This window comes from Trachurus trachurus, assembly GCF_905171665.1.
Source record: "Trachurus trachurus genome assembly, chromosome: 8".
Taxonomy (NCBI): Eukaryota; Metazoa; Chordata; class Actinopteri; order Carangiformes; family Carangidae; genus Trachurus; species Trachurus trachurus.
In genome coordinates, this window is record NC_139905.1 from 22749271 (window position 1) to 22891621 (window position 142351).

Consider the following 142351-nt stretch of genomic DNA (forward strand, 5'->3'; position numbering starts at 1 on the left):
TCACTTTTTAACACCTTGTTTTAGCTTCATCGCCTGCTCTTAGAAAACCAGTGTGCACGTGGCGACCCGAGAAAAAAGAAAAATCCCAGACAGGCTTTCTGTGACAGCACAAACATGGCGTATGTGACATCACTTCCGATGAGGTTTCTCTGCGACATCCTGCTACAAAGCCTGTGTGATCGCCACAGTTGGTCAACGAACGGAGCTGTGACATCACAAATCAGAGGCCCGGTGCGACATCGAGAGTGCGAGATACTCAGGGTGGAGTTTTTGGAGTTAAGGACTACACTGAATGTTGGACGTGTTTAGGGACACCCGCTGACTGCACAGTCCACATTTCCTGCTGCCGCACTCTGTGCTTCTCATTATCTTTGCGATTTGATAAAGACAAACAACAATGGATAATGGCTGTTACCTGGGTTCACCTGACTTAGTGCGCTACCTTTGGAGCGGTGGATGTCCTTAACGACGTGGACATTCAGTGTAGAAAAGACTGGAGAGCATATTTGAAAAGCCCAGAACAAAAAAGGGAGGTGTCACACTGCATCATTTCAAGACGTAAAAACATTTTTTGTCTGTGTGTGGGAGGGTCGATTTAATAAAAACACAAGTCACTCGTTGAGGATCGATTCTGGTCTGTCGTAGCCAAAGAGCCTGAAGTCGGGTTCGTACAGCTTGTACAGTTCTCTCCGCGCCTCCACAGGCACTGTGCTGAACCAGTCGGCCTCCCAGCTGCTGGCTGTGAGGTTCCTATGGGACGTGGGGAACTCCACCACGTTGTCCACCCGCAGCAGGCGGAGGAGGTGCTCGGCGTCCTCTTCTGCCGTCTCCAAGTGGCCCACAAAGTCGTACTGAATCTGGCACGGGTGGCAGAGCCGGTACACCTGCCGCCAGTGCTCGTTGAAGGGCATGTCCTTCTCCGTCTGAGGGTCCAGGAGGTACTGGATGAAGTGGGAGAAGGAGGGGTGGATGCCCACGGCGAACGCCTCGTCCACGGAGGCGGGAGGTGTGGGCTGGTTGGCATAGCGACGCAGCATGACCTGTGCAAAGCGCCGATAAAAATCGTCGTTGCGCAGCTCAAATTTGTTCCGGTAGGCAGAGATGAGACGCACAAACGGGTCTCGCACAAAAAGGAACTTGGTGTACTTCTTCAGCTTCACCTTGGAAAAAAATCAACACAATACTATCACACACAGTGTAATGGCCATGAATTAGAGCAGATATTGTTGATATGATGCCGACTGGTACATCAGGTAAAAGCAAAATGAACCCATGTCAGTCATTCTGTAATAAAAGGTCAGCCACATGTGTCACAGTAATTAATGTTAATAATTAATGTTACTCTGCATTAAACATAGATCAAAGCAGGTAGTACATGTAATGAACAGACTATTCTGCTTTTAAAAAACATGTGTGTTACTATGATGACACAAAAAGTGCAACATGAGCACATACCTTCATAAGGTGCCGTGCAAACTTTCCGTAGCGCTTCCAGAACTTGTTGAAGGTAAAGTGCATGCTGCTGTTGTGGACCAGATCCCTGGGGATGGCCAGCGGGTCTCTCTGGGGAACGCCATCCTGCAGCAGGCTCTCACTGAGAACTATCATGATGCGCTTCCAGTTACTGCATGCCACCTGAGAGAGACACACACACACACACACACAGTCAGGTAGAAACAAGCAGAGACACGGGCAGGAAAACAACATCTCAGTCGATGCGCGTTGAGCTGACGAGTCCATCCGACACCAGAACCTACCTTAGGGACGTAGCAGTAGATGATGCCGTGTCTGTCGTCCACAATAAGGTGATCCAGCTCCTTGTTGGGAATGTCATCAAACGAACGGTTCTTGCCAGGAAACACCACACTGTCATTTGCGCACATCTCCTGAAGTAGCTTCCGCCGCTGCTCCTGGGTAGAGCATGTGATAAAACTAATCAACATTTTTGACGATAATGAAACAAAACTTCAGGTATGGGCAAAAGAAAGAAAGAAAGAAAGAAAGAAAGAAAGAAAGAAAGAAAGAAAGAAAGAAAGAAAGAAAGAAAGAAAGAAAGAAAGAAAGGCTCTTGCAGCAATTCCGTTTACTCATGAGCATTATTGGAAGTTTGTAAAAATCCATCAATATTACAAGGCTGTAAAGCCTCCTCCAATCCATAAAAAACAAATGACTTTAGTCTCAGTCGGCTCCTTTTAATTAATGTTTCTATGAATCCTTCCAATACGACAGTCAGGTGATATCAGATTCACATTATCTGAATCAGAGGAGCCACTAATGTCAACTAATCAAGGTTTAGATATGTATGTTCTGTATGTGAGCACCATGTTCTCTCCACCGGCCTTTTTAATAATACACATTTGGACTTTTCTCTGCAGGAAACCAATAACATTAACAAGGGCCCTGTTTAAATGGCCCAGGGAACGAGCATAAAACCGGCTACTGCCATGAATGGAAGATGAATCAGTTACTACTACTACTACTACTACTACTACTACTACTACTACTACTAGGCAATGGCAAGGCAATTTTATTTGTATAGCCCGTTTTTACAAACAGTTTGTCTCAAAGGGCTTCACATGGCATCATAGCAACATCCTCTGTCCTTAGACCCTCACATTGACTGAGGAAAAACTCCATGGAAAACCCTTTTTTAACAGGGAAAAATCTGAGAAACCTCAGGGTGAGCAACAGAGGAGGGATCCCTCACCCAGGACGGGCAGACGTGCAATAGATGTTGTTACAGACAAGAAAACATTTTACAACAGAGAATGTGTACTACTACTACAAAATATTAATGATAATAATAAACAATAACAATGATGTTAACCTGTCTCTCACGGAGCTCCGCTGCCACTGGGGTCAGGTGAATCTTCCACTCCCGCCGCGGTATGTACCGCTCCTCGGCTTTATCTGATTGGTTGCTTGTGTCAGCAGGAACGGGGTCCGTGGGCTCACCGGTTCCTGGCTCTAGGAACTGGTTAACGAAGGCATCGATGTCGGACAGGAAGGACGGGGTGCGGGGGGTGTGGGGCTGCTGGGGAGGGGGGTGTGGGATCTTGGGCCCCGGCGAGACGGGAGTGTGCAGATACAGGTGAGAGGCTCCCACATCGTCCCAGTAGATGATGATGAGGAGGATCATGAAGGCCGAGCCCAGGACGACAAAAATGCGGAACATCCTGGACGTTCCCATAGTGACTGTTGCTTTGCTACAGTATCACCATAGCAACAGACTTATTATAACTATACAGGGCGTCTCTACAGCATCGCCATGGCAGCAGATTGGAATAGTTTACCTGGATCTTTTTTTTTATGTGATCACCAGGGTTCTTGCTACAGGGTCACCATAGCAACAGAGTCAAGGTCCAGAAGCTCTCTCTCACCATGGCGATAGATAAAGATAACGGCAGCTATAGCAGAGTCTGTGGTAGGGCTTATCATGATGCTGGTGCACTGCAGGAGTGTGCTGCTCAGGAGTGGAACTGGCCATTCATGGATTAGCGCTCACCTCTGCTCCACGCAGCAGCAGCCTGCACACACACACACACACACACACAACAAAGACAGAGAAAACCACCGTTAATTCACTCTTCCTGAGAAAACCACTCCCGTTTCTGAAAAAAGATAATGTATTTGTCTTATTGTTGGCTAGAAAACTAACACCAGAATGACAAAATATCAATCGCTGGATTTTTCAGTGGCACATGAAAACATGAAGAAACAGAAAAGCAAAGAATTCAACAGCACAAAGGCACTTCGATGGAAAAACCAAATTTAGATCAAAACATAACGACAGACCGAGGTTGTGAAATAGAACTTGGCAATTTATCATGCAAGTGTTGCTGCTGAGGTGTTCTGGCTCTGCTACTGACCAAAGCTTGAAAACCAGAGCAAAGTGAGTGAGTCTGACTGTTTACTGGGCTCAGCTTTTGACAGTGGACCTCTCCTTCACCTCTTGAAGTTGAGCGAACTCCCACTCCCTGCAGTAAAATCACAAGTGGTTGTCAGATATCAGCGTGCCAGGGGGCATGTGGGTAATGAGTTTTGCATCGCACAAGTGTCCCGCTGTACCCATACCAGGCTTCCTATGGATTATGGTACAACCTTAACTTGGCACACTTTAATACTGAGCACCTCTGAAGTAATAAATAGCCCCTATGTTAGCAGCCTTTGAAAGACGGCCAATAGCAAATATTTCACACACCTAACCAAGATACGTTCTGTGTGTACAAAACACACTGAAGCTCACTGTGCTCACACAGTCCACAAAATAGCCCATTACTCTGCGGAGAGCTGCAGAGATTCCCTGAAGGAGTCGAGAAGACAAACACAGTGTCTGTTCTAGATGTAGTTTGTATCTCGATCACAAATTAATGTTTCCTAATTACACTCTATATCTATCTCCTCCTTCCTGCTGAGTTTAAAAGTCAAAGGGCGTCGCATTCTCCATGTCCACAGGCATCTAAATATGGAGCTCTTGTGCAACAGTCCACATATTATTTCCTCTTTCCTGACGCTGAGAGGGGACCATTGACATGGAAAATCATCATTCCCGTCTCCACTCCTCATCGCTGCACACCAACGAATTAACTGCCATCTTCTCTCTTAGGTCTGTCTTATCAGATATATCAGGAGCAGCAATAGAGACCCTCTGTTAGTGGGGGGAAATCATTAAGTACATCTACTACATATCCTACTTTAATTACTAAGTAGCCTACAATTTTTACATTTATTCCAATTTTATACTTAAATACATTTCCGAGGTAAATAGGCCTACAGTAGATTCTACTGCAGCTCACTCTAAAATATATCATATGATGTATTGTTTTTGTGCCTATAATGGCAAAAGTGTATAGTATAGTACAGTGGCTATAGTATAGTTTTTTCTTTGAATATAAACTTCACTAAAAATTCTTTTAAAGTCTCATTACCATATCATGAAATGTCTTGTTTTGTTTAACAAAGAGTCCAAAATCGAAACTATTACTGAGTAATTAATATAGTATTGCTTTTATTTACCAATCAAATAAAGACAGATACCCATGTGTGATCATCTTTTGTGTTGTAATATATAATACAATATTATTAACGTATCCATTGTTTGGTTGGCTTTTTTTTTTCTTTTTGGATAGATATGTATTTTGTCAGCACAGCCTGCTTATCATGAATAGCAGTATAGGCGCAACGAGGCTAATTAAGGATGAGACTTGTATAGATATTCTATATGGAAGCCTAGGCTATAGGCTGAAATTAAAATCAATATTTAAGGATACAGAGGGGAACTAACCCTTTAAATGTCTTAGCTGACGCTCCTCGCACCTTACTGTGTTGACATTATCTCTTAACTCTCTCGGTGTCAAAGAAGTCTTGATGCAACGTGAACTGCAAGCGGTAGTTTATCAATCTACCGGGGCTACCGGGGGGGTTAGCTGCTGCTCCACCACCGTGTTTCGTTCAGCCCCGGTATCAAAGCAGCTGTGTAAACAACGGGCAGAAGCCGTAAGAGCAGCCGAGCAGCCTGAGCTCACACCGAGCGGCTGATAAATCACACCGTCCTGTCCGCAGCAGCCGTCAGCGGATGCCAGACCGGACACAATGTGGTCTTTGATGGGAGAGCGGTGCCGCGGGGACGGACTGTTCCTCACGCCGGGAGGCACGCGGCATGTGGCTCGCGCTCACTACAGTGTCGCGTGGAGGAGGGAGCCGCTGGTCACATTTTTTTTTACGTGGTGATAACGAAGAGCAGCAAAAGAAAACAACGGGCTTCCGTACAGCCCGTGGTCTCATCCATGCACATCGCTAGTGTGCCTGGCTGGCGGCATCAAGGTGTCAGAGAAGAGGAGCTCCTCCCTGGAGAAGAAAGAGCTGCTGCAAACATGTCTTTACAACCGAGGGGAGACATGCTGCTTTACTTTCCTGGTGTATGAGAAACAATAGGACAGAGAGAAATAGACCCGCGTCTCCTCACCTCTTTTTGTGTGGCAGTCTGCTCCGCTCCCAGCGCCGCGTCAGCTGAGTCTGCCTGCGATGCGAGCCCCCTTTTCTCATCTGAGGAGCTGGAGCGGGAGCACGCCAAGCACCGCGAGAGTTTGGAGCTGGGGTTTCTGCAGAGTGAGCTCATGAGGGGAAAAAATCACTTTTCTGGGTCAGCTCCAGCATAACATGTCTCTACCCTGGGATGATTTATGTAGACAGCCCACAGCTCATGCCCCCCCCTCCCGCCCCCTCCCTACGGGAACTGTGTGCTGAAAATAACCTGCTGTACCTGCGAAAAACAAATGTCATTCTCACTCCAAAAAACTACACCAAAAGAGTGATAATAAAGAAAATGTGGCTGCGGGGATCTGTTTGCGTTCATGTAGCCTCGGGCTGATGCGGTTACAATCCTGTTATTTGTGAGCCCTTTTCATCCTGTGACATCAAACGTAGCAAGGAGCCCCCACAGAGCAGCTGATTCACTTTGCAACACACGCGCGCACACACACAGGCACGCACCATAGGCACGCACGCAGGCACGCACGCACGCACGCACACACACTATCATCTGCTTTCAATCAGCCTCATATATTTCACCCCCACTCCTGATGTTACTCTCAGCACTGTGTTCTCATGAAATTTTGCTTAATATAGGCTGTGTACTCTGGCAGTCATTCTGCTTTGATCACACACACACAAACACACACACACACACACACACACACTGAGCATGAACATACAAAAGTAAAAAAATATATATATATTACCCTACATAAAAAATCTCAAGAGCTCAAGAGATTAATTGTAAAATAATTTCTAGGCACTCAAAAGGACGATGAAAACGTGGGCATATTTATATATTGTACATAATCACATTTTAAAAAACTACTTTTAATGGTGTTTACTGCAATTTATTAAATACAATATGTTAAATGTTTTGGACAAGTAGCAAATATAAACCTACATAGGTTGTCCTGGGGTTCTTAGTATTTGGGACTGGTGGATATTGGTGTGGGCCTATCTCATCTCACAGATGAGGAGATTACCCAACACCCTTATGAAAGAGGTCACTCTAAATCCCCTTCTGTCCTGCACATTTTTTTAATGAACCTTCTGCTCATCTTTTTTTCTTTTTTTTTTTTTTTAATTCAAACACTCATAAGCTGTAAATAGTGACCACAGCCACTGGTTTACTGAGTTAGAGATAAAGTTGGTGAGTAATGATCCCATGATCTGGAGTTGAAAGGGTTTTATTCAACAATCTCATTTTGCTATGTAAGTAATGGTCAATTATGACAATTATGTCACACTAATACTTTGTTAATAGCCTGTTTAAATCTAATAATAACAAATCCAAAATGTTTGCATTAAGAATATTAGATAATACCAGTCGTGCAAAATATCAGAGATGAACTTCAAATCCCCAGTTGATACTTCTGAAGTTGACTGATGGGCCGAACACCAGACATTTAAGTTGATGTGTGCAGCCTACTGTATGCTTTTGATGCTTTCTGATTTCGTAAAGGTTTAGTAACACACAAAATGATAAGTAGAAGAAGAGGAGAAACTCATGCTTTGACTTAAACTGCTTGCAACATGTACACACACTGTTGTATTCAGATACAGAGCACTCAGTGTTTTAAATAACTCATTACAAATTAGATAACTCATTACAAATTTGCACATCCCCATGGATTGAGTTCTCTTGAATTTTCAAATAAAGACTAGTTTATTAGTAATGGTTTTATGTTTCTTTCTCTGTTTCAGTAACATTTCACGAGAATCACATAACAAAATTCAAAAGAAAAAAAAACTTTTTTGAATAAATCATGTAAATTTATTAATATATTACCGTATGTTTTCATTTGAGTGAAGTTTTTATTTGAAATCCTCAGCATAGCCACTAGAGGTCAGTGTAGCCTACATTAAGGACTTAAAGTGAAAGCTGGGGGTGCTAATAGGAAATTAAAGAACATTTTTTGTTTTCAGTCTGTTTATTTGTCGAAAGGAAAGGCACACATTTACAAAATATATAATGCATTTATTTTAAGCCTAGAGCGTTTGAGTGTCCGTTATTAAGTCTGAGCATAAATATATGGATTATGCCTAAAAGCATAATGGAGCCTACAAGATTTTTTTGTGTGTATTTTACTGTGCTCCGTTACACATTTAATTTTCTCGTACAGGCCAGTGTGTGGGTTTGTCTACAGGAGGTCCTGCTCCACCCAGACCGTCTTCTTCTGCTCCTCTAGTATTCTGTCTTTGATGACCCTGATGAGGTCCTCGGTCCCCGCCCAGGACTCGGGCTCCAGGCTGGCGTAGAGGCAGGGAATGCCCTCCAGTTCCTTCTCTTTTGCCCGACACAACCTCACAATCTCTTCCTCCGCCTCCACACGCAAAGACAACTTCCTGTGTGGACAGGAAACAGGAAGGAAGCAGCACTGTGGTGGTGAGTGCGGTAATGTTTGGAGCCCAGTATTTCTGATGAGATCCTGTTGACATCTGCAACAGTGGTCTATGTGCTTTTCTTGTAATACTCAGAAAGATAACACAGATTTACATACAGCTTCTCTTCTATTTAAAGACTCAATCCACCAGAAAAAACCTCCCCACTTGCATTATCATCATCAGACAGATCACACTGAAATACAAACAAGACATGTTGTATTCTCACCTTTGCCACTGGTTTAAGGTCAGATAAAGTGTGAAAAACTCAAATATATAGTAAATGCTCTTAAACAAAGTCATACAGTGGACTCGGTCTCATCCCGTCTGGAGCTGAAGTCTCATTAAAAGTTTGACGCATATGCATTTGGAAAAAGAGGTGGGGTTTGCAGTTGTGGGTAAGTGGGGCTGGGTATACATGTGAGAGTGAGTGAGTGAGGTTTACTTTGGCTTACCGTAACTTCTTGACATTTTTCTCACAGATCTTTACATAGATGATGATGGGGTAGATTTCTCTCCGTAGCAGATCTTTGACGCAGCTCAGCTCAGCCTCCAGCAGGCAGTGTTTGCCCTGGTGACGGGTGGAAAAACATGCACACGTGAACGTCACCAAAAAAAGCATTTATTTTCTCAGAAGGCTTTTGCCTGATTATGAGATTTAAAATGGAAACAGGAAGGGTAAACTTTATAAATTGGAAAATGAATATTTAAATGAATGGCTGGTTACGAGCAATAAAAAGTAAATTGTTGCTGAGTTAGATGCTAGTAAAGCTAAAGCCAATATCCACTTTGGTTTGTTTAGAATAAAGCAGACTGTAAATGATGGATGTAGCCTCTGTGGTGTGACCCACAGGTTTCTGAAAAAGTTTTGAATCTCAATGTGAGCTACTCGCCAGTACCAGACTCCAAAAACTCCTGGTGAATCCAAAATTGGACAAAGCCCAGACTTTGGTGCATGTCAGCTAGTGGCTAGTGTGTAGTTTCAAAGCTGTGCTCCCTAAGTCATTCAGAACTATATCAAATCGTTGAGTAAAATTAACTCCATCTACTCGTGCTGCAAATGGTCCCAATGTCTGTGATTTTCAGTCCTTACGTAAACATAGACATAGACATAAAAGCGATATTTCTAACTATTCTTTTGAGTGCACAAGTTTATTACTGTCAGGGACACTGAGAGCACATATAAATGCATCTGCACACACATATATTTTTAATCCGCATACCTTGCCAGCTACAGCCTCTATGTTTTCTCGGGTGATGCATTCAAATGTGGCGTGTTTCTCTTTGTAGTGAATGAAGGGCTCCACGTTCTGTTTGAGATGAAACTCCTCTTTGGACAAGGTGTCTACACGGCACAGGAGAATGATGGAAAAAAAGAAGTAAATTATGAAAGTATCTGAGAAATTTTTGGAAATGAAAGACAGAAAAAAAATCATGTTCGTATGTTAATGACCAGCATAAGAGGAACAGAAACCTCGGAGGTTATTTCTCTGGGGACTCTCCACATAATCAAGTCACCACACGGTGTCTTGGCTCGCCAGATGTTCGACTCTAATCTGACCCCTGCCTGCCCTGCCCCCCCGTCCTGGGACCATTTCGGTTCGTCATGAGACTGGGGAGTTGACTCGCTCCGGGCTTGACTGTGCATCTGGCACTTATTGCTATGATCACCAAATGAAAATCTAAACTGCTTAGTAACACTGTCATCATCAGCATCATCCTAGTTATTTAATTAATTAAATAATTATCAGCTTGACTATCCCCTATCCTTTCCCCGCTCTCACTCTTTATATTTAACATATTATAATACCTGACCTGAATCTCAAAAACAGCTCCTTTCTCTCTCCTTTCGTCCCCTGAGACAACTATACAATTTTGTCTACCTTTGATTCACAATAGTTGAACACACCAGGGATACGCCAACAAGGTGGAAATAATCCAGAATGAGTTGTGATCTTTTGTAGTGGAACAGTTCTTTCCACACTGACCTGGTTTGCAGATATTAAAGTCCATGGCGCCCCCCATGTTCAGTATTTTCTGGATAATGGTTTTGGCCAGAACAGCAGGTGTGAATAGGACTGGTCTTCTCCTCTGGGTCCTCTGGGGGGTGACTGGACTGTAGGGAATCAGGTTCAAACCCCTGCTCAGCTCATTGTCCGGGTCAGCAGCTTCTGTTTACAGCAATCACACATACAAGAAGAAGAATACATTGTAACACATTGCCCCCACAGACAGAAAGATGAGGTCGAAGAGGTGAATTATTAACCAGATCATCAATTTAAATCCCCCAATAGAGAAATTCTAAGATTTAACTAAAATAAATTGTCACACTTGTGAGTGCTCAACATGGTAATCGAACCCATGGAGTCACTAATTAGGACACTGAAGGAGCTGTCAACCTGTGTGTGTGTGTGTGTGTGTGTGAAATTATGCTGCTACGTGTATGAGAGTGCTGCCCCTCCAACACGCTGGGTCAGAGAGGTGCAGTAGGAAACGGCGGCAACACAACACAGATCAACATATCAATCAGAAACAGAGTTGGTTATGGTGAAATAACAGATACAAAATCTGTTCACCTGACTGTGTCTGGTACCCAGAGTAGAACTGATAATGTCAAGTGTTTTTTTCTGGAGGATGACATTTAACAATGAGGTGTGTCCCTGGGATGCATGGAGAGTGAGTTTACTGCTTGATTTCAGATTTTAACGTGTCAGAGATGCAAGACACATGTTTATTTCCACATCAAGAGGCAGAATTGCTACTAAAATGATAGGGTTGGTTAATTGATTGTTAATGAAATATATTAACATATTTTACTGTGGGTATTTGGCATAAATATCTACATATATCCACTGGATGGACGATAGTGTATCTCCTTACAGACACGTGGCTACATAAAGAGAGCTGGTCAGGTGAGTGAGGACATCTATATTGTACCAGATGTTGGTGTGTCTGGTATGTGACCTATGACTAAGTGAACAGACCTGCTCCGCCACACTGAGCAGATCTGTTCCAAGTTTCACATACGCTACAAACCTGCACTCACAGTAGATGTCTTCACTGACGTCATCCGATTGTGTCAGCTGCCAGTCATCAGGCATGTTTCAGTGTTAAACTTATAATTATAAAATGATAATCAGCAACATTTCCTTCACTGGCACCACCCTTCATGTAGTACACGTATCCTGTACACGTCGGCCTTTTGCTGGTGGGACTTTCCAGTGTAACAATGACAATAAATAATAATAATTTTAATTATATGGCACTTTACAAAACAAAGTTACAAAGTTTTTAATAATAATAGCTAACGTTATGCTATGTAACGTTTAGTCTGTCTACTTACTGTATCTGTCTGTCTAAAATACCTGTGTGTCCGCCAGCTCTCACAGGTTGCCATGGTGAATTTACCTGCTTAGTTTTTACTGAGTGAGATTTAGTTCAAACTCAGGTTTACATTCACATTTACATATATCCAAACTGTCATCACAGAAAGATACCCGTATGTATCTGTGTGCGTGCAAGCGTGTATGTGTCTGGTTGTGTTTTACAGAAACATATCAGTGATGATGGTTGACAAGCTGCAGAATTATCAGAGGAGTTCACTTACTGTATCAATAAAACTGGTCTCAGCTGCGGCACTGGCCTGAAGCTCAGAGGTTGCCACAGTAACTTGACCACATTACCACACTGATAAGAGCCCAGACAGAGACAGGCAAAAAGCAAAGATGTTCTCACATTTAGGTTTAGTGTGATAAAACCGTAGCTCCTATCAGAACAAGAGTTATAGACCATGATGACGTGTTTTTGGTGTTTCTAGCTTGCTTTTTGTTGTCGTCTGCAGAAAGATGATCTGCTATTCTGCTTAGAAATTTTTCTTGATCTGCTTATTCTTCAATTGACAGTTCAGCCGCTTTCACATCTAATACTTAGACCGCTTGCAGAGCTTTCACTTTTACTGAGAAATCTCAACTGTTTTAACTGATATTTCAACTTCACTCAGCGCGCACACTTAAACTGATAGCCTGAGTTATTTCAGCAGCTCTGTTAAATCTAACTTGAGTATTTGAATGTTGATTCCCACCATTGACAAAATTCATGATTTTACACATTTGAACCATTACAAATGTTTTAGCTGGAAATCTTGTAGGCTATTTTCTGGAGAAAATGTCGCCTTTTCTTTTTTTGTGGTCACACCAGAGTTTTGTCACCCTGCACCCACCTTCTGGTCTGAGTGTCTCCAAGCCTTGTCGGGATAGTGTTGCGCTGCTGTTGATGATTCTCACACGCTCATTGCTGTTCATTCGCTTGTACTTGATATCCACCCTGCTGACAAACTACGTATCAAAACAGACAGAGAAGGTCCTTACATAATGCAGTGTTGTTAATACCAAATATTCAAAAACAAATAACTTATGCAATCCTCAGTGTTGTTAAAAGGCCAAGGTTTTCCACACTAATGAGGTTATATTCATGTTTCAGGACGCCTGAGCCTGCAGGCTGTAGCAGAGGTTCACCATTTCCATGAACACACAGAGAAACAACTAGGAGGTTTTGTTTGTTTGTTTGGTTCAGCACCTGTATGATCTGAGTGAGGAAGATGCCAGCTCTAGACAAGCGTGGGCTGGCTTTGGGATCTGGCAATGGGCTGGCTTCCTCTGGCTGTAAACTGATCTGCGCAGGTACAGAGAAACAACTTTGTTATTCAGAGACTCAGGCAAGCAGATAAACAATAAGGTGTCATCAACAAAGAAAAAAAAACAGCTGCGTGGTGAGAACTGCAGAGACATTAATCATGCAGTAAATCACTTGCTTACAGCATGCATTACATGTACCACAGTCCTTGTCTGTGTCCAAAATCTTTCCGTCTTTGCTTTACAGTGGTCTCTTTAGGCATGTATGCTATTTCTGCAAACAGTCACGCAGTGCAATGCACCACATTCAAGAGATGTGAAAGAGAGCCTGAGGTTCACACCTTCTCCCCCCAGTCTAAACCCTTCCACCCAGATGTCCTGATAATGAGAAGGTCTTGTTAACGCAGCCACAAAAATATGTTCACTCGCTCATCTCACAGCCTTTAAACAGTTGCCAACTACTGAACTTACCACATCACGCCCCGGAGGAGTTGCTTTAACATTTTTGTCTAATTAAATAGGAACATGTTGGTACATCGGCACCACAAATATGTTAATAAATAATATGTGTATGAGTGAGAGACAGTTGTTCAAAGCAATTTCTTACTCTACTGTTGCGGTGGCTTTCGTTTTCTTCTTTCCCCCCTCGACACACTAACTTCTGAATCTTCACCAGGAGCAGCTGCTGGGCCCTACACTCACACACACACACACACATACATGCACACATTGTCATCATTCTGTCAAGCACATCATTTTAACACAATTAAAAAAAGCAAGAGCAAAGTGTATGGTCATATAAATCTGCTTTCTGTCAGTATGATTACGGTCACTTTACATCCTGAAAGCAGATGGAGACCCCTTGGACTGGTGAACTTTGCATAGTTGCTCAGCTGCTCAACATCATCTTTGCATCTTGTTCAGGACCATGAAGCACTGACGCAGAACAGATGCATATTAGTCATTTCCAGTATTTCCACAGCGTGCTGTGTGCTTTAAAGAGGCCATTTAAGTTTTCTCTGCTGCTCTGCATGGCTTCTCGCCAGGATCATGTGGAGCAGTTGTTGCTTCACATGAGCTTTGGCCACTAATGTGCTGGCCATCACTGGAGATGAAAAATATGCATGCTTTCACATCCAGCAGAATTGACCACTGTAATGCTGGCAGGGCCGTTGCTAGGAATTCTGAGCCACCTGAAAGAATACTAAAATGGGCCCCTCCCCCCTGACTTTTCCACTTTTATTTTCTACTACGTATGTATTATCATTTTTTATTTAGCCTACATTGTTTTGATACTAATGCAGCATTACTATGAGTATTAGTCAGGGTTTTATGCAGAATAAATCAGTCATACAAAGATTAGACTACTGGGTTTTTTTGTGGGCCCTACTGGGTGCTGGGCCCCTAGAATTATCATCACCTTTCTCCCCTACACAACTGCCCTGAATGCTGGAAGCATCTTTACATATAAACTGAAAATATCCCTCTTCAGTCTGGTTTTTAATTAATGGTTGGCTGAACGATCGTAAATAAAAAGCCGATAATGCTAACGATGTCTACGTAGAAATAGCAAAACAGGTCCAAACAAGAGGTTTCATCAAACTCTCGGTCTTAAAGTGCTTGTATTTGTTATAGAACAGCTCTGTACCGTGAGTAGCTGGGTATGGTGCCCCGCTCGCCATGGTCATGGCTGGTGTAGGGGTCCACACGGCTGCACAGCCACTCACAGTGGCCTTTGTGTCTGGTGTCCTGGACGTGCACCACTTCATCACACCGCACGCTCAAGGAGCAGTTGTCCGATTGGCCAGAGATGTTGAGGTTGACACGTATGAAGAAGGAGTCGCCAGAAGCCAACGTGCCATCTGCTAGATCCCTCTGAAGACGACGGTAAGCTGAAAAGGAACGCGCATTTAAACACACAAAGTCTGAATGTCACACAAACAGATCAAAGTCCAGTGAAAACGGCACATACCATCATAGTTGGCTCGGTAGTGCAGTCGGACCGATCCGGAGCAGTGCTGCAACGTCCAGTGTGCTTCTTCCTGAGTGCTCGTATCCAATGAAACACTCTGGCTCTCCCCACGTACGCAGCCCTCAAGCTGATCAGTCACAGCACAACAGAGATGGTTAACACATTCATGTTCTTGGTTTGTTGTATTTAATTTTGACACATTTTAAAATGAGTCCCACGTTTTGAAAAAAAATGGCTGTTTTGCAGGAAAGAAATGTGAACTTCCTTTGACTGTGCACCTTCTGGGTTCTTAATAGTTATATTATAATAATAATATTATATAAAAGTATTTTTGTACAGCAAATGGTTTGAATGGGTTTTTGTGGACATATTTGTAACCAACATACCAAAAGGAGGTGGTGACCTTCTCGCAGCCCGGCCTTCTCAGCGATGGAGCCTGGCTGAACAGCCGAGATGAAAATCCCGCTCTCATTGCCACCAACCAAAGTGATGTCCTTTAAAAGATTGTCACCTAGCAACGACAGCTCCTGCACTGGCTTGAGGGACGAGCTGATCCTCGAGAAGGAGGACAGAGACGGACGGAACGGCCTACACACACACACACAGACAAGAAAAAGTGTGAGAGTGGACAGTGGGATGTATGTGTATGTGTGACTTGTGAGGATTGTGTTGCATGTGAGCACATGAGTGTCTGTGTTGTACCTCTCCAAAGAGAACTTCCTGAAGATATTGTTGACCTGCTCCAGGTCATAGGTGTCCATTCCTTCAGACGGGTGGGACGAGGAGGATGAGTGGACAGAAGGAGGACCCCGCTCTTCATCCGCTGGGGAAAGAAACGACGGACAGAGACAGAATAACAAAGACATCCATTTAAACCAGGCAAACAAAAGATAAATTCAGGTCATCATCGGTGTGAGTTTGGGATATGTGTCAAAGCAGATTTTACCATAATCATTTTCCATGTTGTCACTGTCAAAGTCCAAGATGCTGAAACAGATGAAACAATTGTTCATTTATTCGTAGCAAGGAATAGAAACAATCCTGCTCAGATTCATAAAAGATAATGTAAATATTCTGGCATGTAACCATCTCCATCGACATGACTGATAAAGACAGAATGAAAAATCACACATGTGCAAAACTTCGATTAACTGACATGATTAAAGGCTGTGATTACCTTCTGGGTTGGAAGTCATGTTCCTTCTCCCTCTCTCTGCGATACAGGGATCCTGTCTCAGGTGGTTCAGCCAGAATGGACAGCATGCTGTCGTTACGGTAACGCAGCTGGAGCAAGAAGCAGAGGTTGACATTACCGCCTCAGAAACTCAAAAAAAAAATGTTGAAATATAGTTACTCAACACAGCACAGAGCAACACGATGCTTTGATCTCCTGGTGCATTGACCTGACAGACAACACTCTGGGCTCACCATGTTGGGCCTGTCGCCTGCCTCCGAAATGGGGAAAGTAAGTGGCGAGTAGCAGCACGAGGAGAGAGGAGGAGCTGAGCTGGGAGGACATGTGGGGGACATGATGTAGCTGGGAGAGGAAGGGAGGGAGCTGCCGTTGATGCGCGGGTGTGACATGTGGATGTCAAGGAAATCTCCTCCGTTGACTGAAAAAGTTGGAGACAAATGTGGATAAACTTTGACAAAGAAGGAGCCACTGTTCGGGTGAATTAATCAAATATACGGCGGTGTGTTACCTGCAGGCGGAGCAACCTCCGAGTTCACTTGACTGTCTTTGGGGAAGCAGACTGGAGACTTAACCCTGATCTAAAAGATAAAGGACAAGAAGGATAAGTCTTTAGGCTAGGGTTAGGCTTAGGGTAGGTAAAAAAAACAAAAAACATTTTACTTAAACCATTCTGTTGACAAAAGGGCGTATAAATAGCTAATAGCCACTGAACTGCAGGGATCTTCTCTATATAAATGTATTTATTTATATTTATTTGCATACTATCAAATTTCTCGAGACTTAAAAGGTACTTGAATTCAACATAGGCTTACAGTATATTGGTTTATAACAGATTGAATGTGACTGGAGAGACACAGGTGAGCACACACAATCTAATCCATGGTTTGAACCTTCAGATTGGTCATGATGGATAATGCTGGTGCTTTTAACGAATATGTGCATTTGGTTTAATCCTTTTTTTGGATATTACACAACGTTTTGCACGTAAAAATGTTGCAAATGAGAGACCCACACGTACTGAAACTGATTCTGACTGGATTCACTCTGAGAGTGTCAGAAAAGTGTCCCAGTGGTTTCTATGATGTAATTCATCTACCAGCAGCAGATTTTCTTTGAACAGCAACTTCAGTGAGTTTCCTGTTATACATATTTGTATCATCTATTTCAAATATACTAGACTGTTAAAGACTCTTAAACTTAATGTTCTTGTAGAAAACATCTGTAGGGATTTATAATAAAGAATGAACAGTATGGCAGGCAGGTGTTTGATTCATCATGTGATAGTAAATAAGTGATGAAGTGCGGGTGATGTACAGTGACTGACCACCGCTTTAAAATTAGGTCTGCGTTTGAGGCGAGGCTCATCGGGGACGGCCTCTGGCGACTCATCGCTGGACCACTCTGATTGGCCGGGAACAGGTTTAAACTCCTCCCCGTGAGAGATGATGGTTGGATGCAGGTCTCTCTGCAGAGTCTGCTACAGAAAAAAAGGGAAGACCAGCAACTCTTTGAAGCACAGTTGAGATGAGATAAGATCCTGTGATTATCTATAGTCAACATTTACACTTGTTTGCTCTGTTGCGCCAACCTGGTCTAAAACAATGTCCTTGGACACCCGTCGCAGCCGAGACTCCAGGGTGACCAGCTTGGCTTCTTTGCGTACAATTTCAATCTGGAGTTCATCGCTCTTCTCCTCCAGCTCTCTGATCTGCTTGCGATATTTGTCCTTGTCAATCAGACTCTGGGAGAAATGGTGCTGGGCCTCGTCTCTGGCTCGAAACGCCTGCAGCCGCGGGGGAGTGTCAGTGAGAAACACCACAATATGCACAAGTGATCACACACAGAAAAACATTCAAATGTCATGGGTTATTTGTGTGTTTTCACCTGGTCCCTCTCCTTCTCCACCTCATCTAGCTGAATGCTGACGGTGTCCATGCGGTTGCGATACATCTCACAGTCTTTCTGCAGTGTAGAGCACTTTAGTTCCAGATCCTCCTTCTCCTCCAGATACTGCACACACACACACACACACACACACACATGCACGCACACACACAAAAACACGCATACCATAAGGGGAGTTATTTAGAGGTTATTTGGCAAAGAGAGACAAAAAGGAGGAAGAGAAACAAAGAAGGAGAGAAAGGAAATAGACTCCTGAGGTGGGTGTTTCAGGGTGTGTTTTACACCGAGTCTCATGGGCTTTGACTTCTCTGATCTGATCATGGGTTTCTTTTGTGTGTTTTTGTCAACTTGTCCTTCTTTCCAGTTTGACTCTGTTTCACATTCACACAGGTTCACACTACCATTCATTTGAATGAGAGTTTAAACCAGCAGCCACTTAGTCATGAGACCACTCGTCTAACTTCCCCATATGCTACATCCTTCATGAGTATGTAGGCTACTTATTTGTGTGCGCGTGCGTGCGTGTGTGTGTGTTACCTTGTCTCGTAGTTCCTCTGCCTGTCTGACTTCTTCATGTAGGTTGTAGAGGCGGTTGACCAGATCCTGTCTGTCTTCTAGTGCTTCCTGTCTGTCATGCTCCAAAATGTCAAGGATGGCCTTGTCTGACGCAGGCAGGGGACCAGGCTGGGTGAAACAGAAAAAACACGACTCACGCATCGTTGGATGTGAACCTAGTACGACCACGTAGCAAATAACTACTTCAGGACGTTTAATCACATCTTTATTTCAAGGGCCAGATATTTTTCTGAGGAGTTGGTACAGACCAAAGAGCTTAAAGGAGAGTGACTGCTGGACTTTAACTCCTTGGCTAGACATAAACAACACATAGACAGAGGTGTCAAACTCATGTTTGTTCATGGGCCACATGAAGTGCAATTTGATCTCAAGTGGGCCGGACCGGTAAAATAAAAGCCATAATATCCTACACATAAGTACTCAGTGAGCATTATTAAGATGATTTGTATAACTATCCTTATACAAAACATATTAATGACCAACCAGAAATTTGACATGTTTGACAACCCTGCTCTATAGGGGTGGGAGAAAAAATCGATTCACATAGATATCGCGATATCTTTTTTGACGATTTTTAAATCGATTTTTTTTTTTCAAAAATCGATTTTTTTTTTTTTTTTTTTATTTTTTTTTGAAATTTTTAAAATATTGTGCAATGTGTATTTGTTAGCCTCTTTTACATACAGAGAGTACAGGCTTTGAAAAGGGTTTAAGTTCACTTTATAATGGAGTATGTTAATTTATAGGCTTCTACAGTGTTTGTGTGCAGATAAATGTTAAAAATCGAGAGAATCGGCGATATCGTAGAATCGCAATTTAAATCGAATCGCCATCCAAAAAATCGTAGAAGAATCGAATCGGGAGAAAAGCATATCGTCCCAGCCCTACTGCTCTAAGACATTAGCTTTGTCAAAGTGGAGTAGATATGAAATCTATCAATACAGACTGAATATGTGAGAAGGCTGTAAAATAGTCCCAGCTAGTTTCATAATCAACATTTAATATTAGTAGGCTACTCATTAAAGGGGAACTATGCAATTCCGGTCGCCTTTTCACTGTTCTGCTAACCCTCCCCCCAGCCATGTGCATTTGTTTTCAATGAAGCCAGCGAGAAAGCAATCCATTGCCCGCTGATCTTGCAAAGCTGGTTTTCAGCCAAGAGACACTAGGTGGAAGGCACAAGTTACAAGTCATTTAAGGCCTATTTAACAATCACAATTACTCTGAAGCTGTTTAATTAAGGTAAAGATGTAACATAGTTTAGGTAAAAATCTTGAATAGTTCCTTTTTAAGAAAGAGCCCACCTGTGTGTGCCTGTGTATGTGTGTGTGTGTTTGTGTTTCATACCTGTATGATGGACTGGAGCTCCTGTAGCTTGATCTTGAGCATCTCGTTCTCTCGCTCCAGCTCAAAGATCTGCTCTCTCTTTGGCCGGTTCTCGATGTCATTCTTCAGCTTGAGACTCTGCCTCCTCTCCATCTTACACTCCTCCTCCACCTTGTTCAGCCTGTGCTTCAGCTGATCAATCTACACATACAGAGACAATGAATAATACGATAGAGAAACGCTGCCAAATTGATCCTCTCACATTACATCAGAGCTCGCTGTCATTGTTTTATCTATTATTTCTGCACAGGCCGCAGTGCAGTGGCACACGTGTCTGTCGGTACCTCTAACTGCAGATCTCGGCTCCTCATCACTGCCATGTTCTTCTCCTCGCTCAGCGCGGCGTACCTCATGGCCAGTTTGTAGTTTTCATCTTTGACCCTCAGCAGCTCATCACTGTACGAGTTTCTCTCCTCTTTCAACTTGTTGTATCCTGGAGAAACAACCACAGTCACTTTGATTCAAGCTCAGTCTTGGCCAGTTATACACACACACACTGTAGGTCCTGACCTGTAATAATCACTGCACAATGTATCACATAAATATTCTCGCTTTTTTACTTTTTTTTATATCAAATTACATATAATATGATAGGTCACTGCTCTTTAAGTGATAAGGGTAAAATTCCCTCCCTTATCATGCACATTACACCTCTGTCATGCAGTGTCATGACACCTGACCCTACCTTGAACTTCACTTTGCCTTTTGTAGTTCTGTTTTTAAATATCTAAGCTCATGCTACAGTGGTTAAATTTTAGACAAGTGTTTTTAATAAAGATGCTGCTACGTTATTTCAATCATTTTAAGTGGGAGAAAAATTTAAATTAAGTTCTTCAAAGCTACTACACAGCCACTTTATAATAAACCTTCAAATGGCCTCTTTTATTTTTGCTTTGTTTCAACCCTGCGCTGCATGTGGCTGCACATTAGCTGAATCCTTGTCATGTATTATCTTCAACATAGAACAGAGCAGCTAAACTGAATGAAAAGAAACCAGACCATACTGTAATTTGACGTTTAAAGTTCAAAGTTGTACAACATGGCAGCTACACTACGTATATCTAATTGAAGGCAGCATACAGCTAAACATGGTAAGAGATAAGTGTTATTTTTAGCACTTGTTTAAACGTGAAAGTGAAGCAACTGCAGAGTTCACACAGGACATGATGACAAATACCACTGTCCTACTTTCATACGGGGCTTAGTCGACAATGAGCCTGGCAAGATCATTAATAAATTCTGTGGTGCACCAAGCTGGGGGGCAAAGGGTAAACCAAGCATGTGTGGCAGGCTGGCAGCGGTTGCACTTTCAGTGAACACGGTTTGGATTCATGATTATTGTTTTTATACAGTATCTTTAAATCAGAATTCAGTGGGGGAAACACAGGTGGAGGAGGAGTCTTACAACGTCAGGACCAGAAATGATCTGAGAACGAGCATGTGTATTTGTTTTACTCTGTTGGAAGGCCTGGAGCTCCTGATTGGCCAACCGTAGCTTCTTCTGCTCGTCCTCCAGCGTGCGGTTCTTCCTGCTGAGCTCCGTTTGCTGCAGGGTCTTGACTTTGGTCTGCTGCTGTAGCTTCATCACCTCGTTCATCAGGAACTGCGTCAGCCCCTCTTGGCCTTCCTCCACTGCAGCCAGATCACAGCAGATAGCAGGCACAGAAAGAAGATGTGTCACTGGAGATAATAAATACTCTGCAAACTGAACCAGACTCCTCTAGATGGTCTAACTTTGTTGGCTAAATTGGATATATTTTTTAACCTGAACCAGTTGAACAAGATCTATAAGAGCTGTATTGAGATAATAAAGGTGACACTGTGCTAAAAAAAAAAAAAAAAACTGATACAAATAATATGGTAACACTTTATCTGACGCCTATCTCTATAATGCATTATAACCATATTTATGATGAGTTATAATGCAGTTATAGCACTGTATAACTATAGTTATAAACACTCATAAATGATCATAATGTTTTATAACACTAATCATAACACACTATAAAGCATTTTATCGTGACTTATAAGGTCAGGTATTATAAAATGTTATAATGACAATGCCCACATCGATAATGCATTATAAATATAGTTATAATGTGTTATAACTTGCTATAAACGTGTATAACTATAATTATAAACACTCATAAATAACCATAAGGCTTCATAACAATAAGCACAACACATTATAGAGCATTTTATAATGGCTTATAAGGTCATATAATGCTCTATAATGTGTTATGCTTATTGTTCTGAAGCCTTATGATTATTTATGAGTGTTTATAATGATAGTTATACACGTTTATAAGATAGTTATAACACATTATAACTATATTTATAATGCATTATCGATGTGGGCATTGTCAGTGAGTTACTAACAATTATAACGTATTATAATACCTAAGTGATAAAATGCTTTATAGTGTGTGATGATTATTGTTATAAAGCATTACGATCATTTATGGGTGTTTATAACTATAGTTATACAGTGCTATAACTGCATTATAACTCATTATAAGTATGGTTATAATGCGTTATAGAGATACCAATAAGATAATTGAATTGAATTATATAACAAAGTAATTACATGTGTTTCTTGGTGTATTTCAGAAGATGGTTTGTATCTTAGTTTGTTTGCAAGTGGCTCAGGTGGTCAAGCTGTAATGTAACATGTATGTAAAGGTTTGTTTGTCAATCCATGACTTGCATGTGTCTGCATCCTAAGGTGTCAGTCTCACCTACGATGGTGGAAAAGCGACGTGTTGGATCCTTCCCCGTGACCTGCTTGTACAGTTGGGGGTAGTAAAGCTCCAGACTTTCCAGAAACGCCACATAGCCCCGCTCCCCTTTAGTGTGGAGGATGTCGAGCAAGCGGCCTGATGGAGGAGGGATTAACATCCTTTAATCATCAAAGATAATAGTATTTCCCCCTAAAGACACAATAAGATTACAAACACGCATGCACACAGACACGCACACATCCCACTCTGCCTACTTGTGCGGTTTGCTTTGGAGACCAGCAGCATGGAGTTGAGAATCTCATCCTCGTCCTGTTCATCCAGGACTTTGCACTGGCGGAGGTAGGGGGTGAGCTTTGACGGGGAGATGTTGCAGCACAGGTCGTAGCGTTTGCTCTCCACCTTCTCCCACAGCGCATCCACATCATCACACGTCCCGTTCTCCATCTCTCACACCCTGAGGAAATGCAAGACCAACAGAGGCCGTTGGCTATACGCAGTGTGTGTTTGACAGCATCCCCTTACTCAAAACAGATAACAAAGCCGCACTTCATTAGGTCAACTGGACAAACTGACACCTTGTGTGAAAATAAGCACCAAATAGTGTATGCAAAGTAAGACGGAAGTTTAGATATATCAAGTCCTGAAAGGGTCCTGATGCAAAACATTGCAGACGTCTGTTTTGCCCCCTTTTAAAAAACAACAACAAAAATCCATAGGCTATACCACTAAACCAGGGTGGGTACAGGTTGCCAGTCTATCACAGGGCTGACACAGAGAGGAACAACACATACACATTCACACCTAGAGGTGATGTACAGTCACCACTTATCCTGCTGTGCATGTGTTTGGACTGAGAACCTGGAGAGAAGCCCCACAAGGAATCCACCTGTCTAGTGTTGAATAAGCTGCCTTTAATTTTAACATGTTTACTTGTGCCTCACATACAATTCTTAGATGATCCTTGACTTATAAAGTGCGTCAGATAAGATCAAGTCTGAACTCGTCTGACACAAAGTTTGAGGTTATCAGTGGTTGATTGCTTGTTGTTGATTAAGTACATTTGATCAGACTTGGTGAACGGGTGGAGCATGGGAGGGGGCTGAAGAACCTGTTATAGGTGAAGAAACATAATCATATAATCCCTTAAGGTAAAAAGATCTATGATTTTGTACAGGATAGCCCAGATCCAGTTCTGGTGAAACTAAGAGCCTGGTTAGCCACAAACGTTGTTGTTGCAAATGTTTGGCATTTCTAAACTGTGGTTTTCTCATTCGTTATCAATCGCCATAGACACCAGTATGTCTGCCAATGTAGTTTATCAGCCCAGTTTATCAGTCTAGATCTAAACCTACTCAACATCAGCCTGTAAACATTGCCATGGTGAGCTTGTTAGCACACTGGTATTCACCTTTAGAGTAAATTAAAATACAAATAAAAACCAGAAGGTGTTATCACTGATGATCTGAATAAGGATAAATCCATAAAAATGAGCCACGCAGTGATGGTGTGACCACTAAGCACATAAAAAAAACCAAACATGTTTATTGACTGGCAGCCTGTGCAAGGTGTAATGCTGTGTGATATGATCAAAGGAATGATATGAAGTATAAACAAAGCAGGGACAGACTGAGGTTTTGCTCATCTGGGTCCCACACATTCTCCACTTCATCTGTTTCCCTTAGAAACAACCAAACTTCAACCAACTGACATCTTTCCACTGGCCTCTCCTGCCTCTCTTTACTTTTCCAGAGACGTATTTCTACTCTCTTTATCTTCCTCCTACTCCCACTTGATTTCCTCTCTCCATCATTTCAGTCTCTTTCTCATATAGACACACACACACACACATGCTGTCCACGCTCCTCTAGCATTTGCATGCTGCCTGGCTAGTAGGTGTTATCCTATAATCCTGCTTTGTGACTCGCAGGCTACAGTTAGGCAAATCGAGGCTATCTGATGTCATTACTGATGTAAACACACACAATCACTCACACTTTTGCATACAACTGCCATCTGCACCATGCATGTAAAAATATCAGCTTGTGCTTTCTTGCTCCAGACAAACACACAAACAGACAAATACTTGAACAGAGCGGATGGGGCCGTCGGTTGTCAGCCGGTCAGTGTGAATGTCTCTCGTTCGGCTCCTTGTAGACTCAGACAGTCCATGAGCAAAATCAATGATGAGCTACTTTTCAAACGCAGTCTGAGGCGGAGAGAGATATCACACTCTTTCAACACTTGAAGCAATTATTTCTATCTAGAGTGTGTATGTACTGCTACACTCACAGCAGATGATGAAACCACAAGCACTTAGACTAACATACACCCGTGCACTCATGCAAAAGTACACAGTGCACACACACACACACACACAGACAGACCTCCTCACTAACCACATTCATGTTTCCTCTTCTCTCTTCTCTTATTTTGGAGTTCATTACCGAGAAAACTCATCCTTGCTTCCTCCTTTTCAAACCAGATGTGTGTAGAAGCTGTCTTCCTCTCCTCTCCTTTTAGTCTTCTCAGTCAGCTGCTTTTGTTTATAGTATTGTGGTCAGGGGAGTTGATCGTCTTTTTTAGAGCGGCGTGTGCATGTCTGTGTGTGTCCTCAAACTAAACCTCGCATTTTCCCTTTTTTTTTTTTCATTCATCATTCTACAGAGATACAGACGCACAAAGCGTGACTCCGTACCGTCTTGCTGGACACTGAGCATTTCTTTCCAATATCATCTCACACCTGCTGGCAACTCCAACTTTTTACTGCTGCCTTGCTATAGCTTTATATGTCCTCTACCGGACATCCTTATTACCAGCCTGCTGCTGATAACACAGTTATTTTACTACATGCAGTGCAAAGTCATACAGTGTGCCTAATATGAATGCAGAATGTCATTTTGTCAACAAAGGAAATACATTTATAGCCCACTACGTTCACAATTTTCATTTAACGTGTCACGTATGCGCATGACTAACTAGTGCCATAACTGGAGTGTGATCTGCAGTCTGCCCTGAATCTAAAATAGATCCTGCATTTGCATTTAAAAATGCAAATGTTGGCTTTTAGTGGCAAAGTCTTGAATTGTCTCCAAAAAGATTTCATCATGTCGACAAGACTGTGGACTTTTGCAGCACATTGTCTATCATTATATGATTTGAATCAGTAAATAAGAAAAAACTATCAGAAAAATATGGAGTACAAGTCCTGTGTATATGACAGTTTCATGTCTTTGTAGTAAAACCTTCTCTCCATGACCAAAAGAAAAAATAAAGTAGAAACATGGAGGAGTTTTCATCTTGATCCGCCTTGTGTTTTCACCAATTAGAAAAACGATGTACTGTATTCATGTTAAAAGCAACATCTCTGTGTGGGTTAGGGATAGGATTACAGTTCAATATCAGATCGTTTTACACCAAGAGTGATGATTATCACACCAGAAAAACTGGAATTAATCTTCACACAATGCTGCGTTAGTTCCCATTGGTTGTTAAAGTAATCTATACTCTTTCATTCATCGTTTTTTCACTGTGATTTATACGTCTACATTCTATTTCTTATTCTATAATTGTTGTACATATTAGAGCATAATTTCATTTGCTGCTACAATCACTGGGACGTATTAGAAATTAGTTGAGTTGTGTGTTGTTGGTTCAGAGTTGTCGTGATTAGACGTAGAGAGGAAACATTCATTAGATTTGTTTTATGCTCTTTGTTACTTTCTGTGAGTGATGAATGATAAGCTGTTTAGTGGAAACAAACCCATTTCCACTTATTTTCCATGATGCTGATTTAATCTGCAGCAATTTATCTGGATTTTTTTGATCTAAAGCTTGATCTAGTCATTTAATGCAAAGAGACAGAGTGTGTAGGTGGAACACTCTTTGTTTGTGGCTACTCTGGTCATATGATTTTAGCTGTGGTGTTATCGCTGAATGAAAAACACAGATGATCCGGCGTGAAGGGACAAATATCAGTAAATTCCTCTTCAGTTCCTCTGAAATGTACACACACATACACCACAATGCCAAATGTGTGCGTGTTTACCTCACAATGTGTGACCCAGATTCATTAGTCTCAGCCAACCACAGCTATATTTTGCACACAAACTCACACAACTAACTACAGTCAGGGGAGACCAAGGTGTCCATCACAGTGGAAATCTAATCTACCAGTAGTCGTGTGCCACTGACTCTGACTCACCCAGATTATAGTCACGTCGACACAACATTTAATAGTGCAGCTTAGTCACTGACTGAACTGGTAGTGAGTGTTTTGCTTTCCATTGTGCAGCACATGCAGTTTCTATCGTGTTCCAGCACATAAGTCAACATGTGTCGTCTCTGTGTCTAAGAATCTCCACTCCCTCACGCAAATTCACTTCATTCAGCCCGTGTTCGACGGACGGCCTCGACAAGCATCACATGAGGGCTGTCCTGTCCTGCGTGCTCGGCTCGCTTGTGAGTGTTTCCTGACTGGGATTGGCCCGGGCAGAAGGCTGATGCACGGATATGATTGGTTCAGGTGTGCAAAACCATCATAAAGGCTCCATTGTCCAGCAGAATAGCTGAAGCATATATAGGAATGTGATATCTGGGCTCCGTCTGTGTTCTCTGTCCAATTGCCTGTGCCGATTTGCATGATTCTCAAAAAAGCAGAGCTCAGTCAGGTGCATCTGCTGCAAGCTGCAACAAACCACGTTATATATGTCACTTCTTATAACCCATGGTGATAAAAATGAGTCATTCTGAATTGGCCTCTCAGGGTGACTGAATAGTGAATGTTAATGCACTAGTAGTGTGCATAATTTTTTAAAGGAGCATTCAGTAGTTATATTAAATGCACTAGTGGTGTGCATATTTTTTAAAGGAGCATTACATTAAAGCAATCAGTAAAATCTATTCAGAGGTTGGGGTCAGTGCATCCTAATACATTAATCACACCTCAGTGTACATGACCTGTGTGTCCCTGATTCTCTCTCTCTCTCACTGGATCTCTTTGTCTGCACCTGCTGCAGGAATCCCAGACATTTTCTGATAGTGCCACATAATGACCCGGGGTTGACAGCCATTGTTCAGCAGCTTCAGTTCAGTCACTAAAAACCAAAGGTCTATAACTTTCTTCGTGTAGTTCGAGGTAAAAAACCACAGAGGCTGAACAATAAATAGCAACAATCACAAACAGAGTCAAACTGGTTTTCCTCTCGTCTCCAGATTAATCAGCAGAGCGAGTCAAGTGCACGAGAGACGGACATGCACTGAGTTATTAAAGCCTCTGAGAAGTGTTTTTGAGTATGTGGTCCTCTTCTTAATCATGCCACCAGCACAGATAAAGCGCAGCAGCAGTGTTGTGACAGGCTGCGGTGACAAGTCTGCGAGGTGAAACTGTCTAAGTGACTTCTCGATTTTTCCACTCAAACTTAACGCAGCTCCATCAGCCCGATGATAAAAACACTTTTCAACCTTATTTTCTCAGTGGACAAACACGTTAGCGCGTTCTGCACCACGGGAACATGATCGCAGTTAAGTTGCCTACCTGAGATGTGGGTTAAGGAGCGATAGTCCCCCCGGTGTCAGAGGGAAAGCACTCTTGGCTTAAGGCGTGGTAGACTGTTGTTGTTGTTGTTGTTGTTTTCTTGATTTCTTTTCCCCCCCCTTTCTTTTCCTTTTCATAGAAATCACGACAATCGGTGGTTGTAGTTTAGATCCCAGAGTCTCAGGTTGTCTCCATGTGTCCGAGAGAAAGAGAAGTTTGAAAGACGCAGAGGAGCGCATGGGAGTTGTGGCCCCGACTCACTGCCTCAGACACACACACACTCACACTCACACACACACACACTCACATACACACACTTACAAGAGAGAGAGAGCGGAGGCGGGCGGTGTGAGCGCAGATGGAAATAACAAGTTCATTGCAGTTAGGTGAGGAGGAGCGCAAACCCTGCTGCTCTGCTGCTCTGTGGCTGCCTTCAAACAGGACCAGAGCCAGGGCCAAACACCATTATAATATCGATACATTGTTGATACACTGCTGTAGGGACTTATTTGATGTTCTCACTATCTGAGTAGGTAGGGAGTGCTTTCCAGACTATTCATTTTCTTGTTCCAGAGATATGGTTTGTTATCCTGTTTGTGATCAACTCATTATTCAACCTCTGATATCAAAGCAACAGGCAAATCTTTTCTGTGAACGTGGAAACACTGAAGCACTGCCGGTCTGTAGCTACCAGTTCACCTCCACATCTCTCAAAAGGGGTTGATGTGCAAACTATATATATACTATATAACATAGACAGGATCTGAATACATCCTCCACCATTGATACTGAAAGAGGGCAATGAGTGTGTTTCACTTTTGATATTCAAATAACATTTTGGTTCTGATAGCTCTGCACTTTTACTCAGTGTGCAGGAATGTGAATGCAGGACTTCAAGGTAAATTTGTAAGATCTGTATCTCCTAAGATGTGTAAAGTTATCTGTGAAGTCAGGAGATGAGCCTAGAGTAAACAGAGACTATGTTTGAATATCTTGTATGCAGTGCAGTTTTTTTTTATCAGAATGTGTGATAAAATATTCATAATTGTAAATTGCAAAAACATTTAAATGGTTGAGTGCATAAGTGTAGACTTTTTTTTTCATCAGTGCTTCATAAGACGTGTTAACCCGCAGACAGTGTATAGGCTTTTTTTCACAGCATACATTTTTGGTCTTGACTTGTCATAGCAGGGAAAGTAGGCTACATGTTAGTAATGACAGTTGTGATACTGTAAAGGAGACAGTTGTTATCAATGTGACTGATTATGGCTGTGCTTTTCCTAGTGTGGTGGGGCAGAATATATATCTATGAGAAAGGTCTGTACATGTAGTAGTATTAGGCTTGTATGAAGTAACCAGCTGTAAAAATGTCTGTTTCATTTGAAAATGCAGTGTTGATGCGGGGACTGTTACAGTTTGTTTGACTGCTTGCGAACTGCCGTGCTGACTGGTTTCGTGGGGTTTGCTTGGACGCCAATACCACATCAAACAGTTTACTGAGAAAAGAGACTCGACCTTTAGATGTTCTCAAAAAATAACTAAAGCAGGTGTTTTCTACAGAGAGTTACCCAGGGACCACCCTACTGACAGAGAAGCAACCACTGGAACCACTATGGTGTGGGAGTGAGTAAAGGGATTCATTGTTTTTTTCTGACCTTTGGATGTCAAATGTTACTTTTGACTTTATCAGCAAAATCAAGCGCTGACTCTTGTTAGATGTAGACCTGCATGTGGCAAGGAGTGGGGTGAGAAAGTGAGTAATCAGGGGAGGAAAACAAGAACCAAAAAGGGGGCAGCCGCGCCACCTGCATGGGGTCTTTCACTCCAGGATACTGAAGGTCAAAAACCAACTGACTGTTTAAAAAGTTACGAGGACAGGCTCGTGACTGCACAGGCACAGAAAGTGGTCAGGACTGGAGTGGAGACACGCAAATGGTAAAGTATAATAACAAACTGATTTATTAACAAGAGATGAATGTGAGCACAATATACCCCACACCCAGTCATATTTTACATACTAAAATAATTAAAATCAGTCCACACAAAACTACAGCAGGATGTGGGCTGGGGCCACTAGTAAGGAGGCAGAGAGTGGCCCTTCTCACTCACACAGCACAACAGACCACAGTAAACATTCCCCAGTAATGTGTGTCACAGTGCCCTTAAAGCAGAAGTAAGCTGAATGTTTGTGTTAATATAAGTCTTAAATAGTTATATCTTCCGACAGCAATCACTTACATAGAGTGTTTGGTCTGAAACACAGGTCTGTCAGTCACTCTGCTCTGCTGTAAGCCGAGGAGAAAACTTTCCTTGTATCCTACAACCTTTATCCAATGAGGAGAGAGAACGGCATAAAGGGGCGGTCCTCTCTGTGTGTGCAGCCAAGGAATGCGCGTGAATGTGGTGACGTAGGGACGAGGACCAATAGATCCATGACGAGGGCGGGGACTGCTAACTCCATCGGCTGACAAGAAGTTAGCCAAAACGACCGGATCGCTTACTTCTGCTTTAATTAATCTATGGTCAGCATGGTGGGTGGGGATCTCACCAAGGATGTCATCCCACCTTACAGTATACCAGTCAGCTCCACTGACACACACACACTGAGAACAGAAATAACCCAAAAAGGATCAAACTGCAGCATACACCATGCACCATCATGAACAAGGAAGAGACTGACCTTAAGAGGCCCTTTTATACCCGACCTGCTAAAGGAAGTGACTCCAAGATTAGTAAGAACAAGCAACAAAGGACTGTATGGCGCTATCTTGATCCAACAAGTCCTTCAAGTTTAAGTTGGTTTTTATTACAACCCTCTGATATGAACCCTACGAGTGTCGCCTGATAGGACTGTAACGCCCATACGTCAGCGTGCACAGGGGACCTTGGTCGTCATAATAAACATGCAACTGTACCAGAAGTGGCCTACTGATCATTACCATGGTTACTATAAAAACAGCCATTGCTTGGTTAAGTTTGGGCACGAACCTGCTTATATTTAGAAAATAGATAATGACTTGGCTTTAATAAGTACTTCTTCAACACGAGATGACATTTGTTGTCATGGTTACACTGATAACAATGTGGTTGACTTTGCTGAACGCTCACAGATAAAAGAAAGAGGTTTCACATGGGAATTGAAGTGATTTCCACAGTGGGACTACATCGTTGAATATTGGTCAGGGACCACCTGTAGTGGCTTCACTGACCACCCGGGGGGGACACAAACCAGTGGTTGAAAACCCTTGATAGATGAAGGAACATAAGGGCCAGTCGATGCCCTCAGGAGGAGTAATAACTGGTGGGCAAGAGTATTACACATAAGAGAGAATGATTTATTATCAGTAACTGCAATAAAAGAAAGGAGGGAGGATGCAAGGTAGTGATATACCATATACATGAAGCCAAGAAAGATGGATGGGAAGGAAGGACATTTTTTAAAGGTTTTCTTTAAATTGAAATTATAGAGTCCAGGCTTCAGGGCATTTGTCAAAGAAACTTCACATTTAATCAGTCTAATCAGCAAGCTAAAGCCCTCAAGTCTAAGAGTTTTCTGGGGAAAAGGAGTAGAAGGGTTTGTACCAAAAAGGTACCAGGCCTATACAGTGTGTCAGTGGAGATATCAAAGCAAAATAAAAATTTGCAACACTATAGGTGTCAGTCAAATGAGAAATGCCCAGAATGAAAGAAATAGTACTCGGGCATATCACATATAAAGAGGAAGCATTGCCAAAGAAGGATATGACTTGGTGGACTTAGTCAGACCATATGAAAGGGCCCCTGTGCAGTTCTACAGCTGCCAACGATATCGGCCATGTGGCTGCTGTTTGCAGAGGTAAGTAGGCCGTGTGGAGAGGACCATGATGGAGGAGAGTGTAATAAGCCTGCCAAGTGCTCCATTTGTAGAGGAATAGTAGCCTTTCATTGCGAGAGTGACCTGAATTTATAAGAGCTGAGCAAGTTCAAAAAGATTCCCATGCAGAGTTTGTAAGGAGACTGGAGAGGTTAAGCTGCTCCTCTACGCCCAGACCCAGAGCTCAGGTTCATCAGATAACCAGGGCTATACTGCAGACTGAGCCTCCTCCAGGGGGGCTCAGCTGTGGTTTATAAAAACACCTCAAACCTTTATGGCAGGGACAAAATGTAGCAGATTAAAATGTTGGCAAAGAAAAAAGAAAACAAATACTGCATGTGAAACAGTCTGCAGCTGAGAGATTGTTGGGAATCACAGGAAGCACCTTGAGGAGCTCTCTGCAATGAGTTACTCCTGTGACTCACAGACTTGGTCTCAGCCAGTGAATGGAAGTGAAAGTCTGTGGGCTGAGGCTAAAGATGAAATGATAAGTGAAGAAAACCTGGATCATCACGAATCTCTTAGTGCATATGCTTGATGTTTTGCAATGAAGTGCTACAGTAGATGCCTACAAGATTCATTCAAGAAACATCGGGATTAATTTGGGCAGATGGCTAATCCCTCAAAATGAACAGAACAGATAGAAGTGGAGGGGGTGTGCCACATTACTCAAAATGGGAATTCAGGATCCAGGAAATTATTAAAACAAAAATAGTTTCTGTTGAAGTATGCAAACTTCTAGTGTTGGGCTTTAGGAGGAGCTGCAAGAAGAAATAAATGAAAACATGAATTCATGGGAGACTTTAATGGGCACAGCACACTGTGGAGAGGTAGGGCAGCAGATGAGGAATGGGCCAGTGTTAGAAGAAGTCATAATACGACTCAGTAATGCTGAATGATGGAAGAGCAACATGGTTCAGAACAAACTAAAAGTGAACAGGGCTGCACTGATATTACACTTAGTTCAAGTGGGTGAGTGTGATATAATGGACGGGAACACACTGGGTGGGTGGTGATCATGTTACTAATCTGGCAGAAACTTGGTGAATGAGTGACATTATATATTAAGAACACTTTGCTATTCAAGTCAAAAGTGGGAAGTACCTGAGGAGAGATTAGAGAAGATGATACAACTCGATATGCGAGCTGAAAAATTCAGAGGCTTCAGAGTCGATCTCGCAGTGAATGGGCTCTATGCATAGCACCACTACTTCCTGAATTTAAGGCAGGTCTTTTATTTCCTGTCTTACATTATTGGGCAAACTAATCCAAGTGTGTCTGAGTAGTCACAATGGTCAGACACACCTGGATTAATCAGTTTGTCCAATAATGTAAGACAGGAAATAAAAGACCTGCCTTAAATTCAGGAAGTTGTGGAGCTGTGCATAGAGCCCATAGGCTATTAAAGCCAAAGCCAAGTGTGATGTGGCTTTATAATTAATATCATGCCAGTTTACAGAAACACAGATGGACACAGTGTTAATTTCATATAAGACCACATGTCAGACATTTTATTCTACAATGTACAATTAATTTTGTGCAAAGGAAGAATTATTTCTATTACTCCAATGGGCTCTATGCACAGCTCCACTACTTCCTAAAGTAGTGGAATTATTAGTTTGATAATTACATTATTGGACAAACTGATTAATCCAGGTGTGTCTGACCCCTACTCAGACACACCTGGATTAATCAGTTTGTCCAATAATGTAAGACAGGAAATAAAGGAGCTGCCGTAAATTCAGGAAGTAGTGGAGCTGTGCATAGAGCCAATTTCTTGACTACACTCAGTGTAGAAAAGTCCCAGACCTACAGTATGCCTGATCTGGTAGTGGTGTGGTCCGGACAGAGGGGGCAGCGATACACCAACGCTGCGTCCAGGCTGCAAGATCAAGATCAAGAAGCAGAAGAACAGACTCGAGCCGGAGGAAGAAGCGGAACTAAAGTCCTGTCATGTGATTGCAGTCAGGACCCGATGAGCGGCCGGACTGTTTACCTTCCGCTGCAGCAGTGACAGGTGCAGCGGACTAATGTCCCACTGTCGCCTTCACCATGTACTCTCACGGTTCAGAGAGTTTGATTAAACAAGCCAGGTAAGGGAACGGAGAACTGGATCGTTTTCCCTCCTCTTCAGCTCTTCTCTTCTGTTTGTTTACACTTGTGTTGTCGAGCTAACGAGGCTAACACCTGCTAGCCTGGCAGAGCTAACGGTGTTAGCTTCAAACATTTACCTGTGTTTCATCACAGGTGGGGGGGGGGGGGGGGGACGATAAATAATTGACTCCAATACACGTGTTGTATGTTTTCTTATCAGTGTATTATTTACCATAAATGTTTTAGTTTTAGCACACCCAGCAGGAAGTGAAGCTAACTTTGCTTTTGTGGGGCTGAAACTGGCAAAATTGCAATATATTATGTTTGTTTTCATATTCGTGAATGGTCAGAATATGGGCTCTGTTGCTGTAGTGACAGTGGTTTAGGTGTCAAATGTGTCAACAATAGACAAAAGCAGCAGCTGGAGTGTGTTGTTGTGTGTGTCCTTCGTGCAGGGAGATCCAGGAGTCTGAGCTGCAGAAGTTTTACAGCAGGTTGGTGAAGCTGCTCCAGGGGAAGGAGTTTGGCCATGAGACCATCGACTGCCTGCAGAGGCTCCACCTCATCCTCTTCGCCACCAAGTACACCAGGACGTAAGAGCTGCGGCCAGGGCTGCGCCTCCTCATTTACATGAATGAGCCACTGTCCAGTCACACTCATCATGTTTAATCTGCTCATCTCAGATCATAATCTATCTCTGTCTGACTTGTCAGTGTTTGCACAAAGAGCAACGGTCCTTCAGCTACTCAGTCGATAATCTTTTCATCTGGGTTGTGTTGTCTGCACCACGCTGTGCAGCCTCCTCTCAGTTTCACACTAACTGTAAAGCTGGGGTAGGCAGGATTTGTTTTAAAAACAAAATATTAACTTTTTTTAATGAAAGTTGTGTTTCCCCATTCAGCTATCAGTAAGGAAAGGTCTATGTGTTTCTCTATGTCTCTGTATGCAGCAGCCTGAAAAGCCTCCAGCTATCTTTGAACAATCAAATCTATTCTGGTCTGGGGGTTCCTGATTGGTTGAGGGGCCGGACCTACTCTGTCCCCTATTACTCTGTCCTCCCAATTTGTTAGGACATAGTAAACAGAAACCCCAGCTTTAATAAGCAGCAGAGATTTCAAAGAAGTGAATTACCTTTGTCTTTTTCCTGCTCCAAACTGTTTGACATCCAGTCTGAGCTTCAGTGTTTAACCTTTGTGCCTCTGTACATCCTCTGTCTCTGATCAAAGGTTACCCGCAGAGCTGCAGAAGAGGCTTGTATCGCTCCTCTCCTCACCGGTGGAGCAGCTTCAGGTGCTGAGCTCAGCTGTGCTCAGAGAGACACTGCCCCTCCCTGGTCAGGAAGTGAACTACAACCAAGAGAACATAAGCCAACTCAACAGTCACGCTGCTGCCCTGCTGCTCTCACAGGTGTCCTGCTCAGACTAATACATTTATTTGGAGCCATGTGTAACATCGCAAGAGGCTCAGTTGACTTTTTGACAATAGGGTGGCCATTCATTGAAAATCCTGGCTTCATCAGTTTCAGTACAAATAAATACATTAAATTAAATGTTAACATCTAAACCGTAACACCATTTATTGCACACTTTGACCCCTGCAGGCTGGATCCAGGGCTGATCTGTCATCTTTATGCACGGAGCTCCTTCGCAGCCTGGAGAGCCGTCAGTCAGAACCGCCGGCTCAGTCTCTCACACACACTCTGCCAATCCTCAACAGCGTCCTCGCACACAGCCCAGAGTGCCTCACCGAAGGTAACAAACAAATCAGCCAAAGATTCCAGCAAATTTAAACCAGTCGTTGAGCGATTGTGTAGTTTTTCCCTTTGTAAAGCCCTGTGCATGCAATAGAGACACTTTCACACCGCTCCTCCTCCTCCTCCTCCTCTCTGCCTGACCTCCCACAGATCAGCTGACCCTCCTGAGTAAAAGGCTTGTCGATTGGCTGCGTTATGCGAGCATCACGCAGGGAGGCGGGGCATCCTCAGGAGGCTTCTTCACAGGACCCAGGTCCCGTCAGGTAAGTGAGCTACAATATAAATGATAATGATAATAATTCTTTATTTCTGTAGCACTTTTCACAGCACAGAGTCACAAACAACACAAAAGACACAGGATAACAAGGCAGCAGAACAAAACAAAACAAAACAAAACAAAACAAAACACCATACATATGATCACATATAAGATATCTTGCTATTCAAATGCAAGCCGAAACAGGTACGTTTTTAGCTGCACCTTGAAGATGTCTGCAGAGACAGAGGCTCTTAAGTCTGGGGGAGAGTATTCCTGAGCCCGGGGGGCCACAGTTGGAATAGTCTAAATCTAACAGCATGCTGTGTCCTTCTTTGTGTTTTTCTATCAGCCGGTGCCGATAGCAGAGCTGGATGGGACGGTGTCTGGGGATTTCTTCACCGTGCTGTGTGTAGGTCAAGGCTTCACCGAGGACCAGTGGATGAATGTTTACTCCTTTTCCATGTTGCGCCACTGGCTTCTCACCTACCACTCTGTTTCCAGCGGCAGCATCACAGCTGAAACTGGTATGACTCTGATGCCAACCACAACCTTTTGCCTTCACATGCAAGGGAAGCTCATTATGTCATAGGTTGCAGATTGCAGAGCATCAGCCTCAAAAGAATCAGTTGTGAGGGCTGTGTGCGTCATGTTTAGTTCACCTGACCTGTGTTTTCATCACCTCCAGCAAACAGGCTGCAGCTCAGCCTCTCCCTCTCACACTCCCACTCCTTTTCTAATGGTAAGATACGTCAGTTCGTGGACCTTCCCTGCATGACTGTGCAAGCCTTAACTCTTACATCTTCTGATTACCTCGGTGGGCTGCGCAGGTCAACTTGCAACACCTGATATGATCATGGTTAACAAATAATCTCTAACCAAAAATCTTGTCATCTCGACTTCCTAACTACACTACACTGGTGTCTGTGCTTTTTGTCTGACCCTCAATCTTCTGATAACTTCTGTAAACATGAGTGTATCACTGTGGTTTCTCTGACAACAGCCTCTATCAGAATAGGAAGCTACTATACTAAACATACTACATGTTGCATGTGGTGTCAATGAGACATATAGAGAGCAAGATTCTTTTCCTAACGTGTGCGTTTCCTTGATTGGATGTTTCTGATCTTCAGATCCAATATGATCAAATAATTCCATACACTGTGTGTAATCAATCTCAATGTGTGAATTTTACTCATTTCTGAAGTGGCTCATAATATGGTTGTTTTTTTCCTCCACACTCTCTCAGGTTTGGGTTGCAGTGATGTAATGGACAGCTTCAAAATATTTCTAGTCTATGTTATAAATAAAACTGTTTTTATTTCCATTTAATCGGTTCAATATTAAACCCCTCTGACAATCACGCATCTAAATTTCAACAGTGGATTAATTTTTAAGCTTTAATTTAAAGGTGCCCTCTGCCCTGTGACGAAACTGTAAACAAATTTTTACCTAAAGTTTTAATGGGATTGTTGAGTAGATTGTGTGAATCCAAACAAACCTGTTAAATGTTTGGTTTTTCCTTGTAAAATCCTTCACGGTCCTTTTATTAAAATACAAAACCTGCATTTTAACTTCTTATCAGTCCTCCTCTGCATTTCTAGGTCTAGGTCTAGCACCTGTTAAAAGTGTGAAACCACTGGGACGAATTTGCAACCTTATGCATGTGTCCCAGTGCACGTACATCTGAGAAATCAGAGCAAGGAGCCACTCTTTATGACGTCGCAACAGAGTTATACACAGTGTGACTGGTTGCCAACAACTCCTGAAAGTTTTTTTTCCCCAAAGCACAATACTTTATAATCAATACTTTAATAGCTAACTCTAACAAAAAAAAGTTTCTCCTCATCAACACTGCAGCAGTAGTTCACTGTTACTTTCTGTTAATCAATACATCCAGTAATTAAGTTTTCCATGAAAACCTAAGCAGTCTACTCATCCCTGTTCATGTGGGCTGTGGTTATCATAAGCCATCATTTCTTTGAAGAGGTTTTTGAATCGTGATTTCTCAATCTTGACCCCTCGTGTCATAGATGACCGGTCGGAGGTGGATGGCTCAGTGGTTTCCATGGTTTCGGCAACGTCCTCCTCCAGCCGACTGCTGCCTCCAAAGGAGCGTCTAAGGGAGAAGTCTTTCCAGTACTGCCTACGCCTCATCGAACAGTGTGATCGCAGTGAGTGTTTGATTATTAGACGGGAAAAGGAAAAGTCATATGTAGGTGTTTATGCAGATTTTAAATCAATAATTTATATGTGATGTGATTAGTGTGTTCTTTACTTACTGCAGATTATATTATACTGTGTAAGTGACAATATTTTCTATGTGTGTTCTTGTCTTTGTCTCAGAGGCACACAAAAGGACAGACACAGAGCTGCAGAAAGCGGTGAGCCTGTGTGTCAGACATGCACACAGTACAATCACACACAAAGGAGCATCATGTAGATGTTGGTTCAGTGTCTGGTTCCAACAACCTTCAGTGTCCTCCTAGTCTCCACTGAATGTGTATAACACAAAGCACTTGTTACTAAAACAAGCTCATCTTTACTTTCTTAGAACTTATCCAGTGATTATCTGCACCACGTTTTATTCTTACTTCCTGCAGATAACGGTGAATATCTGGATTTTTGTTTTAAATTATACATAAAGTTGTTAAAAAATGGTGTTTTGAGTCAAGAACACAGTGGTTTGCTTTTTAAATTGAGGAGAAATGTTGCTGTTTCCTCCTGCTTTTACTGTTTCACACCACACCCACACACAGAACAGCCAAACACAAATCTGGAAAATCACTAGCCACAAATATTCAGTAAAAAATTAAAGAAACAGATGAAACTGCTTGAGGGAAGGTTGTTTCAGAGGCTCACCCACTTTTTAAACCACATTTTAGACCAGTTTCCTTATTGTGTTTTTATCCCATTTCCTCTCCCAGTGTCTGGTGGAGGCGGTGTGTATCCTGGACTGTGTGTGTGTAGAGGACGCCTCGCTGGTCTACCGAACTTTCCCGTGTGTTAAGGCGCTCTTTGGCCGGCTCAGCTCAGACCTGACGTTCGCCAGGGTCCTGCTGCCCATTGCACAATTCTACCTCAACCACGGTGTGTGCGTGCATCAACATTTACCTGTGCATGTGCATACTTGATTGGTTTCAGTTTTAAAATGGCTAAACGTGTGTGTGAACCCGTGTAGGCGAGATGGCAGCAGTGGACTGTGACGGTGTGTGGAAGCTGGTGTTTGGCCGGTTCCCTGCCGAACTTTTCAACGACCCGTTCCTGGCTCATGAGCTTCTTCGCTTCCTACGACTGAACCTGGAGAGCCTGCAGCTCCGGGTCCCACAGTACACCCACTCCTTCCCAAACCTGCTGAAGGTCAAAAACAGACTTTTCTATACTCAGTGAAAAGATATTTTGAACCTGTCAGAATCCATATGTGTGAGTTTCCTGCTGACGCTCGCTCTGTGTCTGCAGTTCTTAGCGTGGGACAGCCCAGCGGTGGTGGATGACTTTGTGGACCTGCTGCCCTCTCTGGTGACAGCTGAAACTGCAGTGGAGCTGCTGCACACGCTGCTGGACCTGCCCTGTCTGACCGCCACACTGGTCCTGCAGCTCAGGTGCACACACACACACACACACACACACACACACACACGAGAGCTAGAATCTCAAAAACTGTGTGCATTTGTTCGCCTTTTTTACATACAGAGTCCAGGTTTTGAAAAGGGTTTACGTTCACTTTATAATGGAGTATGTTAATTTATAGGCTCCTACAGTATTTGTGTGCAGATAAATGTTAAAATGTAGCAGTTTACCTCAGTCTATATCTCATTTTGTCAGAAAGGTTTCAGAAGCCTGTTTTTTCTTTACTCTTTTATTTTTCCTCTTTTATGCAGTCCAGGCTTTTGAAAAGAGAAAGAAACATATTGCTGCTGAATTAATCTTAAAAACTGATTTTTTGGGGGGAAATATGGTTCCTGTAATAGTCTGTAGACAATCATAATCATTCAACTGTTTCACTGGTGTTAAAAATGCAGACTAAAAATCGAGAAAATCTGCAATATCGTAGAATCGCAATATAAATCGAATCGGCATCCAAGAAATCGTAGAAGAATCGAATTGGGAGAAAAGCATATCGTCCCAGCCCTAGTGTGTTTACATCTTTTACCAACATCTCATTCTGTGTCGCAGGTCAGTATGCTTGCCCATCTCTGAACCAGGTGGGCGGGGCCTCCTGTCGCTGGATGCCTTTCGAAGCGCTCCCTTCAGAGGACTTTTCCTCTACCTGCTCCGAGCAGAAGCAGGATCAGGTACAGGCACAGTTACACACCTTAAAGCTTCAGTGGGCTCTCTCGCTTTCTTGCTGAGAGTTGAGGTGAACTACTTCAAGTTGAATCTAAATGTAAAAAGAGCAGCACTGGTCTCTTGTCTGTATGTTAAACTTCTGCTGCAGCTGGTTCACTCGTCATAAAGAAAGAAAACACGGAAACAACCTGTCTGTTTATTCCACTGTGAATATTATATTATATTATATTATATTATATTATATTATATTATATTATATATTTGTGATTTTCACTGTGGTTAACTTGTTGGCACAGTTTCTTGTTAAGACTGTTCCACTGGTCATTTCTGACTTTTATTTTGGAAAATGCAGCAAGTGAAATGACTATGCTTTCTCGCTCCACAGGTGACACGATCGACAGACTGAGCACGCTCCATGAGCTGCTGGCTGAGGCAGCCGATTGGCCGAGAGTTGTTCAGTGCGCCCAGACCGTCCCTGTGATGTTGCACATCTTTTTCAACACAGTCGTTACGGTGAAGAGATTAAAAATCGTCCAGCAGCTACTTCACATGAAAACTCTGGATGTTTAGTTTCAGTTTTTAAAAACTGTATCGTGTATGTGTGTGTGTTGTGTTGTGTGCAGGTAGCCAATGAGAAGCTTTTAGCCCATTTGATTCTGGTGATGCTGGAGAGAAGCAGCCTCCTCCTCAACATCCCCACATACATCAAAGAGATACACAGGTACAGCTTCATACACACTGTGAAGCTGTTGGCCACCTTGAAGGTCCTTCACTGTCTCTTCTCTCACTCCGTCCCTCTTTCTGTATCTGTTTCTTCAGGGTGTTCAGCTGCCACCTGCTCAGGCTGTGCAAGCTCCAGCCGTCTCTGGTAGTGGACCAGTCTCACGAGCTGCTGGAGTTTGTTGGAACTACAGCCAATGTCTACAGCAAAGAAGAAATCTACACACACTGGGTAATGAAACTCTGTGTGTGTTTTTGCCATCACGTACTTTGGATCCTGCCTCATCCGTCTTGAACTTTTGCAGGGTTGAAATATTAGGGGTGGGAATCTTTTACTATCTCATGATTAGATTCGATTCTGATTTTTGGGGCTACGATTCGATTCAAAATCGATTTCTGATTCAAAACGATTTGATTCATAATGATTTCTGCTTCAGTCTATCGGTGTGCAAAGGATCCTCATGATCTACTCCAGTCTGCTTTGCAAGACAGAATGACTAAAGTGTCTTTCTCACATTTATTGAGTTTTAAACATTTTATCCATGCTTAGATGGAATTGTTGAAACTGTTGCATAAAAGCCATATCACATATTGCTTAAGTAACAAAATTTTAAGTGCAGTTAAACATGCTGCCTTTTAAATTCTAAGGAAATGGAGGCCGACAGCCAGCAGATTTGTTACATTTTTTTATTTTTTTAAATCGATTTTGGGACATTTGGGAATCGTTTTAAATGAGAATTGCGATTCTTATGTGAATCGATTGTTTGGCCTATGAACACCCCTATGAAATATTGTTAAAACATCCCACTAAACCTGAAGTCTAAATAATATTTCCCTCGGCTCTCAGGTGTGGGTGCTGGGAGAGTACCTGTCTGTGTCATGTGACTCTCGCTGCTCCGTGAGGCTCATCACTTCCTGTTTCGAGGCGTTAGAGGCGGTGCTGTTTGAGATAACGTCATCCGCCCCACCACCCGGTGCGTCCTGCCCAGCGCCGAGAGTCGTCACCACGCTAATGAGCGCTCTGGCTAAGCTGGCGTCACGGTCACATGACCTCATCCCCAGGTGACTGGCAGGAAAACACATTTGGGTTTTCATTTCTTCTGTCATCCTCACAGACATGTGTAAGGTAGTGAATTTGTGTTTTTGTCTGCTGCAGGGTGTCTCTGTTCCTCTCCAAGCTACGAACGGTAGCAAGAGGGGGGTCGGTACCCTGGTGTTCAGACGAGGAGGATCTTGCTACCATAGTAACGCGAGGGGAGGAGTTGTGGTCGTTGCTGAAGACCCCCGGCGTGGCTCAGAGTGTCCTGACTCCGCCCCCACACGTCACTACACCACAGTGGCACAGAGACACCAACTTGGCCATGCCGCTGCAACTGCGAACGCTTACCAGCCTCACACACTCACAGTGACACACACACATGGACACTGTACATAATCATCTTGCTCTGTCACTTCAACATATATCAGTGTTAAAAAAAGCCCTGTAAAATGAACATCTTCACGAACCACTTTTGATTTTGCACATTATTTTTGTAAATAAATGATATAACGTCGTTGAGCATATTTGACAGCCACAAAATACACAGATCCTCTCTGTGTAAGATAGTGTTTCTTCTTTATTACAGTGATTTTACAGACATTTTTTTTTTTACAAAATAGATCATCTGATTTAAAAAACAAACAAACAAAGAAATCCTCACTTCCTGAGTAAGTGCTCTGTTAAAACAGAATTTGTTTCTTTACTGAAGATTAGGAAAGACCTGAAAGTTTGACCTATGAAATGTTTGATTAAGTATAAAAATCAAAGCTATGAAAATAAAAATGGAAATTTGCATATATAATCAGCATGTATTCAATTCGGGTGTGTCATTTCTGTCATATACAGGAAATTCTACTGAAATTGTCACTGCTGTTAGTATAAAAAAGTGCTTCAGGATAAGAGTGCATCACTTAAAACAATTGGCAATCACGGTCCTCTAATCAAGACAATCAGTGCAGACAGGCTCCATGTTCTGTGTGAATTTAACTTTTTGGGCTTTTTGTCTTTAATCGATAGTGTAGTAGTAGAGAGAGACAGGAAAGGGGAGGCAGAGAGAGGGGGAATGACATGCAGCAAAGGGCCACCCGAGTCGGGATTCGATACGGGGCCAGCTGCGGCGAGGACTATAGCCTCTGCACATGGGTTAGTTGCTCTACCAACCAAGCTAAAGTACGCCCTGTGAATTAACCTTTGACCCAGAATGCATCAGTCATCAGTGTTACATTCAGTAACAGTCACTTTACGGTAACGCAAGAGAATCTTGTGATTCATGATAAATACAAATCACAACTAAGCCCGTTATTTTTGACTAGACATGGTCAAACTATTCGAGTTAAATTAACATTAAATTGGGGCTATTTAGTCAGTCAACAGATTCTATAATAAAAGTCTAAATCAGCCTTTGATGCAAAGATGCTGCACAGTGAGAATTTACAGTTATAATGTTCTCAGAGGAAGAAGAAATGTACTGGCCCAGAACTGTAACACTTGCTTCACCTAAGTTTTCCACTCCTACATTTTCATCTTGAAGATATAGTAACAAAAACGGAATAAAAGTCAAATAAAGTCAGTTCTATTATGACACCGAGTTCAACTATCTAAACTGGGTTTAGCACCGCTGTAAAGGAATGTTTTTCTGGTAAGTTTTGGCACATCACTTGTGGTTGGATTATAGCAAGGTTGGAGTTTACAAGTTTAGGATAAGGGAGGAGGTGTTGTCACAGACAATAAGTTGTCAGTTTGACATTTAGGGAAAAACACTCATGTGTTCTTGTAAAGCGTTAAGAGTCTCCATCACCTGACGAGGTTCCAGGGCATCACTGGTCCTCATTTAAAACCACAATGTGTGATTTTCATACCTCAGCTTTTGCACAGATTAAACAAATGAGCTACAACTAAATAACTTTAAAGCTGCAGCTTGATTTTTGTTACCTATGGACAGAACCAGGCCAGCTGTGTTCTCACGGTTTACAGGTTTTCTGCTAAGCAAAGCTAACTGGCCGCTAGCTGTAGCTTCTTATTGAGCACACAGTCAAAAGAGTGGAAAACATATTCATATATTTCCCAAAATGCCAAACTATTCTTTTGATGGCCATTAAAACTTTCTGGCACATTTATGTGTACCTGCACAAACACCTATAGGTGACAGACATACATTTAGATTCATACATTTCTCCTTTTTGTTTTTCTCTAAAGACTGGCATCCGTGTGCAAGCAGCATAACCAGAACAATAAGGATGTCTTTGTGATAATAACTGGTTTTCCGCAACAGAATGAGAATCATATTTCTGCATCTACTCAGCCTGCAGTGTAGTGTCATCATACCTTATTATCAGTCATCACATGTTTGGCTTATTAACAGACAGTAAAGGGGTTTTGGTCCCACCACCTCATCAGTCACATCATCTGTCTGGGTGTATACTCAGTCATCAGGTTAGCTGTTTCCAAAAACTGAGCTCATGATTTAAATACACTTTTCTTGGTCATGTACGTTGGCGTGGTGTGATCTCCGCCTGGTCACCTGGCCGTCTGCAGCAGCTGAGCAGGTAAGTACAGGTACCTCCAGATGGCGTAATAATGAATACCTGCTCCAGCAGCGACGAACAGGTGCCAGATGGCGTGAGCGAATGGGACCAGTCCATCGCTCTTAAAGAAGACCACGCCCACGACGTAGAAGACACCTCCCACAGCCAGTTCACGCACACCTGCACGCTCCACCTGTAAAAGAGTTGGTAAAGGAAGGAGGACACAGCTCAGATAGATCACATCCAATATTAAACATTGTAACTGAATTAATTTCAAGCTCCTGAACAGAAAATAAACAATTACAGCCCTGTGGTTTCTAAATTTCCATAAGATATCAACCATTTGTGTAAAAGGTTAAAAACAAATGTTCTGTGGCCACAATGACCTTGACCTTGACCTTTGACCTTTGACCTTTAAACAACCAAAACCTTATCAGTTCCTACCTAAATCATGTGAACGTTTGTGCCAAATTGAAAGTGTTACTGATACTAGTAGCCATAATGCGACTGTTCAGTTGATCTGCAGCATTGTTCTGATTGGTCGATTCTGATGCCCTTCCTGACTCAAACAACTGATTTGTGGAGTAACACAGTCTGTGCTGTAGGTGTGCTTGTGCCTGGTAATACACTACAAGGGCTCTTACACAGCAAGATTAGGCTGTGAACATATTCAAAAGATAGTGCACACCTTGTCTGATATTGGCACATTGTCTTTTTTTAAATGGCTAAAACACATTTTTCAGCTGTGCTCTGTCTCCTCTTCCTGCTTCCTGCCTTCCTGTCTGCTTCTCCAAACCGGGAGCACACTTGTCCTCTGCAGGTAACACACCAACTATAGATAAGCACCTCGCACAGCCCCATGTTAAATAACCCCATCTATCACTTTGACTCTTTAGGTAATGGGCTGAAATAAACAAAACTTCTGGTCTGGTTTCTGCCCAGGAGCAGGAAGCTTGTTGCAGCGTGTGATGTCTGTGATTGTGATCGTAGTTTGTGATTAGTTCTCACCATGGACAGGATGACCAAAGCAGGAACAGCCCCCATGGCCACATATCCCACCAACTCTACCAGCTTGTACCTGCAGGTAGAAAACTGAGACATGAAAAGATAATACCTCCAGTTCTCTATGTCATTGTTTCTGCTTCAAACAGCAGCACAGCGCTTCCTGTAAACACTTGAGGACGGTTAGGGTTTGGTTTCAGGTTAATTGTGTTAACCCAGGACACAGAGCAGGCTGGGAGACAGAGGCGGGAGACTGTGTTACCTCTCGTGGAAAAAGAAGACGTACACAGATCCTATACAAGCCATGACCCAGATCAGCCAGCGCATGTGGCACGCCCAGGGCCCCAGCTCCCTGAGCATCAACCTGGGGAAACACACCACACGCACATCATTGTTAACTATGATCTTATTAACCATCACCAGGATTGTTGCCCATCAGTCAGTGTGTCTAATTAATTTGTCGGCTGAAATCGTTCGACCCACCAGGGAGAGTAGGAGGCAGCGATGAAGAAGTAGATGACCATTCTGTCACACATGTGGAAACGCTGCTCCAGCTTCCTATAAAGACACACAGCAGATCATTTCTAGACATGATCAACTTTATTTAAATTGGTGGTAAAAAACAACAACAAAAAAAACAATTGTTCATCATCCAAAATATTAATTGCCCAGACGTTGAAAATATTCCCAGTTAGGGACTTAAACCACTTAAGAGTCTTTACAGAGCACTGAGGCTTTTGGACGGGAAATCTGCTTGTTCAAATCCACACAGACTCACATTCACACATTCAAACCTAATGCCCCTGACCATGTGCTTCAACATGTGCTTCAGCATGTGTAAAACTGTGTTTGTTGTGTCTGTCAAGTGTGTGCAAAAGCTGGAGGAGGAGCTAGAAGAATAATTTCTTTCCTTGTGACATACAAGTCAATCACACCTAGATTTATACTTAACTATAAGAGCTGTGTTGTACAAATCCTGAGCTCTGTTGTTATAAGGACAACCAATTCACCTTGATTTGATTGTTAATGCCTGGAAGGTCAGTCTGGATTTTCCAGTTCCTCAGAGACGGTTTAAAAATTATCCAAAGTTATTGTAGTAACAGCAAGGAAAGGTTAGGAGCTGGATCATGTACATGGGCCCAAGTGTGAACTCACTGTAAAAATAACTTACTTTACTACAGATAGGATGCAGAGATGAAGAGTTAGCTCTATAGTCCAGTCATTTTATGAAAAAAGGTTGAACAAATTGCAACAGAAGCAAACTCAACTGATTTTGTATCCTCAACATGTCCTGAGTGAGGGGGAAAAAGCCCCGAAGAATCCCATTAGGGGAAAGTTTCGAAAAAGACCCAAATATATCCCATTCATACGCCTATTAATTATTTTTCTCACGTGTATAGGGTAAAATTGTTAACCTTTAGATATCTCCATGAAAATTACTGAGTTGATTACTTACATTAAGACAAACAAAAAAATGTATTACAAGTTTTTTGAAATTCTTTGTTAACATGAGCAAATTTGCATGAATTCCACCGTTTTGACGGCACATGTATAAAGGTGCTGTGGTGGTACCAGCATGAAAATTGGAATGAGTTGGGGATACAAAATCAGTTGAGTTTGCTTCTGTTGCAATTTGTTCAACGTTGACCCCTTTTTTGGCTTAAAATTACTGGACTAGTAATGGAACTGTGTTTGACTCTCCATATAAGAGTGACCTGTTTTCAGAGGGTGTGAAACGAAGATGATGTGAAATATTTTCATCACCACACCACATCTGTTGTTTGGTCTTTGGCCTTCTGGCTCTGTCATAATTAGCACACTGTATGTCTGAGTGTGAAGTAAAAGTCTACACATAAGGACACCCATGCACATCTGTTAAATCCCTACAAGCGTTTAAAGCTACACACGCACACATACACACACACACAGGCACGAACCGGAGGTGGCTGATTTTCCATGCAGCGGTGTGGAAGAGTGTTGAGGTGATGAACAGGCCTGTGAGACCACTCCCATAGAGCCAGGCAGCAACACGATGCCATTGGTCCACTGACAAGAAGTAGAGCACCGACCCGCCCACCAGACTAGGAAGGATCCACAACTAGAGGAGATCAGAGAAACACACGACCGGAGATTCACCTCACTGTTCTTTACAGTACACACAGCATTTTACATTTTCTAACACTTTTCCTGATCATTTAATGGTTTAACCACCACATCCTTTATGTAATATTGTTGACACTGTACTTCAGGTTAACGATTACTCCACTTGAGAATCTACATTCCTTCATTGTTTCCTCTGTTTGCATCATGGAGACCAAGCATTTGTTTCTTTATTCCCTTTTCCTAGAATAGCCTACATCAATTACAGGAGCAATGTACATCCAAGTAGCAGCTGGACAATGTATGTGATGTATTCATTCACTTTCATAAATTAGATGAGAAGATTGACTCTTCAACCATGTTCTCCAGTATGTTCTTGACAACCGACATACCTCCAGAAATAGTGCAGGTCACTGCCATGAGGATTTTATTATCTCTGAACAGAGCCAGACTTGCTCGTTCCCTGTTTCCAACCTGCTGCTAGAGGAGTTTCATATTTCAATCAATGCTTGAGTGACTGTAGTGGCAAAACGATCGTTGGACTGATTCTGCACGTTGTCCTGCAAAATAACACTCAAGCAGGCAGCGTATAGCAGTGAGAGAATGAATGGGAATATATGATAAACAAAACTGACTATAGAAAACCCTGCCCCGTTTGAGACTTTTGCAGTCATTATGGCATGTTGTGCCTCTATTTCCCTCTTGTCTGCTTTATTCACTCTCTGTCTTGTTCTCTCAGAGGCGGACGCACTTTGGGATTACAGCAGATTAGAGAAAGCTACAGGCTGAATCACAGATTATCACCCACTGTCTCCATCACAGAGCCAAAAATCCTCCCCGTTCTGCCTCATCATTCCTCACAATCCCCGCCATCTTTTCAGAGGTTTCTCTTACTGTAACGAACAAACTCATTACAGAGACTCTGGGAAACTACAGAGTAAACCAGCAATTACTTTTACTAAGGTGTGTGTGTGGTATGTTCCTGTCTGTGTGTCGTGGTTTGACTCACCCCGTGTGTGGCACAGTTTGCTGCATGTTCATATTCAGTGGGCTGGTATCTCCTACTGGCTGGCACCCTGCAATTCATGAACCTGCGAGAGGAAAGAAAGAAAGAAAGAAAGAAAGAAAGAAAGAAAGAAAGAAAGAAAGAAAGAAAGAAAGAAAGAAAGAAAGAAAGAAAGAAAGAAAGAAAGAAAGAAAGAAAGTTCAGGTATTTAGTTGAGTTAATAAGTTACTGTGTAGCTACTGAACTCTGTGTGTGTGTGTGTGTGTGTGTGTGTGTGTGTGTGTGTGTGTGTGTGTGTGTGTGTGTGTGTGTGTGTGTGTGTGTGTGTGTGTGTGTGTGTGTGTGTGTGTGTGTGTGTGTGTGTGTGTGTGTGTGTGTGTGTGTGTGTGTGTGTGTGTGTGTGATGGTCATTCTTGGGGGATTTACAGGTCTCTAATCCACATCACGTTGTCTGAATTTTAGTTTGCCTCATCGTTACTGTGGCAACTGTCTGCGTTACTATGGTCACCAGTGATGTCACTTGTCTGTACAACAACAGGATACCTCAGACCACTAACCATTAACTACATTTGCATCATTTCTCACGTTGCCATATATTGTGAGACGGTTGCTATGTATGTGTGTGCATGTGCGTATATGTGTGTGCGATGTGTGCATGTGTGTGTGTGTGTGTGAGTGTGTTGTGCAGGCTATTTAATCAGCAGTAAATCTCTCAATCCCAGCTTACAGGAAAAAACACATCTGGAGATGTTACGAAACCACATTTTATACGTCCAGATGAACACACACTCACACACACACACTCACATAAACACGCTACATTTGAATGTAGCTCGTCGTGCAGGGCCACAGGTGTGTCTTTGTAAGTCAGCTGTGTTATTTGTTTACTCATTTGGCCTCATCATCACACACACAAACACACACACACACACACACACACACACATACACACACACACACATCCCTGCTGTTTTCAGTAGCAACGCTCTATTAATTCTGCACAGGCAAGAGAGCAGAGAGATCAGGAGAAAGTGAAGCGGAAGAAGAAGAAGACAGAGGAAGGTAACGCAGCTGCCCCTCCAGGTTGAACTACAGCAACGTGACACAATCCAGTTAAAGTTTATCAAACACTAGTTTACCAAAAAAAAAACAAGTGATCGTTCTGTACAATTATTACCACACAGTTCTCAACTCGGAGTTTGCTCTGAGTGCACAACAGCAGTGTGAAGTAAACAGTGGATCACCTTTCATTGTGTTGAAGGACCCAGGCGCACCAACTGGCCAACTGCGAGATGTGTTTTCCACAAGAATGTGTCTGAATTAACTATTTCAAAAAATTCTGTAAATTGATCATTTTTGTGTAGTTGCTTTTGCATTTGTAATACAGGTAATACAGGAGGAATCTGCAGTCATTGATATGGACAAATCAGTCGAGTTGTTGGCAGACAACAAAACACTATAGGAAATGTTTAAAACGTAAACACTGCAGCTGTTGCTAGTGAACTCATTAAATCAGGATGGAGTCAATGTAACTGTCTTCTTCATGAGGAACTGTGACCGTGTGAAGTTCTCACAACATAGGGTAGTTTTCAGCAAAGCCAAACTCTGCACACATAGAACCACATGCATGAATTACTGTGATGGCATAACTGATTCATATATAACTCTAATATAACTTTGCAGCTTTGTTTTAGTGAGCCATGAAGTGAACACTCCACAGATTCACCGCCGAGGACGAGGCTGGTTTCCACTCGGCTGCCGAGGAAGAACTGTGATTGGAAACAGAGCAGTGGTGAATGTCCTGGGCCAGAGGAGCGGCAGCATCATATGGTCCTATGATGGTCCAGTGTAAACCATTATTTAACAGCACTGAGTACCTTCATTTCACTCTGTGATGACCTTTATGAGCCAGGTGAGGAAAAGCCTGATAGACCTCTCTCTTGGATGCAATGAATGTTGCATGTCTGAACATCTGGGTACATAAATGCTGGACTTCAGAGAAGACACTAACTGTAATGTTGATATGTGGCCAAACTGTGGGGATAATTATGAAAAAGTAAACCCTATTGAAAAATGTTGATAACTAAATGTAATGACCAGACATCTGGTATAACATCACTCATTCCAAATGGCTGCACTGTGTTGTTTTGTTTTTGTCTAGAGGTTGAAATGTTGTCTGAGTATCTGCGGTAAATATTATCTTGTGAGAAAGAAGCCTAACACTTCCTCTCCACATTCAAACAAAGTGCAACTATCTGTTTTTGAAATGCTAAACTTCCCATGACAAATAGTTTTGCTAAATGTGTTTCTTTAAAGTGCACCTTGCAGCTTTGAAGAAACAGGTACTAAAACTTAGACACCAGAGTTATTGTTCTGTCTCCTCTGCCAGGAAGCTGCAAATTCCTCTCCACAAACTCTTCCTCACCTGGACTTGGGACTCTGGGATGTTTTTCTCCTCTTCTTATTCTCCTGCAAACTTGCATGGGTCAGTATACTGTAATCTATATCCTCCTTATTTTGCTTCTCTGAGGAACTATTGCAGGGCTGCATTATTTTCTCCAGCTCGTCTAACAGAGGCTGGAGGCAAAATGTTCACAGGGGAAATACGTCTTTGGTGAAACATCCAACAAGTTGCTCAACAAGTCAAAGGAATGACAGCTACTGTAAGCAGAGAACAAACAGCACTCCGCTGTTGGAATAACACGTGGCCTCAGGGCTACTGTATACACAACATGATTTAGAAATACGCAGCTTAGGAGAACGAATGTAAACTATAACAACAAAGGTCTCTACAGATTAGGACCATAGTGCAATGGAATGATATTTTGCATTAGTAGCGTGAATTCCTTCACAAATTTACATTTAATCAAATTACAAAAACCAGATGACAACTGAAACCAAATGAATTTGAGACCTCTGAAGTCTGATGCAAATACCAGCTTCGCCAAGTTGGTGATCCAGTTTTGACACATCCCACATAAGTTGATCCATACGCAGCATTCATTTGTTGAATCAAAGAAATGGTTTGATATAGTTAACAGCAATACTGTATATAAGACATATTAAGTTTTAACTGGAAAACTAGAAAATATCCTCGCAGAAATTTTGAGAGTGTAACACTGGTGAGTGCTGCTGGGGTGTGATCATCTCTGTCAACATGGGAATCAAACCCATGACCTTAAAGCAGAAGTGAGTGATATATTTGTGTTAATATAAGTCTTAAATAGTTATATCTTCCGACAGCAATCACTTACATAGAGTGTTTGGACTGAAACACGGGTCTGTCAGTCCCTCTGCTCTGCTCTGAGCCGAGGAGAAAACATTTATCGTATCCTACAGTTTTTATCCAATGAGGAGAGAGAACGGCATGCAGGGCTGTGTGTGCAGCCAAGGGACGCCGTGAATGTGGCGACGTAGGGACGAGGACTGTTATGGTGCGTTCAAGGAAACTCGTATTTTTCCGACCGTGAAGTGGTACCAGTTCGATCTGGTACGAGTTCACCGGTCGGAAGTTACGAGTGGCCGTTATAGTGACTTTCACCGGTAAAACAGGTCGGAAAAACACGAGTGGGTTGCCTGGAACGCTACAAAGTCGTAAGTTGTGACTTGAAGCTGTAATTTACGATTTTAAAAGCCTGCCTGGAACGCAGCATTAGCCAAAACGACCGGATCACTTACTTCTGCTTTAAGTTCAAGAGTCACACTACACACTACACTACTAATACTATAGCTACTAATACTGACATTAAGGAGCTGTCAACCTGTGTGTGTGTGTGTGTGTGTGTGTGTGTGTGTGTGTGTGTGTGTGTGTGTGTGTGTGTGTGTGTGTGTGTGTGTGTGTGTGTGTGTGTGTGTGTGTGTGTGTGTGTGTGTGTGTGTGTGTGTGTGTGTGTGTGTGCATGTGTGTGTGCATGTGTGTGTGCACTCACCATCACAGCCCACATAACAGGAATGTCGGTGTGTTTTCCTGTTGTGGCTCAGGTTGGTCGTGCAGGACATCAGAACTGCATAAACGCATAAAAACACCTCTCTCACATATTTTCTATCCATTTCATTTTTCTCTGTGCCTTATTGTTCATAATATTTAAAATCATTTGATAATTTGTTCTAGTCTGCTTTTACAAAATAAACTTTTCTGGCCTTCCTATCCCTCTGTTATTGAAATCATGGTCACCTTGAATGTCTGCATGACTGAGAGAGGAGTACAATCTTTCACTGTGGGTTCAGGCCACAGAGAAATTAGAGAAACTGTGGATTTTATAATCCCCAGAAGAAAACATTTAGTGAGATAACATTACGTCACTGTACGGCTGCCATTCTCTCTTCTTTTCCCCCCGTAGCTCTGCTGTCTGTGCCAAGTGCAGAACAAGGGGAAGGTATTTTTTCTGGTATTGTGGAGCTATCAATGAACCTGAATGTGGCACTTTGGTGGCCTCTAATCAGTTATGACAGAACCGTGTGTGTGTGTGTGTGTGTGTGTGTGTGTGTGTGTGTGTATAATGAGCTGAAATCAAGGGATAGGGATTCACAGGGTCTGATCAGAGAGGTCATTGTTGTCAGCTTTCTATTCTCTCTCTTTTCTTTCTCTCTGGTACTCAGATTCTTTCTTTTCACACACTTGTTTATCATATGGTTCACGTGTCCCTGTGTGTGTATGTGTGTGTGTGAGTGTACTGCATATGGGGGAACCAAAGTTTTCACGTCATAAAGTACGCTTAGTGATTAAAGCCCATTACAGCACATTCCACACATTAATAGGATCGGTTGCATCTAAGAGGATCAGAAACTTTGGATCATGGTAGGATAGTACACTGTAGGTGTGTGTGTGTGTGTGTCCGTGTGTCCGTGTGTGTCCGTGTGTCCGTGTGTGTGTGTGTGTGTGTGTGTGTCTGTGTGTGTGTGTGTGTGTGTGTTTACATACACTTTGTAACTGCAGGACTATTCCTTTTCCAGCAAAGATCAAGTTCATCTCCCCTGGGACTGCAACTCTGGTTCTCACGATTATCATCATCTCCCACCCACACACACACAAACAGCGCATGACACACACACATGCGAACTGACTGATGAACGCTCTAGGGAAAAATTCTGTGTGATTAATTGTCATTGTCCGTGGCTCCCAACCTCTGCTGACTAACCAAATCACCTTCTCAAACAAGCACCTCCCTCTATTGACACCACCCATCATGTCCCAAATATTGTCTTTTTGAATGGACACAACCTTTAAAAAAAAAAAAAAATGTATTATATAAAAGCTGCCATAGCCTATAGTTTGTTTTGTTTTGTTTTTTTAAGTATATTCTTGGGCTTTTTTGCCTTTAATTAATAGGGTAGCTGTAGAGGGACAGGAAATGCAACAATTCTATCTTTTATCTGCTCATTAATTTAAGTTTTTGGTTTTTCTTCACAATAGTGGCTTTCAGCGAACTGTTTTCGATGTTTAAATCTGTTACGTTCACTGAAGCTAACTGTCTTCTTGCTCTTTAATTTTAGCAGCTCATTGTTGACTATTTGCAAACACTTTTCTTTTTTCTTTTTGACAAAAGATTTGATTTAATTTAAAAGATCATTCATGCAGCTAACAGGTTTAGGTTACTTCATCAATAAGTCAATGTGCTTTTTATTATATATCCAGATTCCAGATACCTGTAGACTTAGAGTACTTTCACTTGTCTCAACTATCATTACTTACTGATGGCATTTTTAGCTGTTTATGCATTATGGAAAGAATAGGTACTGATGATTCATCCAGCTGCAACACATGGTAAACAACACACCCGAACAGCAATCCTGTTTGGTTGCTTATTTCCCACTTTACCACAAATAGTGGATGTACTTTTTCATTGTGAGGTCATTTCATGTAGCCTAATTTATTCATTCATGTGTGAATATGTTTCAAGGGAACAACTCCACACGGAGTCTGGGTATCACAAAGACTGGTAGAGGGAGGTGGATAAAATAAAGTGATTCTGATAGTAGCCCAGGCCTACCACTGAAAATTAAATCGTTCATCATGTATTTTCAGTCTTTGGCCGCGAGAGCAGGAACACAAATGGACTCTCTCCCCCTCTCTCTCACACAGACACACAAACACAAACACACAGTCACAAACTAATCTATAACATCCTCCTGGTTGTCTGTGCCCGCGCGTCACTGCGCATGGATGCCAATGGGTCTGTCAAACATGCAGAACATGGAGCCAGATGTTATAGCGGACAAACTCCCCAGTCTAAATAAATTTACCTCCCAAACTTAGTCCTCTTCAAGTCCATCTCGTGCGTAGGTCGTGTGCGCGCAACGCGTCGGTGCGCTCGCGCTCTATCTACCAGCGGCACACCAGCGAACCTCGTCCCCTCCTACGGATTCCCCATTCCGGATGTCCCACCGCCGTGCGTCCAGACATAAACACATAGGTCCAGCGGGGGGCAACGACCTGCAGAGTCGGTCAACTATTCAACAACAACAACGGGACGACTTCTGACCGCGGAGTCGGGGCTCTGAGCGCAGATCAAACAACGAGCCATCCGTCGGAGCGGAGGCGGTGTGCGCCGGGGCTCGCAGCGAGCGACTCAACTGTGCAGAGTTTTGTTCCGAGTCTCAGATGTGTTTGCAGGATGTTCCGCGGGACTGAGCTCGTAACCCCTCCTCTCGCCTCCCCTCCCTCCCCTTTCCCCTCTCCTGGCTGATGATAACAGGGCAGCAAACAGCAACCCCTCCCCACACCACGACAACTCTCCCTGCTGCCTCAGTTTATTATTTAGAATAAACAGACGTGAGAACAGTTAGAGACGGAAGACACGTGCAGGAAAAGAAAAGTGAAAGTTGTAACTTTCCTACACATGGGAGACAGACAGAAAAGAGTGCATGTGTTAAATCTGAGAAATGGTTTGGGCCATGAAGGGTTTTTGTTTTTGTTTTTTTTTGTATTGTTTTTTGTTGAAGTATTTTACTTAATGTGATTCCTCAAATATAGCCTATAGAGGAAAAAGTATTCGAAACTCTAAATTATAGTAAATTAAAGTACACTATCAAGTACAATATCAGAAAGAAGTAATTGTTAATATAATATAATATAATATAATATAATATAATATAATATAAGATAATATAATATAATATAATATAATAAAATATAATATAATATAATATAATATAATATAATATAATATAATATAATATAATATAATATAATATAATATAATAAAATATAATATAATATAATATAATATGATATGATATAATATAATATAATATAATGTAAAAAGCAGGACTACCTATTCTACCTGTGTGTTTAGAGTAGGTCTGAATTTCTTTAAAAGACACTGCTCCTCTTTGCTGCCTCACGTTTCTCTCTCTGTGTCACTAAAGTTCATTTTGTAGACCCACTCATGCTTCAAACAACCCACCCACACACACACAAACTGAATGGAAAATTAAATATTGTCCAATAATAACAGTGTCCACCAGAAGCCCTTTGTGGCAGTGTGCAGCAGCTGTGTGAAACAGGACGGCAACATTATGCAAACACACACACAGACATCCAAACAAGTTCCCCCTCTTCCAAGTAAATGTGTTACACATTTACCACTGTGGTTGTTTTCAGAGATAACGTTCAAAATATCAATGACATTGGTCGGACAAGCATGTGTACAGGTAAATAATATACACTGCAAATGCAATGGCTTCATATTGAAACTTTTGTAGTTTGTATTATTATTATGTATAATTAGTATAGGCTAGTCGTAGAAATGGTAGTTTTAGTATTAATATTAGAATGTTTTTCAGAGCTTCATAAAATCAGCTTGTATTTGGTCTTAAATCACAAATTCCAATCATTCTTTAGTATTATGTCATGTCAAATGTGGGAAATAAATATAAAACGTATTTATCAAAACTTTTGCTGTCTCGTATCATCTTATCATTTACATTTTTAGCAGAAAAACCATGGACATTTGCCTCATATGTGCTTTTAAAGCTGAATATGTGGCCTTGCACTTTTTTTATATCCCTCACCTCTTTCTTTCAGATCGTCATGTTTGGTTGGAAGCTATGGCTTGTGCAAACCAAAGGCCAGTACACAGTGCATGGACCTCTGCCTGTGTTGACAGAGCTCTGGAGGAGAGGCAGCCACTCACTCCCTGAAAACAGCAAACTGATCCACAAGACGCACCTGACACAGAAGTAGTGACATGGCAGCAAACAATGATCTTACTGTAAATGCTCTGATTGGCAAAGTGATTCCAAAGTGGACACAGAATCATTGTCACATTACTTAAAAAAAAAAAAAGTGTAAAACCCATAAAAAGACGGCTTTCTATTGCTTGCTTACAGTTTTTTTTTCAATTGCTAACAAGCATTGGTCGAAACTGAAGTCACATTTTCAAAACTCTTAACACAGCCTGCAAAACACAAGTCCATGTGGAGCAAATTGTGAATCACTTTTCATTGCTTTCACACAACATGCACCACAGTCACCAAAATTTGTAAACTCTTTTCTAGTTCACCCCCTGCTGCTTTTTCGCTTTTAATGGACAGGAGAGTTTAGAGAGAGACAGGAAATGGGAGGCAGAGAGGGGGGGATGACACAGGCCGCCAGTGAGGACAGTAATAGCCTCAACACATGGGGCAGGTGCTCTACCAACTGAGCTAAACACCGCCCCAAGTTTATACAATTTCTTATCAAAATATTGACATTACATAAAATAAAATATGAAAAAAAATATTGAAAATCAAAATGATACAAAAAATAGGGAAAAAAGTAACGACTGAGGAAGAAATGTGTTCGGGGCAGCATGCAACTGTCTCTGCCATGATGGTTTGTCATCATATACAGTACGTTATATGGTATTTGACCACTCTGCTGCAGTCACTGACTGGTTTGCTGATGTTGATGAAAACATGTGGAAATATGTGAAACACACCATGGCTCTCCTCTAGCCAGCTACATGGAGCTGGTTCTTGGTGTCAGAGGTTGTGAGTTCAAGCATCAGCTAAGACACAATGAATGTTGTAATGCCAATGTTCTTGTTGCCTTCCTATTTGTCGCTCAGATTTGCCTAAATTTGTTCAAAATTGCCTGGCCCCGACCATTGCTGCAAAGCGGCTTTACAGGCATGGTTTAGCATAAATGTTTTTGAGGACAGCAGGGGCATGTGTTATAGGTTCATCATGGTGGACTGATTTTTGGGTAGGTGTCCTAGGATTTCTCAGATTTTTTCTTGCCTTTTTATACTTGTGCCAAGTAGGAGACAGTGTTTTTACTCTATATCCGTCTTTTGTTCTGTGAGATCCGCACACAGGATGAGTGTCAGCCATCTGCACCTTAGTCTGTCCCAGGCAGCCACTTCTCAGCTGCCAAGCTCTGTGTTGTTGTATCCAGTCAATAATTTGTATCCGCCATGGTCACGTTGGGACATGCTCAGACTTACACCTGAAACTGCCCCGAAGACACACCGACAAGACCTGTGACTCACGTCCTAAATCGCTCTCACTCTTTCCTTCCCATCCCATCCATCAGGTCATGTCCCTCCAGCCGCCTCAGATGTGTAATGTATGAGTTGCCAAGCTCATGCTCAAATAAAGTAGGCTGGTCAGAATATAATCAGTGTATGACCTGTGAAAACAGCCATGTTGAAACAAAAACTGAAATATAATGCAATTTGATAAAATTATACAGTTAGAATTTTGTGATATGCAATAGACAAATTTAAAAAAAGATACATATTAGTCACTGCTGTGCATAAGCATACTGAACATGAACTGTTTACACATATGACAGAAATATATTTGTTATATTCAAATTTCACATTATTTGTTTGGCATCCATGCATTTATAACATATTATTTAATAAAGGGACTGAGATACACCCATATAGGCCTACTAAACATTACGTTTGTCAAGACTACAATGTTACTTGAGTATTGTGATTTGGCAGACATTATTTGCACAGTAGGCTATTTTCCTTCAGTGATACATGAAACTTCTACTTTACTACATTTCAGAAAGCGATATTGTACTTTTTATAGCATATAAATATGACACATTTGGTTTGGTTTATGATTTTTATATGTGAAGACACTAAGCCCAGATAAAATATGAGTGAGTAGCCTCGTAGTAGAACATAGTAGTCTTCTATATTTCTGCTCTGAAGCCTACTTATTTACTTTTACTTTTTTACTTTTAGTAGCTACAGCACTTTTACTTGCAATGCACCATTTAGACAGTAGACTTTCATTCACAAAAAGTTATTTTAACACTTCCTGCACCATAACTGGTCTGCATTGTCTTGTACCTTCGATAAATAAATATTCTGACCCAGCATGTGCAGTAGCCTAATATCTCTGACAACATTTATTATAGATGCTGTGTGCACATTTTGACGGTGGGGGGCGCCGTTAGATCAAATCATGAACGGTAACTGAACAGCGGGGGTTTTCCTAGGAAAACTGTTTTAGTAACTGTTTCCTCTCCCTGGTAGAAGCTATGCTCAGAAACAGAAACACCACTCCCATTTACATTTAATTACATTTGAGTGAGTTTGTCCTGCGCACGTATATAAAGAAAACTGTACTGGCCCTTTAAGGCCGCTTCACGCTGCGTGCTGGGCGCATGCGCAGTCGGGAGGAGCAACAGCCTCTATGAAAAACAACAACAATCACTACAGCAGGGCCGAAGCAGGAGAGAGATGGCTCCGTGAAGCTCCAGACGCCTGGCCCTCACCACAGCGATAATCCAGCCCGACTGCTGCTATTTCTCCCGGAGCTTTATATATGTCGACGGTGCCGAGCCCATGAACCTGGCCAGTCAAAGCGGGGACGCCGGCGGCAGCCAGCTCCTCTTCGCCAACTTCAACCAGGACAACACGTACGTTAAGGCTGGGCCGGGGAGAGAGGCTGGGGGTCCGACGGCCTGTGCTGTCAGGCTAGCTGACGGCAGCTAGCTCACTGAGGACTTGTCCGGGCGTCTCACGGGGCTGTCACGGATCGACGTGGGGAAAATCCTGGAGGTGGTTTCTCATGTTAGAAATGTCCACCGAGGCTCGTTGGTGTCAGCTAGCTGAAGGAAACGACCGGATATGTTTTTATTCCAGCCGTCATTAGCCTAGCTTTGGAGCTAACATGATGTTGTGTGGTCCGAGGCTAACTTTAGCCACAATACACATGTAGGTTAGGTGTCATGTAACTTCTCGGGTGGCAGAGGTGAAATCTCTCATGGCTAATATATTAATTACAGCGGGACTGGGCTGGAGTCAAAGTCATTTTGTCCGGTTTGGACGGAAACGTTGTGACCCGGGCAGATATTTGTCAGGATAAGAGCTACAGCAGGAGACATGTTTGATAAAGCTGTGACTTTCTCAAACCGTGACACTGTTTTCTGTTTTGACAGAGTTAGGAAACACGTGTAGACACGTCTTCAGTAAGGCACAGAGAGTAACTTTACTCCTGTGGACCACAGAGGCCCCGGGGTTACAAAACATCTCCAGTCGTCAACACTGATATTAAACATGCCAGGATCTAGTTTGAAAGGCCACTGTAATAATGACACACGACGAGCATATCAGTATTCAGTGTTTGTGTGTGTGGGTACGTGATATCTCGCTGATGCAATGCCTAACCAATGCTGCTGCTGTCCGTTTCTTTTATGTAAATAGGTCCTTAGCTGTTGGCACCAAGTCAGGATACAAGTTTTTCTCCCTGTCCTCAGTGGACAAACTGGAGCAGATATATGAATGTAGTAAGTATTATCTACTATTTTTTTGTCCAATGTGTACGTTGCTCTACAATAATTGTGCTACTATAATGTAATAGTATTGCTGAGTCATCTTCTTTTCTGAGTTTTTGCATTTAATGCTGTCTAGACTGAACTCAATCACTGCACCATTAGAGGATTGCTTTTGTACTTTAAATATTAATCAAGTTTGTCAGCACATTTCCACTTTTCTTTAATATCAAGCTTCCTCCTCATTAGCGGGTGGACACTGCAGTATGTTCCCTGCTCCATCCTTATAATATACTTTATGACAGTCCTGTTACATTTGAGTAGTTGTAGCAGGCACAAGTCGTGTCATCAGAGGACATTCAGACACTGAGTCATTTTGGCAAATAAATTGTTTAAATTAACCCAAGTGTTCCATGACTAATTCACTAAAAATAGATCATGTGGTAAAGCCTTTGCTTTTCTGTTTAGGTACAACGAAACTCACACAATCAGCGTGTGATCATGTGATTTCATTTCATTTTCATTTTCACTGCCTCACTCCCTTAAATGTAAAAAAAAAAGAAGATACCACAAGGATTACAGAGAGGCAGTTAAAAAAAGATAAGAGGTGCTAAGTGATTATTTGTCTGTGTGTGTGTGTGTATGCGCAGCGGACACGGAGGATGTGTGTATTGTGGAGCGTCTGTTCTCCAGCAGCCTGGTGGCCATCGTCAGCCTGAAAGCCCCCAGAAAGCTCAAAGTCTGTCACTTCAAGAAGGGAACTGAGATCTGCAACTACTCTTATTCCAACACCATCCTGGCTGTCAAGCTCAACAGACAGGTAGGACGAGGCACAGAAGCACCCGTCTGTCTCACTGCAGTCACATCTTCATCAAAGCACTTGTTCGTGTTGAGCGAATGTCACTGCGCCGGCACGTCTTAACTTTAGCAGTGTTTGTCTTTGACCGCTGTAACTTCATCAATGTTTTTTTTGCGGCTCCTCTACAGAGGCTGATCGTGTGTCTGGAGGAGTCGCTGTACATACACAACATCCGAGACATGAAAGTGCTGCACACTATCAGAGAGACTCCGCCCAACCCTTCAGGTGAGTCTGCACTACGACTATTAATATCTCAACATAGAAAGTTTTACCTTGTGCAATGAATGTGCTCACAGGAAAATCAAGGTTTTTGGTTTCTTCCATTTCCCTCAGTCTATTTCTAGTCAGTTGTATTGTTATATCACCATTATCTCTGCTCTGGCTGCTGCTTCTCAGAAGGTTGCCAGATAACATGTATACAGAAAAAAGAAAACAAATACTGCCAGAACTATTGTAAATCTTATGGTTACAACAGTCTCACAATATTCATGATTATAGTTTCAGCTATTCTAGTTCAGACCAATGTGTTTTATCTGTCTTTGTTCATTAGTTTCTGTTTGTGTACACATTTGTGCAGGACTGTGTGCCCTTTCCATCAGCAATGATAACTGCTACCTGGCGTATCCAGGCAGCGCCACAATAGGAGAGGTTCAAGTGTTTGACACGGTCAACCTGGTAGGTGAACACAAGCACAGCGAAGGCCTCTTGCCTTTAGCACAGCTCTGAGGTTTAATAATTTAACAATTTATCCTGTCTTGGCTCTTATCTTATTATACAGCAGTTTGTTTTGCCCTGGCACACAAACACTTGTCTGCGTAGCTGAGGAATAGTTTCTGCTGCTCATTATAGCAACTATTGAATTTCACGTTGGAGGAGAGCCAAAGCCAGATCTTGTTCATTCAGACTGCCTCTCTTCATTCTGTGAGACGGTTCTTTTGTTAATTTATTTTTTTCTGAAGAAGCACATCTCTAACCAGGCTGGGTATTTGTTTTTCCAGCGAGCGGCTAATATGATTCCAGCCCACGACAGCCCGTTAGCGGCTCTGGCTTTCGATGCCAGTGGAACCAAACTGGCTACAGCCTCAGAGAAGGTAGGACAGTAACTGCACGGGGCACTGGTCTGTTATTTATGGGGCTTATTCATGTGTGAATAAAGGCTGATCCTTGTTGTTGCTTCATTCTCAAGTGTTGTCATCCTCTCTTTCACTTCCTCCCAGGGCACAGTCATTCGTGTCTTCTCAATCCCAGAGGGACAGAAGCTCTTTGAGTTTCGGCGAGGAGTGAAGAGGTAGATAGATGACTGGCGCGTTACAGTTGTGGTTTTTCCAAAACTACATGTACTGAATGTTTATGTTCCTCTCCTGCCCTGTGCTCTTTGTGCGTCATCTCTCAGGTGCGTGAGCATTTGTTCACTGGCGTTCAGTATGGAAGGCCTGTACCTGTCGGCCTCCAGCAACACAGAGACGGTCCACATCTTCAAATTAGAAACACAGAAGGAGAAGTATGTGTACGTACTTTTCCTGTTTGCTAAAAGACTCCTGAGGAAACTCGACTGGATCTTGTTACCTAATTATGTTCATGTTAAACAGAGACACGCGGGCTTCTCACATTCTGTGTGTGTGTGTGTGTGTGTGTGTGTCTGTAGGCCTGCAGAGGAGCCCACCACATGGGGAGGGTATCTGGGCAAGGTCCTGATGGCATCCACCACCTACCTGCCTTCCCAGGTCACGGAGATGTTCACGCAGGGGCGAGCGTTCGCCACCGTGCGTCTGCCCTTCTGCGGACATAAGAACATCTGCGCCTTAGCTGTGTGAGTGCTGGTCTGCAGAAGAGTGCATTTATAGAGTTTCATAGACTTGGTTTTAAATCATCTGTTAAGATGAAAAACATTTTGCTCAGCGTGGTAGTTGTGATTGTTTTAAATTAGGTTTGATTCCATTTCTTTCTTTTTTTGGTTTAAGATTCAAACCTTTGCTTTTCTTTTTTCAAATCAGGATTCAGAAGATCCCCAGGTTACTGGTTGCAGCAGCTGATGGTTACCTGTATCTCTACAACCTGGATCCACAAGAGGGAGGAGAATGCACACTTATGAAGCAGCACAGGTAACACACACATACACAAATACACACAGAGTTAATAGAGTGTAAATGATGCTGTGTTCACACTTCTGCGGTTTCATTTTAAAACACATCGCTTGCTAAGCTTTCACCTGCCATCCACACTACCCCAGAGTTAAGAGCAGAGCGTTTTGGAAACACTGCTGGCCCCTTTTTAATTTGAAAAGTCTGAGACTGCATCGCAGTCTGGACTGGTAAAAACAGAAAACTTTGCAAACTATAAAGAAGATGCCCACAGCCTCAGCTACTAGAGCAACATAGATTATGAAATGACAGTATTTGAGCTTGTTGTCTTTGCCAGCAGCTGTTGTTCAATTAAATTCAGCATCTTAACACTGCAGCTGCTTTTTTGCACCTCATCCAAAGTGTTTTTTTTTTTTTTCAACCAATCCACCACAACTGCAGAGTAGACAATCTGCTTCATGTGTACACATTGTCAGTGTATTTGACTGACTGACTGTAGGTGGTTTATGGTATTGGATTGCACAGATTATTCCTTTAGATACTCAATCAAGAGCTGCTTTGTTTTATTTTATCTTCCTGGTCCAGAGTTGTTTTCTCCTGAAACCAACTGAAATATCAGTTTGTATCACACTGAGTGAATATCTTTGCTATATGTGTGTTTTTACATAATTTACTCTAATTTTAAAATGGATGATTCACCTTTCCTTAAGGGCTTCTTCTTCAGAAGAAGTATTGAAAAGGCTTTACATATTTTTTTTAGAAAATAGTTAAATTTCTGAGTTGTGGTTTTAAATATTAATTTGGGTTGTGATCATTTTTCCAACCTTTCATGCTGTCTGTCCATACAGCTAATATTTAAAAATGGATGAAGAGCTGTGTGACTGCTTTTCCTTTAGTTTCTCAGTTATGAATCTTTTCAGGTGGTCTGGAGGACAGACATCATTTGTGACGGAGAGTTTTAAAACGAGGATGTCGTAGTGTGGACGTAGCTTTAGACAAATGCTGAGGAACAGTTCTACAGAGTTTATTTTACTCAATCTGTGCTTGTTACTGATCCCAGGTTAGACGGCAGCACTGAGGCGCCCAGTGAGATCCTTGAGCAGGGGTCACATGACCGCCCACTTGTGGCCCAGACCTACAGTGCTGCAGTCACTAAAGGTAAGTCAGTCACACCAGTGCTGCCGTGAAGGAAGAATGCAAGCTGTCCTGAGGTCGGCCTTAAGTATTTGACCTTTTGACTCCTCGTTCCCAAGGTTACTGCGAAGAGCAGGGCGCCGTGGGAGGGACGGGTCTGGAAGACGACCTGAATGACTTGCGCTTAGAGGAGGAGAACGAGCAACCGCCACTCATCCTTGAAACTGACTGACTGTGCGAACGGCTGCATCCACCAATCAGAGGGCTTCTCTGGTGCTGCTATGAACATGTGACACAAGGGGGGCAGGGGCAGGATCAAAGACCGGGGCGTGTGTTTCTAAACACTCAAAGCGTTCAAGAGCCTGTCTGTCAGTCAGTCTGTGCGTTCGTCTGTTCACATCCATGTCTGTCTGTTTCTTCCCTCCTTCCCTCCTCCGCTTCCTTTTCCCTCAGTTTGGCCTGCGCGGGCCTGACTGAAGCTTTGCATGTACACGTGCCAACCGCTAAAAACATGCTCCAATGTGAAAATGAGCATCTGTGTGTGTGTGTATTGGACATTTGATCGAGGGGGGGGAGGGAAAAAAAGACAAAAAAGAAATGTAGCTGTGTCTCCTTAAGACACACACACACACAGACGCAAGCACTGTGTAAAATGAAAGTGATTGTGTAAGTGCCTCTCTGCCCCAGAGTCATGGTTTCTTCTGTCTGAGAGAGGGATCTCTTTGCATTGGCTTAATAAAATCTTATTTTCATTTGTTGGATCTTAATCGAGGGTGTGTACCATCTTTTTCTAACCGCCTCCTCTCTCACATGCGGTCACACACTGTCCTGTGAAGACTGCGGCATCAGTTGGGGTTTTTACCCCTTCGATTTGGAAGCTTTTGGCACGAGGCAGAGGTGACTGGTGATTAGGAGTGTGTGTGTGTGTTTGCGTGCTCACGTCGAGACCTCATTTTTATGTGCGTTTGCTGGGCATGTACATTAGCTAAACAGTGAGTAATTAGCCTCCACTCGTCCGCGCTCACTTTTACCTCATCCAAACAGAGGCTCGGTGGACCCTTACCGCCCTACCCTACCCCACCCCAACCCCCTCCCCGCTCCTCAGGCCTGCAGTCATTGGTTGATTTTAAACTCTGATAGTAATTATCTTTTTTAAATCTACATAACCAATCGTAACCAATGATGTGTCATGCGTATGAAAACATGCATGGTGGTGTTGATGTGCTACTGTGTCCATACATCACAGACATTCGGGTGGTGACGATCATTTTTAGAGTCAAGCAGCAGATCGGCGGAGAAAGAGGCGGGACGCTGTCAGTGACCAGTCTTCACTGACAGTCTCCTCTTTTCCTCTTCATCCCCGCTGTATCTACTCTGTACATAACTAGATGTGGCAAGATATCGTTGTACCATACTGTCAGGTTATGACTTCCAGACTCTGGGATAGCGAGTGTTGGGCCGTCGAGTTTAACTGTGGATTATCGTTTGATTAATTGGGAGCTCAGGCTGAGCCGCATCAACTGGTCCAGGATGCTGCATGATTCCCGAATAATCTTTTTGGTGTCTGAAGCCACTAAACGAAGGACTAGCCGTGGGGGTTTTGGAGTGTCAGGCATTTTCTAATGATTTTGTACAAAATGTGAAACATTCATCTGAAACTAAAATGAAAATAAATTCCATGTTGATGTATGAGATTAGGTGCCTTTTGTTCTTGTTACACTGCGGCATTCAGAAAAGCACTAGGGGAAGTTTGGTATCATGATAGTATCGAACTGCACTACAGCTTCTGTAGCTTGAAACACGTGTGTTGTTATAATCATGTATGAAAATGTTCATTAAATTTCACCATACTACCTTAAGATATCTATTTCAGCACAATGTCCAAATATCAGAATGTGAATCGGTGACTCCTTATTCTTCACACAGTGTAAACAGTAAACTGCCTCTGACCCTCGGGGGCCACCAAGGCTTCAGGCAATTACTTTGTGGTAATGTGATGATTTACTTAAGAGCACATCTCTACATTAGTATGCACCACACAAGCTCATTGTAAACTGACATGGTAAGTGCTTAAAGTGGCTGCCACATTTTGACCCAATCTTCAACCAGCTTCAAGACTTTCATGGCTACAAAACACTGACATCATCCTTTCATTTAACATCAGGACCGTTGTATAGGGGAGAAAGGTGATGATAATTCTAGGGGCCCAGCGCCCAGTAGGGCCCACAAAAAACCCCAGTAGTCTAAACTTTGTATGACTGAATTATTCTTCATAAGACCCTGACTAATACTCATAGTAATGCTGCATTAGCATCAAAACAAAGTAGGCTAAATAGAAAATGATAATACGTAGTCTAAGAAAAAAAGTGGAAAAGTTTTGGTATTCTTTCAGGGGGCCCAGAATTCCTAGCAACGGCCCTGTTTAACATTAGTAAACATTACTAATATTTCCAGCAGATAGTTGCTGACCTTTTCTATCTGCTGTCTGGTTATAGGCAGCAAGAAAACTGGATTTATGAAACCTAAACAATGTCTTGAAAAGCTCAAAAAAGCTTCAGAGAGTAAAGAGGAACCAGCGACCCACAGCTGTTATGCAGTTTAAATACCTCACATCCATCGTGTGTGTGTGTGTGTGTGTGTGTGTGCGCGCGCGCTCAGCAGAGCATGAGCCCTTCCTGTGAAGAAGCCACCGATCTGTTTACACAGTAGTGAAGGGACACTGTCACTTGCTTGTCGTTTTTATTAAGACTTTGCTGCAGGTCAATACACGCTACACACACACACACACATGTTCAACACACGAGCAGGAGCGACACACACACAGGTGGGCTCTCTATCGTTGACGTGAGAACACAGCTTCACCCACTCCTCCCTCCAGCCTGAAGACACCAACTGAGACGACGCAAGGCGCAGAGACACACACACATACAGTGGGGACAAAAAGTATTTGATCCCCTGCTGATCTTTGCCCTTATTTCACTTGATCAAATATAAATGAATTTATAACCTTTATATGATGATATTATTTATGGATGTTTTGTTGATATTCTGTCTCTCTCTGTTAAACTAAACTTAACATAAAAAATAAAGACTGGAGACACAGAATCAGCAGGGGATCAATACATATTGCCTCACTGTACAGAAATGAAACAAACACACACAACCTCACAGGACAGACGCAACCAACCCTCCACCCGACAGCTCCGTACTAAACACATTCAGATCTACACTCGTAGACAAGAGACATAACATACAACACACTGAAGGCCAACTAACAGTGAAACATAGCGTGCAGGCTAAAATGGACTAGAGCAGTCAATGTGACCAGTCCTATGACTACACTGATTAAGACTATTGGTGATGTTAAAGACTTGTTTAATTACTTAAGACTTTCTAAGGAGATGTGTAAGACTTTCTTTTTAAGACTTCTTCCCACGCCTGGTCTCATACGTCTTCAGTGAAGCATCCTCTGGAGGGCTGAATGAGTGTGTGTCACTCTGTGGGAGAAAATTAACAAAGATGATACACAAAGTGTAAAAGGAAAAAAAACATGCTCAGAAAATCTTCTCTTTGTGTGTGTACAGTGGCATGCAAAAGGTCAAAATTTCTGTTAATGTGAACAGTTAAGCAAGTGGAGGATTAAATGATCTCCAAAAGGCATAAAATTAAACATGAAACACTCTTTTGCAATATTTTAAGCAATATCAGTGTATTATTTTAGTTTTCTACAATTTTAGAGTGAAAAGAGGAAACAAAGCAGCAGCCTGCAAAGGACGGAAAACCTTGAGCTCTCAGATAACTCTGACCAAGGTATCAGACAAGCGCTGTTTCCTATTTACATGCTGTGATAGTTTCCAACGGGGGGGCTACTAGGTACTAACTATGCAGGGTGGCCAAACCTTTGCTGCGGGTCTTTTTCATTTTCTGTTATTTTGAAAATGTAAAAGATGAAAATTGAAAAAAAATTATATTGTTTAAAAATGTCAAGTGAATTAGATAATTTCATCTTCCACTTGCTTTACTGTTCACATTAATAAAAATTTTGACCAGGAGTGCCCAAACTTTTGCATGCCTCTATACAGTATATGCCCACCTGCTAGCAATGTGTGTGTGTGTGACTGCTCCCCCTCTACCCGTCCTGTCCTCCGCTGGAGGGTTTGGTGACCTGGACGATCTCCACCGAGGTGAAGCCCTTCGTGGTCGAGGCTCTGTTCCTGGTCCTCAATTTATTCAGGGACATCTCTGCCATTTCCGCGCGCTCCTCAGCATCGTCCAGCTCGTGGACCGTCTTCCTGTACTTAGACAGGCTGCTGTTGGCCTGCTCCTCCTGCAGCGGAGAAGTTTGGGTTAGTGTTACACGAACACACACAAACACACACACACACACACTTTGTGTATGAGGGCGAGCCAGGACAAATATCTGCTGTCTGCTTTTGAGGAATTTACAGTGTCCTCCTTTTTTGATTGACATCATTTTGAATATGCACGGCTCTAATGGGATTCATGAACCAAGTAATTAAAAGCATCACTACTTTAAGGAGTTGTCAGACTCAGACATTTCTTTTGATTCACTTTATGGCCGTTTTTAACCACACACACACACGTCGGGCGGTATCCTATCTAACTCTGCCAGAAAGCTAATAATCACATCAAATCCAACAAAGATGTCAAGTTCTTCAAGTTTGTGTTTTTTCTATTTACTATGGTAGAGTTAAGCTGCCATATTGTCCTGAGGTGTGTCACTTATTTAGCCAACAATTGCTGATTTTAATGACTTGGAGTTTAGCGTTAGTCTTAGTTTTAAACACCACCAGAAACTGTCATCTGACTGTGTATTTGTAACAGTGAGAACCTGTTAAAGCAGCAGTGAGATTAGAGTCTTAAATCCACTCACAGCGTCCTCTATCTGGCGTTTGTAGCACTTGAGCTTGTTCTGCAGTTTCTCCACCAGCTCTTGCATGCGCTGGTTGGTCTTATGGTCCTCCTCCGTCTGGAAGACCAGCTCCTTGAGTCGACGCTCTCCCTTGCGGAGGCTTTTCACCGTCTCCACGTGGCGCTTCTGCTCCTGGTCCAGCTCATTCTCCAACTCCTTGATCTAACAGGATGGAGAAATGATACAACATGTGGACGACGGGCCCGTCTGAGATGTTGTTGACTGGATTCACCACCAACTGACTGCTCACCTTGGTTTCCAGTTTCTGGATGGTGCGTTTTCCGGCCTTCAGCGCCTGCTGCTCGGCCTCCTCCAGCTTCAGCATCAGGTCTCTGATGTTCTGCTCGTGGTTCTTCTTGACCTTCTCCAGGTGGGAGCTCCGGTCCTGCTCCTGCCGAAGCTCCTCACACAGTTTCGTTGCCTGAATCACATAAGAATGAGTTTCCTTTTGATCTCAATGTCTCACCAACAGCAGATCAAACTACTAGTCACATCCCTCAAGACCCTCGAATTGTCTCACTCGGACTAAAACCTGAAGGCATAGAGCGCAGAGCTGCAAATTATTTATTGTAAATCTCATTAACCGCAGCTTTAAAATGTATTATGATCAACTGGTTAAGGGCTGAACCACCTATATATCACCTGTGGATCCAAAGGAATTGGGATATCCATATAATGGAGTATATAACCTATTCTCTGAGGTTACAAAAGAACATTTCTGTTAAAAGATGGAGCCCTATAATGAAATTACTAATACAATGACAACCATAACACCGCCCACCACCGCCACCTACTCCCATTTTTTCCCTTTTCATTATTTTTTATATATTTTTTAAATTATTAATTTAATGATCTAATTTCTTCTGTTTTATTTCTGTCTTTTCTCTCCCATTAACAAGTTGATTATGTATTTTCAGTGTCTATTATGTATTTGTTACTTTCATTACGTCTAATTCTTAACCAAATTTCATAGCTGAATTCCCTTATCTGTGATTAACTTATGCCATACAAAGGTGCAATAGACAACATGCTTGTACTGAGAAAAAACATAAAATTTAAAAGAAAGTACCAAGTCATGCAATTAATATTTTGTAAATTGGTGCTTTTGTCATGACATGTTAATGTTTGCTTAATGTTAAAACTTGTCTTTTTTAATGTGTATTGTTGCTCACATCAATCACAGCCTTCTTCGCTCTCTCGTCAGCAGCACGAAACTCTGAGATCAGCTCCTCGTTCTCACTGGACACTCGGGTGAGGTCGGCCTCCAGCTTCCTCTTCAGGATGGTCAGACTTTGGTTCTGGTGTGAGAGGAAACAGAAGCAGCGGGGGGGGGGGAGAGAATTAAAAATGCAGTATGTTGGTAATGTAAAACCATAAAAACCAACGACTGCAGCCACTTACATGCATGTTGATTTCACTGAACCGCTCCGTGATGTCCACCAGCTCCTGCTCTATGAGTTTGCGGGCCCTCTCGGACGCCTCCAGGCCTCCTCTCAGCTCCTCCATCTCCCCCTGCATGAGACACAGGCGGCGCTCCTGGAGGCTGTACTTCTCCCTCAGCTCCTCGTGCTGACGGGCGTCCTCGTCCATCTGCACCTGCAGATCCTGGAGGGGAGGCGCACAACACAAGGGTTATTGCTTTGGTATTCCTCTTAAGTGTTCAATATTTTTAATGATTAAATAAAACTCCTACTTTGATCTGCTGCTGCAGCTTCTTGAGGGTTTTGACCAGCTCGGCGTTGTTCCTGTTAGCATGCTCCAGCTGGATCTCCATCTCGTTCAGATCTCCTTCCATCTTCTTCTTCATCCTCAGAGCCTCGGCGCGACCTTTGGCCTCTGCCTCCAGACTGGCCTGCAGCGACTCCACTGTACGCGCATGGTTCTTCCTGTAGATAGATGAAGTGTCACGGTTACAAAGATAAGCTCATGTGCAACAGGTACAAACCTCCTTTATGTGGATAATAGTGCAGTGGTAATAAATAAGTGATTAACTTAAAATAAATAAAAATAAATAAATCTGCAACAAATCTCTTGGAGGTGGTGTGTTCATGTTTGTGTGTGTGTGTGTATGTGCATGTTACACTAAATCTGTATATTATCTAATTTGTGAATTAATTCTTTGTAACAAGGGGTAGACAATATAAGTTCGCTTCTTTCTGCCCCCTTTCATTCAAGAGTTTCAGTATTGTTATTATTTCTATGAGTTTTATTTTATTTTTTATTTTTTATGCTCGATAAATGAATGAAATAAATAAATAAACTAAACTAAACTAAACTAACCTGGTGACTTCAAACTCCTCCTCCTTCTCGTGGATTCTGCGGTCGATGTCGGCCTTGACTTGAGCCAGCTCCAGCTGCACACGCACCAGCTTGCCTTCCTCCACCTGGACACACACATTGACACATTGACAGCTGGTCTCATGAATCCACACAAATGTTCCTTGTTTGCCCCATCATTATAAAATCCATGTGTCCTCATTTTTCCATCATTCAGTTTTTACTATCTGCTGTTTTTCCTGTCAATGAGAGCACTCTGCACCTCTAGTGAAGCTTCGGCCTCCTCCAGAGCCAGATGCAGCTCCTCCTTCTCCACCTCCAGTTTCTTCTTGGCCTTCTGCAGCTCGTGGACGCTGCGGCCTCCTTCGCCAAGCTGGTCCACCAACTCCTTGATCTCCTCTGTGAGGACACGGGACACACGTTAGAACACATTTGTATTCAGGTTTTTATTTCTCTGTATGATCTGTTGTTGAACACACGGCGGTTAGAAGACACCTGACCTGAGAGGGTTTTGTTATCCTTGCGGACGATTTCTATCTGATCCTGGCTCTCCTCGTAGGCCGTCCTCAGCTTGTAGAGCTCCGTCATGTAGGAGCGACTCTCCCTCTGGCTGTTGTCCAGCTCCAGTTGCAGCTCCTCGTTCTTCTGGCTCCACTCGGCCGCCAGCTTATCGAAAACTCGCTGCTTCTTATCCAGAGCTGCTGCAGCCGCGTTGGACTGGTCACACAAACAGAGACAAAATCGTTCTCACACTAAAAGATGTACTTTTACTGCTAGTTTCAAGTTAATTCATTGGTTTTACATTTTTAATTGATCTTTTTTTTCTTTTTTTACTGATATAGACACTGTTTCATACATGTAGACTGTACATTTCCATGGTAGGTCTACCGTGTTTTTTTTCTTCTTTTCAGTATATTTTTGCCTTTATTTGATAGCACAGTACAGTTGAGAGAGACAGGAAATGGGGAGGCAGAGAGAGGACTGTAGCCTCTGCATATGGGGCGCAGTGCTAAACCCACTGCTCCACACGGTGCCCCACAATACAGTGTTTTGACTGACCTGACTTACCTTTTGATTTTGACACTTTGATATCATTAGGAAAAAAAACCACAGACACGAGCTGAGAGGTGACACTACATGGGCAATACTGGGAAACTAATAACTGTTGTTATATTGAGTCAAAATACAGTTTCTGGTTTCAGGATACAGTTGGTCAATAGCAAAAACACATATATTAACATGATGGTCATTTATTTTTACATTCAAGTGATTAATTAAGTTATCAGTGAAAAATAGGTAGATAGACGTCACGTAGAGAACTATGAAAGATTATACTTTTAGCATGAACAACTCTGATGACACGAATTAGACATATAGACATTCATTTTTCCGGTGTGTGTGTTTGGTCGTACCTTCTCCAGGTCTATGGTGAGGTCCTCCACTTCTCCCTGCAGCCTCTGCTTGATCTTCTCCAAACTGGCAGCTCTGGCCTGAGCCGCCTCCGCCGCCTCCTCGGCCTCCTGGAGACGCACGGCCAGTTTGCGCCTGGAGGAGAGTGGGAGGAAAGAGGACGAGGCATCCGTGCGATTAAATGAAAAAGTATCAACACTTTTTTTTGTGTGATTTCACTTAATAAACAGTTAGAAAAAAAAAAACATAATACAACTTTGCCTCTGATTTACAGTGAGTTTTTATTGTTTTTTTCTATTTAACCTACTTGGTCTCCTCCAGCTCCTCGGTGCGGTGGATGGCGTCGGTCTCATACTTGGTCCTCCAGGAGGTCACGTCAGCGTTGAGCTTGGACACGAGGCGCTGCAGCTCCCCGCGGCCTTCCGACTCCTCCTCCAGCTGCTCCTTCAGGAGGGCGAGGTCATGACGGGCGTTGGCCAGGGCCACCACCGCTGTGTTACGGCCCTGCAGAGAGGGAGAGAGGGCATATCGTTGGTTTTATTGGCGAGTTTTAAAGTCACAGAAAGGTCAGAGAAAGACTGAGCAACTCTCAATTGAGAAAATGTGAAGAAAATATAATACTAAGCTTAAACCTAGACACGTGTGTGTGTGTTTTTATAATACCTTGCTCTCCTCATCCACCTGTCTCTTGAGCTCATCGATCTGCGAGGTGAGCGAGGCCTTCAGCCTGGTCACCTGGGTCAACTTACTCTGCACATCCTCCACTTCCCGGCTCAGATCATTATTTTCCGCTGCACACGCAAAACAAAACAAAAAAAGGATAGAAGACCCAACTCTGCAGATAAACTCTACAGAAGTGTGCATGCGTTTGTGTGTGTGTGTGTGTGTGTGTGCACTCACCCGTCAGATGGATCTTGGCTGTGCTCAGCTCAGTCTGAGTTCGCTCCATCTCCGCCAGGCGAGCGTTGGCCTCTGCCAGGTTGTCCTCCAGTTTGTGGGCATGAGCGTCCGAGTTCATCTGCAAGTGTAAAAACACCCAAAAGCAAAACCAGAATTGAGGAGGAGTTTATATTTTTGTGTGATATGTTTTGTTATTGGGGTTAATCGCACAAGTTCTTCAAATGAATTTAATTTAATGAAAAAGCATCTGATACAGGATATAGATCCTCTACATCAGACTCAAAATAATAACAACATACAGAATTTAAACACAAATATACCAACCCATACATAATATCACTTAAATACATATAACAGAATAATCAAAAAAAAAAAAAAGCTCCCACATTACCTCAAGATAAACTACAAAAAAAAGAAAAAAAAACAAAACCAAAAGAATTGCACCTTTGCTCTCTGGGTGGCCTCCATGGTGACGTTGAGGTCTTCGATCTCAGCCTTCATGCTCAGTTTGTCCTTCTCCAGTTTGACCTTCAGCCTGGTCAGGTTCTCCAGCTGCTCGCCCAGCTCTGCCATCGCGTCCGAGTGCTTCTTCCTCAGCGCCGCCGCCGTGGCCTCTGATTGGAGCGCCGCCTCCTCCAGCTCCCGCCTCAGCTTCAGCAGGTCCGTCTCCCGCTTCCTGTTCTGCTCGATCTGAAGTGAGATCGGAGCACGGAGCAGGTGGTGGATGTTATACGCAGGGAGAGCAGGCTGCCCTCTGGTTGATTGACAGCTGTCAGAGAAAACACTCACCTGAGCGACGGTGGCCCCTCCCGCCTCTTCCAGCCTATCGCTGAGATCCTCCAGGTCACGTGACAGCTCGGCCCTCTGCTTCTCAACCTGTCGGCGAACCGGGGGAGAATCAACTTGAATCTTCAACTGCAACATGTCATATGACGCTATGGCTGAAGCTGTTGAAGATATGATGTACCAACCTTGGCTCTCATGGCTCGCTCAGCTTCCAGCTCCTCCTCCAGCTCCTCGATGCGGCCCTGAAGGACAACCGGATGAACAAGTGCTTGAGAATAAACAACATAAACATTATTTCATTGTTTCATAATGGTGCTGGAAGAATAAACACACATTTATTTATTTGTAATATTGTCAGGGACTACATCTCCAGGGTTTACAGTAATGGAATAAAAGAAACATGGGCCGTTGTGTGTCTAAAGCACAAACCTGATGCTCTTTGAGCTTACGGCCGAGCACGGAGCTGAGAGCTTGTTCATCCTCCAGCTTCGAGTTCATGTTGTTGATCTCAAAATCTCTCCTAGAAGAACAAATACAGAGAGGAGAGGATCAGGAACCACTGTGTGTGTCTGTGTGTGTGTGTGTGTGTGTGTGTGCATACATGCATGTGTGCTTGCGTGGCTTTTCTTTCTCACTTCTTAATGACCTCCTCCAGGTCCAGCTTTGCGTTCTCCATCTCATTCAGGTTCTCGATGGTCATCTTCAGGTCTCCCTCCGCCTTCCTCCTCGCTTTCTCCACCTCCGCCCTGATCCTCTTCTCCTGCTCCCAGCTGTCCTCCAGCTACACACACACACACACACACGAATGCTGAGTATATTCAGTGGCGGGTGCAGAAGACACTCTGTAGGTGTTCCTATGAAGGTGAAGAGTTTCATACCTCATTCACTTGGGTGTTGAGCTTGCTGTTTGTCTTGGTCAGATGGTTGACTTTGTCTTCCTCTGTTTGGAGATCCTCCACAGTTTTCTGAATACATTTTAAAATAAATCGTCACTATTAAACTATACCTACATTTACATAATAAGAAATATGACTTGATGTGCATGTGTGTGTTTGTCTACCTGTTGCAGTTCCTCCAGAGCTCTCTTCTCCTTCTGCAGCTTGACGATGCTGTCGTCCCTCTGGCTCAGGTCGCCTGTCAGAGTTCGCACCCTGAAGTCCAGACCCTAAATGCACCATTGAACAAGAATTCAGTGGTAAACTCTATATAATGCCCAGATGGCTCCAGATCTACACACTGACTAGAAATAGGCACCAAAATAAAAAGAAAACATATATATACATATACCTGCACAGCTGCTATACTTTTACTTCCTCTCTCCTCAGACTCATCTTCCTCCTCTTTACCTGTTTCTCTTTCTCTGTCTTGGCCAGCGTGGACTCCAGAGACTCCAGGTCTCTCTTCAGCTCATTCAGTTCCCCCTCCAGCTGCCTCCTCTGGCCGTGCAGGGACGCCGTGTTTCCCTCTTCCTCCTCCAGGCGCTCACGCAGGTCCTGAATTCACACTCTAAGTTATTCACCTCTATTTTTCTCATTTTGTGTCCCGAATCCATACAACACAGATCATTCATTTAATATTGTCAGTAGTCACCTGAAATCAGTGAAGTGTTAATCTCCCCATGTGTCGGTAACATTCCTTGAAATTAATGTCAGTTGTGTTGCACTGGCGCTCTGTGTTTGTTTGTTGCTGTATCACTGCATCCTCACCACCTGCCTAGAGGTGACTGACTGTTATTCACTGTTAAAGGTAAATTACCTGCACTGACTCCTCCAGATGGACCTTTTGGTGCATCAGCTGGGTGCAGCGCTCCTCGGCATCACCCAGCGTGTCCTGCTCCTGCGGGGACACGAGGAGATAAGGTGTGTATATCAAATCAAATCAAATAAACTTTATTGTCCCAACAGGTCAATTCGTCTTGGGCACAGGCTAGTGCAACAAGACTGCAAGCATGGGATAAAATATACACATAAAGACAACAGTGTTTAAACAGGACAGAACATTGACATCCGTGACATGATTGTCGTAGTTGCTTCACTGCTAAGTCATAATAATAACAGACTAAAAAAATAAAATAAAAGTTTCATAAAATTGCACTGGCACAACAGGAATAAAAGTTAAAATCAATTTAAAAACTGACATAAATGCAAAGTGCAGTTTGAATGAATTTTTATTTTCTAACATGTATAAAAAAAATGTAACTATTTGTACATACAAAAGAAAGAAAAATAAAGAAAAATAAAAATAAAAATAGAGCCAAGACATACCAAAACACCGCACATCGTTCGAAAAAGGAGTGGGAAGAAGTACAAAACTTTTTTAATTTCCCACCCCTTTTTAACTATTCTTCAGTTTGTAACTACACAGATATCCTTATAAGTTTGGTACTGCCAGAGAGATACCACAGTATATTGAGTTTGTAGTGTGTTAATAATTATTTAGCAGGGAATATTCTGGCTTGTGAATAGTTAATTTGTCATATGTGCACATCAACTCCGCACCCCAAAAACAATTTCAAGGGACACACTCTGTACAATGCTCTGAATCTGTGAGGCCTCTGGAAACTCAGCTGTCTGCACATGTGCACTTACTGCAGCCAGCGCCAGGGCCAGGTCGCTCTTCTCCTGAGACAGAGTGAACATCTTCCCCTCAAGATCTTTGATCTTGCCCTCCAGCTCCTTGACTTTCTCCACCGCCGCCCTCAGCTCATCCTCCTGGGCCTTGAAGATCTCCTCCTGACGGGCAACCATCAGCAGGGGCTTCACCTAGGGGAGCCGCAAGGCAGAAAATATGATGATGATGATGAAGGTGGTAATGAAGATAGTTTATAATTTGTCAACAGGAGAAAACTCAGCATTTTACCTTAGTGTAGAGTTTCCACCAGCCCCAGAAACGTAACTGGAGGAATTTCCTCACGTTGCGTTGGATGGCCATCAGTGCGATTCTGCATCACATAAGCACAGAAACCCTGTTAGTGCTCACCATTAAAGGAAAAACCTGCTGTGCGCACACACAGACACACACACAGACACACTGACCGTCTGTCCACCATCTTCTTAAACTCGATCCTCATTAGAGTTCCTCTGAGTTGAGCCTGCAGCATAGTTATGATCTTGGCCAGACGCTCGTCTCTCATGTCCTCCAGCTTGGCCAGGACCCCTGCACGGAAAAACACCTGGAGAGGAGGAAACACAGACAGGTGAGAGAGGGTGGAACAGAAAATGTAGTTTGTTGTATATATAGAGATGTAACATACTGACATACTGTATAACTCATACTCTGTTTGCAAAGTACTTCAATTTCACTGTGGAAAATACCTAAAACTGGTATGTAGACGCATCGGATTAAATGTAATTAGTTACTTTCCAACCCTGGGTATCACTGCCAGTATTAGTGCGTTCATTTGTGTAAATGTGACTCATTACAACTGGGGCCGTACCTTGGTGTGGCCAATGCGGTATTCCATATTATCCAGACCAATAGAACTCAGGATGAGCTCAGAGGCCTTCTTGTTGTCAACGAATCCCTTGGGGATGACGTTGGGGTTGAGGATGTAGTACCTAGGAGACATTCCATAAATGAAGTCATAGAATTTCTTAAAAAGTCATGTTTGTTGGGGAGAATCACACAGGGCCACGAAAAGGCCATAAATACACACAGTTCAGCCGTCAGATAGGAAACTGAATATACAACAGAGTTACTGCACAGAATGAAACTAAAGAGATGCACTAGACAAAATGGAGATGGACACCTGAATAAGGGGGATTAATACAAAACTGATGGGGATCACACCTCTGTTTGAATTCTGGGTACTGTAGTCTGTTGGGGAATCCTTTCCTGCAGATGCGGATGCCCTCTAGGACACCATTACAGGCCAACTGGTGCAGGATCAGATGGTTATCTGTCACAGCTATAGAGAATGAGACAGAGAGAGGGGGGGGGGCAGGGGGTTATTGTCAAGGCCAAACATTTCCAGCTGATAGTAAATATTTCATCAAGGTCTCAAATAGAATACATCTACATAGTTAAACATATTTCTCTGTTTGAAATACACTGTGTTTGTGCCATGAAACCATAATTTAAACAGCACACACACACACTCTTCACACACTGACCTGACTTCTTGAACTCATTGGGCACGATGCAGCGGACAAAGTGAGGAGCAGTGCTTCGCAGGGTGCTCATCAGCTTATTCAGTTGTTCCTGTTGAGAACGAATAGTTAACGGACTCTGTGAATTTGTGAGCTTATTGTGAGATCCACTGAAGCATTTGGTTTTAAATGTATGTTTGAGTGCAATAGTGATTTTGTCAGATTTTTTTTGCTTTGAATATGGAATGATGGAGAAGTGAATAAGGGGTGGGAACTGAAAAGCTCCGCTTCCTTGCTCCTTTTTGAGCATATATTGTTTATGGATTTGAATATTGGTCTTGTTTTTTGGGACACTATAACACGTGTTATTTATTTAATATGTCTTTTCTTTTTCTCTTTTTTTTAATGTTCGAAACAAAGAGCAATCAATCAATCTGTGCACACATAAGCGATCCAGTGTGAGTTACCCTGTAGAAGTTGGAGACGGTCTGGAAGGACGAGCCTTTCTTCTGCTTCTTGGTTCCTGCAGCGGCCTCCTCCTCTTTGAAGAGCAGAGCCAGCAGCTGCATGGAGGACTTCTGGAAGAGTCCCACGACCGTCTCATTCAGAGGGTCTTTGTTCTTCTCCAGCCAACCAGAAATGTTGTAACCCACCTGTGAAAAGTACAAACAGCTTGACTGATGCCATGTAATTCATGTTCATCGTGACTTTGTCAACAATATCAGCTGTGACCTACCAGCCCCTAACATCTGCCATTACATTAAATGATCTGACAACAACAACGGAGTACTCACAGTGCCAGCATAGTGCACCAGTTCAAAGTGGGCCTCGACTCCTTTCTTCCCCCCTTTTGGCTTGAGGAAGTTGGACGACTTGCCCTGGTGGTTGTCATACAGAGCTGCTTTGAAGGTCGCATCTGTCGCCTTTGGAAACACACACTGTTCCTCCAGGATTGAGAAAATCCCCATGGGCTGGAGAGGAGGTAAAGAGACAAATAATGAGATACAGTCTATGCAGCATAAAATATACTCTATATCCATGTTCTTTATGTTCACAGTGTATTTGTGAGCGCCCTACCCTTTCCAGCAGGTCGATACAGGCCTGCAGGTCCAGGCCAAAGTCAATGAAGACCCAGTCGATGCCCTCCTTCTTGTACTCTTCTTGCTCCAGCACAAACATGTGGTGGTTGAAGAACTGCTGCAGCTTCTCATTGGTGAAGTTGATGCACAGTTGTTCAAAGCTGTTCAACTGGAGATTAAAAAAGGGCAAATGATGAAAAGGTTTTTATCATGAGATGTATGAAATACAATCCAGCACCCAGTCCATCTGCATCATTCTCACCTCAAAGATCTCAAACCCAGCGATGTCCAGCACTCCTATGAAGTACTGCCGCTGCATCTTGGTGTCCAGGGTCTTATTGATGCGGGTCACCATCCACTTGAACATCCTGTCGTAGATGGCTTTTGCCAAAGCACCGATGGAGTAGACACACTGGTCCTGGTTCTGACCTGAGTTGAAATATTGGGTACCGGTAAATGCATTGTTCCCACTTGTTGAACACTCATGTCTTGAATCATCTAAATAACATCCTTGAAATACCTTTGGTCACAAACTCATTGCCAACCTTGACCCTGGGACGTGTTACGCCCTTCTGCAGCTCCCCAGAGTTGATGCCGATGAGGTGAGCGACTTTGTCGGCCACTTTAGAAAAGGAATAAGAGAGTGGACAAGGATTTAATAAGATTATTTGAACAATGTCTTTCAACACAAAGTGGGGCACAGAAAATAGGACTGAGATTAATGGAAGGAAGAAACAATATGGAGTCAGAAAATATGAGCTGGGACACAAGAATGAAAGACAAATATCAAATGTAACAAGATAGAGAACTGGGCCAGAAGGACAGAAAAAGAAAAAAGGGTAGCTTGGTGTAGAAAAAGAGAGAGGTGGGCTTTTTATACCCTCAGTGGAATCCACATCAGCTTGTTCCTCTCTGGGTTTCTGTTTGAACTTCATGTTGCCAAAGTGCATTATGCCTCCGGTCAGCTTGTACACACTCATCTTCTCCTCAGGAGTGAAGCCCAGGACATCAAAGGCTTCCTGTGTACACACAAGCATAGAGAGAGAGAAAAAAGAAGAGATAACTGGTTATGCACACCAACCTAACACAAAGAGACACAACAGCACCATCAGCAGGCTGATGAATTTATATGACAAGATTTCTAATTGTAAGAGCTTCAGTTTTTTATTACAACTTGAACATCAAAGCTCTGCATGAAAAACTCAGAGAGGCTGTGAATCCAAACATGAGAGAGAACAAGAGTTGACCCACATCAGTGAGCAGCAGCTCCTCTCCATCGTCCATGTTGTCCACCACTGTGACTCCCTGACAAACCCACACATACTGTTTGGGGTCTGGGTTCAGAAGCAGAGCCCCTGCAAAACAAAGCATTTAACATAATGATTCAATTAGGTTGATTAACATTTAATCAACGGCACCATAAAATCTTTTTTTTTTCCTTCTTTATTTGAGGTCATTTTAAACTGGCCATTATTGGACTTAATTACCGTACATTACTTCCTCTGCACGATATATATATATTCATTATTTAGGTGAGTTTAAATTAGCTCTCTCTTTTACTTCTGACACCTACCTAAACTTTTAGCTAACTATCAAATTCTATCAAAAATCTAAAAATAAATCTCTAAGTCACAACGCTTGGTGTTGCAGCTGACACAATTTATATATATGTTTTCAATATCTTACAACTAGGGAACATTGCTTCTCTGGATTTCACCAGACTGTGCTATGTTTAACAGCACTGCTGTGTTCAGTCACATTTTGGAACAGCCATGTGTGTCTTTTTGATCTATTATACAACATCTTTTAACAATTTATTACCTTTGACACATGCAGATGTGTGAGACTATCCCTGGTGTTAGAAAGAGAGGGGAAGCTCTTCAACTCTAAGCAATTTCATAAAGCCAATGTTAAAACAATGAGCAGTGAAAAAGAACTCTACTTTGTTATTCATGTTTACATTAACTCAACTTAACAGTGTTTCAGTATTAACCAGTGACAGTGCAGCTTCATGTCTCTCACCCATCAGCTCCGGCTTCTTTCCAGAGAGGAGCTGGTAGAAGATGTGGTATCCTCTCTCTGCGGCCTGCTGGGAAATCACTCTTGATTTCTCCAGCAGATCTGAAGCAAAAAAGAAAACACCAGAGACACACATTATGAGGATCCTCTTGTCTTACTGTAATTATTTTCGCATTACTGCTATTTTTCTATTTTTCTACAGAATAACATCTATAGTTCATGAAATATAGCACATATAAGCTAAGCGTTTGCAAAATAAATGTACTCACAGCTCTCAATATCAGCACCAGCCAGCTTAGCTGTCGGCCCAAAGTGGATGCGAATGAATTTTCCCTTAAAATGCAGATACATGAATCACCATTAATTTGATGATGTTGTGTTCATATGTTTGAACATTTTTTTTGTGTCTTCTAATGATGTTTAACATGATCACATATCGTCCTTACGAAGCGTGAGGAGTTGTTGTTCCTGATGGTCTTGGCATTCCCAAATGCCTCCAGCACTGGGTTAGCCTGAATGATCTGGTCCTCCAGAGACCCCTGAGAGGAGAGGAGAGGAGAGGAGAGGAGAGGAGAGGAGAGGAGAGGAGAGGAGAGGAGAGGAGAGGAGAGGAGAGGAGAGGAGAGGAGAGTTTACATGATTTATGCCAGACAACAAAAGCAACATATGAATGCATGGCTCCGCACAAACACACACTTGCCTTAGAGTCTGAGACTTTGCACCCAGAGGCTCCAACATTGGCAAAGTACTGGATGACCTTCTTAGTGTTCTCAGTCTTGCCAGCACCAGATTCTCCACTGGAGGAAAGACGCCAATAAGGATTTAAATAATATTGAGACATGAAGACCACATGGTGGGCTATACATCAACATTTGGGGGGAGGGCTCTAGCTTAGAAACCAAAAAAACAAACAAAAAAACATCTGATGCCCTTACGTGATCAGCATAGACTGGTTCTCATGCTCTGCGACGTCAGGAGACACGAAGAAGACGTGAGAGGGGAGAAACAGAGAGGGTGTGAGTGAGGCGAACATAATTACTGCTGATTTCCCTCTGAGCAGATCAGAGGGCTGCTGACGCTCCCTGTCAGCAGTACCAACAACACAGACAGCTGTCAGCTCTCCCCTGATGCCACATAATGGCTGCAAAGTATTCCTCTACTCCCTCAACAAATCACTGCACGCCACAGTGATTACACACCTCCAACAACTGCCCCGCTCCCTCTTTCCACTTATAACCGTGTAATGACTTTCTAGCAACTCATCTCATGGGGGCATATCCCAAATTACTACATACCATTTGCATGCTTACCTCCCTTGTTTGCCAGCTTCACCCCCCTCCCCTCACCCATCAATGACCTTTTGATTGATGATTAAAATTTCTTCCTTCCCTTTACTCTCCAAAAAGCGTCTCTCTGTCTCTCTCCCTGTGTCATTTTTTCCCCCACATCTGATATTTTACTCCGCCCATCGCCCTCTCCTCACCCATCAGCATGTCGTGGTAAGCGTTGTCAGAGATGGAGAAGAGGTGAGGAGGAACTTCGTTGCGTTTCTTCCCCTTGTATATCTGGGCCACTTTAGCGCCGTAGATGGGCAACCATTTGTACGGGTTGATCGTCACACAGAAGAGGCCTGAGTAGGTCTAGAAGAGAGAAATAAAAGGGCTTGAGGGTAGCAGCAGAGTAATGTAGTCAATGCACTTGCAGTAAAGTGGCCACACATCAAGTTTTTTCCCTTTATGTTTCCTGCCCTCCCTGTTTATTCTATAGAGAAATGTCTGGTGCATTTTAAGGGAAAAGTCCAGTTCTGAGCAAACATTTTTAGTGATTGATCACAATTCATTTAAGTCTGCCCAGATGTTTGCCTCAACCCAGCATGCATTTTAAAAGGGTGATCCATCCCTTACTTTAGTATTTCATTTCAATAGAGTTGGGAAAACGCTGTAGAGCTGTCCATCCACAGGTTGGGTAAAGCTCAAAAAAACACTGAAACCTACATGTCCCATAATGCAAGAATGTCTTGAGTTGAAATAACGCTAATGAAAGTTTCTCCAGAGACACATTACATTATTGGTTGTATTATTTTTTCATGTCAGTGAGTGCTATATAATATCAACCTGATAAATCTAAATTCTACACCTGTGGTCGGTAACAGGCTTACATAGATCCTCATGCTGACGTAACGGCTGCGCAGGTTTTCCATAACGCTGGCCTCGTTGAGGAACGTGAGGTTGGCCATGTCGCTGGCCTGGTAGAACTTCGGAGGGTTCATCTGCTGGACATCGTCCTTCTTCACAGTCACAGTCTGATCAGAAATAAAATATTCAATCAGTCACTATTCTAATCATATCTAATCAAATTATGCTTAAATGCACAGGTTCAGTCTTTGTCTTACTGTGTTCTTGGTGGTTTTGATGGTGACTTTGTCCCCATCTTCAGACTGGATCTCCCCAGCAACAAAAGCCTCCTTCTCATCTTTGACCCAGCAGGAGCGCTTGATGTCGTATGGTTTATTCATAGCATCCAGCCGCTCCTTCTCTGAGGGAACCAGGAACGGCATGGGGTCCACATCGTCCCCACACTCCCCTTTATATCCACCCGGCATGGCTGCTGTTGCTGCTGCTGCTGCTGCTGCCACCAACACACACCAACTGACCAACTCACTTACCAACCAGCTGCTGCAGAGAGACAGGCTGAAAAAGAAAGAGACAGAAAGTGTGAATAAAGTTGTTAAATCAAGTGAGAGGACGGACAGTGGTGATACTCACCAACGCAGGAGGGAGAGGAGGAGAATGGGTGTGTGTGTCCAGGCCATGGTCTTTTATATCAGACCTTCTCCTTCCTGATATGGTCACAACTCTAAAACCAGCCATCACCCTGAGGTCTCATCCCTCCGATCTGCCTGGCAGCGCAGGATCTGGGAATTCTTCAATCTACCTCTTTCCATTTAGGGTTTCCCTGGAAAGCCATCACTCAGGCTGAAACCATCTCCTTTCCTCACCCCAGCTATCTTCTCCGTCCCTCCGCTCTTCCACACCTTAATTTTCATCCCACAGTGCCGCTGCTCTAAAACATCAATTGCTCTCTCTTCGTGCGCCTGATGGGATTTGGGATGACTAAGGCATCTTAAATTAAAAGTATGACACAGAAGCAGAGTGGGCAATTTGTCTCCTCGTTTATATATATTTTTTTGCATTCTTAGAGTAATTTCATAATATTGCTCTACAGGCTGCCCAGACCCAGTTTATTATTGTGAATAAATCAATATGTTTTATACTCACAAAATCTTTTATCTTTACATAGCCTCTTGTGGACTGAACAGGACAGGGCAGAAACATCAACAGGCTCATGAGACAGAGCTGAATTTGGTTAAAGTCCATCTGTGAGAAGGCTGAGTCAGGTTTAGATGAAGTGAATGAACTCACACATGCACTCATATGCATTGATGAGGAGACAATTCTTGTCTCCACCAAAGACTGCTGAGGCACTGTCACAGAGTCTTTACTTTTCTCAAAGCCGCTGCTGCAGGGCTAGGAAAAACACAGTCACATCCTTTAAGTACAACAATGTAAAAAACAAAACAAATTTTATTCATAATATTCCTTCATTATTAGTGAATGGACTTAATACAAAAATAAAAGTAGTTGTTATGCAAAAGAAATGACCACTGTCATAGATTACTGTATATTACTACCATATTATTATTATGTAATGTAGACTATTAATACTGACATATCAGTGTCTGTTGCATTGAAAGCTGTTCACGGTGGAGAAACGTTAAAGTGTGTTATGAATATTTCACCAGTAAAGGACTGTATTTACCAAGACAGAGGTCCGTATCGCATAAAGAGCTCATCTCAAAAATAAATATTTGAGAGATGCTTATAGATTTGTGTACTGGCTCACAAGCCTATACATTTGGAAAATGCCATATAAGCTTCAACTTATTGTACTTTATTAGATTGCCATTGATGTCAATTTGAATCTATAAATAATTAGTGACGATGATGGGGAAATAATTATAGTGGAGCAAAATATAGTTTTTCTCTTTGAAATGAAGTGACAGTTTCAAAATAGCATCATCTAAAGATATTCAAATAAAATAACTCAACACTGTATGTGAATACAGCTCTCTCAACTACTCAACTTTGTCATGATATTATCCAGAGAGAAGATTCCTCAGAACTGAAGCAGCTGTTGCCTCTGTTCCCCAGAGGGGGCACTGAGACACAGACTGACACTAATCACACACACAAACACACATTTTCTGGCATTACACAGATTTTGAGAGCAAATGGCACACGTTCACTGTATGTGAAATCTATGTCCTCTTTGTCCTCTCTTCTTCCCCCTCTCTCAGCCTAATGAAACTTCTCCGTTTCCCGTCTTCTCTGTTTTCTTCTTTTATCTAAATATTAGCATGAGGAGGGGGGGGGGACCCTTATTTCACAACCCAATGGGATTTCCCAACTGTTCTGCACAAATAATAATGACTTCATTAACTGTGTGTGCGTGCGTGTGCATGCGTGTGTGTGTTCCCAGAGGCAGCCTATAACCAAGTTAGTCTATGACTGGAATTATTTAAGTAGCTGTGAACACACTCAGCTGGTCTCAGGGGCTCTTTGAGTGACACACACACACACACACACACACACACACATACTACTTACATACACCACATAGACAAGGGCACACACACACACACACACGTTTTTGTCGTAGTTGTGCTCACATACACACAAACACAGAGACATAATCACATAATCATGCTAACAGCTGTACACGGCCGTTTTGGAGGGATAAACTAATTTGTGTATAAGAGTTTTGTGTGTGTGTGTGTGGGGGGGGGGGGGTGCCACCTGTGGAGTGTTGACATAGTTAAACATACAAATACATACAAACACAAGTGGGAACTGCACAGATGTAGCGCAGTTGGGGCAGAATAAATGGGAAGAAGACACTGAGAGGAGAGATGGGTTAAAAGAAAGACATGAAGTCATCACTTCACAGATAGAAAAAATGATACAAAGGCCAAAAATGCACGTTTTTGTTTGTGAGACTAAGTGTGTATTTGTGAGCCAAGTCTAGTGTCCGACAAGCCGTTTCACTGCTTATGTGGATTTACTGTGCCCTGTAAACAGGCTGCTGAGAGGGTCCATTGTTCCAGCAGTTAATACAGCAGCCGTGCAGCTAAACCCAGTGCTGCTCAAGAGCCAAATCCCTCTGACTGTTATCCCCGTCCTCCCAGCTCTCCCTCAGCCTCCATACTGGACCATAACAGTGCCTACCTCCACACGCTATACTTCACATTCCTAACAAACAGTTAGTAAAGCATATCATATTAGTTAAATGATGGCTTTAGTTTAACTGCAATGCAGTCGCTGTTTTGATCAGCAGGCCAAGCTGCTGAGTGCTGTGTAAAGTCAGCATCTCGTTCTAGCCTTCAAGTGCTTGTGGGAGGAAGTTGTCTCTCACAATTCATATCAACAGCACATTAGTAGCTAAAGCCTATATTTACCATTAATTAATAACATTAATTGCATTGCTGTATCCCATTGCTGCCAACTCTTTGGGGTGTAGATAAATCTATCGTAGCCTACAGAGTAGTTACATTTTTTATTTACCAATAAAATAGGCAGCTTTATTTGAATAAGGACAAATGAGAAGAATATAACAGGGGTATCCATCCATTTTTATCTGAACTACTATTGATACTTTGGACTTGATTAGTTAAAAATGTCAAGCTGAATACAAAGTGCTGGTGTAGGAGGTTTAACATTGGCATCAAAGAAAAACAACATGCTCTGAGAGATTATTGATGAGAAACCAGCATGAACAATTTACTGACTGTTGGAGATTATGTAGGAAAAGGGACTAAAATGAATAAAAGTGATTAAGTCTTCCAGGAGTATGACCTCTTAAGACTTGGCTGGCGACAGTCTCTCTAAGAAGTTATTGGTCTTATTGTTTTGAGCTCATTGTTGTTCTGCATGTTCCATTGGTGTGAACATTTTATTTCATAGGGATGTCATTATTGTTATGTTTTCCTTTTTTTTTAATTATTATTCCTGTTGTCCCCCAAACCTGATGAAATGAAGCCTATGTGTGAGTGCAATTTAAGCCTCCATTTAAATGAAACAAAATGCATCACTGATCATTGATTTCCTCTCTTACCTTCATTTCTCGGTCGAAATCTACGTTCAAAATGATGCTTACATTGGAAAAATGCTGAACTTGTCGACTAATCAATGACCATAAATGATGTAAGCAATTAAAGTTAATCTAAAACAAAAGTAAAACCAAATGTTTGAGTCCCTCATCAAAAGTACCGTCACGGGCACGCCCACGCTTCCCGAACGCGAGCACGTAACGTTAGACCCGTTAAGAACATGACGTCAGTACGTGCTTGAGCCTGCCCGAAAATGTTCTCCTGTGTTGTGCGGTTTCGAAGGAGCGCAGGACTTTGCCATGAAATAATACATTTTTACCCGTGAGGAAAACAAAAACAAACCGTATGATTTTAAACCGAAGTTATTCGCGCCCCCGTTAAGTGGTGAAACTGTGTTTTTGGGCGACTCCAACGGGAAGTTTGTGTGATCGTTTCTCCCGGAGTGATGTCGAATCCTGGGACTCGGAGGAACGGGTCCAGCATCAAAATCCGACTGACAGGTAAAAAAACGAGACCGAAAGAAAGCGCTTACGGTGCATGTTTTAACTGTAGCTTCAATGTTTCACCCCTCTCGCCACTATCGTGAAGTGTTGCTACCAGCAGAGCTAACAAGACACCGCCAAGTGTCTTTGGGGCTCTCGGGTCTGCCTTTTGCCCAAACATCCGGTTGTTGTGTGGCAAATACAGAAGCACAAGTGCTAGCTTGTTAGCCGAGATGCTAAGCAAATTACCGAAAGGACAGTCGAGAAGGAGTCCACTGTCCTGTGGCTCTCACAGCTCACACGTCCGACCGGCCAGCTGCTTTCAGGTCAATAAGAAAAACACCAACAGCTTGAGAGCCATGTTCAGAAACTTTATCGGTTCATAGCACTTGCCTCTTAGCCAGCTAGCGTTAGCTAATAGTAACACTGGTAGTTAATGTTGACCGCTAACGCTTTGCTAGCTAACGTTACACCCATTTTTTGGGACTGACCACAAGCCAAACCCGTCGCCTGACCTGAATGCGACGAGCGCTGTATCAAAGATGAAAGCAAATGTCGAACAACCGCCTCTCTGGAAATTGATCTGTCGGTAGATTTGACATGTTAGCCTAGTTTACCCATGAGTATTGATTGGCATTTCGCCGCTGTGTCAGCTGCATCTAGACAAATGTCTGACTCACTGAACTTGTCCTTCCCCAGAGAAGCTTGACACGTTTGCTTCTTTGGGTACACTGTACTCGACTCTAACATTTTTGTCCATTTTTTGGGTCAGACTCTCCTCTGTAAGGGCACACAGGAGTCTCTCTCTCTCCCTCTCGCTCGCTCGCTCTCCGTCCCTCATACACACACATTCACACTCACTCACTCACATGCACAGCTGGAACAATGGTTTTTACTGTAGCTAATGTGACCCCACTGGGCACCCAGGGGCCTCTATTCAAATGGTAATAGCCACTCTATGCCGCTGGGCAGACGCCTTGTCCTTCTCCTGATTCAAACTTGAGTAAACACACCAGCATTTTCTTGATGGCTGACTTGCTGTGGTGTGTGTGGACCAGGGTAGGAGGGCACTCTCAGTGTATGATTGTGATGGATGTCTTGTGAGCATAAGTGCTGTCCTGAACGCCATTGAAGTTACTAAAAATGTCCACCATGTGCTGACAACTTATTTTTCTGCTCTGTTCCCCTTTTTGTGAAACTGGATGTCAAGAGCCGCAGAGCTGGCATAATTCTGACAAATAATAGATTCACAAATCTGACACACTTTTTCCACTTGTTTGCTTAATTCGGTTAAACGTCAAGTTTATCTGTATTGGGGACTATGACATTTGTCTCCACTGGCTCTCAACAGCAAAAACTCCTGAGCCAAGCTCTCTTAAGACTAGGACAACCTCTAGGAATATATAAACATATAGTAAAGCACAGGGGTAAAAAAAAAAGTGATGTGATGTGATGTGATGTGATGGGGCAAAAAAAAAAGGTTTATAAGCAATCCAATGATTTGGATTATCAGTCAATTGTGTGAGTAAGTCTGAAAAGTAAATATATCCTCTTTTTCTTTTTTCATCATTAATCTGCAACTCTCCAGGTTTTTCTATTGTTTGCCAGACAAAATAATACATTTATGGACGTCACCATGGGCTCAGGAAATGTTTGATGGATTTTTTCCGTATTTGATCAATTAGTGCAATTACAAAATACTGTATTAATGTACTAACTAATCCATCAGGATTTTAATGGGTCCAATAGTGTGTGTTTGTGTGTGCAGTCCAGTCAGTCATTATTTCAGCTTAGATGCAAACAGAGGTTATTGCCCCTGACTGTGTCCCGCCCCCACAGGTATGAGTGGAATTCTAATTGGGTGAGGAATGTGTGATGAGCCAATGGGAGCACAATGCTGCTCCGCTGGCCTGCGCTCTGTTTAGTCTGTCAGAGAGAGCGGTTGTTTGGCCTACATCAGAAAGGCCCGTGTGTGTGTGTGTGTCTGTAGCAGGGACACAAACAAAGACCAGGCAAGTTTGACATTGGTTCACATTTCCGAGATTGCGTTTATGTTTATACAGACGCATTTCAGCCAACTGAGAGGTGATTGTTGTGTCTTTCTGTCCCTGTCATCAGTTTTAGGGGATAAGCTTAAAATAGCTGAAGGAGAAGCGCTTTGGGTATAAGAAAGTGTCACATTATCCCTAGGTAATGTGGTTTAGCGAGATGTGGATGGACAGTATTAGACTTAAGAGGGAAACGCATGCTGAAACTTGTTCAGCAGATGGTACTGAATCCAAATACTGACAACAAATGTCCTGTTTATTTATTTATGTTCTATTAGTTGTCTTTTTAAGTTTTTACATATACACATACCGTGGGATCCAAAAGTCTAAGGCTGCTTTCCCATTTAGGGGAATGGGGGAAGCATAATCTAGATTCTTTGTTTAGGAATATTTATTATGCTACCGTTTGTTTAAAGTCCTTTTAGTAATATTTTCATATTGATTTGTTGACGTTGGCATGGTGAATGCAGGAACATCGTCAGGACAACGCAAAATGCAGGAAAGAAATGGGTCAGAAAGCAGGGGGGAGATGTGTGTCTGTTTTGAAATGAACAGGCTTGGGGTTTATTTTGAAAAATGCCATTGAATGAATAGAGAGGGAAAAAAGTGATTCAGCAGGATAATGTTAATTTGCTCATGGGAAGCACGTGCTGCCTGGATTTTGGTGCCAGGTAGTCGGATTGAACACCGACTTGTCCAAGCAGCAACGTGAGGCAATGCCAGGACAGCACAGGTGCTGCTCACGAGAGAGGGAGGGAGAGGGAGAGAGAGGGAGAGAGAGAGGTGGAAAGAGGGTAGACGAGTGTGAGAATGAGGACTAACTAGAGTGAAGAAATAAAAAAGCTCAAACAGGATATGACATTGCCGTAATCTCCCATGAGTCAGTCTAGTTCTCTTGTACATCTGTGTGTGCATTTCAAAACAGCGTTGTCTCCAGAGTCTTGTCTGCTCTGTAAGGATTTTAGTCTTCATCATTTTTTGTTAGATTTGAGGAAAAAGTACTATCAATCTCGGTGTGCAGCATCTTGACAGTTTGGCCAAAGTGCTTGACCGTTATCTGTGATTTAAGCAAGTTTAATGAGCTCTAGAGCTTCTACCGTTTTATGACTCTTGTCATTTACCTGAGGAATATGAAGTGTTTCCGTGATTAAGATGCAAGAGTAGAGCGAAGTTGCAAAGTCTTGAAATATTTGTGAGATTGTTGATTGCGCTACAAAACGTGCTGCGACTCCAAATTCCTTGATGAGCTGCTGGCCCGGCACAGAAGAAGCTCAGTTTTTCAGCGTCTCCCTTGAACTGTTTCTACTTGTTCCCTAAAGATTGGATGAATAGAAATCACCCCCCCCCCCCCCCCCCCCCTCACACTTCCCCCCACTGCCTCTTCCCCCCCGTTCTCTGTTTTTTTTTTTTTTTTTTTAAAGAGGGGACATAAATGCCAAAAAAGAAAGCAGCAGTGGGGGAAATTGAGAACGAGCTGAGCTGTGGCTGTGTGTGTCTTTACCAGCCATGACCTTGGCAGGATGAGAAATTTCCTGAGATGCAGAGAAAAGGGCCTGTCACACATTCATTGCCACAGAAGAGCTGGTCAAGAGGCAAGAAAAAAAAGAGCGATGGGCTGAAATTAGGGGTGTCTCTTTCCTCTGGCAAGAGATTGGAGGGCGAGAGGGGAGGAGAGCACAGCAGTGACAGTGACAGAGAAAGTCCTCTTCTGCTAGTGCAGGAGGAAAGGCAAGAGCAAAAACCAGAGACTTGATTCTCGCTCCCTCTCTCTTCCTCTCTCTGTATTGTTGCTGTGTTTCTTTCATTGTGTCTGTGTAGAAAAGATGAGCTCTCAGTGAGGAATGTGTGAGTCAGGAGGAGGAGGAATGGACGGGCTTGATGAGGAAGAGGGAAGGATATCCTGCAGCCATTCTCCATGGTTTAATCACAGGAAATAGACCAGGCTACACCAGACACATCTACGCCACCACAGTCGCCACATCCCAAACCGCCGGCCGACTCACTAACTTCCTAGGTTTCTTCTGTCTGAGCCAGACCAAACTGTGCCAGGTTTTAATTGGATCCCAAAGCCATGATAACGGTTTAGGTGGTGTAGTAAGTCACTTAGCACCAGCGTGAATAGATCATGAGGTTGCTTTTGTTCCCCGGAGCCAAGATGGCCCCACGAATCTGCATTTCTGAAACGCTGCCAGTCTCACCCCCACCTCTGCTCAGAACATAGGTTGTATTTAAGACTGCAATTAACAATGATTGCCTTTATTAATTAATCCACAGATTTCTTTCCTGATTAATCTGGTAATTATTTAGTGAAAATTGTTAATTATAATCCTCCGTGGTGACACATTCAGCTCGCTCGCAGTCTGAGATCCAAAGATATTCAATTTACAGTCGCACCGAACACAGAAAATGTGGCTGGGTGTTTGTTAGAAAGCTAGACTAGATACGTTGACTAGTTGTTTCAGCTCTGATTGTTTTTCCAAGAGTCTCATGTAAATGTACGCAGGAGGAAACTGAACCTTGAGGAATTTATGGAAAGACATTTTCCCCCCACTCTAAGCCCCCGTGTCTCCCACGCCCAGCTGGATTCAGGTGATTGACATGATATAGTTTCACATTCCACCTGATTGGTCAGATATGCTCCCATTGCTCTTATTTTGAAAGAGAGGATCTCAGAAACGGGGACAAACGTATTTCTCTAAAAACAATGAACAACAAAACAGAAACAGAAGAGTCAGAATGGGTCTGGGTGTAAAAAAAATAAAAAAGAAGTTCATCTTAATTATCAGCGTTAAGGAGATTTAAAATCCCTTTTAGGGTTTCCGTTTTTGGACCAGCTGATTCAGTGCATGTTTACTTAGATTCTCCAACCACATAAAGTTTCCAATAATGGGCTCTAATGCAAACAGACTTGGCCATTAGAACCTGCAGTGTAAATATTATTGTAGTTTTATGTCACCTTGTTTTGCAGCCACTTTTGAGCTGCATTACATAACCCGATGATACAAACAAGCAGCTTGTTTTTGTTCAATGTCCACGTTGCCCTGTAATCAAGAACTGTGTTTTGGACGGACTGGACATGAGCGTGTCTCTAAAAATTGGCTTCTTGTGGTTCAAGTTGTGGTTTTCATGTTACAGCAGAACTCTCCTTGAGTCATATGTGCCAGTTGTGGCACCACAAAGGGCCGTCTGGGCAATCAAACAAGCACATGATGAATTAAACTTATCAGTACAGACTCACAAATTCACAAGGTCTTGGTCAGTTTGAGCCCTGGTGCTGTTTGGGTGTACAAGATGATGTGGCAGAGAAGGCATTCTGCCACTGTCTCTGTGGACAGCCTGTTTGGTGTTTGTGCTTGCGCGCGCGTGTGTGTGTGTGTGTACAGTGGTCCTCCTGACACCAGCCTATACTTTACTGCGCACTCTGTCTGCATGTCACATAAGTTTTCCTGCTCATTACCATCCCCTGGAATTCATATATTATCCTAACCGACCGTCTTCCTCCTCAGACGTTTTTATCTGCACCAGCATCCATTTGTAGCAGCCTACACACTGTGCGATCATTTACATAATTGTGTGCATGTGGCATTTTGTTCATAATGATGTTTTGTTTTGCAGTATTATGTGCCAAGAACCTCGCAAAGAAAGACTTCTTTCGTAAGTACCTCTATTATGCTTATTTTCATGTGCGTGAATCTTGACAGTGTGATGACTGGCGAGTGTGATGAGACGATGTGTTTCTGTAAGGATCTGTTTGTTTGCCACCGGCAAAGGCAAAGCTGTGAGCTCATTTGCATTAGTGTTAACTGTTGCTGCTGTACTATTCTGTGGTCGTACTATGCATTCCCACCATGCCGTCACAGCAGGGAAGTTAACTGTTGACCTGTGATAGCAGCATAATAAACAAGTCTGGCTGCCTGCACACACTGCAGCGATCGGCCCACAATGAGATGTTTGTTCATCTTCTCAGAGTTTGTGAATACGCCAGGTTTGTGTAGCCTCTTTTTTTTTTTCTGGACTTGGTCCACCTAATACTGCCAGAATCAAGGTCATCCACAGCTATCTTCCACCACTATCACATCCTGTGATTACAATGTGCGCTCCTGATACTGTTAATAACAGTGTCGAGCAAATAGGATGTGTTGCTTTTGGGTCAGAGGACTGCACACTGCAGGTCAGCCTCGGAAAGATAAGGAAAGGAATCAAATTCAGCTGAATATCCACAGTAATGGAGATCTGGACTTAACTGTGCAGAGTGTTATTGCAGCTTTGTATTGTTATCGTCTTTGTGAGTTGATTTAGTGGACGGTTAATATGAGTTATGTGCACGCAGGCCTGCCAGATCCATTTGCCAAAGTCGTGGTGGATGGATCAGGTCAATGCCACTCGACAGACACAGTCAAGAGCACACTGGACCCCAAATGGAATCAGCACTATGACCTGTAAGTCTCTTACACCAAACACACAGCTAGTCTACTGGGTACTGCTTATTTCTTTCTCATGGATTTAAATACAGTTACAGATATTTTGTCATATTTTCTACAAAGAAATAATGTCTAAAGATGTTCTTATGTAATAAATGCACTGTTATTGCATCAGTGTTCTACTTTTAAAGTAAAGACTTAAGAAAGTAATGTTTCTCTTTCAGCTACATTGGAAAGACAGACTCCATCACCATCAGTATATGGAACCACAAAAAGATCCATAAACGACAGGGGGCGGGCTTCCTGGGCTGCATACGACTTCTTTCCAATGCTATCAGCCGGCTAAAAGACACAGGATGTAAGTTCAGTTTGTTACCAAAAGCACAAGCAAGTGAAGATTTTTATTGGTTGACTTTGGTTGTGATGCATTTCTTCCCCTTTCCCTTCCAGACCAGCGTTTAGATCTCTGTAAGCTCAACCCCTCGGACAGCGACGCAGTGCGAGGGCAGATCGTAGGTAAGGCCGGTCACAGACACCTTATCCCTCTCCCTCTCTCTGGGTGTCATTTTTCTCTCACTGTGTTCATATTCTGCCCTCTCCTTCTCTGTCACACTGTCATCACTGACCTTTACCACCTGCTTGTTTCCAGTGAGTTTGCAGACACGAGACCGCATTGGCAGCGGGGGCCCAGTGGTGGACTGCAGAGGACTTCTGGAAAATGATGGGTGAGTGTGTCGCTGGCGTGTAGTGAGAGTTTAGAGAAACACTTAGATATAAGCACATTGGTAATTGTATGGATACGTTTCAAAGGCTATTGTGTTATATTGTGTTCAGTTGCAAAATTTAAAGGGATATTTCAACATTTTGGCAAATTGGCCCATTGCCAATACCTATAGTTTTAGGAGTAGGTTCGTTACCTTTAATTGTCGGTGCAAGCTATTTTTAGAACGGCGGAGCAGAGCCGCAAGCAGCTCAGAGCAACGCTACAGAGGCTAATGGGATTTCTTGGTTTCCCTCATCAAACTCATCAAATACACAATCCAACAACTCCAAAATGCTCTGTGGACAAGTTGTAACCTGCACATTCATCACGCTATGAGATAATAACGGAACGTTACGAGACAGTTGTTTTCGAGGCAAAGGCAGAGACTGCTTACCGAAAAACTGCCCCTGATGGGAACGCGCATCAGCAGTTTTGAATGAATGAATGAATGAATTTACCTCGAAAACAACCCTGTCTCATAACCGACAATTAAAGGTAGCGAACCTACTCCTATGACTACAGGGATTATGGCAATGGGACAATTTGCCAAAATGAGCTATCCCTTTAAAGAATGATTTTTTTTTTTTTTTTTTTTTTTAAGTATATTTTTTGGGGCATTTATGCCTTTATAGATAGTACAGTTGAGACAGACAGGAAACGGGGAGGCAGAGAGAGGGGGGATGACATGTCAAATGGCGCCCGACGCGGGACTCGAACCGGGGCCGACCGCAGCGAGGACTGTGCCTCTGTACATGGGGCGCCCGCTCTAACCACTACACCACGCGACGCCCCAAGAATGATCATTTTTGATTGTCTTTAGGAATGTTGCACTGAGTTTTCCTTTTAATGAAGTGTTACAAACAAAGGGACTAAAATTTGAGTAAATCTCAAAATATTTGATATTTTTCTAAGGGATAGAACATCGTTCTTGCAAAAGATTGTCCAACTTTTTGTCCATAAAACTTTGACAGTTGTTGACTGGGAAGTTCACCACATAATTTCAATCAGTGACCTCGTTTCCTGTATTGGAAACACTTGACTTTGTTATGTTTCGGAATAAATGTATTCAGGTTGAGGCTTTATCTGTCTGAATAATGTAATGTAATATGACAAACCTCAGCTGCACGATAATGATAAGGTGACGTCTGAACATTCTGTAAGTTGATTAGATTCTTATGACGACGCCACAGTCTTTCTTTGTCACTCTGAGATCCCATGTGAAGTGGTACTGAGACTCATTTTGGATGTTTTTTCTCAGTTTAATCATAATCATTTGTTTGTTTTTGTTTGTATGACTTCCAAATAAAAAGCGGTTGGCCTATCATGTGATTCCAGTGAAGCAGAGAAAATAAGACCTCAGTGGAGTGTGTGCGTCTCACACCGTCTGTGTCTATGTGTGTGTGTTTAGGCCCGTGTTTGAGGGATGTTTCAGCGAAGAGCCTCTGCCCTACTCCGACACGACTGGTGCCGCAGGGGGCGGGAACTGCCGGCTGGACTCACCCAGTCAGGAGAGCCGTCTTCAAACCCAGCGAATCCGAGGGCAGGACTCCAGAGGCCACGGCCACACCCCTCAGAACAGACCTCACGGGCACCAACCGCCTGACCTACCAGAGGGATACGGTCAGTCAAACACCAAATGTCGCTGTTATATATTTATTTGACCCAAATCTCTCCTGTCGAATTTGTAAAGTTGTGTAACACATTTCTTTGTTGTGTTTTTTTAACAACAGAGCAGCGAACAACAGTGCAGGGCCAGGTGTACTTCCTTCACACACAGACGGGCGTCAGCACCTGGCATGACCCTCGGATACCGCGGTACGATAAACCTCCTCACTTCACTCACGTCTCTACTCCAAGCATAACCTGAAATGAGATGAACCTTGAATAAACGCCACTGAGAAAGTAGGTCATTGCAGCGACAGAGGATAATACAGCAGATATATACAATTGCATCTTTGTAGCGCCGTGTCATTTTAAGGATTACTCTGACTTTATGACTGGGAAACTTCACATTCAAGCCAAGACGTGGATTTAGAAATGAATGAAAATGGGTGCTAACTTTCATGTCAGCATCACTTCATGCACCACTTAGCAGAAGAAGAGTAAAACTGCTCCGAGCTGTCCCCTCGCACACAAACTAACAGCCTGCTCCTCTGGCATGTCTTCAGACTGCAAAGGGCTGAGAGTCCATGTTGTCCTTATTTTGTTCTGCACTAATTACAACAACAGATTAAGGGAAAATTTCTAAGGTCATTTCCGTGGGCCTCCTCATAGTGGCTTTTGGTCAGTGTGATGGGCTAAGAACATAGAGTATGTAGGATTAGAAGTGTTTGGAAGTAGTCTGGTTGAAAGCTCAGTGGTCTCAGTCTGCTTCCTTGTCACCGCTGCAGGGACCTGGCCAGTGTGAGCTGCGAGGAGCTTGGGCCGCTGCCAGTGGGCTGGGAGGTCCGAAGCACCGTGTCTGGCCGGATCTACTTCGTGGACCACAACAACCGAACCACACAATTCACAGACCCACGCTTACACACCATCATCAGGTACAAGAATGTCCACACACACACACTTGAAAAATGCTATATATGTTTTTTCAAATGGCAGACTAAAGTCTAGACCAAGGTGACGGACATCTCTGACACAAAAAGTGGTTTTAAAACTAATCTGCTGTTAATCTAATCTGTCACTGCTATAATGCTGAACTCAGACTGGATCTGAGCATGACCTACTAACAGTCATCAGCTCTGTTAATAATGCTGAATCGTGTGATTTACAGAAATGTGGGTTTACAACAGATTTAGCTGTTCTGGGCAAATGCACAGTGTGTAATCCAGTCTGCTCTTTTTTTTTTCTTTCCTTTTTGTCAACTCATCTCGCCTGACTTCCTTCCCTCTCGTCATGATGTCTCTTCCACCACCACCCCACCCCACACTACACTTTCTCCTCTGCTTGTCCCCGTCTCCAGCCAGCAATCTCAAGCGAAGGAATCCTCCCAAGCCCCCCAGATGGATGTGGGGGGCGAGGAGGGGGGAGGCGGAGGGGTGGGCAGCGGCGGAGGCGGAGGAGGAGACGGGGATGTGGCGGCCCGCTACGAGAGAGACTTGGTCCATAAGTTGAAGCTGCTCCGACACGAGCTGTCCCTGCAGCAGCCTCAAGCAGGACACTGTCGCATCGAGGTGTCCCGAGAGGAGATCTTTGAGGTGGGTGCAACTGCGCAGCTGGGGACGAATGAAACGAAAGACAACATCTCCCCCTCTCTCTCTCGCTCCTGTCTTCTCACATGGCGTCTCAGTCATACAAACATGCAGAAGGATCAGACGGTCGTACGAATCCAGCGTGCAGAGGGGGCAGATGCTGTGAAAGTTTCCATGTATACAGACACATCCACACTCCTCCGACTCCTACACCAGTCACAACAAACCATTCTTTCAGTGTCTGTTCTCCATAGAAGAGAACAAAGGCCGCACTGATTGTGCCTATTAATAAACAGTGGAGCAGAGCATCACAGAGAGAGGGAGAGACGCGTTGTGGAACCCTCGTTGTTTCCCGTGTGTAATGGGAATCCGTTGATATACATACGTGTGTGTGTGTGTGTGTGTGTGTTGTGTGTGCAGGAGTCGTATCGGCAGATAATGAAGATGAGGCCCAAAGATCTGAAGAAGCGTCTGATGGTGAAGTTCAGGGGAGAGGAGGGTCTGGACTATGGAGGGGTGGCCAGGTAATTCAGAGTCACTGAAGTCTACATGTGTTTCAGATAATGCAATAATGTTTAACATCCACACATCGACCCTGTTTTTAAAGCCCAGTTGGAATGTAAATACATTTTACTATACTTACTTACTATAGCATACTATTACGTACATTTTACTATAATCTCTACTTAATTTTCAGTATCTGAAGAGTAGACCATGTAGAGTAAATCTTTGGCAGTGTTTTTTTCAAATGATTTTTGGCAGTTTCAGTTTGTTTTATCTCTCTAACATCCAGTAAGTGAACTGGGCTGAATGGCCAGAACTAGCATTGAGGCTGTAAGTGCAGTAACAGCTGCACATTATCCAAGTAGAGCTGAGCATTCAGAATGTATCAACACAAACAGGTTTTCTTTGGTCGTCTTGACCTTTTATTGCCTGACATTAGCGGAAATGTTAAATGATTCGAAACGGGTGATGGTGGTGAACCTAACCAGATTCATCATTCTGTAGAAATAATTGGCAAATATGATATTCTTGAAACTACAGATCCCACTTCTTGATTCTTTTTGTACCTGAGCTTTTGAGTTGATAGAAATACTGCGCTATGTCATCTAGATTTTTTTTTTTTTCAGTTTATTTTATTAGACTGTGACTTTTGAACATTTGTTAACCATGTGGTTGTTGTCTGCAGGGAGTGGCTGTACCTGCTGTGCCACGAAATGTTGAACCCCTATTACGGCCTGTTCCAGTACTCCACGGACAATATCTACACACTACAGATCAACCCAGACTCCTCCATCAACCCTGTGAGTTCACACAAACAAACGCGCACTCAAGTTCATCACAGCCTCAACTTAAGTAGAGGATTCTCTCTGACCCTCTCTTTCTGTCTGCGTCACTCTCTGCGTTTTTATTTCTTCCAGGACCACCTGTCATATTTCCACTTTGTGGGTCGTGTGATGGGCCTCGCGGTTTTTCATGGTCACTACATCAACGGGAGCTTCACGCTGCCCTTCTACAAACAGCTGCTAGGCAAACCCATCCAGCTCAACGACCTGGAGACCACCGACCCCGAGTTGCACAAGAGCCTCGTCTGGATATTGTGAGCACTTCCACCTCCACACTTGTCAAATCAATCTGACAGCAGAGACATTTTTATCAATAATTCTTCTCTACATGCGTGTCATATACTGTAATTTCTCTTAACGCAGAGAGAACGACATCACTTCGGTCCTCGACCACACATTCTGCGTGGAGCACAACGCCTTTGGAAAGTTTTTACAACATGAACTCAAACCTAATGGGCGTAATATCCCCGTCACTGAGGAGAACAAGAAGGAATACGTAAGGTAAAAACAAAGAGACAATTAAGTTCCATCTTTCTTGTGGGTATTGTCCAATCTGTGCCCAGGGACAGATGCACAGAGTAAATGATATAAGAGCTGTAATGCACATTTTATCTCAGTATTTATTTATTTGACCAACATCTTTTGTGTTTGTGTTTTTTCAGACTTTATGTGAACTGGAGGTTTATGCGAGGAATTGAAGCCCAGTTTCTGGCTCTACAGAAGGGATTCAGTGAGCTCATCCCCCAGCATCTCCTCAAACCTTTTGACCATAAAGAACTTGAGGTACGTGTGCTGTCTCTAAACAGTAAAGCAGTTGTCACAATGAACAGAGAAAGATGAAAATTTAACAGTCTGTGTATTGCATGTCAGCAATTGCCGTCAGTTTTTTTCTAGTGTCCAGCTTGCTAATGTCTAGTTATCTTTTGTTCGTTTTCTTTATTTATTGTGTTTCCCATGGCTGAATCTGTCCCTGTCCCCCTCGTCCAGTTGATTATCGGTGGACTGGGGAAGATCGACCTTGCAGACTGGAAGACAAACACCCGCCTGAAGCATTGCACAAGTGAAAGCAACGTGGTGCGGTGGTTCTGGCAGGCGGTGGAGGCCTTCAGCGAGGAGAGGAGAGGACGTCTGCTGCAGTTTGTCACAGGCTCCACTAGGGTCCCGCTACAGGGGTTCAAGGCGCTGCAGGGTGGGTCATGCACTGGCTCAGACACCACACACATGTACTCGACACACATCAGTCATTTGATTTTAAACTTTGGTTATTACGTTCAGATTTCTGTCTTCATGGCAATAATTATACAAGACCGTTCACATGGATTAGCAGAGTAAGGAGAATATAGCAGAGACCCTGATGAAATTTATGGGGAACAATCCTTCTTTGAACCAAAACCATGGTTTCATAGATTGAAGTAAATTCATATATAATTATTTTTCATATAAAAATATATTAATTATATAAATGTGTATGTATATATATATATAAATGTATATAATGTATTATTATATATAAGTGAAATAAATTATCCATTACAATAGAGAAGCATCAAAGATTTCACCTTTTAAGAAACATTCTTGATTGACTTCATTAATGATCAGTTGTTGCAGCCATGGATCAATGAAGAGATTGATTACTGTTAGAGATGTCCAGGATCAGTGGTTCATGCCCAGTCCAAGTCCCAGTAAATTATCTTTGAGTCCATGTGGATAATGAATCTTTATTTAATGTTTACATCGTTCCACTCACTCTGGAAGAGTAGAGAAAAAACACATTAGACCGTGTTGGCAAAGGCTCCACGTTAATAAAATATCACAAGTCTCCTTTGATGGTTCCAGATAGGAGTTTGTATAGTGTGTTGCGTTTTTGTGTAAATCAGCAGAGAGGCATGTCAGTGTTGTGACAGGTGGTTTTGTGAGGCGTCTGAGCAGCTTCTTTTCTTACCCAGCATGAGCACAGTACTAAAATTCTGTTGCGAACACGCAATCGTCCAGGCGTTTTGAGAAGACACTGTTTAATTTGCTGCCGTAGAACTGAAGATTTGTTGTGAAATGTAATGCTCTGTGCACCGGAGTAGAGCAGTGATAACTAGAATGTATGTGTGTAAGGTTCTACAGGTTCTGCAGGACCAAGGCTCTTTACCATCCATTTGATAGACGCCAACACAGACAACCTGCCCAAGGCTCACACATGGTAAGGCTGCATGAAAGTTAAAAAAAAAATACTTGTCTTGTCGTTGACACACGTGGAGTCACTAACTCTTCCTCTCCGTCTCCAGTTTTAACAGGATAGACATCCCTCCCTACGAGTCTTACGAGAAACTTTATGAGAAACTGCTGACGGCTGTGGAGGAGACCTGCGGCTTCGCTGTGGAGTGATGAATCCACAACCAAAACCAACATACACACAGTCACACTTGTGCTTACACACAACTCTTTGACATTTTACTTATATACACACACCCCAACAGAATATCAAGTATACACGGGAGTATACAGCGTGGCCAAGCATCACAAGAACACACACACACATGGACAAACACACACCACCTCTTGCCACCTCTTCACCACCGAACTGTTGGGGGTTAAAGGAGGAAGCACAGCAGGAGGGGGAAGGAAAAAAACAAAAAACAAAAGCAAAAAAAGAAAAGTATTTTAAAAATTTTTCAGATGTTTTGAAGAAGCATTTTTATCCTTCAGTTTTAACAAGCTATGATGTCATTCTTCAGAATGTCTAACCACCACAAGTCGTGCTCGAGTCTCCGGGAATCAGCCAATCACATATGAGCCTGCGAACAGAGACATTGAAGTCAGATGAGTGAAGAACAAGGCGGAGATTGATTGTCTTTCTGTCTGACAAGCTGATTGACTGACTAGTATTCATGCTTCATGTTTAACCACTGTCATGTACCAGAATGTGTGTGTATGTGTGTGTGCATGTCAGAGTGGCAGTGCGAGATTGTGTTTGTGTCTGTCTGAGAGCGTGTATGTGTGTGCGCGTGTGTGTGTGTGTGTCAGGCATGGCACCCAGTTTCGCTGTTTAAAAAAAAGAAAAAGAAAAAAAAAGGATCAAATGAGCCTGCTCCTCTGTTTGGTAACTCTTTGTCTCTTCCGTTTGTATCTGCGACCACTCTGATCCACTCTGATATTTTATTATTTATTACTAAGTGATTACCGACCAAGCTGCTATATGCTCTACAAAGAGCCGACACTAATCTCTTCATCACCCCCTCTGTCAGAGTCGAAGGGTCAGTTCACTTGCAATTTCAAGTAATCCACAAAGTGGGTTTTATTGAATTTCGTTACATTTTTTTAACATTCATATTATTGTGGTGAAATACTCTTGTCAGTGTATGGAAACTGTTAGTGTGTTGGTGTTTTGAATACCATGTTACATTTATTGAAGTGAAAGGGATTGACTGTCCCAGGCCTAATTTTAAAATCTAACTCTACTGACGTTATGGAGAGGACTGAGAGCATGACCTGGATTTTTTTTTTTTTCAAAATGAGCCACGATGGACGGAAAGAAGGAGTCAGCTTCAGGAATTCTTTGGTTGTTTGTGACATGTATAATAAAATCTCATAAGCCTTTCATACATGTTTCATCATCCATCTCACCAACTTTTTTTTTTCCTTTGTGGCCCTGATGTTTCTCTGCCTGTCTCCTTTTTGTCAATAGCCTGAAAGTTAGAAAAAGTAGTCATTCTCCTGAAGACCACCATGAATGATCAAAGTCTCTTTACAGTCATTAATTTTCCATAGAAGTGAATGAAATCAAAAACCGAAATGTTGAGTGAGCAATGTGGAAAACTTTGGGATCTGTTGTAGATTGAAGTTTCGGAGACAGTTACGGAGTATCATTTCAATCAGCATTTTCTAGGTTCTGAGTTCACTGTGTAATGGATGCAAGAGTATTGTAACTTACTATGTACTAAACATTTATGAAAAAATACAATGTAAATAAGATTATATTAAAAGAAATTAAATTGAAAATACATGCTTTGTGTTATGTGCATTATTTTCTGTATTTCTGTATGTCAGCAGACAGTTGATTATGAGCAAGAGACTGTCCAAATAAATGAAGTATGGCTGGAATTAAGATACATTATTGGTTAATCTGTTTGTAATCTGTTTTACTCAATCATTATGACAAGTTTTTTAAAATGTAAACAATAGGGTGAAGCCTATTTTCTTTTCAACCAATTCTTGTCTTGTGTTTTTATGATCACACAAGACAGAAAATGTGTATGATGAAAATGATTATTGCTTATTTTATTAGTGGCTAAATATTTTTGTTGATATACCACAAAATGTATCATTGCAACTTTTGTTCTACAGTATATATCTATACATTTATCTGCATATGTATAACTATAAATGGTGATCTAATCTAAGGTAAATCTACCAAAGCTGTGTTTACATTTATACATTTTTTCACAGCGAGTTTTAATTTAAACTTGAGACACTCAAGATCTTTGTCAAAATAATGGTGATGATTTTTGACAATTTATGATTATGGATCATCTATTTCATATTTATATTATTATTATTATTATTATTATTATTATTATTATTATTATTATTATTATTATTATTTTCTTTTTCTTTTATTACTTGAGACATCCCAGTAATGCTACAGTTAGCTTAGAGGAGAACTGTCCTACGCCCTCATCTCTGTCGTCCTAACCCTCGCATGTGTGGACTTCAGCCAAGACCTGAATCTGCCTACAATTCCAAAGATACCTTCTCCCTTCAGACCACAGTTCCCAGAAGGCCACCGCCTTTACGCAGCGAAGCACTGTACGCGTGACGTCACATCTGTTCTTGTTTTGGCAGTTTGTTTCGATATTCACGGATAGTCAGTCCACCAAGAAGGCGTTTTGGGCTGGTTAATCAACACGAAGGTGCGGTAGTGTATATTTCTGCTTGTCTGTGTTTCACACATTGGCCTTAGACTCCATATGTTTGGTTTGAAGCCGTGTTATGGACAGAAATCGTTACAGAAGTGAGCTAACTAGTTACCCTACTGGCTAGCTAGCAGCCCAGCTAATGGGCATTAGCTTAGCTGGAAGCAGTGGATTGTTATGTGTGTGCACGGAAATAACGTTAATCGATTGTCGCTCTGACATACTTTATATATAACCACAGCATCGTAAACTTCAGACTTATGTTACCGTGTTCAGGCTAATGCCAAGACGATGATGAACCCAAACTCATATGGCCACAGTTTCAACATTACCAGCCCCTCGAAATATTAGCGTCTAACGTTTCTGTTTGATAACATGTAGGAATTACACTGAGGGGATACACTTAGTTTGGTTCAAATTAGATCGACGAGGGCTGGATTAGCATCTACAGCTAATGAAGAGAATTATTCACAATAGGTTGCTAGGCGGTGAGACAATTCTCTGTCTCACCCTCCTTCACATGCTTTACATTTCTGCTTTTGCACACTCTTCCTTTTTGTTAGTTTCTCCATGGCAGATGATCATTGTATAGCAGCTGATGTTATGTGTGTCGGATCATTTTAGTTAAACTAATAAGGTGGAGACCGGGCTTTAATGTTTGGCAACTGCCATGACTAAGTTAACTGTGCATTTTCAAAGTGAAACCGTTGGTTTAAATTTCAGGGGAATACCAGCACGTTAGTAATTGTTTGTGTGTCTGTGCGTATCTCTGTGTGTGTGTGGAGTAGATGGTGATGGTGCTGACTGAGCAGTGACTGTGTGTGGTCAGGTTTAGGGAGCTGGTAAGTGTAGTTTCACGATGGCAGATGGAGGCAGTGACGACGATGTAATTCACCTGGCAAGTTTCAACGTCCATCGCAGCCAAGGTGAGACACACTCCGTTACCAAAATACTCAATCTGTAATAAAACCATAAGTGTCTGATTGTTAAGTTTAATCATCAACGACCGACCATATAGTCGAGTATCAGAGTGTGACAGGTCATAAATGCAACATGCACCAGTGGATTTACTTATAAGGACTTAGCAATATGTTTCACATGTGAGGCTGACTTACTGTTTGTATTCATACCCCTGGATTACAAAAGTTTGAAAACCCCCTAACCCGGTTTGATGGTGGTTTATATGTCAAGTCTGACGTAGTTTCAGAGTTGTGGTTGCAGGTCAAACACTTTGCTGTTTGACCTGCAGCATGTGATGTGAAGAAGTAGATAGAGAAGCTTGTTGTCAATATTCAGATTTCACAGACAAAGAATTGTGTCACAGTAATGTGATGTTAGAATGACACATTTATTCAGTTCTCCTTCAAATGAGACCAGAGTTTAAATTGTAGATATTTGAGAAGTGAAACTCATCCATAAAAGATTTTCAGTAAACCTGTCAGCACTCTCTACAAACCACAGACTAGCACTCTGTGTTGAGAAATAAAAACCCATGCATTAAAAAACATACTGGCCTCATTTGCATTTCAACATCTCTCATTTCAAATAGTTTATTTACATTGTCATAATTGCAATATAAGCTCTAAGCAGTGAACCTGAGAGACATTGGCAGTAGCACTGTCATGTCAAGTATCACGGTTGATCATGTGAAGTAAAATGTCAGTCACAATTCGCTTATACCACAAAATTCACTGGCATGACACACATTGCTTTCCTGAGAGGAACAAAGTGACAGTCTGACAGCTGAAAATGAAGTCTGCACAGTTTTCAGTGAAATAAATCTCCTGCACAGCTCTTGCTCTTGCTTGCCGCATACTTGCCGTAAGTTCAGATGACACACACCTTGATTTGAGAAATAACTGATTGTATGTAATTTGTTACATACTAAAATTATTGTAACTTGGCAATGACAAATAATGATTCATGCACTTTTTGATAGTTCCATTGATGTCCAAAATCCAAAACTCAGTTGATTCAAGTTGCAAAATTTGTACAGAATGTGCAACTTGCAACAAACCACTTCAAAGCTCCGTGGGCCCTGTTTTTGACTCATGGCTTACATACACACAGCACACACACAGTAGTTTTTTCCCCAAAGGAACCAGATTTGAATAACACAATTGCTATTTGTTTCTTCGGTTGGGTCAGATGTAGCCGACATGTTCCCTCATTGAGATTAATATACACCATCAAAGACAAACAAATATCTCCACCATGCCTCCTACTATGTTCTGTCTTGATTTAGTTTCTCTTTCATAGACTTTGTCCCTTAATGACACTTACAGCCATGGACGACTAATACTCATTTATCCTCATGCACTGTTCTGAAAATACTGATATTAACTGTGCGATGTTGCTGTGTAGGCTCCCGTGCACGTCAGAGGGAGCTCATCACCATTTCTGATGACTCGGATGAGGAGCCGGTAACTCTGGTACCTGGCAGTCCTGTTTTAGTCCCAGATGATGCAGATGATGATGACATCAGCATACTGGAGGTGACTGACAAACAGTGTTTTTTGTATCTTTATTGTGCCTGTCACAGAGACCTGTTTTTTTTTTAATCAACAAGACAAGATAAGTGCTTTCAATAGTGCGAGCTGCAGAGGTTAACAGAAGTAGCATCTTTGTTTGAGCCCATAGATCAGTGGTTCCCAACCTTTTTGGCTTGTGATGTCATTTTGACATCACAAATTTCTGGCGACCCGTGATCGCAGCTGTCAATCAAGATATTTTTATATGCTGCATTTTATTAAACTCGATTTATATTCAAGAAAGTGAAAGTATAGAATACAGTTGTTTGTGTGTGGTGTTTCAATAATCATTTTAAAAAGAATAATAATTAGTTAAAAATATATGTAATTTTTTCAGTCATTTTTTTAAATCAATTACTAGACATTTCAGGCAACCCCATTTGAATTCCAGGCGACCCCACGTGGGGTCCCGACCCCAAGGTTGAAAAACACTGCCATAGATCAATTTGTCTGTTTTGCCTCCTTTGTTCTCCTGCAGCCACTAACTCCTGCACGCAGACATGTGATTCGCCCAGCTGCGAAATGGAACGGGGCCTCTAACAACCTAATCCAAGTTGTAAGTCACAGTAGTGCAGCTTCTGGTGCAGGGGAACCCAGCTCTGCCCCCTCTACCTCCAGAGAAGCCAGCACTAACACGTCCGCAATAAGGCCAGCCATACGAACACAGACGCCAGTGCAGTCTAGCACTTCTGGACACACGCAGCCACAACCGGGCTCTGCTTCACACACACTGTCACAGCCAAAACCCAACACAATATCACAGCAAAAGGACGGTACGGCAGCACATACAAAAGTGGAGCTCCACGCAGTTTCTTCTGACCAAACCCCATCTACCTCCACAAACGCCAAGGCTAACCACATCTCATCCAGAGCACCTATACGAGTACGTACTCAGCCTCAGCCCAGCACATCTGGACTCACACAGTCACAAGCTGGCTCTTCAGCACACATACCGGCCGGGTCTCAGGCGAGTACCTCTGCCAGTGCCACACTTCATTCCTGTGCAGTCGCAGCAACTGCATCTGGTTCTTCTACAAAGACTCAAGAGCAGGCAAGTACAAGTACTCTTTCACAAGACAATCCTCAGGCTAGTACTTCATCTGCACAGTCACAGCTTCACACACAGACACAACCTCAGCCTGGTACATCAACACAGACCGCAACCGTACAGCCCCGCCTCATCCACCAGGCGAAGCTGGTTGTTCCACAACAGCCGAGCATCCAAGCCTCCGCTCTGATAACCCAGCCCCAGCTGCAGCTCAGGACACAGAACCTACTACAGCCTGTGTCGCTCAATCGAATGCAAGGCAATCTCATTCAGATTGAGCCACAACCGCTGGCCCAGGCCCCCGCCCAGCCCCCAGTCCAGGCAGCACAAGCACCTCAGGTGATCCCGGTCATCCCCCCTGCAGTGCTCATAGCTGCAGCCCCAGAGAGACTCGGACCTCCAGAGGCAGGTCACCGGATCATCCTGGGGAGCCAGGTGCCCGGGGAGGCCGTCCCCAACCCTCCACCGCAAGCTGGCGCCGGCGCAGGTCCAGCAGCCTGTGGCCTAAACATCAGGGTGCCTAATGTGAACTCTAACCCTGCTGTTCCTCCAGCGCCCACAGCCCCGGTCCCAGTCCCCGGGGGGGCCCGTCTCCTTATGGCCCCAAACCCAGAAAGGGCCAATCCAGCCCCTGGTCAGGTCGCAGTCCCCCCTGCACCTGAGGACATTCCACGAATAGAGGACGCACGGCCTGGTCCCTCTGCACCACGAGAGAGACCGGACCAGCATCCCCACATCAGACCCCTCATCACTGTTGTTGTAAGTTCCACATACATGAAGCCTGCGCTAGAATGTACACCGAAACACAAAGTATTACGAAGAAAGACGCATTCATTTACATAAGTTGGTTGATATCAAGTTAAATGACTTAAACTGTGGTGTAACTGCCTTTCACATTGTTTCTGTCAACTCCTTCTGTCTGTGTCCCTTCATGTCTTGTGTTTTCTCCACAGCTGGATCTATTCCCAGATGTCCAGGACGCCTATGTAGCAGAACTGATCCAAAAGAATAATGTGAAAGACTTGAATGTGTAAGTAACACCTACCAATTTTTACTGACTACTAATTGAATGTGCACTGTCCTCTAAATAAATAAATAAAATAAAATAGAACTTGTCTAGTTTGAGGAAATAGACCTGTTTTCAACTGGAATTGACATGCACTTTGTATGTGCTGTGTACCTCTGAACTGGAATCACTGACAAATAAATGTATTTGTTATTGCATTGCATTACATTAAAACAGGAATTTGCTAGATTCGACCTGACAGATACAACAATGCTTAAAATTCAGTAGTTTCAGCTGCAAAAATGTGACTTTTTTCCCAGTTTCTGGACTCATGTGACAGTAAACTGATTGATGTTGAGTTTGGGATTCTTGGGTAACAAAATAAACAGACCTAAATATGCCAGCCTGTCCTCTGGTCAACTTTTAACAGGCATTTTACATTGATTTATAGACCAACATTTGATTTATTTTTTATTAAAAAAAACGTATATTATACAATACTATGTAATACTGACTATAATCATTAACTGTTGTCTGAATTAAAACATAGTCATTTATAAATATCAGATTAAGTCATTTGCAGTGTAAAGTAGATATACTATGACTGTTGTGTGTTTTTGCACTTTGATTTATCCATGTAATTAATTCAACAACTTGCTTTACTGCTTAGAGGTGTCTTTTTAAGTTATCAAAGTGCCTGACCTTAGATTTTAACAGGAAAAGTTTCCAAATTTGTGCACTTGACTGAACCTGTGCATGTGGGCAGATAGTGACAGACTGTTGTGAAAATCCTTGCAAGTACTTTTTTTGAAATGAAACTATGAGTGTATATTTTAGGGGCTTACCCTCACTTGAACATTCAGTGTACATGCTTTGATCCATTCAAACCTGTTCACCCACATCCTCCCCTCTGTGATTCCAGTATCTGTAACCTGCTGTTGGAGAACCCAGAGTACCCAAGGAGGGAGACTGCAGCAGCCGGAGCAGCTCCCAGCAGCATCCTACTGGAGCCTGGAGACACCCAGACAGAGGTGGGTTTGTTTGTTACACCCACAACAGTATAGAAATAAATTGATTAAATAAAAACAATTTCTTGTGTGAAAGGGAAATATTTAGATGCCGAACTTGAATTTCGTTAAGTTAGGATATAGCAACGTGGGTTCAGTTTAAGATCCTTGCCTGCACAACAAGCAGTTACATCACTGAACATAATGAAGGAAATATTGTTCCTCGTTATGTAATTATGTGAAAGAGATATTTTTCCCTTGGTTTTAGTCACTGGATTATGACTCTGTACATTTACTGAACACTGCAGCCTTTTCAGGAATGGGCTTGAATTGTAAACAGATGATAAATATACAGAGAGAACAACAACAGTGTATTATTTGAGTGGAACAGAAGGAGACAGTAACTCAGTTGTATGGTGTGCTACACACATACAGTATGAGAGCATACAGTAAGAAACAGCAGTTCCACCTCAGGCTCTTCCATTTTGTTCCATAAAACAGCAGATTGTGGAAACAGACCTTTTCATTCTCTCCATCTGTACGCCTGATTATTCTGCTGCCCACCGCCCACTCCTCAGTCAGGAAGCGGCCTCGTTTCAAAATCAAATTTAGACACCGTCTCACACTCTTCATGTGTTTTGGAACCAGACACCTGAGGGTCTGTGCGTTTGTGTTGATGTTTGCGCGCCGGGTCTTTTCAGGTGACCGAGGACCTATTCGACTACACCAAGCTGGGCACGGTGGGACCAGAGGCTGTGATGCAGGCCGCCGACCTGCTCATGGCAGATTTCAGGATGCTCAGCTGTCAGGACATCAAATGGGCCCTCAATGCTCTGAAGGGACACTATGCAATCACACGCAAGGTACCCCATGGTCCAGCAGTACGCCGTGCATCTTGGGCATGCAGCGGCAATTCTCCTCTTTCTCCACCTGCTTGCCTCCTTGTCCAGCTCCCTCTTCGGCAACCCCTCACTGTCCCTCTCTCCTGCTCTCCCAGGCCTTATGTGAAGCGCTGAAGAAGTGGCAAGAATCAGGCGACCCCTCAGGAAAGAGACGACGGAGCAGAACCTCCTCTGAGCGCTGCTACGTCGATTTCCATTTCGAGCATGGTGAGTAAACGCTCACACTTTTCTCTCTGTGCACACTGCTGCTGTTCGCACCACACACTCTGATCTCGGCACTCACCTGCAGCTGCATTACCTAGTACAAAATACAAACTTGTGTTTGTAATGCTTAAAAAAGTTAGAAAACATAAATCATAGTTTGTTGATAAAGCCTTTCTGCTTGTCTCTCATTTGCAAATGCTTCAGTAAATGAGTTTGCCTGCAGGGCTACAGTACAGGTGCATGTTGTTGTGCAAGTCTGTGACTGAACTGTTGGCACCATTAAGATAATAAATACAGTATTTATTCCGGCTCTCACTTTCACTCACTTTGTCACCAGGTTCAACTAAGTTGGACAAGAGGATGTATTTCTTGGAGAATGACCGTCGCTACTGCAGAACGTACAGCAACCTGGAAGCTTCAGTGCAGAAGGAGCTGTCGTTTTATCAGCAGAAAGCCAAGGAATGGGCAGAGGTATTGTACACACACGTTTCTTTTTGTGTTAAGAATTTTTCATGACATTCCTCTGTCACTCACACACCCACAGGCTTTATCCAACTTAATATCATGTCATTATTTGCTCTACCTGCATCACAGCTCTTTCCACCTGTATAATGTGACTGTTTGTATAGTTGGGCTGAGTTGATTTTATTGCCATTACAAACTGGGAGGATTGCAGGCAACTACAACATCCATTGCAGCATATTAATAAAACCTCTCATAGCATAAATGTAGAAGCCAAACATGTTAAAATACACCAAATGCCACACACGAGCTGGGAACACAATCTTCTCAGAGAGCATTACCTCAAACAGAGGAGCTCATCTCTAAACAATATTCAGAGGCTTCTGGTCTTGTGCTTTATAAACTGAGGAGAGTGACTGGAGGAAACTGCCAGTAATTTTAGATCGACTTTCTCCACTGCATTTATTTCAGCTGTAGCCTAGCTACCAGAACCAAGGATAATATAATCCACACAACAACATCATCTTTAATGAGCCAAATTTAAGATTCAGTAGATGCAGCTGCTTTGCCATTTAAGGTTTACAGAGATGATAATAGCATCACCGTGATCATCTCTTCAGTCTCTCTGAGGTAAATCTCAGGGTTACTGCAAGATTAAACACCTTCCTTCTAAATGCTGGTGTTGCTGCCAGCTCAACTACTCCAGTGTCATCGTCTCCTCTTGGCTTTCACTATGTTTTTTTTAATCTGTCAGTCTGAGCCTCCTACGTACAGTAGAAGCTGACCAAATGAGGGGGAACATATTTGTTTGCTGTAACTGTCACAGGGGGTCGATCTATTGGACAGATTTTCCTCACTGTATTTAACTGTCCCTCACCTGCCTCACTCACTCTCTCTCTCTCTCTCTTTTCACTCTGCAGCACGAGGACTTTCTCTTGGCTCTGCAGGTCAATGAGGATGAATATAAGAAGGTAGGAAACTCTTGTTTGTAAAGGGAAAAAAAGACTGGGCAGATACTGAAAAAGGACATTATTCTTATTTATGTAACTGTAATAGTGTAACAGTTAATGCTTTGTATTTGTAAGAAGGTAGGAAACACAACTTCCTAATTGAAGTGAATTAAAATGTTATATGTGATATGATACATTAAACCAGACTTTCAGAAATGGTGCAAAATCAAAAGTGTTTATCACCCAATAGCCAAGTACATGTTGGTTTATTGTTCAGCATAGTGTTTTTTTAAAGTTAGTTTACCACATACGTTATGATCATTTATGAGGGCTCCACTATGTAATTAAAATGTTTGCAGCAGAAACATGTGAACACAGAGCTACATTAACATATGACTGCACATCATTCCCTCTCCAGGACGGCCAGCTGATCGAGTGTGGCTGCTGCTTTGGGGAGTTTGCGTTTGAGAAGATGACGCAGTGTTCAGACGGTCACCTGTTCTGTAAAGAGTGCCTCGTCAGATACGCTCAGGAGGCAGTGTTTGGCTCTGGAAAGGTACACACACACACACACACTCTAATGTAGCCAGGCAACTAAAAAACACTAATCTTATAAAAATCAATGATGTTAGGAATCCTTGTTAAAAATTCAATAATAGTCCAGAGACACTCTGGCCTCCTCCCACAGCCCAGAATCATGCATGTTCAGCTTAATGGCTGAGTCTTCATTACTGATAGATGTGAATGTTTTGCTATATATCGGCCCTGTGACAGTCTGGAGGTCTGTCCAGGGTGAACTCGCCCTGGCTTCAAAGTCAGCTGAGATTGGCCCCATGACCCTGCACAGATAAGTAGTATGGATAATGAATGAATGGTTGGAAAGCAGCACTGGGTCATGCAGTGGACATAATGTCTGACTAACTGCAGTCCAAGTCTCTGCAGGCTGAGTTTCAAACCGCAGTGAAATGAAAGGAGCCACGCTTATCACTGTGTAACTGTCTCAAGAAAACAAGGCCAGTGGTCGTAAAAAGCATATGTAATTTATAATAAAACGTGTAAAGTTTGATTTAAAATATCCCAATTAAACAATCGTGTAATTAATCATCTGTGTGCCCCTGGTTCAGAGCATTTCTAAATGTGTGTGTTAATCTGTGTGTGTTCTTGTTGCAGTCGGAGCTGAGCTGCATGGAGGGGGGCTGCCCGTGCTCCTACCCAGTCTGTGAGCTGGAGAAGGTTCTTCCAGAAAATATACTGTGTAGATATTATGAGAGGCAGGCAGAGGAGGCGGTCGCTGCCACCTGTGCCGATGAACTAGTGCGGTAAGCACGCTGCTGTTTGCACCTTCATTTCTTATGTGATTTAGCTCTATTCAAATTTTTAGTCATTAAAAAATATTTTACAAAGATGATATAGACTGAACTAAGAAGTAATAATAGATTAATTAATAGAAATGATTGGCAGTTGCAGCCCTGATCCTTTGTGATAGGTTGCAAACACATTGTTATGGGCTATTAGTGCAGCTGAATGTTTGCAGTAGATTTTGAACGAAACCTAATAATTATCTTCTTTATGTAGCACCTTTTGAAAACAAGGTTTGTGCTTTGACATAAAACTGACAGTCAGGTTGTCATGGATACATGATAATTCATGGTGCTGAACAGGAGGCGCACTCATCAGCCCCTTTAAATAATGGCTCTTTGTTTTCCCACAGTGGGATCTTTCTGTCTGTGTTTTTGTGTCAGCTGTATCATTCATTTCCTCTCACCGTCACTCCTTAACCCTCCTTCCTCTCGGCCTTCGCAGGTGTCCGTTCTGCAACTTCCCGGCCCTGTTGGACAAAGACATGTCTCTGTTCAGCTGTCCCAACCCTCGCTGCCGCAAGGTCAGTCCAACTCATCATTCCTTTACTTTGTGAAACACTTTGTGGGAAACGGCCGCCTGCTTTCCTCCACAGGCTGTGACGTTAAAGTCAAATGTCACAGTCTCTATCACAGACTAAGCATCCTGTGATGTGACCATATGTCAAGAGTCAAGTTAAAGAGATAGTTTGGGTCTTGATTGGTTTTCAAAAGGGGGCTTCATGAATAATTCAATGTGATGAAACCTAAAAGTTCTGTACGCTGCGTCCGCTTCGGTATAAACCACCTCTGTGCGACCTGGACAAGAGGCAGAGATCAAAATAAGTAAGAGAGAGGAAAGATTGATGAACAGTTTTTGATGATGAAACGGTTCCATCTGGCGAGGTCGCCACCTCTGTCTCCTGCTCTGTTTATCTCTGGGCCACCTCCCTCTGTCTGAGGAATGCTGGGGGAGGCGTTGCTTCGTGTCTGCCAGTGCGGTCACATGGATTCCAGTTGAAAATCTCCATTATTTTTCAGAATCGCTCACACAAACACACATAAACACACTCCTACAGTCTTAGTCTCACACTCAAACCACAAAAACACAGCCCTCCCTTATTTCCCCTGATGTGCCTTTTGTCTCCTTTTTCTTGGTTTCCATCCTCACGTCTCACACTCTGTCCTGCCACGCCATAATCTCTCTATGGCTCAACACACACACACACACACACACCTATTGCTACATTCCCAGAACCAGGGAGAGAGATGTCTGTATGATGAATGTGTGTGTTTATATACCCCATGTCGACTTCCCTCTTGGCAGTTTGTCATTAAGTGAAGCCCTCCTGCATCTCTGGACTGAGGTAGATCATTGACATCGTTATCATTGTGCTACACTGTTGCTCATCTAGTAAACATGAATTTTTATTGAGAAAAAAAATGCAAAACATATTGATCTTTTCTCTGTTTGATTTAATATTCACATAAAACCAGGTCAAGATGCCATCATGGACTCTAGTAAATTACACTTAATTGAATACACACTTTCATTTCAACCCTAAAAACATTTCTACCAGTTTGGGTCGTCCTGAGTCAAGATGTTGCACAAATGGAGAGAGATCCGTATTTGGTCAAAATGTTGCTAATAGAATTAAGTGGAACTCTATTTTGAACTTGGTAACAGTTTCACTAACTACACAGAGACACATCTGACTTCACTGTCTTTTAATAGTCATCACATCAGACACAAACACAGGGACCTGTGTTTAAAGGATCCTCAGGAGGAGCCAGGGCAGCGTAATGCTGCCGTAGCTGTAGTGTTACATCACGTTTCCGCTAAACCTGTGTTTCAGCCAAAGGAGCCAGAGACTAAATTTAGCTTCAGTACGATGGTTCCAGTTGTAAAAACTAAAAAAAAAAAAGTACTTAATGATAGGTTAGGAACTGCAGAAGTGGGGTTTGCAAGACAGACTTTTACTTAAAACACAGACCCCTGAGAATCAACAACTAGGAAGCACTGACTGCTTACTCTATATCAGGGCTGACCATTTCTTTCTTGTTCATTATCATCATTAAAAAATAAGTCAGGTTTTGTTGACTCGAGACAGCTCTTTTGAGTTTGACATGGATTTCTATACATCAAACTCCAGCCAGGGGGATGAAGCTGCAGCTCCACGAGGAAATCTATTCAGCCTATTCAGCCTGCATCTGTGGCTCAGTGTATTTTTGTTGGATTTTAACACTACATGTATATAGCTTCTCTGTTTCTGGTGTGTTAAATTATGTGTCTCGTTCCCCCGACCTGCAGTATTGTCTGTGCTGATAACTGGATCACTGTTCAGGCTGAACATTAACATGACAGTCACAGTTTGAAAGCACAGGGACTCAGATACCAGCAGACGAATCTCTGAAGTTGTTATCAGTGCAAAAGCTCCATGCAGATCTGATCCGGCTGTTCGTCTTTTCTCTTGCAGTTCTGTCCAGTCACCTGTAGGTGGAGCCAGAGGTTCACAGTGGCTGACCTGCAGCCTGACTGCACATCTGCACTCCATTACATCCTCATACACACCCAAAGATACAAAAAAAAGTTAGACATGCTCCAGATATCTTCTCTTTTTCTGAATAGTAGTCGTCTGCATCGCAGTAACCAACAGCTGCAGATGTAGGTCAACACTCAGAGACCAGTGTTTCTATTGTTTTCTTTAATGAACACTCTGAAATTACATATAGGATCGTTGCCATGCCCTTTCTTTGTCAACTGAACACTAGGAAACTCAAAGTTGTTTACTGTTTAAAACGGAACAATCAAGATGTAAGAGGCTGTTTTGCAGTGTTTTCTCTGTGTGTGGCAGGAAACCCAGTTGCCAACACAAATACTGTCACAAGAATGTGATCATTTAACGCTCTGGCTTTATGCGTGTTGTTTTTTACTCTATTTAATTTTCGGGTCCCTGGTTCCCATCAACAGAATCACGGCTGAAGACAGTTGTTGTGCAGCCGGCCCCTCGGCCCGCTCAGTCTACGAACAGGGAGGGGCTTCATTATGTAACTGACACACTTCCATGAGCCCACCCGTCTGCTGCCACTCGGCGACCTCATTGGTCAGCCACACTTCCCACTCCCCTCGTACTGGTTTCTTACTGGTTGGACACACTTCCTCCTCCGTTTCAAAGGTGGTTCAGACCAAGTTTGACCTAGATTCTCCTCCCTCTTTTTTTTTTCCCTCCTGCTTCTCTCCCCTGGCTCTGTCTGACCTACACACACACATACACACACACACGCATGCACACAAGCAGATGCTAATGTATTCCACATGTGGTTATGAGGAAATTTGGACAGGCTTGTTCCTGGCCTGGTTATGATTACTTCATGAAATTGGAGGAATGTAATATGTAGGCCACTGAAAGGCCGCCACAGTGCAAACAAGAGCTGAAACTGTGCAACACTGTATTTCAGTGTAACTCCAGTTGATGTCACATACATTATCAAATCTCCTATGTTCCTATGTATTTCATCCGTTCTCCCATAGAAGCATCTTCTATCAGTTTTACCTTTCTTCTCTTCCTTCCTGCCCTGTGATCCGCACTGAGATTAGATTGCAGTAAAAGCCACCTCCCCACAAAAAAAAAAAAACATGCACATACACACCTACACATGAACACTTGATGCAAGTCCCCCACCCCACCCCAATCAGCAGCTTTACTGCCATATAAGGGATGCTGCAGGCTGCAGCACAAGAGAGGAGATAGAGAAAGATCCAGCAGAGGAGAGGTGAGGTGTGAATGAAAGAAGGAGGTTTAGGGTGGGGAGAGGAGAGGAGAGGAGAGGAGGAGGGAGGGTAGGACCCAGGAGGAGGGAGTGCGGTGAATAGAACAAGGGGAGGGGTGAGTGCAAGTGGATGAATGGAGAGGCTGAACATTTGATTTTCCTCTAGATTCAAGTTCCTCAGACTGATGTCATTGGCACATAAAATATAGTAGTGTGTATGTGTGTGTGCGTGTGTGTCTTGACCTTTGTCACATTCCAGTCGCTGTCACATGAATTCAAATGAGACACCTGGGGGCGGGGCAGACACGCCCCATGCAAGGGTTGACTGCGACATCACCGGCTGTATTTTTAGCAGCAGTATAAGAGCGCCGGTGTGTTCCTGGTTTTCAACAGCTCGTCAAACAGGTCCCGCACACACACACACACAACTCGCTCTTTCACTCTTTCTCATGCTGCTCCTCTTCCTGGTCTCTAGGGTTACCACTAGGAGGCGATCTCTCACCGCTCTGCCTCCCGCCCTCTGCCTCCGCTGTCTTTGTGTGATCTGGCTTTTTCTGACACTTGGATTTTTCTACACCTCTCCTCCCCCTCTCTAAGGGGGACAACCCCCCCCGCCTCCCCCAAATTTAACTGAAATCGTACACCAGTGAGAGTTTTCCCATCATACTCACACACTCCCATTTCTCTTCCATTATGCTACATGCATGTCTCTGCATGGGCATTCCCTCATAAGTCTGTTATGCCATAAAAAATGGGTCCTGCCCTCGCTTGGAGCTACCAAACCGGTTCCACAGTTGTCTCTTAAAAGTCCTTGTGTGCCTCTCAAGAGTTTTCCCAGTGCACCGATCCAAAACGCGTCAAATGCTCATGAAAACTGTCTCCTCCAGCCCAGTTCTCCACCCCCCCTGGCTGACCTTGCACACCCACAGTCATATCAGTGAGTACAGTGACAGCAACAAGCTTGTGTTAGCAGAAAGACATACAAGATAAAACACACACACAAACAGTGATTTAAAGAGGTCACTGGATGTAAAGGGTGTGTTTCTTTCCGCTGCTGGGGGTCAGACTGGAGGTTTCCGTGGAGATATGGATCACTCTGTGCTGCATCAGCTGTCATATGCCACGTTCTTCAATATTACATGAGCGATTCAAATATTTATGGCGACACCACTTAGCTAAGGGTTAGCAAAGGAGGCAACCCCAAGCCGACGTGTGTGTGTGTGTGCGTGATGCCTCCGGCTGACACGACGGAGGAAGGTTGGAGGCTGGAGAGGATGGAGTTGCTGTTTCTAGGCAACCGAGCAGTCGGCGGCGAGTGAGTCGCACTCTCGCTGCAGACGCGCACTCACATTTGCAGGGAGAGCCACACCTAGATGTGTCTGTGCAAGTCCGAGTCCCTGCAGTGGCGGCACCAGCAGCATATAGAGCAGCAACCGGCCACAGGCCTGCTCTTATTCAGCAGTAAACGGGATAATGTTAGAGGAGGAGCAGGGCCGGGTGGAGGGGGTGTGGATATGTGGCATAATCTCTTAAAATGTGATGATGCGTGACTAATAATAAATGTTACAAAGAACATTTTTTGCACCCTAAGTCATTCTCTTCTCCCCTACGTTACCCCTCTGTCTCGTCTCTCACTGTACCAGTCTGATTCTCCTCTTTCTCTGTCTTTCTGAAGGAGAGCTGTAGAAAGTGCCATGTCCAGTGGAAGCTGCATGTAGGGAAGACGTGTGAGCAGGTCCTGGAGAGGGATGAGATCCGCATGAGGGTGCTCTTGTAAGTATCTCACATTAGACGCCTTTATCAGCTCTCTCTGAGCCATTTCTCCTATTTGCTATTATGTGTTTGCTATTTTAGGGAGTAGTTTGGCTATTCTGGGATAAGCAATCTTGCATTAGTCTAAAGACCTTTTCTCCCCCATCTTTTGAACCACACACCAGGCCTTTTTGAATAGAGCAGTGTTTTACACGTATCTGTCCCCAGTCCATCTTTTACCAGTGACTTAACAGTTGTCAGTCATCATTGTCTTACTGTTTTTAAGGTAGTTCACCGCATGTCAGGTAGCTTATCCTTTACTGTCAGGCTATTGATTTAAAGTGGCCTTCTTCCAAAAACACTAGAAACAGCTCCATGGTCAAGAGACAGAGACAGTGCTGGGTAAACAGCTCAGTTTCCCGGACAACCCTCCAGGAAGTGGAGAGGCCGGCTGCTTCCTGTGGCCCGGCAGGCCCACCGGCAGCGCTTCCTGTTTTGAGCCGTTCACGGATCTTCTTACTTCCTGGTGCTGAAAGAAACGGGAAGCGGCCTGGTGGACAGATCAGTGGATCAGGGTCCGAGCGGGACAGACATGATGATTATAACAGGACAAAACGAAAAGAAGCACAAAGGCAACATTAGTGCACTCCATATGTCAGGGTTTGGTCTCATGTGCAGGAATAATGGTGAACAGGGAGGGACCTCAGTCCAGTTATGTCCAACCAGACCAGAGCTGTGAAAATGATTATCGTTATAAAGAGATTTCTAATAAATCAAACAGGATTCTGAAACAGCTCTCCTTGTGATATTTAGTTTTTATCTATAATTCTTTGAATGCAGTTGGATCCTCACAAAGATGAGATGTTTTTTACCACAAACATAGTGTTAAAAATTATAAAAAGCAAATCAGCCACAGAGAAATGAATACATCAACAATGTCTAAAAAAAAACTGTTGTAACTTACAGGAAAGAAAATATTAAAATATTGTAAAAGTAATGTAAAATATACACATTTGCAGTTATTTTCAGTGGCAGAGTCATGCATTGGGCCCATGTGTGTCCTTCATCTCCATAAACTCTCCTGATATCAGCTGGTTGTTGGATTAGTAAAATGTAAATTTTACTTTGTTCGTCGCTGTTACTTTTTTAAAAAGCTAGATCAATTCGTCTGAATAAGTTAGCAGTAAGCTAACATTACCATGGCAGCCATACCTGATCAGTAGTATTAGTCACGAAAATTCATGAACTCTTTTCTCAGTTACTGGTTGACCACCTGCTAAACTTTTACAGCACATTTTTTAAATGCTAACCCACTTCGTTCAAAACAATTAAAAATACAATCCCAACAGAACAAAAAACATTTCTGCTGCAGCCACATTGAAATCTACAGAAAATCATAACAAAATATTGATAATAAAATGAAATATGAAAAAATATTGAAAATTCAAATGATATAAAAATGATAATATAATGAAATTGATATAATGAAAACAGCTGAGAAAGAAACATCATTGGGCAGCAGGCAACTGTGGATGTCCCAGGTCACAGAGGAGCAAACATTACAATGTGAGCTGCTCTCTGCCATGATGGTTTGTCATCATTGGTCTCATTGGACCCGACAATACAGAGAGGTCAAAGGGCAAGAAACATAACATTTGTTGTGTGAGATAAGGTTTGCTGATGCTGATGAGAACGAGTGATAATGTTTGGGCTTTTTTGTGCGTCGTCTTTGGAATTTCCTGATAAGTTTTATAAAATTTTTGCACAACAACTGTAGGTCTCTATGTACAATACATGAAGCAAAATGCTGTGTTGCATTCTTGTTACAATATACAATAATTTAGTGCACTCAATGAAGTGCTAAAATGTTTTTTCTATGATAAAATGCTAATCTATCTAGAAAAAACATACTTAAACTTAAACTTAAATCAAACTTTAAAAAGATCAAATATATTTGATGTAATGCTGTCTGTTGTTAGTATTTTGTAGTTCAGTGTGTAGTTCAGTTTTGGGGATGAGATGAACTGTTCAGCTGAGATGTATGCTGGAAACAGACTGTGTTAAAGAGGTTTCAAAAGGTAGTTTCAGTAGCTACAGACCAATGCTTGTTAGCAACTGAAAACAGCTGTAAACTGTGAAAGTGATGAAATGGAGAAAAGGACTCGGGGGTCGTCCTGTCTAAGTCCTTGTGGACCAAAGTCATGTTGTCTGCATGATGGAGCGACAGTCGACATGATTTCACATGTAAACTGTTTGTCTGACCCTGACACTAAACCTCGGGGTGACGGCCTCTTGTTAATCTGGAGGGAAAAACACAAACATGAAACTGAGCCACAGACAAAATTTCTCATTTGACACCAAGATTTAAAATACACAGGGAAAAACTCTGACCTTGAGATTCTGTCAATCAGAGATTTAGAGACGTGCTTTGTCCGTCTGTTGGTCTCTACTCCTATCTCCATCTCTTCTTTTTTTACGACTCTCTGTGCTTCCTGTTTCTCCAAATGTTTGACTCCGTCTGTCCTTCGTCCCCGTCCTGCAGCGAGGAGCGTATGACGGCAGCTCGGGTGAGGAAGTGCGTCAAGTGCGGGACGGGTCTGGTCAAGTCGGAGGGCTGCAACCGGATGTCGTGCCGCTGCGGCAGCTTCATGTGCTACCTCTGCCGAGAGGCCATCACCGGCTACAACCACTTCTGCCAGCACGCCCGCTCTCCCGGAGCGCCCTGCCGCCACTGCCGCAAGTGTTCCCTCTGGACCGACCCCACGGTAACTGTCCCAACACCACTCTGTCCTCCTGTGCTTTCTTTTCAATTATTCAGTCATTTTTATTTTGTTTAAGCATGGACATTTTCAATTCATACATTACTGACAAAATGAGATTTTAATTTACACTTTCCATGCCTGAAAGGGAGCAGGATGAAGAAAACTTCCCTGCCCCTTAAAGGGATACTTCACCCAAAATTGATAATTCATCAATCATCTATTCATGTCAAGGAAGGGTTTGGAGAACTTTTGCAGTCATCAAAACGCTTTTGGAGTTCCAGGGGGGGTCCGGCTGGCAACGGGTTTTCATATAATGGCGGCAGAGAGAGTTCACTTTTGAATCGTTCAAAACATACACTATGAAGCATCCAAATACCTCCATACTGCTCGTCCGTACTCATCCAAGTGTCCTGATGCCGCGACATGAAAAAATTAATTTGATCTCTGCCTTGTTGTAGCAGTAGCTCCCATGAGATGCACGAGATTTGCTGCAAGTTTTTTTTACATCCATTGGTTAACAACGACAAACAAACATCTCACGGCAAATAACATCAACAGAGCCAATGGGAGCTACTGCTACAACAAGGCTAAAAACAGAGATCAAATAATTTTTTTCCAAACAACTTTTTCACGTCGCGGCTTCAGGACACTTGGGTCAGTACGGACGAGCAGTATGGAGGTATTTGGATGTTTGTTGTTGTGTGTGTTTTGGAAGATTCAAAAGTGAACTCTATCCACCGCCATTATATGAAAACCCGTTGCCAGCCGGCCCACCCTGGAACTCCAAAAGCATTTTGATAACTCTGAAAGTTCTCCAAACCCTTCCTTGGCATGACGGTGAGTAGATGATTGGTGAATTATTGATTTTGGGTGAAGTATCCCTTTAATCATTCCCGTTTGAAATTAAACTTGATGGTCTGCCAGAATACTTGTAAATAACACATGCAACTCAGTTCAGTTCACTCCTTCATTCGTTCTACACACCTATAACTACACTTCACCTGCTCTTCCTGCACTCTGACCCCCGAGCATCTGACTCCATGGCGGCCCACGGCGACCTGGCCGCAGTAGCGCTGGCAACCAGAAGCAACAATTAGTCCCCGAGAAGTTAATGAGCTGGAGCTGCTCCAGACGCTCTGCAGAGGCAGCGGAGCCGGCCAAGAGCTGCTCCTGACGGCTTCGCCAAGAAACGGATAAATACAGGGACAAATGGAGGGTCGGTGAAGGGGGTCTGCCGCCTCCTGAGCATTGTTTAAATGAAACACACAGAGGTGAATCAAGACAGTAGCTTTAACCCCAGCGTTTAATATTTAAGTTGGAGTAACGCACGTTCCATACGGATCCACCCTCAGCTGGACAAAACATGGCCGCCCTTGGCTCCACACACCGCGGCTCCACACACCGCGGTGGCTGTCACCGGTGTGGAGTCGGTCTCCTCCAGACTGTGACACAACATGCCTGTAGTTCAACCAGCGCTGCGTTGGCTGAAGCCTGTTTTGATGATTGTGGATTACAGGGGGTAGCGCTGCAGAAGGAAGTGGTTGATTCAGGTGGAAATTGTTTTGGTAGCTGTGTCGCCTGTTATTTATCTGCCCTCGTCTTGGTGTTTGTGTTTCCGCAGCAAGATGACGAGAGAATCATCCAGGAGATCCAGAAGGAGGGAGAGGCGGAGCTGAATAAGAAGAGTTCAGGTCGGTGCTGCAGTCGCTCAGCCGCACTTTAAAAAACTGTGACCAAACGTTCACTGAATGTTGTCAATGATCGATCAATGTCTGAAGCCTATTAATCACCCACCCGCCGCCTTTATGTACTTCTTATAGACTGATGTACAAAAGTGGTTGGGTCCTGCTCCCTGCCAGAGAAATGGCCGCTCTTCTCTCTGCTGCTTCCTCTTTGTCTTTTTAACCATTATTTATTCAGACAAGTTGGATGTTTACAGCCTGAACCGGCAGCAGTTGCAGGAGTGTTTCCTGTGTTTGGTTTGTCTGAAAGTGTTTGTGTAAAGTGTGTGTAGCAGGTGAGGGTGTGCAGGGGTGAGGCTCAGTCCTCCGGAGGAAGTCTTTACGACCGGGACTGGGGACAATACAGCTGGTTGAATGAATGAATTTTATTTAACATGTCTAAAATGAATATAAGTGTACCGTCAAATAATACAGTAATATACACAAGTTTGAAAAAGGAGTAGGAAGACATGCACTCATCATGGTTTATCTATCTATCTACAGTACTACATAGATATCCATTTCATCATCATCAGTAACTTCCTGTTATTTCTTCTCTCAGATAATTCAGGGAAGAGAGTCGGTCCTCCCCCGGAGCCCATAACCGAAGCGAAGCGGCCGCGTGTGGGTCCGCCCCCCGAGAACCCAGCCAACCAGAACCCCGCCGCCCCGCCCCACCCACAGGCGGTGCAGGCCCCGCTGTTCGTCCCCCCGCGCGCCCGCTACCCCCCGGGTCCGCCTCAGCGCGGGATATACCACCAGGTGATCGTGCCCCGGTTGCCCCCGGCGCCCTACGTGCCCCCCCTCCAGCACCTGCCCCCACTGAACAATAACAACAACAACAACCACCATCACCATCATCACCACAACCCTCCGGTCAACCCTCACCACCACAACATGGACATGATGGACCTGCCCATGCACTACGGACCCCCGCACCGCTACTACAGACGCTTCTAACACACACACACACACACACACACTGACAAGTGTGTTCATCCTGGTGCAATGAGGTCGCCCTCGGACACTCATGTTCTCTTACTACAGTTATACTTCTCATTTCAGTGGAGTTTTTTAGATCTCATGTTACTCCCTTGTTATCATTTTCTGTGTGCATTACCTTTCTCGGTCTGTTTGTCTGTTTCCGTGCAGATTCCAGACTCTCTGTTGGTCTTCTTTGAGTTCAGACAGTAAAACACACTGAAATGATTGAAAAGTGCATCTGTAGAACGACACACACACATTGGGACTCTTTGCCTTCTCCCACTGATCTAGGGATTTCAATAATGTCATAGAGCCCCCAACATGTTCCTTTTTTCACGTTTTCCTGCTTCAGTATTGGGGTTGCCATGATAAACGGTTGAAAATCTTTAGACATTTATTTCCAGTTTATACAGATATTTTTGAGTACATAATGAAAAAAAAAAAAGTTAGCATTCCCTTTATCCGTACCTTTTGTGTAACGTGTGAGACCACACAACTTTCTAATAAAGTTTTCAGTTCACGTTACCTCCTCATTCTGCTTCACGCCACTTCACATGTTGTGTTTGTTTGTGTGTTATAAAAACCTCTCTCCTGGTCTGTCTGTCTCCCTCCTCCCTCCCTCCCTCCCTCCTCTCAAGCAGAAAAAGGGGCTGACTCATGATAACTGAGCCCCGGAGCTATGAACCAATCACATGACGGAGAAGGTGTTTTCCACCAATCACGGCGTTGCGTCCGCCGGGCTTTGTGATGTTACAGGGAGAGGGGTCTTCTTTGTTCAGCCAAGTGTGCTGCGAGTGTGACAAATCATTTTGCTTTACACGCACACACACACACACTCAGTCACACACTCGCAGGCCTCTTGTTCCTGCATGCAGACTGTAAAAGTAGCACAGAGAACCCCCCCATTTTAGCCCGGGGGTCCTAATGGTATTAGTCATGGGTGGTATGAGACAGACTGCTGGTGTGAGAGCCAGAATTAGACTTTAATCAGATTCAGCATCTTCCAACAGCCAATGAATGCCATGAATGAGATCATGTATGTAGTATTTAACAAAGATACATGAGGACATGTGTGGACCTCCACGGCAGTTTGTTACTGTGCACATCTGACATTTTGACTAGCGACAAATTACTTTACTCATAACCACAAACTTCTGGACTGAGATGGCGGTTAACGCTTCCCATAATGCGATGTCGTTGATATTTCAACTTTCTTGCTTTCAGTCAACACAAGCTTCCTGTTTAACACAATCAAAGTTTCCACATGAGTCCAGGCAGCGATAACTGTGATGTCATCATGATGTGACAGATCTCCAAAGCCTCCGCAGACTGAGGCTGAAGAGTTTGGTCAGGTGTGTGTGTGCAGAGGAGAATTTACTGAGCTCATCAGGCGCCATTTTTCTGTTTTCACCATAAGAGAAATGCATGATGGTACATATTGCTTGTTCAGCGACCATCACTTTTATATGATGCATTGTGGGATACCATGAGGCCACTATATAGGGGTATAATTATTACCTGTTTACATCCAGACAGCACTACAAAACAAACTGAACTGACTTTACAGTAGCTGAACTAAATGCGGAGTGATCTCACTCTGGTTTTATAGACTTGAGTCCTGATTCTTATTCGTTCATTTCATTTTCATTCAACCTTTATTTAAGTCTTGAGGAAACATTGAGGCCAAACCCTGATGAAATGATTAAAAAATGATAAATATGATAGAAGAGAAACGCTCACAGGAACACACCGTACATTCAAAAGCAGAGAAATAGTTCATGATAGTTTTAAACTTTTCCCAAAATAACAATTGTGTTGAGTTTGAGTGTTTGTTAAAAATGTTCCAGGAGGAAGCAACAGAGAAATTAAAAGCAGCTTTTCCAAATTCAGTGTCAGTACATGAAGCATGAAATAATTACTCCATCGTGTTGAGTAACGGCCATGTGACCTATTAAAAGGCATGTTGTCTCTTCATGGGTACAATGATCCTAATGTGTAAACTCACTGTTTGCTGTAGGCCACAGTACAGTTTGTGTGAGTGACTCCCATGACTGCCGTTGTGACTGTGTAATCACCCTCTATAAACCCCGACCTCTGACCCCGACTGTCACCGCTGCTCTCTGATGTCATGAAGAGCTCCAGTCTGAAAACAACCACGCCTCCTCCTTTAAAAGAAAATCCTCTCCAGCTGTGTTTTATTCCTGTTGTCGTCCTTCAGGACACCCCGGGGCCCTCCAGACGAGTGTGTGGGTCATGGATTACAGTTGGATAGTATTATAGAGTATTATCTGCTAATGACTCATTCAATTCAAAGAACAAAGGGGTTGGCTTAACTAACGTGATAAGGCTCAATAAAGGAGACTGGTGGTAACGTGCTGCTGTCACTCACACACACACACTTAACATACTCTGAAAACTAAACTGCAGCTAGGAGATGATGGATGAGATCAGGGGTGTCAAACTCATTTTAGTTCAGGGGCCACATTCAGCGCAATTTGATCTCAAGTGGGCCAGACTGGTAAAATAAGAGCAAAATAACCTATAAATAATGAGAACTCTTAACGTTTCTGTTTGTTTAAGTGCAAAGAAGTACATTATTGAGATGTTTACATTCAATAATGCTTTTACGAAACATGTTATGAACAACCTGAAATTTCATTACATGGGAAAAAACACATGCAATTTCAACAATTATGCCTCTTCTGTCTTAAATGTCATTTTCACACATGGCAAATTCATCCCGTGAGCTAGATTGGACCCTCTGGTGAGCCAGGTTTGGCCCACGGGCCACATGTTTGACATCCAATCTTATCTGACACAACATGGTTCACATTAGTTCCCTACATGTACTCACTCACTGTAACTCACTCTTATACAGTCACTGTGATTTGTTAGATTATCCAAAAAACAACAACACACATCTATGTGCACTTTCTCAATTTATACATATCACCACCAACAGATTGTTCTTTTAAATCAGTGTTGTTCTGTTAATTTTGTTCTTTTATGCAGTGAGTGAAGTTGTGTATGATAGAGACACGTTGTCCTTATCTACTCTGAGATATAAACACTGTAAACCGACACATCAGTCAGTACATTTATTCATTCAACCCACTGAAAACAAACCCTGTCGTCGTGGTGAATAGCCGGTACGGACCTGATGCCCTGAATGGATTCTGATAAGACGCCATGTGAGCTGTGCTTCAGTGTGTAGCCTTGAAAACATGAACCATACATGAACCTGTGTATCTGCTGAGACACCTGAGCTGGATAAACAGCCTCCGCTGCAGCTTCCTGTTCCTCTGAGTCATGTTCCTGTGAGAGACGGCGTGGCTCAAACTGTACTGTACACCCACCTCTATAGTCTTTGCATTTATTTGTTGTGACCGAGACAACCTTCAGACCCGAGACTCAAACATTGTGTGTGTGTGTGTGTGTGTGTGTGTGTGTGTGTGTGTGTGTGTGTGTGTGTGTGTGTGTGTGTGTGTGTGTGTGTGTGTGTGTGTGTGTGTGTGTGTGTGTGTGTGTGTGTGTGTGCATATGCATATTAAAGCCCTCTGCTGCCTCGTCCACAGGGACCGCTGGTGTCTGGCAGCATGTTTCTCCCCTGACAGTTTCTGCTGCTCCACCTCCGCCGGCATTGTTTGTGTCTGTTATTGTTTGTGTGTATCTGTAATGAGTGTGTCTATTTTTAATGAGAGTGTGTTTTTACAGTTGTGCCGTGACTTCTGCTGCCATACTTATCGACCTGAACCGACTTTGATAATCAATTCCCATATAATCTGACTGCTTCAAATATTGATGATGAGCCTCAGTCACATTGATGCCCTGACATCTGGTTCTCCCTGCAGGTCAAAGCTTTTATATTTATAACAAACATTAATGCCCCTCTCAGGATGATTTGTTACCACTTTGTTGATCCTTTAACTGTAGTCTACATCAGTGGTTCCAGGTGTCCTTGAGACGGTTCAAGGGGGTCCCCAACTTTTTCTCGAAATTGTACCACTTTTTTCCAGAAAATTACCCTTTTTTTTTTCAAGAAATCTCTCAAAATTTTTCCAATTCCAAAAATTCACACCTTTGGCCATAATTTGAAGTAACATTATTCAGTCTTGGAACAAACATTTGTGTATTTCTGGTATTTGTTTCAAAATTGTGTCCAATGGGGGGGTCCATGGTCTAATTTGTGTCAGTTTAGGGGGCCTTGATGTGAAAAAGTTTGAGAACCACTGGTCTACTACATCATCCTCAGTTGTAGCCTACTTTGTGCTGCAAATTAGCAACGTGGGCTAAGACGCTGAGCATGAAAACATGCTGAGCATTTTAGCTTGAAAGCAGCAGCAGGACTTTTCGTCTGTAGTGGAATTTATTTCCATAATTTGCTGCATGATTCGTTTTTTCAGTCCAGTTGTAGGTGTAAGAGTATGTCCTGTCAGGAGTGTCCTCTCTCTGTCTCTCTCTTTTATGGCTGATCTGTCATAGTGAGTCAACAGCTATTCATCCAGCGCAGGCCCACGTTGCCCCTTCACATCCCCTAAAGAGATTACTGAGCGACCCAGTGACCCGCTGACTGGCTGCCATGGAAAAACACGGGTGGATGTAGATTTGATTAGAGCGGAGGGAGACTGTAGAAAGGCGGCCAGATGAAAGATGGAGGAGACAGTGTACACACACACACACACACACACACACACACATCTGTTGTGGAGTACATGGGAGGAACATAGGAGGGGGAAAGGTTTGAAGCAGCTCAGCCGGGTTTGGCCTCGGTGCTGTTTCCTCAATGATGAGCTTTTTTCTGATCAAAGGCAGACGCCCCCTCCCCCCTCCCACTCCTGCTGCTCCCGAGGCTCCTCGTCGACCCCCCCCCCCCCCCCCCCCCCCCCCCCCCAAGCTCTGTGCACCCCACCCCCCTCAAACCACACACACAAGCCTCGCTACAGGCCTCCGTCAGCCTTCATTTTGTTATGTGATGAAGGTTTTTGACATTTTCTGGCCCTGACGACGCCACACACCCGCCTGCCTCTTCGATTCAGACCTCTCGGCTTCTAGCAGCTGCTGTTTCCATGGCAACAAGGCGGCCGGCTGGGGGGTGCAGGGGGTACTCAGATGTGGGTGGAGATGGCAGCCATTTCGTACACAATTTCTCCTCCTCCCTCCCTTTACTGTCCCCTGATCCATCCATGCCCCCCCTCCCTCCCTCCCTCGCCTCACTCGTTCATTTGTTCTGTGAGAGACAGACAGAGAGAGACAACCAGCCTGCTCTGCCTGCAGCCCGACACTTTACCCATAAACCACTGCACCCATTTCTGGGATCTGGGTCATATTTTTTAGTGACTCATCTTTTCAGCGAAATCTCTCAGAGGAGAGCAGGAGGGAGGGAGGAGATGGGTGGGAAAGGAAGAGGTGGAAAATGTAAAAAAAAAAAAAAAAAAAAAAGTGCATAAGGTAAAAAGGGGTTGATGAGTGGGAGGGGGGTGGAAGGCGGGGGGTGAGGCAGCAGAGCGGAGGAGATTAGATGGGGAGGTGGTGTGTGTTTGTTTTGCCATGTTGGGTGTTCCTCTGGGATCTGCAAGTCTGACGGGGGGAAATGGATTAGAGACCTGCTCTGGAGGCTCTATCATTACATTACCACCATGTGTGTGTGTGTGTGTGTGTGTGTGTGTGTGTGTGTGTGTGTGTGTGTGTGTGTGTGAATCTTCGGAGGGGGTTGCCCTCTCCCTGCACTGGAATAAATGTTTCAACACAAAGGCTCTATTCAGGAGAGAGGAAAAAGTGTGTGTGTTTCCATATCCATGTGTGTGTGTGTGTGTGTGTGTAAGTGGGGCAGAACATGGAGCTGCTGTGGTCAGAAACCTGTGTGAAGCACCGTGATTACGAGAAATGAGCCGAGCAGCAGGTCCATCCAGTGTTTTGAAGCTACAGAACCATCACAAGAAATCTAAACTAACTTCAGGAAGCACAGATTCACCAACTCTTCTCGTCCTGTTTAGACTGAGAGCTGTGATGGTGAATCTGCTGCTGCTAAACTGTAGGCTATATATGCAAAATGGAAATCCTGACTGTCTGTGTAGGCTATTTGTTGTTAATCCTTGTTTGAAACTTAGTGGGAGTGTTGAAAATATCAGGAAACTAAAATAAACTGAAAGGTCTAAAAGACAACAATGACGGAGACGAGAAGCGTTCCAAATCCCAGTTTTATTGGTCGTTGGATTTCAGGTGAACCAATGGCACAAGAGAGTGATTAATTCCACAATATTGAAAAAAATTATACAAAATAATAATACAAAAGGAAGTTCCAGTTATACAAAGCAAAGATGTGGACTTTAATCTTTTTTTTTTTCAACTTTTTTAAATCTTTTTTTTTTTCCTACTGCCCAAAAACTAAAGAGTAAGGCACAGTCATTACCACATGTTTACCCTTCCACATCCGTTCGTCTAAGCCTTGGTCTTGGTAACCTTGGAGACGCTGGGTTCTTTGAGGATAACCAGTCCTTTTTTATTCGCTTGAGATTCTCAGCCCTTCATGCAAAAAAAAAAAAAAAAAGTGGACAGACTTGGTTTGGAGCCGGCTACAATCATGTATGATTTAATGGGGCTGCAGTGATTGGTTTTCCACATCAGAGGAATGCTGCATGATGATGATGATTGGATGGAGAGCCCAGTAATCCAGGGCCAAGGTAATCTGAAGTGTACTGTAAAAACCACTGCTGCTTAATGTGTTGTGAAAAAAAGCAGAAGGGTTGAGAATCAAAGAGGGCAATGTGCTACACGACTGCAGAACAGACATCTCAGTTAAATAGACGACAAATTCAGAGTCTGCTCCTTTCAGTTTTTTTTGTTTTTTTTAAACTCATCCCTCCCCCACCTACAACGACGACAAGTCATGAACATAAAACATCCAACCTCACAGGCCTATCGGTTATATGGCGACGCACTCGAGTGCAGAGACGCAGCAGAAAACGCCGGCTGCCGCTCCACGCGAGGCGTTTCGACGGGACGGAGATGGTTGTGAACGTGTTGTTGAGTGAGTCAGTAGCACCAGGTTCCAGTTTTGTAGTTGGTTGTGTGTGCGAGATGACGGTTTGTTTCTCCAGTATCAAAGGTTTGGTCTAGAATAGATAAAGGCTGAGGTTTCTGTTTGGTCGAGGGGATTCAAAAAAAAAAAAAAGCAGCTTTCAAAAAGGATCTATGAATCATTTCACTCCCGTTGCCATGGCTACCTACTGTACTCCTACCCATGATAATGTCTGTGCCTTGGACATAGAAAAAGAAATTAATCCAACTGTGTCAGCAAGTGTTTTTTTTTTACCAGTAAGACGTGCGGGTGCAGTAAACATAAGTGACCGCACCATTTTTATTTTTATTTATTTATTTTTTAAATTTTCTTTATACTGTTCTCGGGACAATAGGTTTAAGATTGTGAAGGGGGACAAAGAGAACAAGTGTGTTAACTTCCTACGTCCTGTTTGGTCCAGGATATGTCGGACCCCCTCCCCCTCCCCCCCTGCTCGCCACCTGAAGAGAACACAGCTAGAGAACAACACAGGAAAAACTGGTTTTACATTTCAATATTTTACAGTTGAGATGAAGAGAGGGGAGGTTAAACCCGTCAGTTACATGTTTTGATATCTTTATCATCATCATAAGATCCAGTTATATCACACACACGGGCAGCGAGGACCTGCTCCTGAAGACAAACATACTGGGCCTGGTCTGAGAGGAGCAGGAGACCAGTTTCCACCTGATCCAGACACCGCCGCGCTCTCATCGCTCCACATCCAGCTGATCTGAGTCTGAGTGGGAGGTTAGACCAGGTAGAAACAGGTCTGGCTCCACCAGACCAGGCCAGACACCATAAATACTGCCACCATGCGCTGCTCACACAGACAATAGAGACAGGTAGAGATGAGGATGAGGGTGGTGGAAGAGGGGAGTGGGGGGTGGGGGTGGGGGGGTTAACTCAGAGAGAAAGGGGGCTCTTTAAATGTGGCTCTGCTCTACTCTGGGAGAGGGAGGCCCAATCGTAAGGCGAAGGAGGGGAGGGAAGTGAGTGACAGGTCGAGCAGCGAACCAGATTGGAGCAGAAAAAGTGCACAGCCCCGTGGTAACTATGGCAACAGATAAAGGTCGGCGCTGCAGAGCAGAGCTGGGTAAGGGAGGAAGGAAGGATAAAAGAAAGGAAAGGGAGGCAGGAGATGGAGAAGAGGAGCGTCTCCGTCCTTCTATCCTTCCCGTTCTCTCTGTGCAGTTTGTAACAAATAAAGTCAGAAGTACAGGAGATGAATGCGAGGGAGGGGGAAGGGGGGAGGGGGAGGATAGGTAGATGTACGGACGGGTAGTGCTGCCATGCCGCGTCGCCACACTTCATTCATTCATCAGCACTGCAGAAGTGGGGCGACTGCATCCCCCCGTTGCCATGGTTTCACACCCCGCCTCAGTACTCCCAGAGCGTGGCGGTTTCCAGGTCGTCGGCGTTGGCCTTCAGCACGCCGGCGTGGTCGCCGCGCAGGTACTTGCTGTCGGCGGCGTGGCGGACGGCCAGCTTGTTGTAGTCGCAGAACTCGAAGAGGAAGTCGACGGGCGTGTCGCTGCTGCTCACCACCGACTGCTCGTTCCCGACCATCCAGTATTTGCCCGTGGAATCTGCAGGGGACGGAGAGAGAGAGAGGGGGAAAAGGATGGATTAGAGAGGGAGAGGAACGAGGGTGACGGAGGTGTGGTGTGTGTGGAGAAGGTGGGGGATGGGTGTGAAAACCGAGGGAGGGAACAAAAGGTTCGGCTTCAATTTGCCTCATTTGAATTACATAATGCAAAAAAGCAGTGAAATCATCCGCATGAAATCCCTCTTTTTGGCACCAACGCATGATTAATGAGTAAATCCATAATGAGAATCCCTTAAAGAATAGATGGTTTAATCCCTCGTAAGCCTGCAGCAGGTCGCTGCACAGTCGCTGTCTGCTGCACGTGTGCACGTTCAGACTGCATCCGACTAACAGCCAACGCATGCTTCAGCACAGAGCTCACCTTGCAGGCTGTAGGCGCCATCTCTGAACTCCAGGGTGAAGTAGTCGTAGGACGAGCGGTTGGAGTCCAGCGTCCCCGTCACCTTCCTGCAGCCGATGAAGCCGTGCTCCCCACGCAGCACGATGATGGGACGGTTGATCAGCTTCATGATGAACTCCTCGGTCTCACCTGGATGCAAACAAAAGGACGCAGCATGTTTACGTAGCGCAATAGCATAGTGTGTGTGTGGTTGCTGCTCAGTGTTTGAGCTGAGTTTTCATGCATCTCATTAAAAAACAAAACCACGCAAGCAACTTGTGACAGACATCTCAGCCGTCTCAGCAGAAACTGCAGCACAAAGTTTCAGCGTTGACGCTCAGAGGCCAACACCCAGGCGGCAGCAGTGACTGATCTGTTGCTGACTGCATGTCTTGCACAAATGAATGCAGCTGATTTAACGATCGAGTCCTGTCTTCACTTCGTCTGCTTCATAACAACTGTGTCATAATCCGGGTGAGATGCTGTTTGAATTGTTGGGAATCCTGTCATCACAGAAGACCGACACCGCCGACGCTAGCAGCAGCAGCAGGTTAGCGTCACTTAGCCGGTGCAAACAGCAGGTCTGATTTTACCCACAATCCACCTCATCAGCATCTGTGAAGCCTCGCTAATTCCGTCATTACATCTTATGTAAAAGTATGAAAATGTCAATTTTACAGAGGTTAATGTGGAGGTTGAGATGCAGAGTCTCCACTGGTTGCCAGGCAACTGCTCGGAGCCAATAAAAGGGCTGGAGAAATTAGCCTATTTCACAAAATGTCCAGCTGTTATTTTAACTACAACACACACACACACGTCCATGACCGTTGCAGAGCTTGTTAAAGGTGTACAGAAATGGCCGTTTGTCCTGTTTGTCGCGCCGAGTTGTCACGAGCTGCAACACGAGTTTACCCGAGTGAGGAAAACGAATTTGATTGGTCGTTATCGAGCGGGCGGGACATTCAAAGCTTGGGGCGAGCCCGAGCTCCGTGTGTGTGTGCGTGTCTCAGACGTTTGAATGACGGATGACGGATCCAATATCAGTGGCTGGTGAATCGTGTACAGGCTGACGTATAATCCGTGCGCCTGCATTATCCAATGCGAAAAAAAAAATACACACTTTCATCCCGGATTTACTCAAAAATAGAATTTTGCACAAAGTTTGGCCTACAACGTCTGAAAGATGAGTTATCACATTAATTTTATGACCCAAAGTGGGCTCAAATTCAATTTTCTTTTCTGTACACCTTTAAAGCATTGTTAAAGTTCTGTCTTCAGATCTGATATTATAGTGAAACAATGCAAACTCCTCAGTGACTCTGCAAACACACACATGTTCAATCACCGGGATGAGCCTAAAATAAACAACAACAAGACTTTTTTTTAAAAAAAGACTTCAACAAAGCCAAATCCCACAGGACGGAGTAAACAGTTACATCAGAGCTGCTGAAGCGTTTGAAGCCTAGAAACATCTGGAGCGACCATGTTTTTTTTTTTCATTTCCTCATAGCTTTACTGTCTGAACGGCCGCATCACTGACCTGCAGAGTCCATGGTGGCTGCGAGCTGTCCGTTCTTCTTGGCGGCAACATATTTCCCATTAGCGGCCCGGAGAGTCAGCCTCTTCCCACGCCACTCAATGTCAAAGTAGCAATTAGCTGACCTACACAGAGAGGTAAGAAGGATGATTAAATTCACATGGCGGCCAGGCATCTAGTGGCAGTCAGGTGTAAACACATAGTCGGGTTCAGATCTCCTGTTGCTCAGGAAACTCCACCCAGCTGTTTTATCAAGAGCTTAAGTAATTGTTGGGTAACTGGATAGGCAGGCTCTGGGCAGAGGGATAAGCTGGTAGTCTTTACTTAATTTGAATCAAGTACCTTGTTAAATCCTTTCACTTGGCAGAGAGTTAGGATTTATTTCCTGTGTGGCTTTAACGCTCCTTCGTGAAAAACACTCAGTTTTATCTCTGCTGTGTTTTAATCAGAGGATCTCTCAGACATTTTTCTAAATGTTCTCCTGGAATCACAAGACGACTTGGTGCAAGAAAACATTTTTGTGGTCTAATCTTCGGGGAGAGAACAGAGTCGAAGCTCAAGAATGTGATGGAGGAATTCGGTGAACGTCGTTTCAGCGAGCGTTCTGCGGTGTGACCCCTCGGTGTCGACGACCATCTGAGCTTCATCTTATCTTGAAAAATGTGGGGGTGTCAGCCTCAGCCCCGACTTAACTCGGCACACATGCTTCTCCCAATGTGACATGGATCAGATTATTGGTGTGCTCTGTAATTTACATCTGCTTCAAGACCGTGTCACATCTGCAGTCTGTTTTCAGCACCAATCATCTTTGCTTTAGAAACAGATTTTCAAAAATAAAGGTACTTTATTTTAACACAGATATATCAACCGAGTTCTCTACTCATAACTCAAGGATGACAAGATGACAAGTTGACTGGGAAAGCTGCTTCAGCTCTGACTCCCGAGTCTGTCTGAGGCCTCGTGGGGAAAATCATCCAGGAGCTCAAGGTCAAAGGTCAAAAGGTCAGAGGTTAACAGCCTGCACTCAGGCTGGACAGAACTACTGCACATAAAAGAGAATTACTCCTCACAGGTTTCACACAAACGCACTTAATCTCCCACAACATGTCACTGCCATGACATGAGTTCACTCACACTTTACCTCCCCCGCACACACACACACACACACACACACACAACCATGTCATCCACCCCCCAGCCACACACACACACACACACACCATCCACAAAAACTTCCAAGTCATATCACAGCTCAAGTTACAGAACAAGACAACGGACTAAGCTGTGATTCACGCCTGCATGCACACACAGGTTCTGTGAACTGAACCGACTGGAGCGGGTGTGGCTGTGTGTGGTGAGTGTTTCACGTACAGATGTGTGTGATTCTTACTTGGTGGAGGCGGTGCACTGCAGGCCGCCATTGGCAGTGAGGGTCCAGTATTTCCCAGCGGCGGTCCGAAACGCGCACTTCCTGTTTTCGCGGCAGATCTCCACCTGGAACACCTCCTGGTCGCCTTCTTCGTCCTGATTGGCTGACAAGTCCATACCTGGGTGGGGTGAAATAATGACAGGGTCAGTCATGAGTCCAGCACACACGTGAAGGCCGCAAATAACCACAGATGATTGATGACCATTAACGACCTACAGTCCAGATGCAGACACACACACACACACACACACACGTCCTGGTCAGGATCAGACGCACTAAATGAGCAAAATCAGACGGCTTGGATTAGTGAAGGATTTCACACAGCTGCACATACACATCTGTCCAGACAGACCCCGCCCGCCATAGTTCAAAGGATTAGTTGTCATGGTGGATGTCACAGCCACCAGAGTCATTAGTATTGGCAATGACTGACGGATCGATAAAAAACACCAAGAAATGTGCGATCAACAACAGACCAACACAGAACCAGAACCACGGCATCGCGATGATTCATCACAACAACCAAACTCAGAAACACAAAGGAAAAACTACACTGCACATATGAGAGGTAAATAACAATAACACAATAGATTTTACTTCTAACACATTTCTTTGTATTTTTTATTAACTATCAAATTTAACATTAAATTGGACTGAGTTTACAGCCATGCTAGCAGCACTGTGATTCTGTACTAACCCTAACCATGTAGCTTTGAGCTAAATGCTAATATCAACACGGTGCCATTCTGACACTGACTACCCTGACTTAGCAGGGAAAATGTTGACCCCATCTTAGTTAGCATGGTAACATTTGTCACAGTTATTAGTGTCTTTAGTTTTGCAAGTATTGGGTCAGATACACGATGCCAGAGGCCTTTATCCTTTCCGTCCAATAGTTGCTGTGATTCAACAATCAGGACAAATGTGAGAATATGTGAAGCAATGTTTGGTTCTAGCATTTTTTTCCTTTTCTTTCACATCATTGTAAATTGGGCTGTGGACCAGTGTGTGTGTTCGTGTGTTTCAGTATACGTCTATAGAAAAACCAGACCACATTAAAATCACATCAACTCCACTCCAGCAACAAAAGAAGTAAACAAACATCAGTCAAGTATAAGATAAACACATACACAACCCTCCAGAGCACCCCCCCTCCCGCCACACACACGCACACACAGATCATGGGGCACAATGTGAGCTATTGTATATGATGAAGTCATGGCGTGGATGGACCTATAGCCGGGGGGCTGGACAGAGAGAGATGAACTGTCTGCTGTGTAAATGTGTGCAGAGCGAGCGAGAGAAGCAGACAGAGAATGAAAGACGTGTTTGAGAAAAAACAAACCAACACACTCATGTGCTCCCTATCCATCTCTCTTTTCATGTGTGGCCTCTCCTCCCCCTCCTACATCTCATGTTTTCCATGTTTCTTGCTCTTTTACCGCCTCCTCCGCACTGAACACGGTGAAGGGAAAATCGCCCTTAAAATACTGTTTTCTTTTAAACATATTTGTCACGATTAGAAGTTGTTCTGCTGATGAACAGTGATACATTGTAAGAGCCTGTCCATTCTTGTGAGGTTTATTGTAGAGTGATGACTTCACTATGAGCAATGGGACACAAAGCTACAGAGGTCCTGTCTCGCTTGTAGGACCGATAGAGCAGTTTTGAGAAACACAAAGAATACACTGGGTCTATACACAGTATGTGATTGAATATTATAACTAATAACAGATCACAAAATGGGGAAATTAAACGTACTCATTCAATTTAAATGCAACATTATACAATGGCCACCACCTTCAGTTCTTTCACTTAAAGTCCCTCAATCGGTCAATTAACTTCTAACTTCTGTTTAAATGTTGTATGTTGTATAAAGGATTTGAGAGAAAGGTTCTGAAAAATAACAAACAGTTCTTGTGTCCTCCCCCTGATCCAATGGCTTTCATACAGTCCCTAACACTCGGACTGCTTTTCCTTTCACACACGGGTGTCCCATTACAAGCTGAACACCATTTGTCCTCATCTGAAGCCAAGGATGTACTTCAACATAAAGAAGAAGGGGAGACACGCCTGCGTTCAAACGTATTACGTAAGCTCGTAGTCACTGGAGAATTACTGCTCACATTTTGTGTCTGGAAAAAAGAAGAAGAAATGCATTACCCCTGTCCTGTTGAGTGCCCGCTAGAGTCAGCCTAGGAAATCTGGCCTCTATGGACAGATTGAGTTTCTGTAGAAATATGTGGGGACACACACACACACACACACAGACACACACCATGAACACACACACAGATGATGGAGAAGGAAAATATAACTGACCATAATGGGAAACACATGGTGGAGAAAGGCTGGTGGTGTTGGGGGGTAAAGAAGAAGATGAAATTGAAGTTTAGCTGCAACAGACAAAGAAGGTTTAAAGGGCACATTAGAGGAAGAGAGGAGGGGGAAAAAATGAGGCGAAAAGAGGGTCAGACTCTGCTCGTCTGCACCATCATCAGTCACATCAGTGGACTGTCCTCTAATCTTGGCTGCCTCCTGTTCAGCCAACACACACACACACACACACACACACTCACTCAGTACAGTAGCACAAGAAAGCCCATTTATTTCTGTGGCCGTGTGGAGGGAGAATAAGCATCTGCTAGACACGAGGACTTACTGGCTAACCTATAACATGAATGAGCTCATTCCAACACGCTGCATACGAAGTCTGAGAGAAATCATCTGTGATGTTGATTTTATCATCCAGTATCTGACTATAATTTGCACTTGGTATTACTCTGATTTTTAAAAGTTAGCAGCTCATTTTAAACATTCATATCTGATCAACTTCAAGGAAAAGTGAAAAAAAAAGGGTTAGCACTACCACATTTTGATTCATACCACTCATGTCTTAGGTGAACAGCTACAGTAAGCCTGGCTCCGGCTGAAAGGAAACTGAATCTGCAACACCTCTACAGCCCAATACAAAGTGTATTGTGTAAGTGTGTCAGCTTTTGTTTATACTAAACAAAGCGAAGCTCACAGGCTGCTAGCTTTCTGTAAACCTGTTGTGTTTTTTTTAGAAAGTATTTGATGAAAGAAATGTTTTTTATCATCCTGTTGGAGTTTCACACATGTTTTGCAGCATTTACACGCTGTACTGTAACTGTGCAGCATTTGTCACTTCAACATGACCATGAAGATGGTTTGAATAAATTATTCCTCAGAAATTTGAATGTCCATAGCTGAGGCATTCAGGTGCCGTGAAAGGGGTTTTCATAACATTTACAAACCTGGATGTTTTGGAGGAAACTGGTCGATGTTTGGTTCATGTGGCTCCTGCACGAGGAGAAAATGTTCTGCTCTTTTCACTATTATCACAGACTTTGTGTCACTTCTTTCCACAAACACACACACGCACCTTGAAACTGGGATGAGTTACAAGGAAAAGGACAACACTGATGGGCACACACACGCACTCAGAGTAAATAAGACTGACGGAGACAAAACAGTCGTGCTGAGGCGTGTGGAGCTGCAGCCATGACTCAGAGAGGCCGAGGCTGCCTGTCAGGGTCTGAGCTCGTGTATGTGTGAGTTCAGTTTACACGTCTATAAGCGTATTCTGATCAGTCTGAAGATCACAGGGTCAGAGCAGGAGGAGGGAGGAGGGTCTGTACGCTCAGCATCCCATTACAACCACACCAAAAAGACGCGGCCACACATGCCGAATCCTCCCAAACCACACCAGAGCACGACAAACGCACACACTCCGGCTCTTCAAAAACAAGCCGTCCGTCTTTCTGTTCACCCCGCCCACCGCATTCAGCCTGATGGCGGCAGGCACAGATTGTTGGTCGCTGTGAGCCAGCTCCAGAGGTCTGCTGTGAACGCACACGAATGTATCAAGTGCAATTGTGTCTCTGTGTTTGTGTGAGTGTCTCCCATTGTTCGGCAGGCCTGACTGAGGAGGCGACCAGCTGGGGCACAAACAGGGAGCCAGATCATCGGCCTTTGTTCTGATCCAAACACACACACACACACACACACACACACACACAGTATGACAGGCCAACCAGCCTACACACATCACTGCTCACTGAAACATCAGTGCTCATACAGTATATACAATCCAGACAACACATTAATGCCCCCACTTCCTTTTACAAATGCAAAAAAATGAGGTCAGATGCAGCATTGTGCCTGGGGATGACCCAAATCTTTCTGTAAATTGATTTGAAGCCAGTTCTGTGTTCATTGTGTTGCCAAAATCAACTGACTATGAGTTCGAGGGCATTAACGTAGAGACACACCCAGAGCAGG

The 142351-nt window shown here is 43.2% G+C and overlaps 9 protein-coding genes across 14 annotated transcripts in view; 4 read left to right on the forward strand and 5 right to left on the reverse strand.

Annotated features, from left to right (window-relative positions):
- Positions 1–611: 611 nt before the first annotated feature.
- Positions 612–3190, reverse strand: LOC310989694 (carbohydrate sulfotransferase 12-like; the record flags this gene model as incomplete). Its single annotated transcript, XM_083976838.1, has 4 exons — positions 612–1160; positions 1456–1635; positions 1758–1910; positions 2828–3190. 4 exons carry the CDS (start codon positions 3188–3190, stop codon positions 612–614), a joined length of 1245 nt encoding a protein of 414 aa, XP_083832964.1.
- A 4803-nt stretch (positions 3191–7993) lies between these two features.
- Positions 7994–28602, reverse strand: card11 (caspase recruitment domain family, member 11). 2 transcript variants are annotated; one of them, XM_083977243.1, is made up of 25 exons: positions 28358–28602; positions 23079–23278; positions 22822–22959; positions 21539–21715; positions 20368–20516; positions 20045–20224; positions 18659–18805; positions 18101–18226; positions 17805–17999; positions 17541–17690; positions 16725–16794; positions 16450–16634; positions 16199–16305; positions 15968–16008; positions 15724–15844; positions 15408–15609; positions 15022–15148; positions 14698–14941; positions 13657–13741; positions 12994–13089; positions 12638–12752; positions 10407–10589; positions 9642–9763; positions 8874–8989; positions 7994–8382 (listed from the first exon to the last, which is right to left on the reverse strand). In XM_083977243.1, exons 2-25 carry the CDS (start codon positions 23266–23268, stop codon positions 8178–8180), a joined length of 3471 nt encoding a protein of 1156 aa, XP_083833369.1. In that variant the 5' UTR covers positions 23269–23278; positions 28358–28602; the 3' UTR covers positions 7994–8177. The 2 variants fall into 2 exon arrangements, with proteins under 2 accessions (XP_083833369.1, XP_083833368.1); XM_083977242.1 differs by having other exon boundaries at positions 17541–17693.
- Positions 28603–34176: 5574 nt separating this feature from the next.
- ap5z1 (adaptor related protein complex 5 subunit zeta 1) lies at positions 34177–42789 on the forward strand. 2 transcript variants are annotated; one of them, XM_083977537.1, is made up of 18 exons: positions 34177–34303; positions 34760–34897; positions 35531–35711; positions 35905–36055; positions 36208–36320; positions 36666–36840; positions 37002–37055; positions 38347–38487; positions 38660–38697; positions 39241–39403; positions 39495–39673; positions 39773–39915; positions 40490–40608; positions 40989–41116; positions 41227–41324; positions 41423–41555; positions 42171–42385; positions 42480–42789. In XM_083977537.1, the coding sequence occupies exons 1-18, from the start codon at positions 34263–34265 to the stop codon at positions 42730–42732; spliced, it is 2463 nt and encodes an 820-aa protein (XP_083833663.1). In that variant the 5' UTR covers positions 34177–34262; the 3' UTR covers positions 42733–42789. The 2 variants fall into 2 exon arrangements, with proteins under 2 accessions (XP_083833663.1, XP_083833664.1); XM_083977538.1 differs by lacking the exon at positions 37002–37055.
- Positions 42790–42921: 132 nt separating this feature from the next.
- On the reverse strand, positions 42922–55625 carry mmd2a (monocyte to macrophage differentiation-associated 2a). Of its 2 annotated transcripts, none has more exons than XM_083977539.1 (7): positions 55239–55625; positions 48999–49080; positions 47827–47987; positions 46373–46447; positions 46152–46253; positions 45896–45965; positions 42922–45080 (listed from the first exon to the last, which is right to left on the reverse strand). In XM_083977539.1, exons 1-7 carry the CDS (start codon positions 55265–55267, stop codon positions 44880–44882), a joined length of 720 nt encoding a protein of 239 aa, XP_083833665.1. In that variant the 5' UTR covers positions 55268–55625; the 3' UTR covers positions 42922–44879. The 2 variants fall into 2 exon arrangements, with proteins under 2 accessions (XP_083833665.1, XP_083833666.1); XM_083977540.1 differs by lacking the exon at positions 55239–55625 and adding an exon at positions 53917–54352.
- A 3995-nt stretch (positions 55626–59620) lies between these two features.
- Positions 59621–66478, forward strand: wipi2 (WD repeat domain, phosphoinositide interacting 2). 2 transcript variants are annotated; one of them, XM_083977490.1, is made up of 12 exons: positions 59621–59859; positions 60647–60729; positions 61365–61534; positions 61702–61798; positions 62151–62248; positions 62572–62664; positions 62791–62861; positions 62967–63080; positions 63219–63383; positions 63568–63675; positions 64715–64812; positions 64908–66478. In XM_083977490.1, the coding sequence occupies exons 1-12, from the start codon at positions 59786–59788 to the stop codon at positions 65018–65020; spliced, it is 1284 nt and encodes a 427-aa protein (XP_083833616.1). In that variant the 5' UTR covers positions 59621–59785; the 3' UTR covers positions 65021–66478. The 2 variants fall into 2 exon arrangements, with proteins under 2 accessions (XP_083833616.1, XP_083833617.1); XM_083977491.1 differs by having other exon boundaries at positions 62967–63074.
- Positions 66479–68917: 2439 nt separating this feature from the next.
- On the reverse strand, positions 68918–84882 carry LOC310989521 (myosin-16-like; the record flags this gene model as incomplete). Its single annotated transcript, XM_083976612.1, has 43 exons — positions 68918–69115; positions 69683–69883; positions 69972–70142; positions 70894–71019; positions 71123–71326; positions 71415–71607; positions 72002–72105; positions 72261–72397; positions 72499–72715; positions 73411–73543; positions 73716–73912; positions 74072–74199; positions 74309–74426; positions 74753–74998; positions 75098–75184; positions 75280–75336; positions 75524–75614; positions 75730–75875; positions 75973–76059; positions 76155–76259; positions 76441–76587; positions 76850–76930; positions 77683–77856; positions 77954–78035; positions 78130–78266; positions 78531–78651; positions 78884–79001; positions 79207–79294; positions 79650–79835; positions 79977–80153; positions 80260–80430; positions 80524–80690; positions 80782–80883; positions 81142–81280; positions 81513–81616; positions 82284–82382; positions 82550–82613; positions 82727–82819; positions 82981–83077; positions 83216–83243; positions 83764–83920; positions 84439–84582; positions 84673–84882. 43 exons carry the CDS (start codon positions 84880–84882, stop codon positions 68918–68920), a joined length of 5832 nt encoding a protein of 1943 aa, XP_083832738.1.
- Positions 84883–88681: 3799 nt separating this feature from the next.
- smurf1 (SMAD specific E3 ubiquitin protein ligase 1) lies at positions 88682–103327 on the forward strand. 2 transcript variants are annotated; one of them, XM_083977331.1, is made up of 18 exons: positions 88682–88946; positions 94592–94630; positions 95307–95415; positions 95622–95755; positions 95848–95913; positions 96047–96122; positions 97569–97780; positions 97891–97975; positions 98551–98697; positions 99120–99354; positions 99769–99872; positions 100538–100652; positions 100770–100948; positions 101058–101195; positions 101357–101477; positions 101682–101883; positions 102801–102885; positions 102971–103327. In XM_083977331.1, the coding sequence occupies exons 1-18, from the start codon at positions 88892–88894 to the stop codon at positions 103068–103070; spliced, it is 2202 nt and encodes a 733-aa protein (XP_083833457.1). In that variant the 5' UTR covers positions 88682–88891; the 3' UTR covers positions 103071–103327. The 2 variants fall into 2 exon arrangements, with proteins under 2 accessions (XP_083833457.1, XP_083833458.1); XM_083977332.1 differs by having other exon boundaries at positions 102810–102885.
- Positions 103328–105467: 2140 nt separating this feature from the next.
- Positions 105468–126544, forward strand: rnf216 (ring finger protein 216). The gene is made up of 17 exons (XM_083976687.1): positions 105468–105595; positions 106387–106524; positions 107963–108093; positions 108608–109936; positions 110131–110207; positions 111106–111214; positions 111892–112053; positions 112188–112299; positions 112634–112767; positions 113679–113729; positions 114127–114264; positions 114879–115027; positions 115512–115590; positions 120492–120589; positions 123111–123333; positions 124952–125021; positions 125614–126544. The coding sequence occupies exons 2-17, from the start codon at positions 106458–106460 to the stop codon at positions 126009–126011; spliced, it is 3327 nt and encodes a 1108-aa protein (XP_083832813.1). The 5' UTR covers positions 105468–105595; positions 106387–106457; the 3' UTR covers positions 126012–126544.
- Positions 126545–134165: 7621 nt separating this feature from the next.
- Positions 134166–142351, reverse strand: part of fscn1a (fascin actin-bundling protein 1a) — a 15154-nt gene continuing 6968 nt past the window's right edge. Inside the window, exons 2-5 of the mRNA XM_083976691.1 lie at positions 138008–138164; positions 136621–136742; positions 135063–135230; positions 134166–134681 (exon numbers count right to left, since the gene is read on the reverse strand). Of these exons, the coding sequence (XP_083832817.1) occupies positions 134473–134681; positions 135063–135230; positions 136621–136742; positions 138008–138164 (656 nt within the window). The 3' untranslated portion in view covers positions 134166–134472. The remainder of the gene's footprint in view (positions 134682–135062; positions 135231–136620; positions 136743–138007; positions 138165–142351) is intronic.

Bases quoted from the DNA above. Each gene is read 5' to 3' on its own strand.
- ap5z1 (XM_083977537.1), top strand. From the start codon at position 34,263: ATGTACTCTCACGGTTCAGAGAGTTTGATTAAACAAGCCAG. The intron at 36,841-37,001 runs GTATGACTCTGA...CATCACCTCCAG, and splicing joins CAGCATCACAGCTGAAACTG to CAAACAGGCTGCAGCTCAGC. The intron at 37,056-38,346 runs GTAAGATACGTC...CTCGTGTCATAG, and splicing joins CTCCCACTCCTTTTCTAATG to ATGACCGGTCGGAGGTGGAT.
- wipi2 (XM_083977490.1), top strand. From the start codon at position 59,786: ATGAACCTGGCCAGTCAAAGCGGGGACGCCGGCGGCAGCCAGCTCCTC. The intron at 61,535-61,701 runs GTAGGACGAGGC...GCTCCTCTACAG, and splicing joins CTGTCAAGCTCAACAGACAG to AGGCTGATCGTGTGTCTGGA. The intron at 61,799-62,150 runs GTGAGTCTGCAC...ACATTTGTGCAG, and splicing joins GACTCCGCCCAACCCTTCAG to GACTGTGTGCCCTTTCCATC.
- mmd2a (XM_083977539.1), bottom strand. From the start codon at position 55,267: ATGGACTTGAAGAGGACTAAGTTTGGGAG. The intron at 47,988-48,998 runs GTGAGTCAAACC...GATCTCCTCTAG, and splicing joins CAAACTGTGCCACACACGGG to TTGTGGATCCTTCCTAGTCT. The intron at 45,966-46,151 runs GTAACACAGTCT...TTCTACCTGCAG, and splicing joins GTCTTCTTTTTCCACGAGAG to GTACAAGCTGGTAGAGTTGG.
- smurf1 (XM_083977331.1), top strand. From the start codon at position 88,892: ATGTCGAATCCTGGGACTCGGAGGAACGGGTCCAGCATCAAAATCCGA. The intron at 94,631-95,306 runs GTAAGTACCTCT...ATGTGCACGCAG, and splicing joins CGCAAAGAAAGACTTCTTTC to GCCTGCCAGATCCATTTGCC. The intron at 98,698-99,119 runs GTACAAGAATGT...CCCCGTCTCCAG, and splicing joins CGCTTACACACCATCATCAG to CCAGCAATCTCAAGCGAAGG.
- rnf216 (XM_083976687.1), top strand. From the start codon at position 106,458: ATGGCAGATGGAGGCAGTGACGACGATGTAATTCACCTGGCAAGTTTC. The intron at 115,591-120,491 runs GTCAGTCCAACT...GTCTTTCTGAAG, and splicing joins CCAACCCTCGCTGCCGCAAG to GAGAGCTGTAGAAAGTGCCA. The intron at 123,334-124,951 runs GTAACTGTCCCA...GTGTTTCCGCAG, and splicing joins CCCTCTGGACCGACCCCACG to CAAGATGACGAGAGAATCAT.
- card11 (XM_083977242.1), bottom strand. From the start codon at position 23,268: ATGGAGAACGGGACGTGTGATGATGTGGATGCGCTGTGGGAGAAGGTG. The intron at 16,635-16,724 runs GTAACACACCGC...CAACTTTTTCAG, and splicing joins GGAGGTTGCTCCGCCTGCAG to TCAACGGAGGAGATTTCCTT. The intron at 12,753-12,993 runs GTGCTGAACCAA...TTTGATACGTAG, and splicing joins TCCTCACTCAGATCATACAG to TTTGTCAGCAGGGTGGATAT.